The sequence below is a fragment of the Marmota monax genome, unplaced genomic scaffold (assembly GCF_021218885.2).
Source record: "Marmota monax isolate L192 unplaced genomic scaffold, Marmota_monax_Labrador192_F-V1.1 WCK01_AAM20220418_F8-fsc00038, whole genome shotgun sequence".
Classification (NCBI taxonomy): domain Eukaryota; kingdom Metazoa; phylum Chordata; class Mammalia; order Rodentia; family Sciuridae; genus Marmota; species Marmota monax.
The window spans coordinates 4,554,847-4,671,121 of NW_026692498.1; the positions used below are offsets into that span (position 1 = coordinate 4,554,847).

Here is a 116,275-nt window from a genome sequence, read left to right on the forward strand (position 1 = left end):
CCAGACCTCCCCGGCCACTCTGGGGTCTTCACCTGTAGACTGAAAATGTACTCCCCGCCTCTTCAGTGTGCTGCGGAATTTGTTCGCCAGCACTGAAGCTCACCTCTGCTTGCTGGATGTTGGCGGCTGGTGGTTCTCAGGTCCTGGGGGCCATCCCGTTGTGGCCCACTCCATCACCACAGCCAGCAGGAGCATATTGAACTTTCCTGCTATGACTGTGGGAACCAGGGTTAGGTCCCTTTTCCTCTCGGAATCACAGAACCAATAAAGGAGACCAGCCCAGATTGAGAAGTGAAGGAAGGTTTTTTGTTTTGGTTTCTTTGGGGGGGGGCTTTATTGTTGTTGTTGTTGTTGTTTGTTTGCCAAAGAACAGAAGAAGCAGAAAGAAAGGCTTGCAAATGTGTTCCTATACCCGTGGAGTGGGTAGGCTAATAAAAGAAATGAGGAGGAAGGACAGGCTAATAAAGGGGAGGAGGTCAGAAACCAAAGTGGCAAAGGCCTGTAATCCCAGCTACTCAGGAGACTGAGACAGGAATATCACAAATCAGGCAGATCAGGCTCAGCAATTTAGCAAGACCCTGTCTTTGTAAATACAAAGGGCTGAGGATGTAGCTCAGAAACAGGGTGCCCCTGATTCAATCCCCTGTACTACAAAAAGGGGGTCAGAGGAATATTTGTGTCTTCTAGGAGTGGGGCTGGAGTTCATAAAGCATGCAGATGGGATTAAAATAAAGTTAGAGATTGCCTGGAAACAATCGTAGACCCAACCAGTTCTGGCTAGTGCATCAGAAGAGGGACCCCCGGCTTTCACACATCTTCCCTAAAAGATGAACAAGATTTGGTCCAGATAGGAGTTCAGCTAGGTCCCTTAGGCAAGGATGCTTCTTCGAATGGGATGCTTCAAAATGCAGCAAGGAGCTTGAAATCTGATTTCTCCTTCTGCCACATCTCTGCCCTTCTTCCCCTGGGGTCGGATTTTCAAGTGCACAGTTCAATGGGATTAAATGCATTCATAATATTATGCAACTATCACCCCGAAGGGAGGAAGATGGCGGCACCTAGTGGTTCTCAAGTGCAGCCCACCCCCAGCAGAGTAGAACTTGGCCCAGGAAGAAGAAACCCGCTATACCCTGCAGACAGGTGCATACAGACACAGGGAACAGCCCTGAATTATCCCTAGCACTGAACATGCCCACTGTGCCTTTGAATCACTGTTACATCAGGCGTCCCCACATCCCCAAACTGCTGTCCATGTCCTTCCAGCTCCTGACTCTTGGGACCCTACCCTGACTCATACCTCTGACTGATAGTTCTCTTCAAATTGATTTGAATAGACTCATTTTCTCTACTTAGTTGTGTTGCAAGCAATAAACACTACAAACTCGATTTGAACTGCTAGTCATATTTGTTCCAAGATACATCAAAATCAGTGTATGCATTAGTTATTTCTTACTGAATAATGGTTTCAAATAATGTTTATTATCTTCCCATTTTTTCGTAGTCAGGAATCTGAATGTGGCTTAGTTGGACACCATGGGCTCCCGGCTCTCAAGAGGTCTCAGCAGGAGCGGTGGTCATCTCAGAATTTACAACCTGTTTTACTCACACTTCTGACACCAAATGTGCTTGGGGTTTTCCAAATGCCAACCAACTCACTGGACACCAACTTGATTCTCACACTGTTTACAGTTAGTGCAGACCCACAGGCTATGGCTCAGGCCCACAAGACTCCCCTGTTTCAGACACGAAGAGCAATCCTTGGTACTTCTGTACTTCTGACCAATTGGCTATGACATAAAGGGTTCCTACAACCCCCTTCTAAAATTAAATAATTTGCCAGTATGGTTCACAGAATGCAGGACAATAATCCCAGCTACTCAGGATGCTAAGGCAGGAGGATCACAAATTTGAGGTCAGCCTGAGCAATTCATCAAGACCATCTCAAAAAAAAAAAATAAAGAAGGAGGAGGAGGAGGAGGAGGAGGAGGAGGAGGAGGAGGAGGAGGAGGAGGAGGATTAGTATGTAGGTCAGTGATAGAGTGCTTGCCTAGCAACTGCAAGAGCCTGGCTTCCATCCCATGCACAGCAAAAAAATAATTAACTAATTAATTAGAGCACATAACTCAGGAATACCCAAATAGCAGAGATGCCTAGGGCAAGATAGAGGAGGGAATTTTCATGACTTCTCTGGACTCACCGCCTTCCCGGCACCTCCAAGGATTCTTCAACCTGGAAGCTCTTTACACACTGTCATCTAGGTTTTATAACCCAATTGCAGAAGTGTCATCCCATCACTCTTTCTATATTTCTATGTATGGGAAGCAAGTACCAGGTCCAGCCCACCCTAGGGGAGGGGATCATGCAGGTATGATCACCAGGAGCAGGGGCTCCTTAGGGGTTGTCTTAGTCCATTTTGAATTGCTGTAACAAAATGACTGGGGCTGGGAACTGTATAAAGAGAAGAGGTTTATTTGGCTCATTATTTGGGGAAGCAGAGTGGCCTCACTTTGTAACAGCAGCTCCAAAAATAAATAAACAACTGCCCCAAACCACTCCTCAATTCTTACATAGAACCACTTGTCATGGGAGAAGAGGCGTCTTCCCAGAAGTTCAGGGTCCCAGGAGTTCCTAGAGAGAAGGGCAAATTCGACTCAGGATGAGCAAGTTTCTTGTCATATGTGATGGAAAAGAATTTCCACATGCACCAGTCAGGACACAGGCAGAGCTCTCTCTAGGAGAGCAGGAGCCCGTTCAGGGAGAATGCAGAGAGAGACGCCTTTGGGGTGAAGCAAGGAGCATGCAGTCAAGGGAGAATGCAGACCATCTTGGGAACCAGAGACACTTTGGGGTTCCTGGCTCTTAAAGGAAACTTGGAGACGGGTGGGCAGGTGTAGGTGTGTAGGGATGGCCTCAGTCTGGTGACCTTAAGATGGCTCATGTTGGGGCTGGGGATGTGGCTCAAGCGGTAGCGCGCTCGCCTGGCATGCGTGCGGCCCGGGTTCGATCCTCAGCACCACATACAAACAAAGATGTTGTGTCAGCCGAGAACTAAAAAATAAATATTAAAAAACAACTCTCTCTCTCTCTCTCTCTCTCTCTCTCTCTCTCTCTCTCTCTTAAAAAAAAAGAAAAAAAAAAAGATGGCTCATGTTGGTCTGGTCAGTCCCAGGATCCTGATTATGCTGGAAAGTCCCCTAAATTATAGGTTTCTGAAGACATCATGCCTCTCTTTGATTAATCTAGTTATTGGGGGTTTAATGAATAGTGCACAAGGTGGGGTTCCCAGGAATCTGGCACTGGCGGGCTGGGAGAGGGACTGGCTTGGAGAGGGACAGGCCTGGGGACGTCTAGAACTTTTGGACTGAATCTGACTTGCTCGTCCCTCCTCTGGGTCTCACACTCCACCCAGGTTGCATTTCTTCTGTCCCACCCCACGTGCACGAGGAAGGCGCCCCAGACCAGTCACCTCCTAAAGATCCCTCCACCTCAATGATGCCTCACTGAGGACCAAGCCTGGCGCCCTGGCGCCCTGGCGTCTGGGGGCTCGCCACATCCAGACATCCAGGTTGTCCAACAGGCCAGCCTAACACAGGAGAAGCAGGAAGACCTGGTCTGACCCTCATTTCTGGGCCCCCTGCGGTACCCCCGTGGGCTTAGTTCTCATGCGGTTCCCACCCCCACCCCAGGTCGAGGGAGCTGTCACCCTCTCGGTTGGCAGAAGAGGAAACCGAGGGCAGAGGGGCTCTCTGTTACTCCCTCCCAAGGCGGGTCCACCCAATCAGCCCCACCAGCAAGGGATGGAGCAGGGCCCACCCAGATGGGCCACCACCTGCAGCCTTGGGACGGCCATCAAGGGCCACAAGCCCCTCTGGCAAGTGACTGACCCAGATGAAGCCTCCAGGCAGAGCCAGCAGCAGCCCAGATGTAGACCAGCAAGGGGGTCCTAGAGGGACATCCCCTCCCAGGCATGGAACAGAGCAGGAGGTCCCAAGGGGACCCTGTCCTCATGTCTCCCGTCCCCAGCCCACCCCACGCCACAGCTGAGCCAAGAAGCCACCCACGCCACACAGTCGGTCGCACTTTCCAACACTGATCCTATGTCCAGCAGTGCACTCTGGAACCTGCAATGGATCAAGATGTCCTCTTGGTGGGGACACTGAGTGGCTCGGCCCAAGGGTGGCTTCCTGTGTCCTCAGGGATTCTGCTGGAGGCTCCCTCCGTCACAGTGAGCTTTTCCTCCCAAGAGAATAGAGGTCAGGCCAAGCTTGGTTGGAACGTCGACACACCCCCTCGCTTCCAAACACCGCTGGGCTTCACTTGGGGTGAAGTGCCCACCGCCCCTGCGTTTTGTCCCCCCCCACCCCGCCGTTTTAGACGGATCTAACACCTGAAGGACGCAGCACAGCCATCGCCCCCAGGGACCCCCAAGGGGTCCTGAGCGTCCTCGCATCCTGGAGCCCTGGCCGTCTAGGTCCAGTGGCAGGCCAGCTCCGGACGCCTCTTGGCCTTGTCTCCTCCCTGGGGGCCTCAGGCACCGGTGCTGCTCCGGGAGCTGGGCTTCCCATCCAGCCTGGGCAGCTTCCTGGACTTAACCCCTTCATCCCCTCGTTCGCAACCTCATCCGTGGAGCACCCGAGACGCAACCGGAGCCGCCCACGGCAGGACTGAGAGGGCAGAGGGGCCTCGTTTTAAGTTTCAAATGATTTCTGAGATGATTTGGAAGAAAGCAGAGACCAGGCCTGTGGCCAAGTGAAAAAGACATGGTCCTTGACGGTGCCCCACTGCCAGCCCCAACCCCTCTGTGACTGCATCCTTAAAACGAGGGTGACAAAGTGAAGTGTCCGGTTTGCAGAGAGTGGGCACACACTGTGGGCCCTGGGCCCTGCCTGCTTGGCCACCCCTTTCCTTCAGGCCCGTTTCCAGGTGGACAGCAGAGAGATGTCTTGAAACCTCAAAGCCTCCCCAGGCCCCGGAGCCACTTTATCCATGAAAGGGCCACAAGAGCAGCCCGGTGACCAGCCCTGAGCTGCGTTTGGAGAAGCAGAGGCTCGGGGACCACATGCTGTCCGAGGCCCACAGTCAGCAAGGCCAGGGGACTCCAGCCCTGGCCCCAGCCTGGAGGAGAGCAGGAAGGCCAGGCACAGAGCCCAGAGCCAGGCGTCAGGGGACCCACCCTGGAAAAGCCAGATGCTGCCCAGCCAGGCCCGGGCCGCACTTGCTATTTTGAGCCCTCTCCCCCGGGGCACAGCAACAAGAATCTGGGGGTCTGGGGGGCTTGCTATGCTGGGAACTGGGCAGCCCGGGGTGGCCTACAAGGGAGGGCTGTGGGGACAGGGGTCGCCAGGGTGGGGCGGGAGGGCCAAGGGGCGGAACCTGGGACCTTGCAGGCCAGATCCTCACATGCGTGTCCTCTTAGGTCAAGAGGGCCTGGGACAAGGGCTGGCGCCCCAGTGGCTTGTGGGAAGAGCCGGAGGAGTGGCGGGGGGGTTGGGCATGGATAGGGACAGGGAGGAAGCCAAGAAAGGGGTTTTCAGATGGTGGCAGCTGGGGTCAGCCTGGGGACCTCTGGGGGAACATGTAGAATGAGCTCAGCGGACCCTCTGCCTAGGGGCGAGGAGCTGGGGCTCCCCTGCTCCTGTCCAGTGCCATCTGCACCTAGGGCCTGAATCCCCTGCATGGAGAGGCACCGTCATCGTCCCCACGCGTGGGTGACAACATGCTCGGACAGGAACCAGTGGCCTCTACCACCCAGCTCGGACCTGGTCTTTACATCTGTTCACCAGCCCCAAGTGCCCAGCACCGGGCCTGCCTCAGGGACACAGTGGGCAGCACACGGCTAGGCCCTACCCTCTCGAAGGGGACTGCCACCAGGGCCCTGACCACAGGTGACACCAGGGCAGTCGCTGCAACTGGGAGGGAAGGACGCACCCTTGCTGCGTGGTGGGCACTCATGAGAGCACAGCTTCTAGGTGGACTTGCTGGTGGCCACACGGCCTCGGGACGCTGAAACTTCTGCACTCTGCACTTCAGGGCAAGCTCGGTGGGGAGTGGATCAGATCTGAGCACACGGGCGGGCGACGGGCCGTCTTCCAATGGGCTGGGCAGGCAGGGCCTCGGGATTTCAGCTGAGGTCCAAGGGGGGGGGGGTGGCCTGGGGCAGGTGTGTGACTCAGAGAGGAGGACGGTGACCTTAAGGAGAGAGGGCCAGGGGAAGGGGAGGGGCAACAGCAGGTCCCCCAGCGCCTGGCCATGCGGCAGGGTCCCCCCAGGGCCTGGCCATGCGGCAGGGTCCCCCCAGGGGCTGGATATGCTGCAGAGTGCAAACCTGCCTGTCTGAGCATTAGAAGGCCGGGGAGGGTCCAGCAGGGGCAGACAGTGGATTTGTGCTTTTGAAGGGCCCCTGGGGGTGGGTGGGGGCAGGGAGGAATGAGAGGGAAAGGCAGCAGATACCCTCCCATCCCGGTTCTCAGTGCCACCTGAACCCCTCCTGGCAGCTGGGGTCACCTGGAACAAAGATGCTTTCAGACTCAGCCTTAAGGGCTGTGGGGGGCATCATCCACTAGAGTGGCCACTGGAACTCCAAGGTGTCTTAAGGGGCACCCTGCCCCAGGCCGTGGACCCGCGGCAGGGAGAGAAAAGTGAGGGTTGCTGTGGTAGGGAGGGGCTCTTCTGGGGTCCCCCACTGGGGCATTGAAGACGTGTGAGACTGCCAGAGACTCTGAGCTGCTGCCGGCTCTAAAGACCCTACGACAGTGGGACATGCCCAAGGACCACTAGGGGCAGAAGCCCTGAGGCTGGAGGTCAGAAGGGGAGGCCCCAAGGGCCTGGTGGTGATGCCACACAGAGGGCTGGTCCTTCCTCAGCATGCCAGGGGGCTAAGCCAGGCTACAGAGCCTCTGTCACCTCAGCTTGCCTCTGGGCGCACAGAAGCCCCCACCCCCACCCCCTGCAATGGACTGCGTAGCCCCTCATGCATCGCACTCTGCCCTCTGTGGCGGCTCGTCCCACTGAAGAACAGCTCGCGGCCGTTGTTGACACTTTAGTTTTTAAAATGTTTCTGCTACTGTTTGCAGGTGGGCTTGCGGGCAGCTCTGAGGGGAAGGGGCCACGATGCTGTTTTAATGGCCCAAACTTCCCTGGGGCGGCGGAGCACCCAGGACAGCAAGCCCCAAACCCCCGGTGACAGCGCCTGAGGGCCTGGGCGGCCAGGGGTCCTCTGCCCACAGCTGACGAGCGGGTGGGAGATTGAGGGGTCGGGGGAGGGATGGCCGTGGGGGCGCAGCCCTGGTGGTCCCGAGAACCCAGAGACCCCAGCCTCCAGCAGGTGCTCCCTGGAAAGTACTACAGTCCCCTCAGGGGACAGGAGTGACCAGTGGGAGCGGGTCTGGCAGGCTCCCTCTGCAGGCGGGGGAAGGGCCCAGCGAGGAAGTCAATGGCCCGGGGACAGGCGGGACAGACTCTTGAAACCAACAGAGCAGAGCTCAGCGCTGGGACTGGACGCTGGGGTGGAATCCAGCCAGGGCAGGGCAGGAGGGGGCGGGAGAGGTCCAGAGGTCAGCGGGAGAAGGGGGCAGGGTGGAGAGTGAGGGAATCCAAGCAGAGCTGAACAGTAGCCAGGCGTCCCACCACCTTTTCTCTCAAGTGTTCAGGAAGGTCATCTCGCTGGGGGTGGAAAGGCGCTCCGGGCAGAGCTGCCCAGGCCCTGTTTTGTTACAGCAGAGCGGCGGAGGCTGGGTAGTGTTGAAAGAAAGGAGATCTGCTTCCGGTGGTCCTAGAGGCCGGAAGGCCAAGTGGAAGGCCTGCATCTGGCGAGGGTCTCCTGGCTGCCTCGTTCCAAGGGGGGAGGGCAAAGGGCGCACGGGAGGGAAGGGTGGGGCCCGGCTGGCCTTGCAGCCACCCTCTGCTGCGGCAGCACGCCTAACCCCATCCAGTCGCCACAGGGTTTCCAACACAGGAACCTTGGGGACACATTCCGACCTGGTGGACAAAACGAGGAAGCAGCATGACCACCCTACGAGCCAGAGGGGACATACCAGAGGGATGCACCCTCAACAAGACCACAGCGGTCACCTCACCGTCTCAGAAACGAGCCACTATGCCATACACCAGGAAGGTGTGGAAAGAGCAGGAATCAGAGCTAGAAAACCTCAGAGACGAAGCAGGCAAGCAGTCGGAGGAGAGGAGAACTCGAAAAGAGGAAGGTCAATAACAGAGGAAACTACGAAATGAAGCCCCAGTGGCCCACGCCCGTAACCCCGCTACTGGGGAGGCTGAGGCAGGAGGGTCGCAGGTTCCAAGACAGCCTCAGCAATTTAACAAGGCCATAAGCAACTTAGCAAGGCCCCGTCTCTAAACAAAAAGTAAAGAGGGCTAGGGTGCAGCTCAGGGGTTTAGCGCCCCTGGTTCCGTCCCCAGACCCAACAAAAGAAAAAAGAAATGAAGACAAAAGTGGGAAAGAACCGAAGAACCGATCATTGCTACAAGTAGCTCCCGAAGAGAAACAGAACAGGAAAAGAGGAAGCGTTTAAGGTCGATAAGAAACATTGAAACAAGGTCGCGGGGAGGGGAAACATCAGGCAGAGAAGACAGGGGGGCAGGACCCAGGGTACAGACGGCAGCAATCCCCGGAGAAAACCAAAGCCACAGCACAGAGCACGTGAAAAAGAACTCAGGAAAAAGTTCCTGAAGAGAGAGAGCCTTGAAGGTCATAGAGAGCCGCACAGCTCAGAGCGGGCGGCCGGCAGCAGAGGCGTCCAGGAGAGGGCTGGGGCACAGCGTGACGGAGGTGACACAGGACCACGATCTCGAATGTCAACACCCAACCGGAACAGAGGGGGACAGAGCAGGGCTCCCAGCACACCTGGTAACCACGACGACCCCAGGAGCACACCTCTGACGTGGCCATGCGACCCAGCATGCCCTTCACGACCTGGCCCTGATGAGAGGGGCTTTCAAGAGTGTGTGAAGAGGTCTCTCTGGGCTCTCTGGCTATAGATGCCCAGAGCCGGACCCTCCCACCCTGGAGCCTCTGCAGCAAGGCCCTCACTTCAGCAAGCCCTAGTGGCCGCTCTCCCCTCCCAGCCCAGGTGGGAAGGACAGAGGGGGACCAGGGGAAGGGACCTTAGAGAGGAGGTCCTGGGATGTACCCTCTGGCATGCACTCCATGGCCACTGGAGCAGGGACCTGCTAGTCACCACAGAGCGGCCAAAGAAGCCCCTGGAATCATTGCTACTGGGCACAGGGAGTGAGTGCCACAGGTGCCAACCACAGGGACCACAGGGACCACAGCCACAGCCACTGCAAGAGACCTGCTGGTGAGGCCTCCACGGGGGGCCAGGGTGGGCTCAGCCTCCCCCAGCTGCCCCTGAAGACTTGGTGGGAAGACTGTAACTACCCAGCGCAGGACCTGGGAAAGGGCCGGAAAACTCCCTCTGCCGCCCGAGCAACTCACCCGTGTTTCTTATAGCCATAGAGTCGAGACCTGGGGACCAATCCATGGGGGATGGGCCCCCGGACCCCACAGACACCAGGGTCCTCAGGGCTCAGGTCCCCGTGTGAAACGGCACCTCCTCCCGGGTGCCTTGAATCATCTCAGTCCCACCTGGCTCAACCCAAGGTGAGGCTCTACACCTGCTGCCCAAGACCCGACTCAGCTGGCCACAGTGGACACCCAAGGCCCTTCACCCAACGCCCAGAGTTTATCCAGAGCCCCTGAATGAAGAGGAGGCTGGGTCTCTTCAAGGAAGGACCTCGTCATTCTACCAAAGCTCATGACACATACGTCCTCCACCTTCCCCAGAGAACTGACGCTGTTACCTGGGAGGGGTGGATAGAGAAAAGCGGTTCTCAGATCTGGGGGAACACGGGGCCTGGGTCAATGCCAACTCCAGCTGGCACAAATCACCCCATGACCCACAGTCAGAGCGGGGTTTGAGGAAGCCAAGGAATTGGTGGCTTTGGCTCTGAGCCATCTCACGGGAGGCTCCTGGTGACAGGCTGCTGCACCTGATCCCGTAAAGCAGCGTGGAATAGACCCCCCCGTGGTTGGCAGAGTCCTCACAGTGGCTTCCCGACTAGTAGACGGGGACTGCTCTGCAGAAACAGCTGGGCAGAAGCCACCAGGGCGCCTCTCTTCCTGTCTTGAAACAGAAAACCATGTCACACTGTGAACTTAATAAGATTCCAATTTCACATGGTCTCCGGGATCTGGTCACCCTTTGCTTTGTCTTGCTGTTCTGGGGATTGAACCCGGATGCTCTACGACTGAGCCACATCCCCAGATCTTTTTATTTTGAGACAGGGTCTAGCTAAGTTGCTGAGGCTGGCCTCAAACTTACCATCCTCCTGCCTCAGACTCCTGAGGCACTGGGATTACAGGCGTGTGCCACTGTGCTCGGCTTAGAGATGGTATCCTGGGTGGAGAAGATGAACACAGCGTCCGATACCTGGCAATTTCTGTTTTCTATACTCTTTACTGAGAAGTGGGTTTCCGCCCGGCAGTGTAGCTCACCACCTTCCCTTGGACCTATCAACACTCCAGCCCTGTCACACATTGGCCCACGGGACATCACTTCCCTCTGCATTGCGCAGGACAAGCTGCTCCAATACGCAGTAGGACCCCTCATTCACAGGTCTGCTTTCGGTACTCTCACTCCCCTAACCGAAAACCATGGTCTACAAACACTCCATGGAAAATCCCAGCAATAAACATTCACAAGTTCTTGGTGATATGCCCTTCTGAGGAGCATGATGAACCTCACGCTGGCCCAGCCCACCCAGGACATGAGCCATCCTCTTGTCCAGCGCGTCCGACCTGTGACTACTGCTATGGCTTGTCCCCCAAAAGCCCAACAAGTGACGAAGGCTTGGTCCTCCGTCAATGGCACTGCTGAAAGGTGGTGGGACACTTAGGAGGTGGGGCCTAGAAGGAAGTCAGGGCCTTGGGGACATGCCCTTGAAGGGGCTCTTGGAACCCAGTTTCCCTCCTATCTCTCTGTTTCGCTTCTCGGCCACCGTGAGGTAGGCCGTCCCCCGTCGTAGTCAGATCCTCCGTCGCAGTGTCACAATGCTGGTGTTTAGGGACCCTTACGTAGTCACCGACGTCATCACCTCATCTCGTCGTGCCGACACTGTACCAACTCACACTGTCCTCGGAGGGGTGGAGGCTCAGCCCGGCCAAGGGTGCTTGCCTGGCTGTGGGGGCCCCGAACCGCAAAGAAAAGACCCCACTCACGACTCTATTGCAGGACATTGTCATCACTTTTCTGTTTTGTTTTTGTGGTGGTTGGCCCTTCGCTGCGCCTGCTTTCCAGCCTGTGTGGGATCATCTGCCGGTTCAGGCATCCCGGAGGTCTGGGATGGTCCCCCTCAGACAGCAGCATGGAGTTGGGCCTGATGGGCCACCCAGGAGTCTCGGTCACACACAGGTGTGTCAGAGTGCCCCTCAGTGAAGTTTCCGGGTGCAAGGGTGGGGGCGAGCCGAGCTGTCCCCTCCAGGAGGAAGCACCCCATTGCTGCACCAAGCGCCTCTGACTCAGGACGCAGCTGCCCGGGGCCTGGGTGTGATCTGGGTGTGACGCATTCGTGCTTTAGGGTGTTCTGCTAACCGAGGCTGCGTGTGGAGTAGGCCTGGAGCAAGAGAGGGCTCTGGACACGTCCAGCTGCTGTGCAGCTGTTGCACCGTCCAGCCCGGTGACCCAGCAGATGCACGGATCATGAAGAGTCCAGTGGATTCGTGCGGATGCCCTGGCGGGCTCCTGCAGCTGCACCGGGCGGACACCAGGCCTGGAGTGGGACACATCCCCTTCTGACAGAAACGAGTCTCCTGGGGAGACCCGGCTCTGGCCTGGCTGTCAGGCTGCAGGTGAGACCCAATGCCACCCTGGAGTGTGAACTGCCCATGCGGTCCCGTGGTGACCTCCCAGCTGCCACCTCGAATGGGTGGTCACCAGCCCCATGGGCTATAACGGTCCACACATGCCACAGCTCCAGCATTAGCTGTGAGGTCAGATGTGAGCAGGTCCTGGGGACATGAGCTAATGACATCCACTTCACTACACGGACTTCTCACGCACGGCCACACAAATGACCCCATGGGGATTCCCTGTGACCAACTGACAGAGGAAGAAGCTGGCCTGTCCTTCCTATGACTATGTCCAGGCAGGACGTTCTCCCTGGGGCACAGCCAGCCCTGGGGAGGTTGGTGTCATGGGGCCACTTCCATCTTCCATCATGGAAGGGACAGCAGGGACTTCTCCTGGAAAAATCAATTGCTCTACTGTGGATTTGTCTTCCCTGCCCCCAACACTTCTCCAAACCACCACCCCTAGACTTGGGGAGCCTGGTGGGTCGGATCAAGGTTGGCGCTTATATCCGCAACGTGGCCTCTGGTCAAGGATCTCCTTTCTCCACGTGCCCATTGAACACGGCCTCTCTGAACACTTCAGAACGCAGGAGTGGCCTTTCCAGACCTGGTGACGATGCTTTGGGGCCACAGAAAGAGGTACAGTTTCTAGGCCTGGGTACAGAGGGAGTCCCCGTCCCCGCTGGTGTGCCCAGTCCCAACTGTGGGGGACACTGGTTGCTGGAGGCCACGGTGTTGCCAAGCCTGGCACCCAGGAGACAGAGGCTCCCTAAGTACCCCCCTGTCCCATAGAAAACGCGTGGGGAGCCACGGGGACTGAGAGAGGCAAGCCCACCCTGGCCGGACCCCGTGGGAGTGAAGCTTTGACCACCCCGCCCGGCAAAGACCCTCACCGCCAAGGGCACAGGGCGTGAGGGAGAGGAGGTGGCATCTGCCTGGTTGGCGCCTCAGGAACAAAGCCCCACTGTGGCCACGCCTGCGTCCTCCTCGCCTGAGGTGATTGTCCATGCAGGTGACTTGGTGCTTGGTGCTTGTCTGTACTGATGGGGAGTGCAGCAGAGACCCTTCCGACTAGGATTCCAGCTACAGAGCGTCCAGGGGGCAGCCGGGGGAAGGGGGGTGAGCGTGGGAAGGGGGTGGGGGCCTCTGAGCCCCTCTCTGAGTTGCACAGGGCCATTGGCTGTGTAAGCTGGTCCCCCACCGTCCCCCTTTCTCAGAAGCCATGCAGGCAGCCACGATGAAGTTGGAGTCGCTGGAGACAGCAGGGGTGGGGTAGGAAGACCAGGACTGTAAAAGACCCCAGCAGCAAATGACCCAGGGGACTCATCATGTGATGCCACAGACACACATCCCCCTCCCTTGTGCGGTGGGCAGTGGAAGGAACCCCTGCTGGGAAGGTAGGTTGAAGACTCAGAGCCACCGATGGGCACCACCGGTCCCCACAGTCCACCACGGGGCCACCGCACTCCTCCATAGATTTGGGGGCACCAGCCGCGTTCCCAAGGCCACCCAGGCAGCCGCAAAGCTCCAAGGGTCGGGGCTGTCGCAGGACCCGTGGGTGGCGCTAGGCCGGAAAAGGCAAAGTGACTGGAGCTCGCAGGCCCCTGCCCCAGGTGCCCATAGCACAGGCGTCTGACCCCCGCCAACCCACCGCCCCGAGGTTCAGGCCTCCGGCTCCACCCCAGCCCAAGGGCACCCAGAGCCTGGCGTGAGGGTGCCGTGCAGCCTCCCGCGCCCTCTCCCGGGGCTGGATCTGCATCCTCCTACCTGCGCTCGCTCCCGGGGATGAGCCTGCCCGACCGCCCCGCCCCGCCCTGCCCTGCCCTGCCCTGCCCTGCCTCTGCACACAGGGACCAGGAGCCTCCGCCCACCTCCAGCAACACTCCCACCAGGTGCCTACCATGGAACAAGCAGGAAATGACAAGCTTTGGGCAGGATGTGGCGGCTGGGCTCCCCGTGCACCATTGGTGGGCGTGTGAACCCGAGGAGGGAGGCCCAGAGGGCTGGGGGCTGCAGGGAGGAGAAGGCTGTGTCTCATGGGGACCTTGAGCAACGTGAAGAGTTCTGCAGAGGCTGGTGGTCACAGTCCCACAGCCACGTGCCCAAGAATGCACTTAGTACCCTGAGCAGTGGTTAGGAGGGGAAAGCCCGTGGTCACATACATACACACGTTTTCAAAAGATCCTGGAGTTTAAACATGATTTTTTGTTTGTTTGTGGTGCTGGGGATGGAACCCAGGTCTCCACCACTGAGATATACCCTCAGCGCAAAATTAAAACAAAACAAAACATGGTATACACCCTCAATCCGTGTGACCTGTCCAGCTGCGAATGCCACCAGGCACCAGAGAAAGTCCAGATCACAGAGACCCAAGAGACCAGGTCTGGGCTTTGGTTGGAAATAGCTCCTTCTGCCCAGAGCCATGCACACACCTGGTAAATACTCTTTCACTGAGCCACCCCACCAGCCTGCGTGGCCTCTGACAGAGGGCCCTGGCGTGAGGGTGAGCTAAGAATCAGAGCAAGTTTTCCTGGGCACTAGCCCAGGAAAACCGCGGCAGGCTTTGGTGTGGACATCAGGGCGTGCTTTATGTGTGCGAGTGTACAGGCCTGGACAGCAGTCAGACCGCGATCCCAACGTTGAGTGCGAATTCACCCTTGCCCTGCTCTCAGCTGCACCCCGGATCAGGAGAGGGTACCCCATGGCTGCTCTCAGCTGCACCCCCAGATCAGGAGAGGGTACCCCATGGCTGCTCTCAGCTGCACCCCCAGATCAGGAAAGGGTACCCAATGGCTGCACTCAGCTGCACCCCCAGATCAGGAGAGGGTACCCCATGGCTGCTCTCAGCTGCACCCCCAGATCAGGAGAGGGTACCCCATGGCTGCACTCAGCCCACCAGGCAAGGAGCAGGAGCAGGTAGGGCCCCATGAGTCCCCTTGCTGGGGGCGGCCCTGGGTTGGCAGGTGCCTTCGTCATGATCCTCGGAGCAGGCGGAGGAGGCAAGAGCCAGCTGGAAAGGAGACCCCCAGAAGCAAGGCGGGCCTATGTTCTAATCCTCCCTTCCCTTCCCGTGCCCACTCCACCTGTAGCACTTCCTGGGGACGTCGCCAAATAAACCCCTGCATCCCCTCAGAAGAAGTCCAGACGGACTGCTAGGACAGAGGGCAGACGCCACGTGCTGTGGCCCTCACGCCCCACCCCAAGCCTGCAAACTGTGCTCCTCGATGTGACAGGAGGGCTTGGGACTCTCCAAGAGAGGAACCGGGGGAGAGCTGGAGGTGAGTCAGAGGAGCCATTCCCCCAGGAGGCTGTGGCGGACAGACCAGGGCCTCACCCACCCCCCCTCCAGCCCCTGCTCCAGGCTCCAGGCAGCCACGTGGGCCAGCTGCTGAGGTGGGCCTGTCACCACAAGGTCCCTAGGAGAAGGAGCAGGAGCACTCCCAGCTTCTGCGTCCCCAGGGCAGGTTCTCCAACCCTCTGGCTACAGCCTCCCCGGCTTCCCTGCCTCAGCCCCGCACACGTCCTGAGCTAAACCCAGTGGAATGGAGAAGGGTGAAAAGGAGAAAGAGGGGAGGAGGGGGGAGGGGGGAGGGGAGGAGGGGGAGGGGGGTGGGAGAGACAGACCAGGAGAGGAGCCCAGCTGCCAAGGACCCTGTCGGCCAGCCACCTTGCTGGGCCCCGACGCCCACACAGGTGTAAAGCGAATCCGAAGGTGCTGGGAGCCATTAGCCAAGTAGGTATGACAATTTCCTTGCCAGCGTACCCCATGTTGCTGACATGTTGCAGTGACATTGAATGTAAGTGACCTTGCTCAAGGACCAAGGCAGATTAGGGTGTTCCTGGTTTTAAAATAATCTTGTTTAGGGCGTTCCCAGTTTAGGTTCCAGGTTTAAGGTTTAAGATTATTCCTGCTGGGAATAGGGCGTATCCTGCTGCCTGAGTTCCCCTTGAGTTCTCACGGGATTTAGACAGTATATTTTGGGAGACAGAAGCCCAGAGAACGTGGATTTGGGAAGAGAACGTGGATTTCCCCAGAACGTGATTGTAGATGGCTGGTGTGAGTTCGGGAAAGAAGAGTTGCTGTTTGAATCTACAAGCTGTGTGGTGGCTCGTGATTGTGTGCCCAGCCAGACTGCGGCATTTGTGCCCAGCCAGACTGCGGCATTTGGTGGCCCGTACGGGGAACTTCTGAAGCTTAGAGGTAAGTGAAATTTCTCACCCTTGAGGAAGAGAGATAGAATGGGTGAACATTTCAAAAAACAATGTGTTATTGTTTTGATTTATTTTGTTTTTATTTCAAGTTGCCTGTTCCTAGAACTTTCTCAGGCAAACTGGGGAAAATGGTTGACTCAAGGTTTGAAGTTGTTCGCCTCCGAGGAAGAGAAATTGTTAGAGAAAGGAGGCACCCCAGTAAGACCAAGAACAGTTAAGGCATATGTTGATAAAATACAAAAATGTAGCAAATGGCTTTTTAAAGATGAGTTATTAAGTATATTAATGAGACCATCATGGTATCCTGTAGAAGGATTTTTCTTCAACAAGAAAGAGATGGCTAGTTCTGTTTACTACATTTGTCTAAGATCTTGGTTTTTACAGACATCTGATTAATTTACAAAGCTAAAGTGTTAAAATATCAACCACTAAATATAAAATCAAGTACTCTTACTTATTAAGTTCCATAAGGTAATGTATTTAAACATTATGTGTGTTTTCATAAATTGGTAAATGGAAAAAGGTTTAATATTGCTTTGTGTCTGTGTCTTTGCTAAAACAAGGTTACTAAGTGTTAAGATTCTATCATGTGTAATTTATATACAAAGAGTAAAAAAAATTTCAGTTGGGTTTCAATTATAGTATTATAGTGTCATAAAAAACATGAGTCTTTCATCTTATTAAAGTGGAGTAATTTGTCTAAATCAGAAATTTTATAAGAGTTGTTTCAAAATGTGAATTTATAAAAAGGGTTAACGGTTAAAAAAGAGATAGAAAAAGATTCAAGATGTGGAAATATATTTTAATATAAAAGGTTAAAGGAGAAAGAAATGTTTCTAGATGAGATAATCTCTGTGTGGTAAAGTAAAAAGTTGTAAAATGTCATTTAAAAAATTTTTGAGGAAACTAGACTTAATTTAAAAGCTTGATAAAGGAAGAAAGAAGAAAAGGTATTTGTACATGGCAGATTGAGACAAAGCTTCTCAATGGAGTTAAAAAAAAAAAAGGCCTTTGGTTGAAGGGCAGCCATGTAAACTAACATTAAAGCGATTTAAACAGAATCTAAGCCTCGTTTAAAAGAGTGAAGTTGTAGGTGGTGAAAAAGTACATTTAAAAGTACAGTATAGATGATAATTAAAAGGCTTTAAAAGGTTAAATTGAAGGTGGTTGAGATACCTTCATGGCGGAAAAAAGATTGCTTTATTGCATCATTCGAAGCCTAGTTAATCTTAAAGGCATTACTTTAAAAAAAATGGGAAGATAATAAGAAAAGATATTTAGATAAAGAAGATTAAAAATTTAAAGTGAAAAACTTTAAAGACAGAAGTATAGAAAGTTAAAAACAAAAAAATATAGAAAAGATGTAGAAAGATAAAAAAATGTAGGAAGACAAAAGTTTTAAACCCACAAAATAGGAAAAAAAAAAAACTAGGAGGAAAATAAGCAACTAAGGGTAAAAATACAAACCTTAGGAAAAAAAAAAAAAACTAGAAGATAGAAATAAGATTGAAAATGTCAAGTAAGGTATTACACAGATAGAAAATGCAAAAAGCTAAGACAACTATTAGATACAGACATATACTTATTAAAGCAAAAAGAGGGAATTGGAAAGGGGTATATATCCCCCAAAGATAAACTTAAAATAACGCTTTTTACTCTAAACTTTTTAAATTTGGATTCATCAGGACTTAGTGCTGCGGAAAGGCATATGTATCCAAAAAATGTACATAAGCCTAAGGTACTTTGGAAAGATATTCTAACAGGACAATGGAAAGGTCCTGACCCAGTGATTGTCTGGAGTCGGGGTTTTGTTTGTGTGTTTCCACAGGGAGAACAGCAGCAGATTTGGATTCCAGAGAGATTAACTAAAACAGTTTCTACAGATCGAGAAGAAGATGATTTGACTCAAATCCATAACAGCTGATATCCAGAGCTCCAGCTTGGCCATTCTTACATCTTACATTTTTATTTCCTTGCCAGCACACCACATGTTAATTGTGGTAGTGCTGACATATCTTTGCTGATGGTGTCACCAGTGATGCAATTTTTCCCAAGGAGCCGTCAATTGGCTTGGTGTCGTGGCATTTCTGTATCCTCCTCCCTTCTGCTAGTGATGGTCTAAAATTTGGGGGCCAATGGCTTATGCTGGACCGGTAGTCAGTGACGGGTATGATCCAATTGCAGTGGTATCAACCTAAGACAGGAGGCTGACGCCTAAAGGTCAGTTTTCCGATGACGGGTAAGAACCATATGTTGAATTGGACAACCTACCAGGCACGGTCCATAAGCCACATTAACCTCACTCCCCCACTGGCACCAAGGCCAAATTTGGGGGCCAACAGAGGTGAGGCAAAGAACCTCACCCCCCCACTGGTGCATAGACCTATCCACAAGTATGGCTGTATGCTGGACCGGTAGTCAGTGACGGGTATGATTCAGTTGCAGTGGTATCAACCTAAGACAGGAGGCTGACGCCTAAAGGTCAGTTTTCCGATGACGGGTAAGAACCATATGTTGAATTGGACAACCTACCAGGCACGGTCCTTAAGCCACATTGCTTGTTGTTTAATTAATCAGAAGGGGGGAGATGCTGGGAGCCATTAGCCAAGTAGGTATGACAATTTCCTTGCCAGCGTACCCCATGTTGCTGACATGTTGCAGTGACATTGAATGTAAGTGACCTTGCTCAAGGACCAAGGCAGATTAGGGTGTTCCCGGTTTTAAGATAATCTTGTTTAGGGCGTTCCCAGTTTAGGTTCCAGGTTTAAGGTTTAAGATTATTCCTGCTGGGAATAGGGCGTATCCTGCTGCCTGAGTTCCCCTTGAGTTCTCACGGGATTTAGACAGTATATTTTGGAGATAGAAGCCCAGTGGAGGTGAATTTGGGAGAGAAGGTGGATTTGGGAAGAGAACGTGGATTTCCCCAGAACGTGATTGTAGACGGCTGGTGTGAGTTCGGGAATAAAGAGTTGCTGTTTGAATCTACAAGCTGTGTGGTGGCTCGTGATTGTGTGCCCAGCCAGACTGCGGCATTTGTGCCCAGCCAGACTGCGGCACGAAGGCTGACTGGGTACGCGATGGCCTCGGGAACCACCACTCATCACTTCTGGGAGTTAGGAGGCTACTGTGCGCCTTTCAAAGGTGGCTTTTGCTGAGTGTGGGCCAAAGTGGTCGCAGACCCATTCTATGGTGCCTGGGGCTCACTTAGGGCACAGATGGCCCCGGTGCAGGGAGGGCACAGGGTGTGGATGAGGACAGGTAGACCAAAGCTGGTGTCGCTCGAGGCTGACCGCGGGTTGGAGGACAGAGGAGCTGCCATGCTGGTCACACAGGCGGGTGGTCCACCTGAAGGAGGGAGGTGCGTGTGAAGCTGGCGCAGGGACTCGCGGAGCAGGTGCTCCTGCCTCCCTCTCCTAGGGACCTTGTGGTGACAGGACCACCTGGGCAATCCATGACAAGGTTGCCACAGCCACGTGCCTGGGAAGGCCCTCAGGAACTTAACCTCGTGTGTCCCCAGTCTCTCTGGCCACAAGTGAGGCCTCACGTTCTCAGGGTTTGCGCATTAGGACATCTTCAGGTGGCCGTCATTCGGCCCGTCTCCCTCCCTCCTTCCCTTCGGCCAGCGTCGGCCACCGTCCTCACTGCAGGAGCCCAGACGGAGAGCAGTGGCCGCCGGCCTTCCGGTCATCTCCTGCTCCCACTCCTCCCCCTCGGCTTCCCCCGCAATTCTTCCCCCGGCACCAACATCGCTGGTCTTCTATAAATAAGTGTTGACCAAAGATAAGAATGGATGGCTAGGGGATGGACGGTCAGTGGGTGGACAGATGGGCAGGCGGACGGATGTACACATGGGTGGATGGACACGTGGACGTATGGATGAGTGGGTGGGAGGATGAGTGGGCGGATGGGTGGCTAAGTGTCTGGGTGGCACGTGGATGGATGGATGGATGGATGGACGAGTGGGTCGTAGCTCGATACGTGGATGGATGGATGCTGGGTGGATGGGAGGATAGGTGGGCCTGTGGATGGAAGGGTGGGTGTGTGGATGGGTGGGTGGCTGGGTGGCTGGATGGATGTGTTAAAAATTAAGGTCCTTTCTACTGGGAGGGGCAGGGAGGGCACTAGATGGCAGGTGGTTGCCATTTAGAGCCTGGGGACAGATTATGAAAGCCAGTAGAGCAGGGCCTGTGTCTAGGTCACCACGTGGGCTGGCCCTGGACTGGACACCTCACAACTGAGCCCTGAGCCTGGTGAGTGAGTGAGCAGTCCCACTCACGGAGCCAGGGCACCGCTTCATGAGGAAACCCAGGCCCAGGGAATGCCCCTAAATTCCCTATTGGAACCCTCCCCCCAAGATGGTGACATTAGAAGATAGAGGCTTTGGGGGTGACTAGGCCACAAGGGTGGAGCTGTCCTGAGGTGGGTCGATGCCCTTGTAAAAGGGACCCCAGAGAGCCCACGGCCCCTTCCACCTCACGAGGTCACCAGGACAAAGCACCCTCTGTGGACCAGGAGTGGGGCCCTCAGCAGACATGGAACTGCGAGGACTGGGTCCCCGTTGTTCAGAAGCCGACGGACCCGACTGTGGCAAATGGGACTCTGAGGCCCAGGCAAAGGCGCGGCTCCCATCCGAAGCACCTCTCTCTGGTTTAGAAAGAAACAAATTTCCATACCAAATAAGGCGGCAGAGTCCAGAGCCTCTGCCCACTTCACGCAGCTCCTTTTAAGTGTCCAAAAGCAATTACACTTGGAACTTGACTGGCTTCAGCCTCCCTGGCCTTCCCCAGCCTCCCCGCGTAAACAAGCGGCCCAGCTGGGCCCCAGCTGCTGCCCTGGGGGAGGCGAACAGGTCACCACCCTGCCTGCCCAGCCTCTGTGGGCCTCGGGTGTGGTCTGGGTGTCCCCAGACTCTCAGAGCGCCCCACCCCCAGGAGACCCCAGGAGACCCGCTGGACAATGCAGACCCCAGTCCCGGGCTCCCTCCTCCTCTTGCTCTGGGGCAGGGACAGCAGACTCCTCCACGGGCGGGAAGCTGAGGCTCGGGGCAGGTGCAGGGAAAGTCTCTTGCGGTTTCGGTAAGACGCCCACAGGGGCCCACAGCCCTGCCTGGGCACCATTTGCTCAAGCAGGGAAAATGGAATTCCCTTGGGCTCCGGGGCCATGAGAAAGTGGGCCCAGGGCAGGAGAGTCATTTCTTGGTGCCTCTGAAGGGCTCACCACCAGCACTGACGGCCCACCCTCCTGCTCCCCATTTTGGGCTGGGTGCCCGGACCACTGACACGTTCCAGGACCCCCTCTCTGGGGGAGGCTGACTCATCCCGCTGAGCAGCGCACGCACCAGGCCCCGCGGCCGCCAGCTCCCCTGCTCGCCCCGGGCCGGCTGTGATTTTCCACTTACTCCATCTGATTGCTATTAGGGCTGGGAAAGGGAATTCCTGGTTCCAGAAGGCCATAGGGGGCCCCCGGCACATTCCAGGGTGGGCAGGGGGAGTGGACCTGGACGCCACCTGGGGGTGCTGCCGTCCCTCCGTGGACTCTGCGCCTCCTCCGCTAGGGAGCCCTCTCCTCTGCGCGCCCAGCTTCCCCAAGCCAGCCCCTCCCCCAGTGGAGACGGCAGGGTGGGGACCGCCCATCCACCCCAAAATGCCCACTGGGAGCAGACCCAAGGCAGCAGGCCAGTGGACAGCAGAGCTCCCTCTGCAGGACAGGACAGATTTGGGGGGCCGTAGGATACAAGGGAGATTAACAGCTGGACTCCGGCCGCAGTGCTCAGTGCTCGGGCCAACCTGACGTCACCAGGCAAAAAGATGAGTCCCCAGTGGGGCTCTGGGGGGGGCTCCTGAGCGGGGCATTCCTTCCCGAAGCCTCATGGAGCGCAGCCCCTCCTCCTCCTCCCTCCCCTCCCCCTCCTGCCGGGCCTGGAATTGGGTTTGGGGCGGGTTCTGCTTCCAAAGCCATCTCCTGCAGCAGGCAAGGGCTCGTCCCGTCCTCCACCAAGCTCACGTTCCCCGAGCTCGGGCAGCGCTTGGCTGGCGGCGGAGGCAGGGATCTCAGGAGGAGCCCGTCACAAAGGGAAGGACTCCGAGGACCAGGACAGCGGCAGGTAGCTCCCTGTGTCCAGGGACCGAGGGAGGGGCTCAGGGAAAGGGGGTCTGTAGGGTGAAGGCCAGGCAAGGAAGAAAAATGAGGTGGACGTCTTCAGGGCAGGGAGGTGGGCACGGTCAGGGCAGGAAGCTCCCAGAAATCCACCTCTTGAATCAGGAAGCCCTGAGATGCCAAGGCAGGGCTGTCACCCACCAGGAGGTCTCTCCCGCCACTCAGAAGCTGCAGGGTTCTCAGGGACAGCGAGGAACTTTGAGAGTCCCCTCCTGTGTGACCATGCCCTGGCCAGCTGGCCTCCCCCAACCCCCAGCCCCAAGCCGGCCTCAGCAGCCAGCCCCTGCTCTGTCCTCCTGTGGGTGGGGGCTTCCCCTCCCTCCCCCAGCTTCACGTCCAAGAGAGCTTTCTGGAAGGGCTAGAAGGGAACACCCAGCGGGCAGCATCCCAAGCAAGAGGAGAGGGCTCCTCCGCTCCCGCGCACACCAGCTTCTGCGAGGCTGAATCCGGGCTGGAGCAGCTGCAGGGCCAGCCCCACAGTGGACATGCTGGGGTCAGGAGGCCGGGCAGCTGGGTCCCACCTTTTCCCAGGCTGGCGGAGCCTGGCACAGCGTGGGGTCCTCTGAGGACATCCCCGCGGTGTTCTGCCGGGTCTCCATCCCCTTGGATGAGCCCCTTGGATCCAGCTGTCAGCAGGGACCCGGGTCCTAGAGGGGAGACAGGCTCTCTGTGTGTCACAGGCAGCGTCAGACAGCCCCTCCAATGACCAGTGCCCTCAGGCCCAGCCCAGGCGGCCGCCAGGGGAAAACAAGAGGCTTTGGGTCCTGGAGGGCTGGGGTGAGCCAGGCTGGGGGAAGCAGGCAGTGGCCGCACTCTCCTGGTTTTGACGGGAGTACAGGCGGGGGCAGGGGGTGCTGGGCTGGCAGCTTCCTAGTCAGCTTTGGTTGAAGCCAGCGCTGATCAACACGCAGCACACGCACTCCACACGTCCCTACCCATGTCACACATATGTCCTTAATGTGGCCCGTCTGGGCTGCCAGATCTCTCTGCGCATCAGTGAAGTCGCTGTGCGTATCCTGGTAGGGCCAGGACCAGGGGACACAGACGGATCAGCTCAGTGGTGGGCAGGGGCTCTCCGGCATGCTGGCCTGCACTGTGGGCAGGCCAGCCCTCCGCCCCAGGGTCCAGCCTGACCAGCGTGAAAGGGTGACACTTTCCTGAGTCCAGGCTTCCCCCAGGGGAGCTTAGGGCCTGATGTGGAAGGCTCTGGAAGGGCCTCGAGAGGGCTGGGAGCAAGGGGGGAAGCAGAGGTTGCTTACCTGGGGCCGGGTGGGTCTGGGGGTGCAGACAGGGGAAAGTCTGGGCCGGGCCCCCCTTGGGGAGCATGCAGCCTGTCCCTGGCCATGGACAGTGGACCAACTGGAGCCGAGGCTGTGCCTTGAGGCGGGGGGTGAAGACGCCCACTGCCCAGCACCGGGATCTGTGCGTGGCACCACACACAGGGGCTCCCACCCTCACCCACGCAGGCCCCGCACTGAGCCACTCCAGGCACATGTGCCCCCACCGAGCTCCAGGGCGCACCCGCAGCCTGGGGGCAGGAGGGCAGGAGACCTGAAGTGGGCGCAGGCCTGGGGTGGCGCTGGGCCCTCCACACCCCGCTGCACAGCTTTGGCCCTCGGGGTGGCAGCCTTCCCACCAGATCCTGGAGGCCAAGGGTTAAAGAAGGGGCGGGCGGCTTGCACAGATGGACACCCTTTGCAGCCAGTGACTCACAGCCCAGCTGGGACAGGCGGAGAGGGAAGGAGGTGGCGGCTGCAGCCAGCCGGGTGGACCTGCAGAGGAAGGAATTTCTGGGGAGTGGAGGCCACCGCACTGCTCAGCAGTCCCCCCCGGGAGGGAGGGCTCCAGCCACCTGTGGCTGCAGCTGTGCCCCTGACAAGGCCTTTTCTCACTCTCGACCTCAGTTTCCCCACTTCCTGGGGGGGAGCGATAAGATGTCTGGTTGAGGGACAGGTCACTTTTAGCAGACACAGGGTAGGCAGACCCATGAGCTGTGGCCAACCAGGGTGGACCAGTCTCCTGCTGGGTCGTGCCCACCCAGCTCATCCCCCTCCCAGGCTCACTGATTGGCAGCCCGACGCTTCCCCCCACCCGCCGGAGTCAGGGCCACGGCATGGCCTCCTGGCTCGCTCCCCAGTCACCCCTCTCCTCCATAGCAGCTGCAGCCCCAACAATGGACAGATGTGCTGGCCGCTGGAGAGTGACCTCACCCCTGGATCCTAGGTCACCTACCAAAGGGGAATGAGGGCAGCTGCCCTGCAGCTGGTAATCAGGCCACACCCCACAAGGGGGAGGTGAGGTGGCAGGTGCTCAGCCAGCATTCGGGGTGCTGGGGTTGGTGGTGGGGGCGACGCTGTGCCTTCCAGGAACCTTTAGGGGAAAGACCAGATGCAAGGCCCAGACAAAGACCACCTCCTCCAGGAAGTCTCCCTGCCAAAAACGACCTGCCTGACCTCACCGCGCCCCTCCCCTGCCACCCAGGGCCAGGACACATGGAGGCGCTCGGGCAACCGTATCTCCAGAGCAATCTGGCCCCTGCACCTTGCAGACCAAGTGGAGGGGGTGGGGGGTGAGGGGGCTTCCTCCCTAGTGAGCCGCCGTGGGCTCCAAGGGGCCCCAAGGGTCTTATGAGGGGTCCTCGGGCAGGAGGGGCTGTGCTGGCAGGACAGTCCTGCCAAGCCCTTCTTCAGGGAGCTGGGGATGGCCTTTCTGCTAAGGTGAGAGCCACTGGCCCAGAAAGCCCAGGGGCCTGGGGACAGGGCCGGGAGGTGGGATGGGGACATTTCAGAAGGAGTCAGATCCCACTGTCCTCATTTCACCCTCTCCCGGGGCTGTTGCCAGGTGACAGGTAGGTGTGCCAGCCCGTGAGCTGCGAGCAGGGACCTGGACCCTCGGAGCCTGGAGATGGCTGGGAACTGCTCCTGGGAGGCCCATGCCACCAGCAGGAACAAGGTGAGTGCCACCCGGCAGAGGAGGCCACTGGCCTGCCAGGAGACGGCAGGTGGGGACAAGAGATCCTCCCACACCTGCCTCCCAGGCCACTCTCCAACTCTGCACTGGGGTGGGCATGGGGCTGGCCCTGGTCACCAGTCCCTAGGATCCCAGTGTCCCCTTCAGGGAGGTGAGCAAAGGCACTGGGTAACTGGAAGTCCCCCCTGATGCTGACCCTTGGCCATCCTTTGCCCCTTGCCTGCCCTGCAGAGGGGGCAGTCAGCCATTACGATAGCCAGGGCTTGCCCGGAAGGCCTGCCTGCTGGCTCCCAGGTGACCCCGATGTCATGTGCTCCACAGAGCTGTGTGCACTCTGGGCTACCCCCATCTGTAGGCACTAGCCCTCCTGAGACTCTGACAAGCCCTTCAGGCTGACCCACCACCTCCTGCCTTCCCCCTCCCCTTGAAAAGTCTGGAATTTTCTTCAGAATCCTGGGTAGAATACTCTCCGACTGGAAGGATCCCTGGAACTGACCGGCTCCAACCTCCTCACTGGAGAAACTGAGGCTCACAGCAGGGCAGTAACCTGTCCCCTGCCCAGGTCCAGCTCCTGGGATCCGACCCTGGCCCTAGCCTCTAACCCTTCTCCCCATGGTGCCCACTGTTGGCACGATGTTGGCCGCCCAGGAGGAAGAGATTGGGTGTGCTGGGGGCGTGTCCAGGAGTCCCCAGAGCAGAGACAGCGCTCAGGGAGGGGGCAGGCTCCAGAGCGGGCCTTTCACAAGGGCCTTGTGTGGCTGGGAACAGCTCCCACCCAGTGACTCAGCCAGCCCCCCTCCCCTTCAAGGAGGGGATTGCACGATTTTTCCAGCTTGCAAAGGCTGGAGTGCTCTGACATGGCTCTGTCCACCCCCTGTCCCCTGCAAGCAAGTTCCCTCCCAGTGGCAGAGCTAGTCTCCCCTGGACCTTCCAGATCCCTGAGTCTGTCCCTGCTGAGTGGAACTCCCAAGGTTGTAGTTCTCAAAGTCACCTCCCGGGAAAGGAAGCAGAGTGCTAAACAGTGGGATTTGTTGGTCCACAGCGGCAGGCAGAGCTGTGCTGTGTTGGGTGGTGGGCAGGACCCCATAAAGGACTTTCTCTGACCTCCGAGGGCCTCCCCAAGTTCTGCCAACACCTCCAGTTCCTGTTTGCAGGATCCCTTGAGGGGTCCGGGCCAGAAGACCCCACCCTTGGTTAGGGGATGTCAAGAGCGATTCCTCTGGATCCTGCTTTCTGCCAGAGCCATCCGGAAAGTGGCAGAAAGGGTCCCTTGTTTTGTTGGGGGACGTGAGTGGGTACCAGCCTTCGGGAGAGAGCTGGTGTGGATTGATAATGTCCGCAGGGTGTAGGGAAGGGGCTTGCTGGGGCACCTTCGCCACTAGGAATGAGAGGTCAAAAACCACCCTGATGGGCTGTGTTTGGCCGGCACGGTGATTGCAAGTGTTCACACAGAAAGCTCAGGGTGTTTGGCTTCTCTGGGAAGGGGAGGGGGGGACCGGCCCCACTAGCCGGTCCCCTGGCACCCGCTGGCTGAAGCAGAGCAGGCTGCCCACCTTGATCAGGGTGGGTACTCTTGGGTTTGGACCGTGCCCACCACTCACCAGTTTCTGGAACGCGGCTCGGGCTTGTGCATTTACCCACCAACCCAAGCCCTGTGGACAGGACTGGTGTCCGCTGGGGGCACCATTTTAGGCAAAACCAGTTGTAAAATATTGAAGTGCTTCCTGTAGCTGATGCCGCAGGCCCCACCCCCTGCCAGAGACCCCCTGGGCTTTCCCACAATCCAGAGCCCCGAAGAGCAGCCCCAGCCCACAGGGCACCACCTCTGATCCCCAGTTCTCCCTGGCCCCACTGTGGAACTGGGTCCTGCTCCAAGTTTCACTCCATTTTTTTTTTTTACAAGTGATTTTAATTTCCTTAGAAATAAGTATTTTCACTTTTTAGTTTTGAAACAATGCAAGAAAATTGCAAGAACAGGAGGCTACCTACTAAGTCCCTCCCTCCCTTCCTCCATTGCTGACCTTGTGCTGAATGTGCTGTGTACCCCAGAATCACCCCAAAATAACTGGCAGACACCAACTCCCTCTGCCTTCAGATAGCCAGACTGGTCTGAGAACAAGGCCAGACGCAGGTCCAGGTTCAGAAAACGTAACACTGATGCAATCCACGCCCACATCCTGAGCTCTCCGAGTGCCCCGGCAATACAGTGGTCTAGGTCCAGGGTGTTAGGGTCCCAGCCTGCAGAGTGGCTCACGCCTCTTTGGTCTCCTTGCATCCAGAAAGTGCCCTCAGTTTTCCCTTATTCCCTTATTGTATTATAACAGTCCCTTCTTCTATGACATGGACATTTTGGGGAGAGTCCATTCTGACCGTGGGAAGCCTGGAGTGCTTATAGGTGGCTGACAGCCGTGGTGTCCCCCCTGGAGACTGGCCACTCCGTGCTGTTAGCTCTAGACTCGGGAGCAGCGTGAGCCTCCGGTGGGCTTTATTCTGCTCTGGTTGCAATCAGAGCCAGTGGCCCTACAGACCTTGGACCCAAGTGTCTGGTGGGGACCACCAGGCGGGGCCACAGGTGCAGGTCTCCGTGGAGGGGGAGGGGCAGCCAGCACCACCAGGTGTCTCCCCTCCACACCTGCACAGATGTGTCCCAGCCTGAGCGAGGCCCCGGAGCTCTACAGCCGCGGCTTCCTGACCATCGAGCAGATCGCCATGCTGCCCCCGCCGGCCGTCATGAACTACATCTTCCTGCTCCTCTGCCTGTGCGGCTTGGTGGGCAACGGGCTGGTCCTCTGGTTTTTCGGCTTCTCCATCAAGAGGACCCCCTTCTCCATCTACTTCCTGCACCTGGCCAGCGCCGACAGCGCGTACCTCTTCAGCAAGGCCCTGTTCTCCCTCCTGAACGCGGGGGGCTTTCTGGGCACCTTCGCCGACTTCGTCCGCAGCGTGTCCCGGGTCGTGGGGCTCTGCGCCTTCGTCAGCGGCGTGAGCCTCCTGCCGGCCATCAGCACAGAGCGCAGTGTGTCCGTCATCTTTCCTGCCTGGTACTGGCGCCGGCGGCCCAAGCGCCTGTCGGCCGTGGTGTGCGCCCTGCTCTGGCTCCTGTCCCTGCTGGTCACTGGAATTCACAACTACTTCTGTGTGTTCCTGGGCCACGCAGACTCCGGGGCAGCCTGCAGGCACATGGACGTCGCCCTGGGCATCATCCTCTTCCTGGTCTTCTGCCCACTCATGGTGCTGCCCTGCCTGGCCCTCATCTTGCACGTGGAGTGCCGGGCACGGAGGCGCCAGCGGTCGGCCAAACTCAACCACGTCGTGCTGGCCATGGTCTCCGTCTTCCTCGTGTCCTCCATCTACTTGGGGATCGACTGGTTCCTCTTCTGGGTCTTCCAGATCCCGGCCCCCTTCCCCGAGTACGTCACCGACCTGTGCATCTGCATCAACAGCAGCGCCAAGCCCATTGTCTACTTCCTGGCCGGGAGGGACAAGTCGCAGCGGCTGTGGGAGCCTCTCAGGGTGGTCTTCCAGAGGGCTCTGAGGGACGGCGCCGAGCTGGGGGAGGCTGCAGGCGGCACGCCCAACACGGTCACCATGGAGATGCAGTGCCCCTCTGGGAATGCCTCCTGAGAGGCCTGCGCCCGGAGAAGCCTGGGCCAGACGTGGACCCTGGCCTCCAGAGACTCTTTGCCACCGACAGGAACAGGCACCTGCCTTGGTGCCCGCGTGGGAGGACAGTCCGGCTGGGCCCCTCCTGCCTCCTTCTCCCAGGGATGGAGGCCCTGGGGGTGGCCAAGAGGCCGAGCAGCCACCAGCACCCCCAGCCACTCTGCCTCAGTGACCCACTGTACCAAAGTCACCCCCACGCGGTGGGGCCCTCCTCACCCTGGGCTGGTCGGCATAGGGGAGGAGGTGGCCGCAGCCCTGCCACCTCCTGCCCTACAGCCTCGTCCCCAGGGGTGGACTGTTCTCGAGATTCCGTCCCCAGGGCGGAGCATGAGCTGACCTGAACCAAACGGTGCTACCTGGGAGAGGTGTCCCTTCATAGCCCTGCAGCCAGATCTTTCTGCAAACAACATCCCTGTCCCCTTGGTGAGTCATTTGGTGACTTTAATGGGGAAACACCTGGCCCGGGAGCCACTGGAGACAGGAAGGACAGCCTTTTCTAACTCTGTGCCTGGCCAGCCCTGGGCAGCCTCCCAAGCACTCTGTGTCCTCCAGGCCACTGTGGACCATATGGGCAGTTCCTGGACCGAGTCCCTGGGCTCTAGCACCACCCAGAAGTGGGCTCTGGCTCTGACCTGTCCCCTGAGGACTGGCACTGTGGTGCCCAACAAGCACAGTGGCCCCATGTAGCCACAGGGAGTTCTGTAAGACAATGAAGTGTCACCAATAAACGTTTTGTACCTTGCATCGGGGCAGGCTGAATGCCCGAGTCCTCTGTCTCCCACAGCGAGGACGGCCAAGGGCAGGGCAGTGGCCCGGGCCTCCCTGCTGGCTCTCCAGGGCCATCTGCTCCTGTCCTCCTGCCCCAAGCCTGCTCTTCTGGCTGCTTCTGTCTTCCCTGTGACGTGCCCGCCCCTTACCTGATGGGTCGCCAGAGTGAATGCCGGTCCCGACCCGGGAAACCTGTCCATGTATTCTAGTTCAGCCCTGCATGGGTTGACATCGTCCCTCTCCAAGAGGGACACAGTGGCCCCACGGGGGCTCCCTGGAGTGAGTGGCTGCATCCCTTCCTGCTGCTCCTCCCTGCAGAATGTCTCCCTCGGTCCTGACCCCCCGCAGGGGCTGGCCCTTGTGCCTGGACACCTCTGGGCTCCTGCAGCTGGCTGGGAGCCCTTCCAGGGTACCACCTGGGCCAGGCTGGAGGGCAGGCCACTGTCGACCATAAGGGCAGTACCCGGACCATGCCTCTGCTCAGCCCCCACAGAGGACATCCTGGGCACCTGGTCTAACCTGGGATTCTCTGGGGAGACTCTCGAGGGGAACTTGCTCACTCTGAGGCCTGAGGAGAGAGCCCAAGGCAGAGGCAGAGGTGGCCAGTCAGGAAGCGTCGCTGATGGAGTGGGGCCCCTTCTCTGAGGCAGGAGCAGACGAGGAAGGCAGGCCTGCCGGCCGGCCCCTGACACCCCATTCACACACCTCGAGCCTGCTCCGCCTTAACCTGGGCCCAGGGCAGCAGCTCCAGCCCTCGCAGGGCTGACCCCGCCAAGCCCATGAGCCTGAAGGTCCACGCCCAGTCACCGACTTGACCTTCCTGTCCACTCTGGCCATGGACTGTCTCTGCTCTCTAGCAGTCCCCGCTGCTCCTCCCAGCCAGGCACTGAGCTCTGGGGAGAAGGGACTGTGTGTGGACGGAAGGAGCTGTGGTCCCAGGGGTCTCGGGTGAGGAAGGGCTGTGCCACCTGCCCCACGCTGCATCCCCCACGCTGCGTCCAGATGAGCCCCACCACCCTCCCCGTCTCCCCCGTGCTGCTCAGTGAATCCCGGAGACCAGGTGTCAGATGAGGGGTCTCCAGCCTGGCAGGTGATCACCGAGGACACACAGCAGCAGCAGGGCTGGGGTCCCCTCAGGGGCAGGGCTGGGGCCCACTCGGGCATCCTGGCCGGAAAGTCTCTCCCTCCACATGGACAGAAAGGCCTCCCAGTGCTGGAGGTCGCCCAGGCTGGCCCAGGGCCCGTGAGCGGATGAGCAGTCGGATGAGCTGGGCCACAGTCTGAGGCGGCATCAGCCTCACCACGCTGTGGCGGAGCGTGGGGTGAGCTTCGGGCTTGTCCAGGCTCTGGGGCCTTGTGCAGACCTTTGCAGACTTGCTAGGAAGCTGGCCTTTTCTCCCACAGGCCAGAGACTCCCAGAGGAGTCTGCCCCGCCCAGATCCCCTCATTTTCTGTGCTAATGGCACAGACATTAAAGGAGAGGAAGGCCCACACTTCCCTCCCTCCCCAGGTATTTGATTATTAAAGTGGCAGGGAGGAGCCGGCCGCAGGCGCCAGGGCTCCAGCTGCCCCCATCAGGGTGGTGTTCTGGCAGCCGCCCCCCCGCTCCCTTCTCTCGGGTGTTTGGTAAGAGCAGGAGGCCAGGGGCCTGAGCAGCGCAGATTTGGGTCCTGACACTTTGCAGCCAGGCCGTTCTCAGAGACAGCCACTCCACAGCAGAACGGCACAGCTCCTACTGAGGGACTGCTGGGCTGCCCCGGGGTACCAGCAAACCACTCCCACCCAGCACATGAAGAGTCCGGAGGGCAGGCAGGAGGGACTGGGCCACCCTTCCTGCACCCACTACCTCTACAGAACCAAGCAAGAAAAGATGCACGGTCTTTTAGATGGCAGATGGCGCAAGGGATGAGCAAGGCCAGATCTGAAGTCAAGAGCGAGTCTCCGGGAGGTGGAGGTCTGTGACCTGCCAGCCACAGGCCTCAGTCTTGCTGTGCCTCGGTTTCCCTGGAGGGCACTGCACGGACCTCACAGAGCTGGTGGAATTGCCCGTGTCGGTGCCCGGCCCACCCTGGTCAGGCATCAGGGCAGGGACTCGGCAGGTGGAGGGGAGAAAGTGAGTGACCAGTGAAGGAGAGGAGTGCCCACCAACAGCCTCTCCAAGCTCTGGCCATCAGGGAAATGACTGCCATCTGTTGAGGCCCTGGGCCCACAGCCTCAGGCAGGGGTCTGGTTTGGTCTTCAGAGCGGGGCCACATGGGACCTGCATCAGTACCAGTTGGGGAAGTTGGGCCTCACCAAGGTCAGCCACAGCAGGTGGATGACCAGGCTGGAGCCCCAAGTCACCACCCAAAGGCTCCCCATGGTGGCTGTCTAGTGGCCCTGCAAGCTCAGCCTCTGACCTTGGCATCCCCCATCAGGAAAGTGACGGCAGTTGGAGACACCTGAGGTGGACATGCCCAGTACGGCCCCCGGGGCACCCAGACGGACCTGGTTGGCTTCCTCAGTGGACTGAGGCCAAGGGAGGACAAGGCTCTGTTTCAGGCTGTCAGCAGAGGGGCAGAGGGAGGGGGAGCTCGGCAGGCAGCGGGAGCCGTGGTCTCTCCTCTCTTTTACATCTGGCTGAAGGACTCTGGTACCCGCCGTCCCCAAGCCCTGCCCGCTGTGGTTTCCAGATAACTTGGGTTTCATATTTTATGCCAGAATTTTTAAGCACAAGATGGTTTCACATCTGCATAGCTTGGTTCAGAATCCTGAGCCAAGATGCCTCCTTCCTCCCAGGAACCATGGGCTCATCTAGAAGGTGGTGGAGAGATGGGTCCTGCCTCTCACTGTTGGGGAAGAAGCCCGGCCAGGGCAATGTGCCCCTCAAAATGCCAGTGACCAGGCCAGGAAGCCAGACCTTCGAGGGTCCTTCCAGAACAGAGCTCCTGAGGGCACCAGTGCAAAACAGGGTACTGGACGCCAGCCGGGGCTGGAGAAGTGGAGAACCGGAGGCGGCAGGGTGCATGGGGTTCGCGGGAAGCCCTGTTGGATGAGTCAGGCCGGCAGCACCAAGTTTCCTGGCAGTCCCAGAGAGGCTCACCTCGCAGGCAGATGCTTTTTTTAAGTCTTTGTAATTAATCTAATGGAGGCCTCCTTGACACGCAGGAGAACGTGACCACTTCACACATAAGACACACTAATCTCTGACCAGTGCATCTGTGCCCATGTCATCCACAAAACAACAGACGGGAGGTGTCACTCCCCCAAGAAGAACGTGTCCGCCCCACCCAAGGCTTCCCATCGCCACTGGGCGGCCAGTCCAGCGCCCGCCGGGCCCCGCCCAACACAACATTCATCTCGCTTCACGCTGCTCTCAATTAGCCTCCCGGGCAGATCCGTGCCCCATATCGGCCAGGAGCCCTGGTGGCAAGTAACAGAACCGGGTTAGTCCAGCTCGGGAGAGGGCGGGTGGGTGTGGGCAGGCGTGTTTACGAGAATTGATTGACTCACATACCCAGAAAAACGGAATAAGAACATAATTAAACAAAACCCTCCCACTTGGAAGAGAAAGCACACACAGCACTTGGTGGTTCTTGGCTGTAGCATTTTCCCTGCTGGACGGGACACAGTGAGCACCAGGAGCTCAAAAGGGTCCTCGGTCACCATCCAGCTGGTAGCCGGAATCCAAGATGGCCCCGGTGGTCACGCTCTGGTGAATTCGCGCCCTTCCCTGGATACACAGGCTGCACGATCCATGGGACACAGCCAGGTGCCTGGGTGCGTAAGGTTGTGACGGTCTCCACTGGTGGCACTCGTGAGCCCGCTGCCATGTGGGGAGCGATGACGTTGGAAAGAAGCCAGAGAGCCTCTGGCCACCAGCCAGGCAGGGTACTGAGGCACTCAGTCCAGCAACCCACGGGGAACGGGTATGACCCAGCAGGGACCACTCAGGTGGCACAGGTTCAAAGGTCAGGGGAAAGCCCAGGATGAGCTGGGTGGCTGGCGGTGAGCCTTCTTAACCCCTTTATAACTGCTGGCCTCTTTGCTTTTGGTCAGTTTCATGAACCAGTAGCAAACACCATGACCTCTCTCTGATGGATGATCCTTGAGTCTAAAGCCCAGCCTTAAGCATCACCTGGAGCTCAGAGCAGGAAAACCGACAGCTGTGGGAGTGGGAAGCAGAGCTGTGCCAGCTGCCACACCCGTGGCCCAACACAGAGGGCGGGCCACGGTGTCAACCCCCGGGACCCCCCAGTTGCACTTTACCACGCAGTGACTTGCAAAGTGGGTGGTCCGCCCTTCTGAAAAGTGGGTGTGGATGGGCCCAGGAGTCCAAGAACCCAGAGGCCTCTGTCCCTCCATCAGGAACGGCCAAGATGCGCACAGGAGGTACAAGAGCACGGCCACTCCTGCCTTGGGAGCCCGACGCCTCCCGAGCCTCTGTCCCCATCTTTGGGTGCAGCTCTCGTGTTCTCAGTGGGTACCAGGATCCCCAAGCAGCAAGCACAGAATGAACTTCCTGTGGCCGTCACCGCAGGGCCAGGAGGACCCTCCTCCCCTGGGGTTGTCCCAGCAGACCAGACACCTCTGTCACCGGGGTCCACATCTGGCCTCCCCACCTCCCTGCCTCCTCCATTCGTATTAAGCGGGTGCTCACGTCTCCCACACCTACTTCTCCACGGCAGGGCTGGCCCACCCAGCCAGAATTAACACAGTGGTGGCTCCGGGCCCTCCCAGGGCCTAAGCCATTGCTGGTGGCCCAGCTGAGGCGTCCACCTCCCTCCCACCCTGAGGGGCCTCGTGACATCAGGACTCTTCCTCGCCTGGGAGGAGGCGCAGGTGGCCAAGGCGAGGCGTGGGGACAGAAGGGAGCACCTCCTTCCCCACGTGATCCCTGGTTCTGAGGGGAGTCAGGGGCCAGAGAGGGATTATGAGCTTTCAGTGAGGACTTTGGGGCTCGAAGGAGTCCCCCGATTCACAAGTGGCAGAAGCCGGAGTGGGAATAAGATTCTGCACTCTGGATCCCGGGCGCCTTCCTCCCCATCCTTCAGCAAGCAGAGCCGGGCAAGTCCATTAGCCATAACGTCTCTGCACCCGGGCCGTCGGGGGGCCCTAATGGCCTTTCCCAGCCCACAAGAGCCCCCATTCCCTCCACGCCCCACCCCAGCTTCCCGACGGTGGGGCCTGCTAATGCTCTGAGGTCTCTGAGAGGGAAGACGCGGCAGAGGGCCAGGAAGGGTGGTCCTCCCAAGGCTCCCTGCAGGCCCCCAGCCTCATCCTGCTCGTCCCCTGGGCAGGGATGGGCTCATTAGCCCTGGTCAGCGAGTCCCACCCAGCTCTGCTGCACCCACGTGGGAGGCTGGGGGCCTTCCTGCATTTAAGCCAGCTCCGCCTCCCACTTCACAGAGGGAGGCCAGCCAAGGTTGGCTGGGGTCCTGGGGTCAGGCTCCCGAGGAGAGGGCAGTGAGGGGAGCCGCGCGCGAGTGAGGGGGCAGACACCGAGGGCTCGGGCCTGGCCAGAGACCTGCGCACGGACCGAGAGAGCTGCTGGGGCCTCCAGGGACCAGAGGCACAAGACTGACACCCTTCTTCGAGGAACAGCACCACGTCCAGGGGCAGGTGAGAGGCCTGACTTTACAATCTGGGTGGAGATGTGACAGCCTGGTGGTTGGGAACGGATGCCCCGCCACCTGCTAGACCCAGGGGAAGCCCCTGCTCTGCTGGGGCAGCTGGGCATCCTGAGCAGGTGTCTCAGCCTCTCTGAGCCCTCATCTCCTAAGGAAAGCAGGGACCATAAAGCGACCTCACAAGCACCTAAAGCCATGGTGAGCGCAGGACATTAACCCTGGTGCCTGCCACCTTGGAGGTGATGGCAGAGCAGGGACAAGGGTGCCAAGGAGAGCAAAGTCTAAGGAGAAGACATACCCCATCGTGTGTTTTCAAAAAAGTATCTGTGGACCAACCAGGCCGGGTCCTCTCACTCACATAAGAGGATACCTGCTTCCAAGTCCACGCACGCACGGCAGAAATGCCTCCGGGGGACCCAGGGCACCCGGGCGGGCACAGGGGAACTTTCTTCCTTCACATTCGCATGGTTTACGGTGAGACTGAACTGGGCTCTGTGCGATTTTTGCAAAGGTGAATGTCCAAGGGGAGTGGGCCAAGGGCCATGCTGTGAAGACACCAGCCCAGTCTGTGGCCGAGGAGGCAGACGTGTAGAGGACAGGGAGGGAGGCGAGGCTGGCCCCGAGGAGTCTGTGCCAAACCCGGGGGGAACAATGAGGGGAGGGTTTATTCATTCACTTACTTCCTGGCCTTTGTTTTCATGTTTTCTTAGTTGCCAATGGCCTTTATTTGTATGTGGTGCTGAGAATCGAACCCAGTGCCTCACACGCGCTAGGCCAGCGCGCCACCACTGAGCCCCCGCCCAGCCCCAGCCCGGGACTTACTTATTTTTCACTAGAGGAGAGTCTGAACCTCCGTGCCTTCTCCAACTCACACTCACACACACACACACACACACACAGACTGAGACCACAGTGAATCTCAAAATTGGGCTCATTTCTTCGCCACAAGTGGAGAAAATAGAAAACCCTTTTAAGATCGGAAATAGTTTGGACTCATTGACCTGGGAATGGAAACAATCCACCAACACCCCAAAGGGCCAAACCGCAGGACCCACCCAGGAGAGGAAGCCCACTGAGATCGCAGGGGACTCCCAGGCCGGAGCAGCGGTGGGTGGCCTCCGTCCCTGAGGGCTGTTTACCTGTGCCAAGGACAGAAGTTGACGTCCCTGGGGACTCCACCAGCCCCCAGGGGGACGGGGAGCAAGCCTTGAAGCCAGCTCCCGGAGCCCCAAAGCCAGCCCAGGGGAACCACGTGACCCCAGGGGCCCCTCAGGCACCCTAAATAAGCTGAGTGCTCACCCGAGATGGGGCAGGGACCAACCCGCTCCCTCGAGCAGGCTGCCAGGGTGGGGCCACCCGGCCTCAGGTCCCCGCTGCCCTCGCTCCCCTGACACAGCAGCACTGGCCCACGGTTTGGCTGCAACGCCCCTCCCTCCCAAGTCCAGGGCCAGCTCCCAGCAGGGCAGCCACGTGGCCACGGCACTGTGCTCTCGACAGTGGGCAGCAACTGGATGTTTTCCGTGGTTGCCCGACAAGTGACACAAGTCAAGGGCTGGAAACGAAACGTCCCGAGGTGGAAGCCCAGAGTGGGGGTGTCAGCAGGCCGTGTTCCCTCCAGGGGTTCTCGGGGCCCCTTGCCTCCAGGGGCTGCAGGTCTTCCCGACGTGGCTTGAGACCACGTAAGTCCTTCTCTACCTGTCCTCATGGGACCCCCTTCTCCTGTGCACCCCCTCTGTGCGTCCCCCGACCACACCTGTCCTTGAACCATGAACAACCCAGGATGACCTTCTGAGATCCCTAATTCAACCACCTCTGCTAAGAGCCAATTTCCGGGTAAGTCCCCTGAGCAGGCCTAGAGCAGGGCCACGTCTTCCAGGGCCCCGGTTGAACCCACTGCAGACACTGACCCGGTGACACTGTGTTCACAGGCTCCCTCATTCCCCGTCGTCGAGTCTGTATTGCACGTTTGCACCCTGCAGGCCTGGTGCCAGGGACAGGGTGGACAGAGGGCCACGGCCAGACCTAGCCTGCCCCACCCGCGCCCCACAGAACTGAACCCCATCACAGGGACAGGGAGGGAGGTTTGGAGCAACAGGGCAGCACATGGCCAGGTCCTGGCCGGGGGCGTGCACAAGCACGTATTGAGCATCACAGCATGCCAGGCCCTGACGCAGGGGGAGCTGGGATACACCCTCCCTGCCCGTAGGCCCACCCTGCAGAGCCCAGGCGCTTCCCACCACGCGCCAGTTTATTAGAAAAGGTTCACAGTCTCGGCTTCATCAGGATAAGGGCTGCTCTCTCTCCAGAGCCCCCAGTCTCCCTTCCCTCCAGCCCCAATATTCGGCCTCCCTTCTGTTTTCCCTGAACAAGGGGGTGCCCGGGGGGGGGGAGCAGAGCACCCTCCCATCCCGTTGCCCGACCACGTCACCTGGCTCTCAGTTTCCCTCCTGGCGACACCCGGCTCCCGGCAGGGCACCCCCTCCGTTGGGTGCTGGTCCCTTCACCTCCCACCAGTCCAGGGAGCCCCGCAGTGGCCGCGTCACCCGGCATCACGAGGGTCCCCCGCGGCACCACCAGCCCACACGGCAGGCGGCCGGCAGAGATGGCCGCCCCTCCGTGCCCCACTTCCTGTCCCCAGCCCACTCAGGCCAACGAGGCCCTTCAAAAAGCCACTGCCTGCCCTGAGCCCCACAGCTGGTCCCACAGGGCAGTCAGGGTCTCTGCAGGTGAGGGTCGGCCCACCTAGCGTCCACCCACCCTGCTTACTCCGAGCCTCCGGGGAAAGCCCGGGTCACGGCCCTCATCCTCCCAGCTCTGGAGCCACCGGCCCGTGCTCCCTGCTCTTGGAGTCCTCACCACAGGGGCCGGGGGCGGGTCTCTCTTCCTGGCACCGCAGCCCTGCCTGCAAGAGCAGCTGGGCACAGTGGTTCCCACGGGAACTTCCTAGTGACACTTGGGGAGAAGCCCAGGTGCCCCAGGCCTGCGACCCTCACGGGGCATCTCTGTCCCATCCAGGCGCCTGCAGCAGGTGGGGGGCGATGGCCTGGGAGCAGCCATTGTACATGAAGCCTGGGGCACAATGGTGTGTGTCCCCTCTTCTCTGCTCCGAGGGGACGATGCTCTCCCCTCGCAGAGGACTGCCCACGCACCTCTTAATCTGGCATCTGACATTTTAAAAGATTTACCTGTGAGGAACAACAAAAGCCCTGCACATCAGAACTCATGAAGCACCTACAGAAACACTTAGTGTGTGTGACCCTAAATACCTGCTACGAAAAGAGAGAGAGCCTGATCGGCTGCAGTGGTGCACGCCTATAACCCAGCACTCAGGAGACTGAGGCAGGAGAACCGCAAGTTCAAGGCCAGACTCTGCAACTCAGCAAGGCCCTGTCTCAAAATAAAAAGTGAAAAGGGCTGGGAAGGGGCTCAGTGGTTAAGCACCTCTAGGTTCAATCTCCAGTTCCCCATTTTTTTTTTTTAAGTTTGAAAAATTACCTAAGCATTCAATCCAAGAAAAAGAACCTACCCCAGGGAAAGCCCAAATATGGTAGAAATGAAAGTACAAATTAAGGAAATGGGCAGTAAAGAAACCCCAGACCTGATTAAAAGAAAATAAACCAGCTCCTGAAAAAAAAAAAAAAAAAAGAGCATCTGAAAAAACAGGAAAAAGAGGAAGAAGAATGGGGAGGGGAGGAAGAGGAGGGGCAGCGACAGGTACTGAATCGAGTCACAGTGACAAGTGTGAATCCAGAAGCAAAAAAACGATACAGGAGACAATATCGACACTGACTCAGGGGTTAAAAGTCTAAAACCTTAAACACGTTGGATTTTAGTTGTGCTTCGAAGCATATGAACTTCCACTCCCATAAAAATCACCGGACAGATGGTTTTACCTTCTGGCCAACCTTCAGAGGAAGATGGTCCTCACAGGACACCAATTGTCGTGGAGGGTAGAGGAACAGGGTGATCTCGCTGACTCACTAGGAAGCAGTGTAACCTCACGACTTTGATGTTAGACAGGGACAGTACCAGGAGGGAAAGTTGTGGGCCAGTGTCACTTTTGAACATGGATGAAAGTGCTCTAAATAAAATCAGAGCAAGCTAGGAAAAAATCCAGGAAATGATGGTAGCTTATCCTGGAAATGGAAGGGTAAGTAAATGTCAGGAAACCTATCGATACGTATTTAGCACATGAAAGAGGAGGACAGTGACCTCGAGAGAAGGCAAACGTGAGAAGCCAGTCCCAGATGACCCTGGCTTTCTGCCTGGAGGTATTTTCTGGATCTGGCACAGGACATGGGAGAGGCCAGGCAAAGCATGAGCTGGAGATTCAGATCATCCCTAGGGAAGACGGGGCCGTCGGACTGCGTGAGCCCCAGAGGGAGGGTCAGGGCTACCCAGAGGAGAAGCTCCGATCTTCTACCCGGGGGCCCCTGCAGCCTTGGCCTGAGAACTAAGCTGTGTACAGGGCAAAGTGATATGAAAGTGGACAAGAAGCAACCACTGATTAACTGTCTTCCGAACAAGTCCCAGAGCCCACCCAGGGCCAGGAGAGGTTCAAGTTCTGAGAAGCCAGAGGAGAGCGATCCATCCGATATCTGGGGCACTCGGCAAGAATCCCAGAGAAACCACTCGGACAGCTCCTTTAATCAGGTCTCAAAAGGATCACATTTATCTTCAAGCAAATCAAATACTCACCAGAAGAAAGCCTACCACTCTTCCAGGAAGCAAAAAACAATTCCAAACATTCAATAATGTAAAACAACGTCCAGCATCTCGTCAAGGATCCTAGACACGTGATAAGCAGGAAAATGGAATGAGAGCCGAGAGTATAACATTAGCAAACGCAAAGAGACCAAGAAAAGACACAAGAGGAGATTAGCAGGTGAGGAACAGTTAGCATAAAAATGCCCAAAGACTTAAAGGAAAATATGAACACAATAAGGAGAAAACAAGATACAACTCAGAACCGATGCAGCTTCCATAGCTGAACATATAGTATGTGGAACAACCAGACAAACAATCCAAACCCCCAGATCCAAGAAGCTTGGAGAACCTATGATCCCGAGGAAACCACACCAAGGCACAGCCTGTCTCTGTGCTGGGAACAGTGACAAAGGAAGGCTTAGAAACTGCCAGAGATGGAGAATGAAGGTGAGAAGGGCTACAGGACTCCTTTCAGAAACTGTGCAAGTCAAAAGACCAGGGACTAACAGGAGACGGGAGGGTTGTGAGTTTGAGGTCAGCCTAGGCAAATTAGCAAAACAAAACAAAAAATAACAGCCAGGCCTGGGGGCACACCCCTGTAATCCCAGCAACTCAGGAGGCCGAGACAGGAGGATTGCAAGTTCAAGGCCAGCCTCAGCAATTTAGCAAGTCCATAAGCAAATTAATAAAACCCTGCCTCAAAATTAAAAAAAAAAAAGTGTCAGGGATGTACCTCAGTGACTAAGTGCCTCTGGGTTCAATCCCCAGGACCAAAATCTAAAATTAAAAATTAAAAAAAATATATAAAAAACGAAAAGGGCTAGGAATGTAGCTCAGTGGTTGAGTTCCCCTGGGTTCAATCCCCAGTCCTGTAAACAGAAAGGAGACAGGGAAGGAACGGTAAGGGGAGGTGACACACCACATATAGAAATTAACTCAAAGTGGGTCAACAACCTAGATAAAAGAGCTAAACTCATAAAATTATTAGGAGAAAAAATAAGGTTGATATCCATGACCTTGGATTTGGCAATGGATTCTTAGGCATGGTACCAGAGATATAAGCAACAGAATAAAAAATCACATGCATCAGACAAGGATGCAGCAGGAGAGCAGGAGGCCAACCCAGAGAACAGGAGAAAGCTATCTGCGTCCCATCTCACAGGGCTTAGTTCACGGTCTACAGAGAACTCCACAACTCAGTGACAGAACAACCGCCCTTAACAGAAAGGACGTCTGAACAGATCTTCTTCCAAAGACATACACATGGCCATAAGTGCACGAAAGGGATTCCAACATCATCAACATAGAAGGGAAAGGCCAACCAAGACCACACCGCATCCACTTTACATAGACCCCACTGACAGCCACAGTCGAAACAGTGAGGGTATCACCACAGCAGTGAGGAACCCGGAGCCCCTGCGTATCGCTGGTGTCCAGTTTACCCAGGGAAAGGGCCTGGACAACAGGAACAACTCACCAGGGTGCTCGGAAGGAGTGAGCCAGAGAGTGGACAGTCGAGTGCAGGGTCAGGTAGGACCCACCCAGTGCCCACGATAGGAGCCTCACAGACTACACAAGGTCGGCCGCATGACCCCTGCTGCCACTGCCCGGGTCTGACACCAGCATCAGCACCCTCTGGCCTCCGGGTCTCCACTCTTGATCTCATGAACCTCTTCTCCACGCAGCCAATTCGGTTCAACCAGTGATTGTGCAGTTTCAGACAGGCCCGGTGGGGCACACCTGCAGTCCAGCTATTCAGGAGGCTAAGGCAGGAGGATCCCAAGTTCAAGGCCAGCCCTGGCAACTTAGTGAAACCCTGTCTCAGAATAAAAGAACTGGGATGTCATCGTGTCTCAAAATAAAAGGAGTTGTAACCCAGTGATAGAACACCCCTGTGTTCAATCCCCAGGACCACAAAGAAATCAGTTATGGATCGATGTAGGGAGAATCTCACAAAGCAATACGTATCACTTCTATGCATCAGAAGTCCAATAAAAACTATAAATAAGTAAAAAAAAAAAAACTCTATATGTAATATAACATCATAATTATAATATCAGGAAAAAACATTCAAACAGGGCTGGGGTTGTGGCTCAGTGGTAGAGCACTCACCTGACATGTGGGGGGCCTGGGTTCGATCCTCAGCACCACATACAAATAAACAAATGAAATAAAGGCATTGTGTCCAACTACAACTAAAAAATATACATACTAAAAAAATTTAAAAAAAAAAACACTCAGGCAATATCTAGAAATTAACACAACAAAAATGTGCAAAACTTTTGTGGAGAAAATTCCAAAGTCATTAACTATACGAGAACGGATGTAGGAAAGATCCAAGGCCAGAGAGACATTTCATGCCATGGACACAATGACGTGGCATTATGAAGTGAGGAATCTTTTTTTGTCGTAATCTATAGCTGCTGTGAACTTCTACTGGAAACTTAGTAGGAATTCTTGAGATTTACTCTAGAGTGTATAAGAAAAATAAAGATTCACAAATGGGCCCTTCAATTTTGAAAAAGAAAGGAAAAGAGGGAAGATTCATCCCAGAAAATGAGATGACGCACCGCGGAGCCACGCTGAGCAACAGTGAGTTGCTGTTGGGGAACAGAGAGGCAAACAGGGTGCAGGGGTTAGAAGCAGAGCTGTGTGAACAGGGAACTTTACAAGGCTTTAGAGAAAGGGTAGGCTCTCTGGGAAGGGCGTCAACGAGCCTGGTCCATATATGGAGGAAAACCCAAGTTGTCTCCTATTTCATCCCATGGGGGGGGGGGCGGAATAGATTCCAGATGGATCCCAGCTAAAATCAGAAAGGGAAACACTATAAAAGTAGTAGATGAAAAAATAAGGGAAAATCTTTTTCACCCAGGGATATGGGATGACTTAGGATCCAAAGGTGTAAGATTCAAGGGTGGAAAATGTTCGGGAGCCAGCTCCCCAAAAACAAGTCTCTCTGTCCACCAAATTTCACTACAGGTGAAGATGAGTATTTGCAATTACCTGTGACTATTTCTATTTCTATGGTTATATATTTTTGGCGAGCCAGCCAGGAAAAAGGAACTGCCGCAGTAAAGAGAGTTTTCAGAGAAAAACACCTACAATGTCTAAACCCAGGGAGGGTTGAACATGTCGAAATACAAATGACAGACACCTGCTGCAAATCAGGAAGGAAAATGAGGGAAACCCAGTTAGAGAGAGAGAGAGAGAGAGAGAGAGAGAGAGAGAGAGAGAGAGAGGCAGCAGATATGAACAGGCATTTCAAAGAAGGAGAACCCAAAATGCTACCAAATGTACGGACGATGTTCACGTTTACTGTAACCAGAGAAGTGCAAGTTAGAGCCTAGAGATATCCTTGTGTAACCATCACATTGGCAAAACAGAGAGATGCGCATAAACCACGCGTGGGTGGGCGCGGGGAGGCGGGAGCCTTCCTGCCCTGCTGATGGCGGTGACACATGGAGCAGCCATTCAGAGGAACTACCAGAGTAAGTGAGTTAAATGCTCCTACGTCCTACGACCCAGCCGTCCCGCTCTGGAACGTTCGTATCCCGGGAAAGTTCCGAGTCTGGTCCAACAGTCCACGCATGAGGATGCTCCGCGCAGTGTTCTCATAACGGGAATTGTGGAGCCACCTGAGGATTCACAGTAAGTAAAATGGGGTCAGCGAATGTCATGAAACATTGCCATGATGGTACAGCCACCCAGATCTATCCTAAAAACATTGTTGAATGGGGAAAAAAAATGTAAATTCTAAATCAACATTATTTACATTTAAAACATTGGTGGGGGCTGGGGGTTTATGGCTCAGCAGCAGAGCGCTTGCCTAGCACGTGAGAGGCCCTGGGTTTGATCCTTAGCCCCACAAATAAATAAATAAATAAATAAATGCATACCGTCCACCCACAACCCCCCAAAAATTAAAAAAATAAGACATTGATGGGCACCCACCCTATTCCGAAAGATACGTGACTGTCCAAGACTCTGTTAAGTGGAGTAGAGCAGGTAGGTGTGAGTCGGGAGGAGAGTGGGATAGAGACAGGCATCATAAATGGACTGCCGGGCACGGCGCACCTCAAATCCGTGGGTGGAATCAATTCTACTCTTTGCCCCTGAGGTCTGATTTTCAAAACATTAATTGCAGGATTCAAAGATTATAGCAGACAAACAGACGATCTCAAGAGGGGCAGGAAAAGCAGTTGGTAGCGCTGTGGCTGTAGCTCCGTCGCTGGCCCGGCGTGTGAGGCTCAGGGCGCCGTCCTTAGCACCGCGTCAGAAATAAACATGTGGAAATAAAGACGTTCCGTCCACCTGATCTACAAACAATTAAAAAGAAAAGGCAGTTGGTAAAGTCAAGGCCCCTTCATGACGGGAAAATAACTGAACTCAGAATAGAAGGGGCCCCAACCGAGCAGGGCACCCAGAGCAAGTCGGTGTCCATCACGGCAGAGCCGATGGCTGGTCAGGCTGAGCACGAGCCCCCGGGTGACGGTCACGGGCAGTGCCAAAGGAGCCTGCGATGAGAGCCCTGAATCAGAAATTTGGGGGGAAGAGGCTCCCAGAAGTCCCCAAGGTCCAAGCAACACAGAATTTCACGCTGGTCCGCTTTCCTCTCCAGGCATGAACCAGACCCTGAACAGCAGCCAGAACCCGGAGCAGGCTCTGAGCGGTTCCAAGGTCGACGCGCTGCACGTGGTCTACCTCGCGGCCAGTTCCCTGGCCATGTTCACCAGCGTGTGCGGGGCGGCAGGCAACAGCGCCGTGGTCTGGCTGCTGACTGTCGGCGTACAGAGGACCCCCTTCTGCATCTACATGCTCAACCTGGCTGTGGCCGACCTCCTCTTCCTCCTGTGCATGGCCTCCATGCTGACCCTGGAGACCCCGTCCCTGGCCGACTCCCACACCAAGGTCCACGAGGTGGTGACACGGGTGATGTACTTCGCCTACACGGCCAGCCTGAGCCTGCTCACGGCCATCAGCGTCCAGCGCTGCCTGTCCGTCCTCTTCCCCCTCTGGTACAAGTGCCGCCGCCCCAGGCACCTGTCCACCGTGGTGTGCTCCCTGCTCTGGGCGCTGGCCCTCCTCATGAACACCCTGACCACTCTCTTCTGCCTCAGGTTCTGGCGGCACGACGAAGGCCGGTGCTTCATGGTGGACACGGCCATGGGCACCCTCATCATGGGGGTCTTCACGCCTGTGATGACTGTGTCCGGCATCACCCTCTATGTCCGGGTGCGGAAAAGCGCTCTGCTGTGGCGGCGGCGGCCCCGGCGGCTGCTGGTGGTCATCCTGGCCTCCATCTTGGTGTTCCTCGTCGGCTCCCTGCCGCTGGGCATCTACTGGTTTGTGCTGTTCTGGCTGCCCCTGCCCTGGGAGGCGAAGCTCCTGTACATCTGCTTGTCGCGCCTGTCCTCGGCCATCAGCAGCAGTGCCAACCCCGTCATCTACTTCCTGGTGGGCAGCCAGAGGACCCGGAGGCTGGCAGAGTCCCTGAAGGTCGTGCTGGGCCGGGCGCTGCAAGAGGAGCCTGAGCCCGAGGGAAGGGAGACGCCGTCCACGGGACCCAGCGAGGGGCTCTGAGGTGGCCCACGCCCGGGCGACCGTCCCAGAGCCCCCTCCAACCCCTCCTCGCACCCTGGCTGGCCTGCTGCAGGGGCCCCGAAGCTTTGCAGCCCACCGTGTTGGGGTCACGTTCCCACCTGCTAAAGCCCCCCCCCCACGCGCACACTGGGTCCCGGGCCTCAGGGCGTGGGGAGGCGTGACTTCCTGTCCACAGCGGATCACAGGTTGGCGGGTCGGCGTGAGCGCCGTCCTGGTTAGAGCTGTTACGGAGGCGTCTCTCAGGCGGTCACAGGCATCCCGTGGGATGTGAAAGTCCATCCCTCCAGCCGCCCCTCCCTGAGCCGGCATCTTTGTGTACATAGTGGGCAGTGCCTCGTGGCTGTACTGGGGGCACTGACCGGTCACTGAATGCGTCTGCAGTCCACTGAATGGCCATCGCCGACCCACATCTCACTGGAGGAGGGTCCTGAGACTACCTCTTCCCCCAGTGGGCCCCTGACCTGAGCCGTGGGGCTGGCTGCCTTTCCCCAGTGCCCCTGGCCCCCTGTTTGCTTTCCTCCAGAGGCCGTGAGGCCCAGGACAGGGGCCAGGCAATGGATGCTGGGGAGAAGATGACCACCGAGACCACGGAGACAGTGTCCGTCAGTAGGAGGCCAGAACTGACAGCAGCTCTTGGGGAAAGGGTGGGGGACCTGGTCACTTCCAGGTCACATGGAGACTGCCAAAAGTCCCCTTGGGGGCTTCATGAGCTAACTCACCCTAGAATGGCTGTTACCCAAATGACAAAAGATGACAGGTGCTGGCCACGTCAGTCAGCACAGCCACCGTGCAAAATGTCATGGAGGTACCTCGAGACCAGAGCAGCCTCATGGGGTGCAGCAATCCCACCACCGGGGAGCCATCCAAAGGGAAGGAAAGCCACCCGTCAGGCAGAGGGCTGCAGCCCAGGTGGACAGCACGCGCACAGTGGCCGGGTATGGAGTCCACCCAGGTGCCCATCGCAGATGGCTGGATGAAGGACGTGGAGAGCACAACAGAGCAGCATTCAGCCCCAACAGTGAATGAAAGCCGAGGATGAGCTTTGTCAGACCCAGGGACGCTCATACCACGTGTTCCTACTTACTGGGGGATCTAAAGAAGTCAGGCTCATAGGAGCTGAGAGTGGGGTGAGGGCTGAGGCGGGGAGGCCGGGGAGGCGGGGAGGCGGGGAGGCGGGGAGGCGGGGAGGCCGGGGAGGCGGGATTGTGTGGTCAGTGGGTACAAAGTTCCAGTTGCTGGTTGGGCAAGTCCTGGAGTTGCATGCACAGCAGGGCGGCTGGGAGACAATAGTGGGTTGTCTGTTTACAAAGAGCAGGAAGAGAGGATTCTAAAGGTCTCAGCGGGAAGAATAGATGTTTAGGTGATGGGACTGCCCCTTACCTTGACCTGGTCAGTACACGTGTATCACACGCCAAGAGGCACCCAGAAACCTGTGCAGGTATGATGTGACAGCTAAGAACAAAATAAAACAAGCAGAATAAGAAGGACGAAGCAGCTTGGTTTCTCTGCCCCCGACTGTGGTCTGTGCAGGGTGCTCCCTGCGCTGGCCTGAGCCAGACCAACAGTCCCAAAGCCACCTACTTCCACCCCAAGCCAAGCCCCCCCTGCCAGCTCGCCCAGCTGTCCTGCCCGGGAACTCCTCCCCGGAACCCCCTGTGGTTGTCAGGACAAGCCTTCTCCACCCACGGCCAGGGTGGCACGCGGTGGCCTCAGGGGGGAGTTGGGGCCGGGGACACTCACATAACCGGGAGAGAAGAGGCCAAGGGAAAAGACTTTGTACCTTAGGGCAGCAGGAGACCGGGGCTCTCCCTTGCCGGGTTGGTCCCCCTCAGAGTGCGGAGAGCAGCAAGGGCCACAGTTGCCACAAGGGACTAGAGAGCCCTGGGAGGGAGTGGGAAAGGCTGGGGACTCCCCGGAGGAGGCAGGGGCTGCCCAGGCCTGAAGGACCAGGACACCCTGGACAGGGAGGACCCCAGACCAGGGGACCAGTGTACCTGAGAGCCCCCACCCAGGGTGTCTGATGCCACGTCTCCACCACATGCAGCACCCACGGCCCCCCACTTCCTGCTGTGAGTCCCTGGATGGCCATCTTGGAGGTCTGTCTGTCCTTCAAGCTGAACGGAGGGGCAGGTCTGGGCAGGAACCTAACCCGGGCATCGGCGCCTCGCCAGGGGCAGGTCTGCCCTTCCCTGGGCATCCTGGGGGCCCCTTTCCTCCTGTTCCGGTGTGTTTGGTTATTAAGGGACCAAGAGGAAGTGCAGAGGGAGAAGACGAATCTCGAAATCTAAAGAGGTTCCTCTTTGAGATGGAGAGCAGATGGGAACCCAAAGCAATCCATTCGTAAGGCCAGAGTCCACCTGCAGAGTAGGTCCGCAGACCCTTGGGGGTCAGTGGCACCATTAGCCGAGGAGTCCTCCCGCGAACAGACGGGGAACCTTAGGTTGAAGACTACCTGAAGCCCTAACCCTCTGCGGCAGCCAGGCGTCCGCAGACAGCCGGCCACGGGGTGGCACAGGCCAAAGACGGCTTGGGACCAGTCACCGTCCAGGAGAATCCAACCACCCCACTGCCCCATCTGGGAAAAAGCAAAAAGCTCGATACAGGTTTCCCCTAATCTGAGACAGTCCCACGATGTCTAGGACATCACCAGAAATGAAACTCGGGAAGGCACGAAACATTTTTAAAAGCACAAAACAAATTTTGACCAACCATGCTTCTGAAAATCGAATTACCAGGGCGAGGGCCGGGGCTCAGCGGGAGAGCCCTGCCCAGCACATGTGAGGCCTCGGGTTCCGTCTCAGCGCCACATGAAACAGATGAATAAATAGAGGCACTGTGTCCATCCACAACTAAAACAGATTTTTAAATTAAAGTACAATTCAGTTCTCTCTGTGAAAAATGATCAAAACTGTTGACACATGGGAAGGCTTTCAAAAGTATGAAGCTAAAATGGAAGAAAAAAATCATAGGTCATTTCTTTTCTTTTCTTTCCATCCTGGGGAGGGAACCCAGGGCCTTGTGCTCGGCAACTGTCACCACCCCCGTCAGGCCACAGATGATTTCCTGTGTGTTGCATTATTTGTGACATTCGTCAGGTTTTAAAAACTGGTCATTTGTTGGGGTTTCTTGTCATGTCCTAAATAAATATTCACTGTCGTACCTAATTTTTTTTTTGTACCAAGATTGAATCCCGGGTGCTTAACCACTGAGCCTCACCCCAGCTATTCCAACTATTTGTATTTTTTTTTAAATTTTGAGACAGGGTCTCCCTAAGTTGCTGAGGCTGGCCTTGAACCTGCAATCCTCCTGCCTCAGCCTCCAGAGCCACTGGGATGACAGGTGTGCACCACTGTACCTGGCTGCCCCTGCCTGTTGATCAAGAAGCCTTGGGTCCACCAACTTTGTCCCTGGGTGGAAAGTGGAGGAACGCAATTCAATGATCAGCAGGACCCATGGGTCAGCCAAGGACAGCTGTGCAGTGGGGCTGCTGCAATAGATGCCCACGGAGGAGGAGGCTGTGGAGGCCAGGCTGCTTCCAACAGCACTGGGTGCGGAAGCCGACAGCAGACAAGTCAACCTCTAGTCTCTTGTTTTGAGATCTGGGCCTTTGTTGTTTGGTTGTTGTTGTTGTTTTCTAGCCCGGAGGCTGATTTGGAGGAACATTAAACAACCCTCACGTGCTCTTCTTTAATCCCTGAACTGAACGTCTGTGGGGGCCTGGCTGAGCGCAAGGGTAGTGCACTGCAGGATGGCGACGAAGCCCCATTGGATTCTCAGCCTGGTGGGTTTGTTATTCCTTCAACAAACCTGTCTGAGCACTTAGGGAGAGAAAGGCCTCGCCCCCAGAGACCACGCATCTGTCCTTGCAGAAAGAGGGAACAGGAAGTTCTCCCCCGGCCCACCCTCACCTCAGGCTTCCGCCTCTGGAACCCAAGAGCACAAATGCCTGCCAGAGGCGTCCTGGCCACTTCTGACCTGCAGAATCTCTCTCCAGAGGGTTCCAGGCACCAGCAGAACAGCCCCTCCCCAACGTGCTTCTGATGAATGTCGTCTTTTTATTTTTTCTTTAAGTCAGACAGGCTTGGTCATGACCCAAACATCCACAGGTTATTGTCATTTGGGGAACTGCAAGTGTAGATGCTCTGGGCGCAAGCAAAGGATAATGAAGTCAAACTGGATAAAAGGGACGAGGAACTCACTGGTTCTAGTAACTAAAATCTTCAAACATGGCTTCAGGCATGGGTGGATCCAGGTGATCAGACAGTGCTATCAGGAATATTTCTTTCCTGAAGCTCCGATCTCCCTCTGGACTTGATGCTCAGGCAGGTACTCACCCTCCGATGGCTAATGGGTTCCTACGGCTCAGGTTTCATTTCACCAGAAGAGGGTGGCACCTCCTTTTCCTAAGTTTGTACCTTAAAACTCTTGGGATTGACTGTTGCTGGACAAATTGGACCGGGGTCCTTTTGGACTAGGCTCGTGTACTTTTCCCCAGGTGATCATGGAGCTGAACACACGTCTCTGGAGCCAGCTTCGCAATCAGACCCCCCACACACACCAAGAATCACCTGGGGCTCATCTCTGCAGCGAGTAGCCCTGGACCTTGGCAGGCCAGGCTTGGGGCTTGGCTGGCCACCAGCTCCCTTGAACGTGTGATCCCTGGTAGCATGTGCACATTCCACCAACGCCCGCCCGGATCAAAGCCCAGGCCCTGGGGAGGAAGCGGGTCTTAAATCAGCACAGGGCCTCGGCGCTCCTCCCCCTGCCCAGGACGCCCACTGCAGGCAGGATCCTGGGGTGAGGCGCTGTGGGAACTGGCTGAATCTAGCCTCCGAGCAATCACCAACCCAGTATACCGCCCACAGGTGACGGTGGGGACCGTCGAAGGACGATCGATAGCCAGGAAAATCAGGATGTCACAGGGAACTATCAACACAAGGTGGAAGAACACCCCCTGTTTACTAAAGTGGGGTGATGGGTCACAGCTGTCCTTCATTCCAAACCTGCCGTAGCTTGGAAGCCACGTGGGGCCACCTCCCTGTGTGCGGGGTTGTGTTGTTCCTTGTGAGTACGGCTTAAAACCAAGCCTTCTGTGTTTAGGAACGGTGCGCTCTACTCAGCCTCGATTTCCATGTCTCCACTAAAATCTCACCCGCCCTTCCCTCCTACCCCCAAGTCCCAGTGAGGGCACAGATGGCTCTCATGGGGGACACCGTCCAGCTCCTCAGGCAGAAAGTGTGCACCTAGGGACCCTCCCAGGTCAGCAGGGGACTCACGGCTCCCGGTGGGATCCAGGTCACTTGACCCTCAGCTCCTGGAATTGCAGGGCGGGGCGGAAGGGCCCCTCTGGAGCTTTCTCCTTCCACCTTGGAGACTGGCTTGTTCCTAGGGACCTTAACTGAGGTGCCCCAGATGCTCTGACATCCTGATCTTTCCCCTATTGCTCCGAGGCTCTGCAGGTGAGCCGTGTCCCTGTGATGGAAGTCACTTGATGGACTGAGAGGCCCGGGCCCCTGCCCTCTTCCAGCGTGGACTCTCGTGGAGGCTCCGCGGGCTCCTCCGAGTCTTCAGTCTTGGACAGGCTGCAGTGTTGGTCCAGCTCGTTCTGAGCCTCCAGCTTCTTGGACAGAGCGGCTACTAGTTCCTCCAGCTCAGCAGGCTGCAGAGGGCCATGGTGGACTGTCCAGCCTCTGACCCCGCCAGCCAGGCTACCGCTTCCCCTTTTGAATCACACGTGCACGTTCTCCTCTAGAGAACCCCGATCCCCCCACGCTCCTGTTAAAAAAGTCCTGACCCCCAGAACCTCAGAGTTAGCATGTGGAGTTAGGATAAAGAGGGGATCCCATTAAAGGGTTCCTAGGGGGGGCCCTAATCCAGTCTGACCAGGGTCCCATCGGAAGAAGAGATCAGGACACAAATGCACACAAGACGACCCTGTGAGGACATAGGGAGAAGAAAGAGACGCCGTCGGCCATCGAGGAGCCAGGCTTGGGGGTGGCCTGGGGCTCAATGTCCTTCTCTGTGGCCTGCATCTTAAAAGATGTTGTCGGCTGCTATGTATGGCACCGTGGCCTGTCTTTGAGGACACAGCCAACTTCTATTTGTTCAAAGAAAAGAAAGCTAAATTGAAAGAGCAGAATATTTTTTTTCATCTGCTTTAATGGAACAGAGATGGAAAACATTGATTAATGGAAAATGGCCCAAAAAAGCTGATTCTGGGTGATTTCTGTTCCCTTCCTAGTGTTGCTCTTCATCAGCACAAGAGTGGACAGCGCCGTCCCCCACCCGCGGGGTCCCCTGGGAGATGGTGTATCTTGGAAGCCAACAGAGGGCATGAGGCCCGGCTCCGGGCGGGGGGCCGAGAACATTCCCTGGGAGCTGGGCCTTGGGCAGGGGCCCTCCTGCAGGTGCCCACTGCTCCCCTTACTGAATAAACCACCCCCGTGAAGCTGCACATGGGGCTGTGCTCCTGCAGGGTCCTCGGGGTGGGGGGAGGGTGTCACAGAGACTGTCCACTTACACAGGAAATTCCTCACCGTCAGGCCCTGGGGTGGCTCCCTGGGTGGGGCAGGGGTAAGTGCTCACCACAGGTGGAGGAGACGCTCCTTCCCCGCCAGCATCGCACTGGCCGCTCACACGTTTCCTACTTCTTGGGGGCAACACTGCCTTGGACTGGACCATCGTCCCCAAAACCTTCATCCACGTCCCAATCCCCAGGACCTGCGAATGTGGCCAAGTAGCTGGTACCACGTGATTAGTGGGTGTGTCTGGGAGGGTGTTTCTGGAAGAGCACTGGAGTTGGTGGAGGAGGAAAGAAGACCTGACCCGTCCTAGTTGAGGTGGGTGGGCCTCGTCTAACCACTGAGGGCTAGGACAGAGTGATTGGGCGGAGAAACGGTGGACTCTCTTCTTGAGCCGTGACATCGCCCTGGGACACTGCGGCTCCTGGATCTCAGGCCTCTGGACTCAGATTGTCTTGCAGCCCCCCTGTGCCCCTGCCCCGCCCCCTCTGCCCTGCCCCCTCTGCCCTGCCACCCTCTGCCCCGCCCCCTCTGCCCTGCCCCGCCCCCTGATCCGTCCCCACCCCCTCACCCCGCCCCCTGATCCGTCCCCACCCCCTCACCCCGCCCCCTCTGTCCTGACCTCCTCCGCCCCGACTCCTCCGCCCCGCTTTCCTGTTCTCCAGCCTGAAGCCGGTGGGTAACAGGCTGCCGCCGTCACCGCAGGGGCCAGTTCCCACGATGGGCAGATGCGGAGACGCACTAGACAGCCGGAGGGCAAGCCCTGTCCCCTCGCTGTCTGGAGCACGCCGACTCACACCCAGATGTTGTCGGGTGAAGGGTCTCTCGAGAGGCGATTCTCATCGTGGATCACCCTGGATTATCCCATGCGTTCATCCCTGTTGTCCCCGTGTCCCTTCCTGCCTTCGGCCTGGTCTCCTCCCCACCCGAGCCCAGCTCCTGGGGATGGCCACCCGTTTCCAGGTGAACGTCCTAGGGCTGACCTGCCCAGCACTCCGACAGGGCACCCCCTTAGGGGGACCTCTTTGCCTCCCGTGACCATCGGCCTGCTCTCCTGCCACCTCCTGGTGCCCCACCCACTGCGTTCACCTGGCTCCCGTCCCTCTGGGTCTGGGCGGCTGGCAGGGAAGCACGGGTTCTAACATCCCATCTTGCTTTTGTTCATGGTCAAGATGGTAACTCCGGGACCCTGCACAGGGAAACGGCAGGGCGCTTGTTCAGTGGCCAGGAACCCCCAGGTGGGACAGCGGGGCACCCACCCAGCGGCTCTGTGTGGTGCCAGCTGCCCGGCAGCCCTGCCCCCAGCCTGTCGGGCCCAGGGGCGCCTGCTTCACCCCCAGCTCCTCTGCCACCCACAGGTCCCTCTGAGAATGACCACTGGCACCCACTTGGTCCAGCTGGAATCTCTCCTGCCCACATCTGCAGCTGGGAGGCTGCCCTCCACCATCTCCTCCCTGGTCACCCCACTCTCTGCCTCCATCCCCATCCTGGTGGCCTCCTTTCCCTGCCCCCGCCCCGGGCCTCAGGACTGCCACGTGGAGCAAAGCTGGAGACTCTGGCCTTGGGACGCGGAGACTTCCCCACACGCCCCGCCATCAGCTCCGTCACCGCCTCCTGGCAGCAGCCCGCCCCGTCACTTGGGTCCTGAGTCCTCTCTGCTCCTGCATGTCCTGGGTGGGCAGCGGGCCCTGAGCGAATATGGGACAGAGAGCGCTGTCCCCACCCTGCAAGGCTGGCCTGGGGCTCCCTTGAGGACTCTCACACCCAGCGCGGCTCCTGAAAGCTCCCATGGAGGCTGGGGTGTGGGCACGTGCCAGCTAAGCCCTGGCAGGGACCCTGGGCAGGCCCAGGAAGCCCTTTCTGCCTCAGGGGCAGGGGTGGGACGAGCACCACATAGGAGGCCCACAGTCCCCTGTGCGTGGACACCGGCAGGCTCCCCGGCTTCCCAAGCACCAGCTCCTCGTCTGTGAGGTGGACACAACTCCACCCTGTCCCCCACTCAACTGCAGTGATGCCATCAGATCCCCAAGCAAGCAGTCGCTCCCTGCTACAAGTTGGCCCTGGGGACAGGGCTCACAGTGGCAGCCATGCTGACCTGGGAGAGACGAGGGGAGCAGGGACAAATGCAAACTCAGCCTGCCTTGGGGACAGGATTCGAGCAGAAGGGGAAGGTCCTGCTCCCGTGAACGTGACCTGGTGGTCAAGGTTGCAGCACAGCCTTGACTCCAAAACTGATGTGCAGCCTCGGGTGGCAGTCAACATGGCAAACTGTGACCTCCTGGCACAGTCCTGCGGGGTCAGGGAGGTGGGGCCCGGGGACCCAAGCTTGGGTGGCGGGTGCTTCATCTCCCTGGGCGTTGGAGAGGCAGGCGGCCACACTTGGGTGGGCTTGGGTCCAGCTGCTAGGAGCTGGTCTCTGGTGCAGCCTCAGGGGGGCCTCATAGGGGGTCTTGAGGTCACGGTGCTGTCTCAGGAAGGGGTTAGGGTGGGCATGAAGGGAGTTTCTTGGGGCCCTGGTTAGCTCTGGAGAGAGGGCTGTTTTAAAAGAGCAAGCCCGCCCCTTCCCACTTGCTGGCTTCCCGTCTTGCCATGTGATCTCCCCTCTCACAGGCTCCCACTGTGATGCCATCCACCAGGTGACACAGCCATGCGACCCTCAACATGGCTGGCACCAAGCTGTGTGGACTTTCAGCTTCAGAACCATGAACTATATAAACCTCTTTTGGGTATAAAGCACCCAGCCTCAGGTACTGTCTTACAAGAAACAGAAGATTGACAAGTATAGCGGCCATGCATGGATGGCAGGCCCAGGGCTGCCCTGCCCAGCCTGCAGACCCCAACGCAGCAGTCCCAGCCTGGCAGACAGTGAACACAGACTCTCCCTCCCAGAGCCCTTCCCGGTGATGCGTCTCCATCTGGGACTCCTTCCTCCCCTCCAGCCTCTCCTGCCGAAGCGGTCCTGTGGACAGATCCACTTGGCCACCTCCCTCCCACAGCCACATCTGGGCCCACACAGCAGCCTCCCTGGCCCCAGTGCCAAAGCCTGGCTCAGCCCCTCCTGCCCTCTGGGCTCCCCTGTGAGTGAGACCCGGCCCTCTGTGTGGATCCCATTCCAGAGCTCTCCCACAGCTCGCTGGCTCAGAACTGCAGCTGCCCCCAGATTGGTGGGGGGACCGTGGGCGGCAGCAGCTTCTCCAAGGACATTCCTTCCCCAGGTTCCCCCCTGATCCCCAGCTGCCTCCATCCTCCATCTCCCGGGGGGACCCAGGGGTGAAGCCTCGAGGAACTGTTTCCTCCGCCCAGCTGCACGCTGGACACTGGCCTTCTGCAGCCCGTCACGTTGAGCCCAGAGCCAAGGAGGCCACCAGCAGCACTGCTGCCACCGAAGCTTGGCGGAGCTCCCGCGGGCTGTGCCGCGCCCAGGGCTCCCTGGTGGCCGTCTTGCAGCTCTCCGTCCTCTGGGTTGGAGTCTGGGCCAGTGAAGTCCAGCAGGTGGTGGAACAGGCCCTGCACTTGGGGCCCGGCTCCCCTGAGCCTCCTGAGGCCTCCATCTCTACTCGGGAGGCTCTGAAGAGCTCCCGTCAACTATTGGTCTCCCTGGGCTTCGCTCCGGCTATGGTCTGAACATCCACGGCAAAGCCCACGCTGACCGCTGACCCCCCTGAGAGGGGTTAGGGGTGGAGGGAACGCAGCCCACCAGGGGGTGGAGGCAGGGCCTTGGGAGGTGGTGAGGTGCATGGGGCCATAAGAGCAGGTCCCTGATCCCATGGACCGTGGCTTTGGCAGAGGAGGAGAGAGCTGAGCTGGGACATTCTGTGGGATGTCCTGCACCACCAGGGCCTCTGCAGAGTCCCCACCAGCAAGAAGGCTCTCGGCCGGCAGCTCTGGCTGCCTGATCTCGACCTTCCCAGTCTGCAGAACCGTGAGCTAAATAAACCTTCATTCCTTACAAATCACCCAGACTCTGGTATTCAGTTTTAGCAACGGAAAACAAAGAGTTGTTTACATTGCTAATCTTCTCTTTAGCTGTGTCTGATCTGCTCCTGAGCCACCTACTAAAGTTCTATTTTTAAATTTCAGTTAGAGTTCTAGTTTCTAGGTGTTCTATTTGGTCTTTTAATAAAACTCCTTGTTCTTTGCTTGTATTTTTTTTATTAACCCTCTATGTTATTTCTTTTTTAAAAACACTGTAATTGTTTCAGTCGTAACGGACACGCTATCTCTATTCTACTTATTTAATGTGGTGTGGTGGTGAGAACGGAACCCAGAGCCTCACCCAGGCTGGGCAAGTGCTACACCACCGAGCCACAACGGCAGCCTTCTCTTTTACTGCTTGAAAAGTAGAAAACATTTCTCTTTGGTGGCCATTTCAGGAACTCTGTGAGCCACTGTGGGGGACAGAGCGGAAGCCCGGGGACCCGGGGAGCGTGTTTCTGCGGGTCTGACCTCTGGCTCACCTCCCAGATCTTTGGGTCCTGGGGGATTTCTTGTCACCAGCCATTTCTCTTGCCTGAACCTGTGTCTGTGGAGAATTCTTTGAGGACTGCGGTGTCAGGAGTGGGCGTCAGTCCAGACCCTCTACACGCTGACCTCACATTTAGAGGGGGACAGTGGGATTGGGCTGTGTCTGGGGACAGTTCCTAGGAGTAAATCCTGAGGGAGACATTGTCCCACCATTTCCCCAAAGTCAGAGGCGGACGGCCACTTGCCTGTGTGTCGAGACTCCCCCACCCCCCCGCCAGCACCGCTGTCTGTTCTAGGGCTGGGCAGTGCTTGGCCTCCAGTTAGCCTGGTGACTCACCTGTAAGACCATGGAGAGGCCAGCAGCCTCCAGTCAGCGCTGCTCCAGGGCTGCAGGAGGGCAGCGTGGGGCAGGGACGAGGACACCGCTCCCTGGCGCTCTCACCGCAAGGCCCTGCGCCTGCTGAGAATCACCGGCTCCTTGGCCCTCGGGGTAACGACTGTTCCACGTTGCAGAGGGGAAACTGGGGGGACCAGAGGGGGCCCCTCTGCTCAACGGACTCTCATCTGTGACCACCAGCAACCAGGACCAGCATGCAGGGCCCTGCTCCAGGAGCGTCCCCTGCCGGGGCAGGCCCCCCAGGAGGCCACCTGTGCCCAGCACCCACGCCCACCCCAGGCTCCCACACACCACCTGTCAGCAGCCAGCAAGCCTCGTCCTCCCCCGAGCGAGCCTCTACAGAGGCCTCCTCCTTTTCCTCCTGCCCATCTCAGTGGACGCTCACCAGGAGGCCAGGGGGCAGGGGAGGCATTAGGCGGCTCATGGCACCAAGGCCAAAGCCCCCCAGTGGTGGAGTCTACAGCGTCACTGAGGGGCAGGGCTGGGACTTGCCATGTCCCCATCCCAGGCCAGAGCTTCCAGGTCAGCCCCAGGGGACGTTCCAACCCCAGCTGCCCCAATATTGCTCCGCCCTCCGTCCCCTCCACCAGGCCAGGGACTCAGCTTCAGGTGAAGCCAGGCAATGGCAGGTGCCCGCCCAGTCCTCTCTGGCCTCTGAGCCCCCGAACCACCATCGTGCTGCAGCCGAGGCCCCCCTGGTGGCCTTCCTGGCGCTCCTTTGCTGGGGAGGCCCTGGCTGGCCACACCCCCCCCCCCGATCACGGAGGCCAGCAGGGCTCTCACGAGGTCCCAAGGGCGGGCACACAATCGGGAGGGAAGTCAGGAGGGGCTCCACCTTCTCCAGCCTAGCTCGGGGTCCACCTCCCACCCAGGAGGACCGAGGCCACCCAAGGCCTTGTGCACGGCGCTCATGGTGTGCTGCTTACAACAGCCAGGACAACCCGCACGACCGTCCAGGGAGGCACGGAAAACACGCGGTGGTCTATCAAGCCTTGGAATACCACGTGGCCATGAAAAGGGAAGAGGTTCTGAACTTGCGCCCAAGCACTGGTGGTCACAGATGAGGGCCCGTTGAGCAGAGGGGCTCCCTCTGGTCCCCCCAGTTTCCCCTCTGTGCACTGGGGTGGCACTGACAGCTCCCAGGGAAGGACGCTGTGGGGCAGGAAGCACAGGGTGAGGCCCACCCACGCCCACCAAGGAGCCTGCGGGTTCTCTCCTCACCTCTGCCTGCCGCCGCATCCCCCCCCTGAGCCCCAGGAGCTGGTGTGCCACAGCTGGTCTCAGGTCTCTGTAGACGCCTCAAGGTCACCCTCAGTCACACGACAGCGGTGGCCCACGTGGGCTTCGTCCAGTCGGGGGATTCCCAGGCTGGAGCCCCTCTCTTCTGACACCCCTCCCTTCCTGGAAGAAGCTTCAGGAAACCCAGCTCCTGCTGCCTGCTGTGGGGCGAGCCTCATGGCCATTGCTAGTGGTCAGAGCTGGTGGCCAGGGACCCTGCCCATAGTGGGCAGTCCCTGTCCCCTGGGCAGCTTTCTTGGGGAGGTCAGGCCAGGTGACGCATCAGCCTCTGGGGCATGTCGCCCCCACCCTGTGGGGCCAGGAGTGAGAGCACGGGCCTCCTCCGAGGTCCAACGGTGCAAAGGACAGCAGAGCAGGCCAGGCCTGGCCAGGGGCAGCCCTCCAACACGGATCCTCCAAGAGAGGACCAGGCCTGCAGGCCAGGCCACAGGACCTCCGAGTCCCGGAGCAGAGGGCCGAGGCCCATGGCCACCCCCCTCCTGCTCTGGCCTGTTTTGCATCTGTGAGACGGGAACAGAGACCCCGGGCGGAGGGCTGTTGGGGGGGGGGCCTCAAGCTGTGAGTGTGGCCCCTCCTCCCTGGACCCCTCCTCCCCGGGACAGAGGCAGCCCAGACCCCAGGCCCAGGCTGTGGGAAGGAGGCCGAGAGGCCAGCTGCAGGCCCAGCCGCGTTTTCCCTCTGGTGGGTCCAGGCCGGAGGGACCTGCGGCTGTTTTTGAGGGGTAGGAGCAGCTGGGGCAGAGTGGGGTCCCCCAGTCAGGAGGGAGCCAGGGCCACTCTCTCAGTGCCTGGTCCCTAAAGCTGCCTTAGAGAGTGGGCAGGACAGGAGGGACCCAACAGTGCTGCGACCCCAGCTCCCTCCCCCGGGGCTGTCACAGGAAACCTCCTGCCACACGCATTGCCATCCCGGGACATCCAGGCCGAGAAGCCCTCCTGGGGTGCTGGGGCTGACGGGCCTCCGGTGTCCCATGTCCCCACCCTGATGACCACGTGCAGCTCCAAACGCGGAGGGGCCTGGAGGAGACCAGGGCAGGGCCAGAGGCAGTCAGGACTCGGCACCCTCCTCCCAGGAAGCGGGCGCTGGGATGGGAGGTGCTGGCATCCAGTGAGGGAGGCCCCTGGGGTGGCCGGGGGCAGGAGGAGCTGGGTGGCACCAGCCGGAAGGGCGCCCTGCACGGGGCTCTGCAGGCCAGCCTGGGCCTTTGCTGTTGGCCAAGCTGTCCTGACGCCGCCACGTCCCTCCCCAGGCTGAGAGGTCAGATTCCCCAAGGGTCCTGGCTGCACCCTTGAAGGCAGCCAGGTGGGCGGGCGGCAGCGGCCTCCTCCTGCAGGGGGCCAAGGCTATCTGGCTTCTGGTTCCCGTCTGCACCCTCTCTCAGGAAGGGATCCGCGTCCCACGCCCCCTGGGAGTCCCCAGGCCGAGAGGTGACTGGGTCAGGCTGCATCCCCACCCCACACAGGCCTGTGCAGAGGGGCCGGGGACCAGCCAGCTCAGTGGAACCGACTCATCGGTGACACACAGCAGGTGGGGGCCAGCAGCAAGTGACCCAGTGGGTTCCATCGCTGGTACAGAGAAGCAGCCTTGGCCTGGGCTCGGCCATCCTCACGGCCAGGAAGGGAAAGGCCGGGCCACCCTGGGGTCCCGGCTCACAACCTGAATTAGGGGTGCAGAGGGACCTGGGGTGCACTGACAGCTCCCGGGAGAGGAGAGGGGTCTGACCAAGGAGAGGCCAGAGGGCCTGGGCCAGGCCAAGGAGGGGCTGGGCGTGTGGGAAAACCCAGCAGCTGTGCAGAGGCTCCTCGGGGAGGGGCCCGTTGAGCAGGAGGAGGAAGGGGCGGCTCAGAACAGGGCAGTGGCCCAGGCCAGAGGCCTTGACCCTCATGCCCAGAGAGGGCCGCTGGGTTGGGGCAGATGAGAAACTGCACCCTCGGTCACTAGAGACGTCAGCCTCTGAGGGGGGCAGTTGTGCCCGAAGCCCCCATCCCGACCTTCACCAAGGGACGCGGCAGTGTGCAGGGCTGGGGACGCCGGCAGAGCAGGAGCCCTGCACTGCCCGCCTGGCCAGGACCTCACTTCTCTCTCCTTCCCCGGGATGGCGGACATCCTGCTCCACAGTCCTGAGGAGGACCCCTCCCACCTGGCCCAGGGGCGGCCCCGCCCTGGCCATTTTTACCTGTGTGGGGCGTAGTGGGCAGTGGTCAGCTGGTGTGGCTGCTGGGCTTCTGCATGCAGAGGAGCACTGAGCATCCAGGTCCTCAACCTGGCGGTGGCCGACCCCCTCCTCCTCTGCAGTCACCCTGATAACGCCAGACGCCAGCCCGGTGGGGGCCTGCCCCCCACCCCCGGGCAGTGAGAAGCACTTTGTCCACACGGAGAGTCCGCTGGTGGCCCTCGGGGCCCGGCGCTGTCTCTGCATCCTCTTCCCTGCCCACCTGGTACCACCAGCTGACATGGGCCCTGGTGTGCACCAGACCCTGGCCGCTGTCCCTCCTGCTGACCACGCTGGCCTTGTACTTCCACAAGGAGCCCTGGAACCTCCCTGCAGCAGGGCTCTACCATGGACACCACCTTCCGGACCTCATGCTGGTGGCCTTCACACCCACCATGACCCTGTCTAGCGTGGTCCTCTAGGTCCAGTGGCCCACACGACTGTCCACAGTCATCCTGCCATCCCCCGTGTTCCTGTCTGTCCCTCCCCCGGGGCATCTCCAGGCTTGTCCTCCACAGGGTGGACCCACCCCAGTGGACACAGCCTCTACTCAGCAACTCCAGACACCGGGCCTGGGCCCTGGACAGCAGCAGGCCCGCGTCCACTTCCTCAGGGCACTCGGGGCAGGCAGAGGCTGGGGGAGCCCTGGTGCTGAGCTTGGCCGAGCCCTTCAGGAGGTGCCCGTGCTGGAGGAAGGCAGTCAGCCTCCTTGGGCCTCAACGAGGGGGGTGGTGAGCAGCACCCGACACCCTGGCCCTGAGACGCCGCCCTCTCCTGCTCTGGGGCCTGAGCCCGGGGCTCCCTGCCTTTCCTCTCGGAGCATCCAGTGGTCACTTCACTGGCCAATAGTGTGGCTGGGCGTGGGGGTGAAGGAGGGCGAGACCTGGTGAGGGTGCACGAGGTACTGGGGTGGTTTCAAGTCTTAGCAGCCAGGTGGGCATGGGGACGCACACCTGTCATCCCAGCACCTCGGAGGCTGAGGCAGGAGGACTACAAGGTCAAGGGCAGCCTCGGCCACTTAGAGAGACCCTGACTCCAACTAAAGTAAGAAGGGCCGGGGCTGAAGCCCAGAGTGGGCTCCTGGGATCAGTCTCAACGGCCAGGAGGTGGGTGCCAAGCACCGGAGGCAGCTGTCCGCGCCCGGCGCTGGCCCTGTACCAGGCACCACCCTGAGCCTGCTGGAGCACGAGAGGGGTCCTGGGCTCTGGGGGAGGGGGCCCCTGGGGAAAGGGCTGGTCACAACCAGTGCAGAGACAGTTCCAAATGCTGGGTATGTCACACTGAGTCCAGCACAGTGAGCAGCTGAGAGCTGGCAATGTGGCTCCACCATCTGGGCCAAACAGATGGCCTGCACAGGGCACAGCGGGGCCGGGAGGGGCGGGGGCCAGGCAGTGAGCAGGCCGCACTGGCCTCTTCTCCTGGCTGAGTGGCGGCCGAGGGAGGCAGGGCGAGGTCTGGTGGCCTGGAGGGGAGAGCACTAGGCCACGGGGTCCATCAGGACCAGGCAGGGCTGCACTGGCCCTCTCCACCCAGATGCAGGCCAGGAATGTGTGGCTGGGTGTGCCCTCAGTGACCACCGCCACACTGGGTCAGTGTCCCCAGGAGACACTCCCTAACCTTAGGGGGTAGCCAGCTCCCGGCACAGACCACGCATACAGCAGGCATTTAATATGTGCTTGATGATGTAAGAGCAGCACTCCCTGGTGCGGGGCCCGATGGCTCACCGTGCCCTGTGCATGCAGGGTGACTTTGTTCCTCCTGCTGTGGGGACCCCTTTCTGCCTTGACTCCTGTGCATCTCTGAGCCTGGTCTCCTCACCCTCCTCCCGCCACTCCCTCCCTCCACCACACCTCGGGGCCTTTGCACTTGCTGTTCCGCCCAGAATGCTCCTTCCCCAGCATGCACAGCCCTGCCCTCAACCCCTCAGGTCACGGCTCAGATGCTACCTCCTCAGAGGCCTTTCCTGCCCACCGTCCAAGAGACAGGTGGTGTGCGCACACACACGCACGCGCGCGCACACACACACACACGCACAGATGTGCCCTCCTGGGCCCTCCCACTTGCTTCAATCCCAGGGTATCACTGAGAGGTACATGCTCCTGTGTTCACCACCAGGGCAGGGACCACACCTGTACTGGTCACTGCGGGGCCTGGTCTGGGCAAATGACCAGCAAAGAGGGCTCAGGACAGTTTGCAGAACACGCACGCGGCAGGCAGTCCCTGAGGCCAAGGTCTGGGAGGGTGGAGCAGCCCTGCAGGGACTCGGTGGAGCTGCGTGTGCACACGCGCGTGAAGACGAAGGACGGTCTGCCTGTGTGCGTGCTGCCCGCCGCCCTCCTCGGCCAGCACTGGCCTTCGGTCTCCAGCTGTTGAAGGATTCTGAGCCCCCCCCCCCGACTCCCTGGCGCTATTCAACCTGGCCTAAGACTGACGACAAAGAACACGATCCATTAGAAACAACCCGGCTTCTGGCATGAGAAAGAAGGTCCCCTCACGCTGCCACTCTGCTTTACTCGTCTGGAGACGATGTCATTAGGAGGCACAAATGCAGCTGTGTCTTCTGGAGGAGCGGGAGCTTTGGCGGCAGGTCCAGGACCTCCCCTCATTAGCCCTGTGTCCACCTCGCCCGACTGGCTCCACCTGCCCGCTCCCTCGGTTGGCGCTTGCCGGTGCCTCCTCTGGCCGCCTTGACTCCCGGCTGTTCCGCACCCTCGCCTGGGAGTGGGTCCCTGGTAAACGTTCCACCTCGGGCTGAGCTGTGACCTGCAGTAAGCAGGTGCCCACTGCCCGGGCCACCCAGAGTCGGCCATGGGTTGCACAGGCGCAGTGGGAGGGGCCACGGCCCCTGGGGGAAGGTCTGAAGCGGGATTGTGCCCCCTACGCAATCCAGTCCCCCTTGCCATGTGGGTAACGTATCCACAGGTCTCAGGGATGGACGTGGACGTCACTGGGGGACACTGTCCTGTCTATCACATGGGAAATGGCCTGCCCAGGAGATGAGACCTACAGACAGCGGTGCGCAGGGCTTTCCCAAGGAGACTCCTGTCCCTGGCGGTAAGGGGACAGGGAAGCCCCTGGCGACTCACCCACCCACACCAGGGCTTTGCCAGCTCTCAGGGCCGCGCCCGTGAGAGTAGGAAGCCAAGCATTTCCAGATATGCAGAGGGAAGAGTGTGCAGAGGAGCCAGCCGCAGTTCCGGGCAGAGACTGGTCCCAACCAGAGCCACTCCGCCAGTCCCAGCACCACCCACGGGGTGGGTAAAGAGAAGGTCATCCTTCGCCTTCCACTTGCTCCTGAGTGCGGGGACCGCCCGCCCAGGAGCTGAGCACCCTCCCAGCTGTGAGCAAGGGGTGCTGGTCGGGCAGCGTAGGCCACACGCTGTGTAAAGCAGGGGGCCTCCAACTTCACTCAGCAAGGAAGCTTGCTCTGGCCCTGGACTTGGGCGTCCCCCAGTGGGGTTGGACGACCCTCTTGAGCCCTATCCCCTGCCTACTTGGTGAAGAACATTCCATCGAGACTCCTTCGCATGTCCACGTATAAAAATGAAGAGATTCCGGGGGCTTCTGCCCCAGCACACGGAGGCTGGCCTTAAGGCCTCGGAGCGTCCACCCTCGACATGAAGACTACTTCTGCGTCTTCGCCTCTTCCCTGTTTTTCGTGGCTTAACGCTGCAGCCGGCTCTTCTGAACCCAGTTCATCTCGCCAGCGTGGTCGACAGCGAGACTGATGTCAAAAAGGCAGAGAGGTCTTTCAGTTTAGGAGATTGTCTGGGTGGGAACTCAGGACAGGACAAAGAAAACCCAGCAAATAAGAAAGATCAAGGCACTTGTCCACTCTAGGAAAAACAAAGAGCTGTCCTCCATCCCAACTTGTCCACCCATGGGCTCACGGGGTAGGGTTACCTCAGAGAGTGGCTGGGAAAAGGTCGCAACAACAAAACATGTCTGAAGGAGCTGGCCTGAGGCCAGGTCCATCAACAGCCCTGTGCTCTGGCCCCTTCCGTGCTCTGTTCTGTCCTCTGGGCACTGGCTTTGGTCCACTGGCACGTTTACAGTCACAAAAGGGCTGCAGGTTTCTAGACATCACGTGTCCCAATTGCATTCGACGTCAGGAAGCGTTAGCGAGGCCAGGGCCCCTAGAGCACCCCAAGTAACTCTCCCGTCAGAAAGAAGGAAGGACTTGGCCAGCCGGCCTCCTCTTATCTGTTCGTTGGACAGAACCAGGTTCCCAGCTCCCCCAGAACCAGCAGGGCTCCAGGGGACTGTGCTCGCCAAGACCGGCTCAGACCTCAGACCCTGTGCTGGAGACACTTCTGAGCCGGGCCGGGTCTCTGACCTGGTGGTGTCAGAAGCACAGACGGCACCACATGTTAGGGCCAGTGCAGCCAGAAAAACACACCCATCAGATAAACACGGGCACTGCCCGAGACGGCTGGCCAGCAGGAGGCTGCAGTGAGGACAAGGGGCTCCCACGGGTGGGACAGGCGTCCTGGCTTCTGCCCAGGCTCGGGGCCACGGCAGGTCCCCGGGGAGTCGGGCAGACACTTCACAGGCGGATGCCGGCCAGCCTGACATCACGGGAAAACCCAGAGCTCTCCGTCCGCCTGCACTCTGGGGCCGCAGGCCTCCCGGACAGCTTGTGCAGATCACGGTGACAGAACAGTCGTCATAAAGGACGCCCTAGGCCGCCCGTCCCTGAGCCAAGAGCCAGGAACATGCAGATCTTCCAGGTCCTCGATCCCCACAGTGGGCCAGGCGGAGATTCTGACTCGTGAACACGCCGTAGAGGACCCTTGCCCCTCGTCCGCCCTGACTCTTCCTGGTGACAACTGTCCCCTCAGAGGCCTCCTTCACCTATCTTCCCCTCCTCTCTACCCACCCCCTCTCCTCCCACCATGAGCCCCAGGCCCGCCCCAGCCCATGGTCCCAGAACCCAGACGGGGAAGTGGAGGACCAGGCCCGCTGGCGTGGGGCCCTCGGGGACCGGGTGGTGGGGCTGCAATTAGGAGGATGCGTGAAAGAAGCCAAGAGTCGGGGACAGCAGAAGGGAGGTCGCCAGGCTGGGGAGGGGTCGTTGTGGTCCAGGGGGACTGTGTCCTCCGGGAAGACGAGAAAGTGCCACCCGTGGATGGCGGTGACGGCTGCACAGCAGTGGGGACACGCACAGGCCCCGGAACTGTGCACTGAGAAGGGTGATTTACGTCACGTGCATTTTACTGCAATTTAAAAAAGTGATCTGAGGATGAAACCCCGGTGCTACCCGGGAAGCTCCCGGACGGTGGGTTAAGCCCAGGCTGGGGCTCACGAGGAGGGGAGGGGAGGGGCAGGGAGAGCTGCAGGGTCCCCACCCAGCGCCACGCCCTCCTGGGACATCGAGAGCCTGACGTCCCCGAGGACAGACGGAAGACAGACTTGGCAACTGCCCAGCTCCGGGCGGGGGCTCCCTCCACAGAGAAGCCCGTGGACCCCGAGCCCCGGCACGTGCTCCTGCTGCCTCGGTGGGAGCGCGCCCAAGGCCAGCCCCGGGGTTGGGGACGGAGGGACACGGGATGAAGAAGGTGGCAGCTGGTGACACACCAAGGACTCCCAAGAGGGGCGCGGAGGGCGCCTAGGCTGGAGCTCAACAGAAGTTTCTCCAACCACAGGCAGAGGTCATGGATTTTAACCCAAAGAGAAGCCAGGTGTGGTGGCCGACGCCAAAATAGGGCTGGGGAGCCCCTAGGAAGGAAGCAGAAGGCCCAGAGGCGGAGAGAGGAGGAAACGTGGGAAAAGTCAGCGTCTCCATCCAGAGGGGGACCGCGCCAGGGGACAGAGGTCACCAGGAAGGCGGCCCAGGCTTCCCACGGGAGGAGGAGACCTGTGACAGGGGACACCTCCGCGCTGCCGCTGCCCATCAGCAGGAGCCGCAAGCTCAGGGGGAGCCTGGGGCGGGGGTCCTACAGGGAGGCCACATGGGGCACTGCATGGGAGCCCCGGGAGGAAGGAGGGGACCCGGTTCAGGATGCAGAGCCCCGAACACAGGCCTCAGATGAGGGCGCTGTGGAGGCCCCAAGGCCTGGCAGCACAAAGGAAGCCTTTGAGAGGGGCCAACCCCACTGTGGAAGTGACAGGGGACAGGAAAACACAGGCCCAAGTCCCCTCTGCCACCCCGGGCGCCCTCTGGAGGCACAGGAGTCCAAGGACATGGCGGCAGGGTCTTGGCCCAACTTCAGAGCGGGGCAGGGAACGCTGGGTCTGCGGCAGCCGGGCAGAGGCTCCGGGCAGGTGAGGGGCTGAGGGGCAGCAGAGCCCGGCACGGGTGGAAGGCACAGCAACGGGACCTGCAGACGGGAGGGGCTGACAGAAAGCCAGGCGCACGGGACACTCAGGACGGGGACAGGCAGCGGAGATGGCTGCAGACTTGGAAGGTGTGGTCCTGCGGCTGCCGTGACACAGGGGGCCCTGGAGGTGGAGGGCCACGGAGGACCCTTCCCGCCACCCCCAGCTCCGAGTGGTTCTGCGCTCCTGGCTGTGGCCACGTCATCCTGATCTCTGCCTGCGACTTCCTCTCTGTGCCTCTGGTAAGGACACTTGTCACGGGCGCAGGGCCCACCCAGGCAGTGATCTCAAGATCCGTAAGTGCATCTGCCCAGGCGCTTTCCAAATAAGGTGGCCTCCACGGCATCAGAACACGGGCGGGTCTTTGGGGCACCATTCAGTCCACTCCCCAGGGCGCTCAGGCCCTCGGTTTGGACGTGCCGAGTGTGACGAATTAAGTATCTCCATGGGAACAGGTGCACGAAGTCACAGGTGACCACCGTCACCTTCACGTCATCAGCAAGGAGCTGGCACCTGGCTAGGCCCAGAGCCGGGAGCGAGGAGAGGCGCCGTCCAGAGCAGAGCCCCAGCAGGACGCACTGGACTCACTGGGGACCCCTCACTGGGCCGCAGGCAGCTCCGAGCAGCCATGGTCTCCGCAGGAGGCTGGGCCACTCTGGCCCCTCGGGCAGCTCTGGGCCCAAGGTGCCCTCTGTGTTGGTGCCCCCTGGAAGCAGGCCGCCAGCCTTTGAGTCCTGTGTGCCCCTGAGCTCTGTCCAACTCCCGAGCACTGGCCGCTTTGTGCCTGGAGTTGGGGAGGGTCATGCAGCCATGGCAGGGGCACAGCCTCCTCCCTGGGTGAGTCAGAGCCCCGCCCGTCCACCCGGTGCCCACCTCCAGACGGTTCCTGCCGCCTCTGCGGCTGACCAGGCCAGGACCCAGCAGCCTCCTAGTCCCAGCTGCCCTGCCTCGTCTGGGTCTGGCACAGGGGTCCCTTTGGAGTGTGGCTACCGGCTCTGTACGGCTCCCAACGGCTCCCTCTGCGTCCCCACAGGGGCCACCTCCACTGGGGGACCAGGGCCCATGGCGGAGCCTGTGGCATCAGGGGGACACACGGGCAGTGGGGCAATACTGAGGATCTGGGCAGGGTGCTCGAATGCGACCCAATGGGGAAAGGACAGGCTGTTCAGCCAATGGTGCTGGACCCCCAACACTCGCATGCAAAGGAAAAGCAGCCACACACGGATGTGAGCTGGGATGGATGGCAGGCCCGGACGGCCGCGCTGACCCCACGCAAGTCCGCCAGAACGCGCGGCGAGCTCCAGAGCTCAGGCCCGGCCCAGAGGCACATTCGAGAACAGGCCTGGGAGGTGGGACAAATTGGACCCCACAGGATTAAAACCCTTTATGCTTCTAAAGATGGCGTCAAAGTACCAACACCCGCGAGGCAGAGGGCAACGCCTGTGCCCAGGCACCGGATGGAGACTGTCACCCAGAATACAGGGGCGCCCCTCAATGACGAGGCCGACTGCCCACCCGGAACAGGCACGGGGTGGAGCGGGCTCCAGGTGACGCGGGGTCCTGGTTCGGACCTCTTCCGTGAAGTATCCACTCACGTGGCTGCCAAAGGGGGGGGGGGGTGAAAGACGGAATGGATGCTCTGTGACAAGTGTCCTTACCAGAGGCACAGAGAGGAAGTCACCTGAGGAGATGCAGGATGTGGGGGCGCTTGGGAGAGGCCCGACACCATCCGTCTTTAAGGAAAGGCAAGTTCAAACTCCGGCTCCCCCGTCCGCCCAGCGGCCTCCCTGCTTGGCCGGCAGGAGAGGAAGATGGCCCTGCCACTCCAGAGAGCCCCACAGCTTCCTGGACAGAGTCATCCTGGACATGGAGACACCCCATCTAGGGCCCAGCCAAGAAAAACAGAAAGGGACCCGTTCACACCAGCACGGGGAGGCGGATGCTCACGGTGGCCTGGGTCCCCCACGGGCAGCAGACCGCGGCCTGCCCACGCGGCAGAACGCCCCTGACCACGACACAAGCACCATGCGCCAGCCACGGCCGAACTGCAGGCACAGCCCCGAGTAGAGCACCAGGCCGAGGACGAAGGCCAGCGAGGCCCCAGGAGCCCCCAGGGGACGGGCTGATGGGCGCAGGTGACGGACTCCGCCTCACTGTCCTCAGGAGGGTGGGGATTGGGCTCAATGAGCTGCGTGACCAGGGACTCCCAGGGACTCCCAGGAGCCCCGAGAGCCGGGCTGCGGTTCCGCCGAGAGGCCCGCACTGCTGGACGAGGCAGGCGGCCACGGCAGGGAAGCAGGCCTGGGCAGCGCGTCCACGCTGGGAGCCGGCCACATGGCTGCCCGCCAGGAGAGGGCCGCTGCCCTGCTGCCCCTTCCCTCCACTCTCAGAAGTTTCCAGACCAAATAAGGCCGCAGCTCCTGCCGCGCTCCTGGCTGCCAACGAAGGTCCCCCTCGGTGCCAAGGCTGTGACGGAAACTCCCAGCAGCCCAGCAGCCCTCGGGCCGGGCCTCCGGGCAGCGCCCCGAACAACCAGGGTAAACACAGCGGGGCCGCTGCCAGCCCGGCCTTCCACGGGGGCCTCCGGCCCGGGCGCCCTCAACCCCGCCACAGCCCCACATGTCACCGCAGCCTTGCAGGGTGACGCAGGCGACGGCACTGGGCACAGTGGCCAGGGCTCTGCACAAAACCCGATCTTCAGAACCACCGTGGGACGGTCCCACTGCTGCCCGGTTTTAAGACAAGGGACCTGGGAAGGACCCGGTTCGGAAGCCGGATCTGCGACTGTGCTCACGACCCCTCACCACCAGGGGACACGGGCACGTGCCTCACAGACAGGAGTCCTCAAGGGACTCCTCACCTCCATGGAGCCCAAGCAGCCCACCCCTCACAAGGGGCTGATCTTGGTCCCCAAGATCTGGGAGGTGCTCCTTCTTCTGGGGCTTACCTCCCTGCCACCAGGGCACTGTCCGAGCCACCCACACGAACGCCTTCCTAGCGAGGTCCCAGGAGAATGCTCCTGGTCACGGCACCTCCAGCTCGGACACCAGAACTGGCATCAGCCACAGCTGGGCAGAGGTCAGTGGTGAGGGACGAGTGGGGGCACGTGGGCGTGACAGATGCGGGCACCACCGTGACCAGGGCCCCACCCAGGCTGGGACAGGACGCACGCCCACCTGCTCCCTCGTGGTCATCTCCTTGCTCCTGGCACGGCCAGGGAGGCGGCGCTGTGCCCCCCTCTGGCTCACAGACGAGCAAACGGCTCAGGGAGCACCAGCCTTGCGGAAATCCCACTTGGGCACTCAGACTCGGGTCCTGCCATCCTGGAGGCTCTGCACCACCCAGCCCCGTCCCCTCTGGAACTCTTCCTGGTGGAATGGCCCCCGGAGGAGCCCCCGGACAAAGGTACGGGCTTAGAATCCAATCCTGCACTTTCTCTAGTGCCCGGGGGAAAGATTCCACACTGCCTTCATACCAGGAATGCATACACCCCCAAAATACATAGATGTGGGCAGGACTGGACCAGCAAAGACCCTAGCCAGAAAATGGCAGAAACCCAGGGCTAAAAGGGGATTCACTAGTTCAGGACACTGGGAAGGATGGATGGGAGATCAGGCGTGGCTGCATCCAGGTGCTCAAATGCTGTCACCAGGTTATTCTCTCACCCTCACTTTTGGATGTTTCTCTCTGGATTCCTTCCCTCCTGCACACAGGCTTCCACGGGGAGGGTGGCTGGCTGCCAGCCATCTCCACAGAAGAAGAGCCGTCTTCAGCATCTGCGCGTTGACCCAGTGTATAAGTCCTCATTGACTCTCTTTGGATTTGGGCCCATCTTGCTGTGGCCAGAAGGGTGAGGCGAACATCAAGCTGAGGATGCACAGTCTCCCGGGTTCAGTCAGAAGAGCGGAAGTCTGCACCCCAGCAAGCGGGGAGGGCACCTCCTACCCCTGTGCCCAACAACCCTGCACTGAGCCTCACCGTGGACACCTCCGGCCTCCGAAGGACCCTTTGCAAACACTTTTCCTTGTTTCAGGGACACGAGCAGCACCGTGAGCCATCGGTGTGTGACGCTCAGCACCACCTGCACGTCCCAACCCTGGGTCTTTGCTCACTGAGGCTCTTACAAAGCACAAGGAGGTGCCGCACACAGTGGTGCACCCCTGTGGCCCCGGGAGGCCACCCTGTCCCAGAGCAGAGTCTGAAGAGGGCCGCAGCGTGGCGAGTGGCAGAGCACCGGGCTCACTCCCCAGTGGGGCAACTCCATGCCCAGGCCACTCAGTCCCAGGGCTACTCTGGGAGCAAGCCAGGACAGCGTCCAGCCCGGGGGGAGGCCAGGCTGGGACACTGGGCGGGGCAGGATGGAGAGGGCGGCCTGCACTGGCAGAAGCAGAGTGGCTGCAGCCAGGGGCCTGGCGGGAGGGCCCTGGGGACAGCACAGCAGCCCCCTGCAGGCCCTCAGAGGCCTCCTGAGGTCCTGAGGAAGGGTGGGCCCGAGGCAGAGGAGGGAGGCAGCAGCTTGACAAAGCTCAACTCTCAAGTCAAGCCAGGGGCGCCCTGACCTGCGGGCTGCACAGCCCGCCCCGCTGCAGCCCCCCGCCTGAGGTGCGGCTGGCTCCTCCCACCCCAGGACAGGGACGTGGGAGCCAGAAAGAGAAGAGGCTCCTCTCCAACAGAGTGGGCATGCCGGGCCGGTGCACACGGTTTTATTTCATCTTTAAATAACTTAACGCCTCGGAAACAAAAACCCGGGTCTGAATGCCATCAGTGAGGTTCTGGCAGACAGAGGACGACGTGGCAGAGAACAGCGGGGTGTGCTCAGAGCGGGTCTGGAGCGGGCCTCGGCCACGCAGGTGGTCTGGGACGCTCCTCTGGGACGGTCACCCGGGAGCAGCCATCTCACCCAGTCCCCAAGCCCAGCGAGAGGTGGGGCAGGAGCAGGCCAGGAGCCTTCCTGACAGACGGGGGCCCCGAGGGACGAGGGTCGCTGCAGGCACAAGGGAACAGCCAGGAGGAGGGCCCTGGGCAGCGCTGACAGGACCCACCTCAGCAGCCTCCCCAGCTCCGCAGCTGACAGCTCGAGGGCCAAGCCACTCATCGGGGACACGCTGCTGTCCCAGCCCTGCCCCAGGTCACAGCCCGCCTGGGGACGCGGCGTGGCCCGTGCAGGCTCTCCCCGGGGCAGGCGGCGGTCACGTGCCCCTCTCCTTCCTCCTGCTCGTCCTCTGGCGGCTGAGCTCGCCCAGCTTCCTGTCCAGCTTGCTCTGCAGCTGAGCCCTCTTGGCTGGATCCAGGGACCTGTCCTTGGTCCCGCTGCCTGCATAGAGGACGCCTTCGCGGCTGATTCTCTGCCGCGCGTGGGCACGAGCCTTCTCGCCACAGCCGTGAACCTGAGAGGGACATGAAAGTCAGGGTGGGACAGGAGCCTGCAGCCTGCTGCCCAAGGGCTCAGGGACCTTGGGAGCCCCATGTGAGGCCCTGGACAGGTTCCCTCCTCCCGGCAGGTCCGGCCTTCACCCTGGAGGCTACAAGCCACCTGGGGCTGGCAGCAGGCCCGTCAAAGTGTGTGGACAGCAAATGGCACCCCTGCTTGACCACACGGTCCCCACGGCCACTTCCAGGCCGCAGTCTTGCTGCCCAACTTCTCCAGGCCGGCCTGGCCTCTACCTCCCACCTCCACCCAGCCTCAGCCCACCCCGGCACCCCGACTGGTGGGGGCCGCCCACTGCCTCCGTGGCTCCTAGAGTGCTGGGCACTAGCACCGACCCCTGTGCTGTTCTCGTTCCCAAGCCAGCACCAGGCCCAGCACCTCCCGAGGCCCCTGCCTGGCCTGCTGCCCTCGGCCCCCACACCTGGCGGGGCTTCCTCACCCAGTCGTGCTCAAGGAACAAATGCAAGTCACCAGGGCCACCGCGGGCCCCACCACACATCCCATGTCCCCCTCCTCTGAAGCAGACTGTCCCATGGAGGAACCAAGTCCCCACCAGCATGGCCATGACTCAGCAGGACGGCCTCTGACCTGGCCCAGGTGTCCACATGAGTCTGAGTCCAGGTCTGACTGTTTTAAAGAATGCACCCCCAGGACAGCGGGGGCTGGGGGAGCAGGCGTTTCCACTGGGTGGGTCCCCAGAGCTGGCCCCCCACAAGAGGGCCACAGACCTCGGGCAGGTGGTGGCTGAGGCAGTAGCGGTGGCCACAAAGCTGGCAGAGCTGGCCGAGGGTCACGACGCTGGCCGAGCACTTGGCGAAGGCACAGGTGCTATCGGCCTTCATGGCAGCCGACAGCAGGGTGTCAAAGTCCTCCTCGGCAGGAGCCGCTGGGGCCGCACGTCCTGGGGACAGAGGGGTCACTGAGGCAAGTGGGAAAGACAGGCAGAACAGCCTGCTGGGCACCCAGGCAGAGTGGCCGCGCCGATCCCACCCTGAGCACGGGCTCCTGCCTCCAGGTTTGGCACGGCGCCGACCGTGCTCAGCAGAACCCGCTGGGTCCAGGCCACGGGCCCCGCGACTCCACTGGCCCTCGCTCCTCGCTGACCAGTGGCCTCAGCCCTCCTCCTGCTGAACACCCACAGCAGGGCTGGGAGTGGCGGCCAGCGCAGATGGAGTCCTCAGAGGGCCTCACCAGAAGACCCTGCCCCAGGGAGTGCAGCCCGGGCCAGCATGCAGGCCAACTCCAGGGGCAGACCACACAGGTCTGGGTGACCACACAGGGGCACAGGGGGCAAGACCACGAGACCCTCGACGCTCTAACAGGAAGAAACACTCTGAGGTTAAAGGAAGATGTTCATGAGTAGAAAGAGACGCCAAGTTACACGTGGGCACAGCCCCGAAAAACACGTGTGTGCCTGACACACCTCCACCCTCGGGGACACTGAGTGCTGGCCCCGCAGGCTCTGGGCAACCAGGCGGGCCTGGCCTCCCTGTCCCTGTGCCCCACATTGTTCCCTACTGGCAGGTGGGTGCCCTGCGGTGACCAGGCTCCCAGGGTCAGGATGGTCAGCTTCAGAGGTGGGCAGCACAGGAGACCGTGACCTCAGCTAGAGCCTCACTCGCCAGTGGCTGGTCCCTGGCAGCTGTTCACACCCCCAGGTGCTGCCTGTGCATGCCCCTTCCTTGCCCACCTCCCCGAGAAAGGGCTGCATCAAGGTTCGCCCTGCTGTGCTCCCACATGGACCAGTGGCCACCCCATCAGGGGAGGGACAGCGCTGACCTTAGCCAGTCCCAAGGAGCAGAAGCGACTTGGCCTGGAGAGACCTGGGGAGCCCCGCTGACCTCAGGCTCCCCCTCCCTGCAACGTCCCGCGGCACAGGTGTCCTTGGGAGACCAGGACGGGCAGGGCTGGGGGAGCCCATTCAGGCCCCAGTGGGGGTGACATGGCAGGGAACAGTGGGTCACAGAGGACAGCCTGAGGGACCACGGAGCCACCCAAAGCCAAGGGCACAGCCTGTGCAGATGGCCAGTACCACCTCTGTCACGGGGGTGGCCCAGGTCTGGCTCCGGCCGCCTCTGCGTCTGGCAAAGCGGGGGCTGAAGACACGCTGCCGAGGGAGAGCGGCCAGTGTCCTGGAAAAAGCAGGCCGGTGAAGCGTGGGTGGGCACAGGGGGCTCCCCCAGCAAGCAGCTGCCCATGCTGCCCCAGGGCCTAGTGCCTGCCCTCAGGGAGGGCCCTTGCGGGAAGGGCTCGCCTGCAGGGCAGGAGCACAAAGCCAGGTCCAGATGAGCTGGACATGCCACGGCCTCCGGCTCCGGCCCCGGGAGACCACTCCACACCCATACGCTGAGCACATGCGGCCTTGCTCCTGGGAACAGAAGGACCGCCAGCGAGAAGACCTGTCACCACCCTGCTGACAGGGATGTGGCTGTAACACGCGTCCCGAGGTGCCCACAAAACCCAGGCTGAGCCAGGCACGCCTGACCACCTCAGGGCCGGTCACCCAGTGGAAGCGGGGGCAGTGCAGGCCGGACAGAGGGCAGGGCCATCCTGGGGCTTCAGCGGGCCGCGCACTCTCCACCAGGGTGTGTGCTGTGGGTGGGCCTGGCCCCCCCCCCCCCCCCCCCCCGCAGCGTGGCAGCCCCTGCTGGGGTACACAGTGAACCCAGGGGTGCCCTCTACTGGGCACTGCCGAGGCTGGGGACAAGAAGGTGCCTGTGACAGTCACTGCCCCAGGGGAGCCAGACCCGGCTGGAAATGCATCACGCAGGTGCAGAACTGCCCAGAGCACTAACTCCCCCAGGGGGTCGGGGTGAGTGGGGACGTGGCTGCTGCACCCCACAGACACCACTCACCCTTCTTCTTCCTCTTGTCTGGAGCCTTCGGCAGCCCCACGCCCACGGCTGGCGGCCCCCTCCCGGCTGGCGGCCCCTTCATGGCTGGTTGCTCGTGGCCACTCTTCTCCTGGGGGGGACTCTCCAGGGACAGCGCCTTCAGATCCGGCTGAACCTGGCTGTGCGGCTGCCCGGGGGGCTGCTCTGGCTGCGAGGCGGGCTGGGGGGCTCTGCGGCCAGCCCCCGCCTTGCGCAGGGTGACTCGCCGCGCCCTGCCCTCCCCGGAGCTCTCGTGCCGCAGCCCGAGCTCCTCGGCTATCTGGTGGACGCGCAGCCGGTCGTGAGAGCTCAGGGAGGTGGGAAACTCCAGCTGCGTCTCCTCGCTGCCCAGGAACTCCATGATCGTGGCCCGGAAGCGCTCCGTGCCCCCTGCGCCTCCTGCTGCCCCCGGGCCCTCACCGTTGAGGTGGGGCTGGGGACAGGCTTCAGGGCCCCCAGGCTTCGGGCCCCGCCTCCGGCGGCTGGCAGCTTGTGGGCCTCCCTCCTGCTGCCCACCCGGTGGGCGTCCAGGTGGCCTGGCTGAGGCGGGGCCCCGGGGCTTCGCAGCCTGGCTGTGGCTCTGGGAAGCCTCGTGGGAATAGTTTTCGGGGACGATGTCGTTGAGGTACTCGAAGGCTGTGCGCACCTCCCCGTGCTCTGTGAAATAGTCCACCAAGGTCTTCAGAAAGGCATGGTTGTGGACAGTCCGGGAATCGCAGACCACAGCCACGTGGCGCCGTGCGCGGGTGACGGCCACGTTGATCCGCCGGTCCTCGGCCAGGAAGCCCACTTCACCTGCAAAGGGCCAGCTCTGAGGGAGGAGGGAAGGCCGCTCCCGCGGTCCAGTCGCAGTGCCACGGGCACCCCGCCCTTCGCCTGCCCTCAGCTGGGCTGGGGACGGCCACACTGCTCACCGGCCACGCTCCCCCACAGGCACCCCTCCTCCAGGCCTAGCCAGCCACCGCGTCCCCAGGCCACCTCCATATCTGCTCCCACCCCTCTGGTGAGGACGCTTCACCCAGCCACTGGCCAACACTGCGCCGCCACCAACAAACCCAGCCACAGAAACCTGCCTTGAGGCGGTGACTAGCAGGCCACCGTGACCGCCAGCCCAGCCACCTACCCTCTACCGGCTCCCTGGCCCCACGCTGGGCTCCCTCTGCCTGTGACACATGCCCCATTCTCCAGACTGACAGGGCTCTTCGTGGAGAGGTCCGCTCAGAAGTCCCCTGCCCAGGCCTCCGCCCCCTGGCCCCTTCCTCGCTGGTGGTTTGGTCCTCCTGAGCTTCCTGAGGGCAGGGGCTGCCGGCCACGCCCTGGGACCTGACTCACTTCTGCACTGTCCCCACAGGACTCTGGTGAGGCCTCGCACCTTTCCTATTGGACCTGACGAGGGACAGGACCACCGCCTCCTTCTCGCGGCCCTGGAAGCCATCCACAGACCTGATCTCCAGCTCCGGGTGCCTTTGCGCGAGGCTCTGCCTGAGCAGGTCCACCTGCAACCAAGCAGGCCGCGGCCTCAGCGCCCCAAGCCCCCGCTCAGCCAGGGCTCCTGCTGCAGAACTGCCCCCCCAGGGAGCCCCGCAGAAGCCCAGGAGGAGGTGCCCGCCTCCCCTGCCCGGGCGTGGCGTGAACAGACGGGAGCCATCTGCTGGCAGATGCCCTGCCACTGGACGCTGTCATTTTTCCTGGCTCATAACAGCCACCAGCCTCAGCGGTGTGGACACTGTGAGGGGGAAGGTGGCACTGCCCCACACGGCCAGCAGCTTCTACAGGGCGGGCACAACCTGGCCAGAGACTCGGCTGCGGCTGGAGAGGCGGCAGAGGGACAGCTGTCCAGCCAGGGCCACTGTGGAAGGCAGCATCCGCGGAGGCTGCTGGCCACCTGGAGGCCACCTGAGAGCCAGACCCACTCTGGGGACTCAGGAGTAGCGGCACGCGGGGAGGGCAGAGTGAGGTGACACAGACAGGTAGCTCTTGCTGAAGTCCTCTGCCTGGCCTCTAGTCACGTGAGGCCAGGACTAGCCAACTCACAGGCCACTACGTCACCCTTCCCTTTGGGCCTGTGAGTTGGCTGAGTCCCTAGGGACAGAGGGAGAGCAGGGCCCTCACACCTGGAGGTTGTAAGGCGTGATGACAGCAATGTCCCCTGCCTGGACGCCAGCATCCACCAGAGCCTGCACGTGGAGGGTGACGAGGCGGACTTCACCTGGAGGGAGGAGAGCGGCTCACAGAGTGGGGACGAGCCTGGGCACCGGGCATGCGTGACGCACTCCCCTGCCAGCTGTCCACAGGGCACATCCTGGGGGCCCTCCAGGCCTGGCAACTGGAGTGCAGGACTCCGGCTAACCCGCCCTTCACGCCACGGTGACGTCAGCCCATCAGCACCTCGAGGAGCAAGGGCTGCCTGAGACTCACCTTCAGGGCGAGACGGGAAGACGTGCCGCCCATGGACGAGGAGCCATCCGCCTGCCCTTGGGAAGAGCAACCATGCTGCCCCCCGGATGACCACTCCAAACCCCTGCAGCCCACGGGAGCCTGCTGTCGCCCATCAGCACCTCCAGGCATAGGCCATCTGAGTGACCAGCTGGCCCAGCCAGCACGCTCACCTGGGTTCCCCCTCGACTGCTCGTCATAGTCCTCCAGCTCCAGCAGCCCACAGCCGGCAGTGTCCACAAGCAACAGCGGGATGCCCGTCTCCTCCGTGGCCGCCACGCCTGGGAGGTCCCTGGCACGCGGGGGACGAGAGCTGTGCTGGACTCCCACACCACAGCACTGGCCCTTCCCACCGGGAAACACAGGGGCTGACCCCTGGAGCCTGTGCTGGGCGCCAAGAGCATGAGGCTGGGCAGACGCGGTCCAGCTCCTGGGCAGGGCACAGTCCCTCCTAGGAAATCAGTCCCTGGCTGACCTAAGCTACAATCCCCAGGACACGTTCCAGTGGGGGGGCTTGAGGGGGACACTCACCTCAGGAGGTGGCCGGCCACGGAGGGGTGGGCGTTGAGCTGCCCGCCATACATGACCTCGGAGGCCCAGCGCATGATGGCCTGGTGCATGCGGTACTGCACGGTCAGCATCCGCACCGCGCTCGCCCCCTGCTCCTCGGCCAGGCGCTCCATCAGGCTGCGGGACAGCCCAGCCTGCGCGGCCCTGCACGAGGGGAGGAGGGAAGCAGGGCCCAAGCCACCGGGAAGCCACGTGAGCCACCCATCAGCCTGTGGCTCCCACCCAGGGGGACCTGGGGGTGGGCAGTCAGACCCCAGGATGTCCCAGAACACGCCCCTCACAGGATCAGAGGAGCTCTGTGGACACGGAAGGGCCCTGGGTCACCGGGCAAGAACCACAGGGCCAGGCTGCAGAGAGCAGGAGGGCCAGAGACACAGGTGCCATGTGACAGGGGCCAGAAGATGCCACACTGAAGACCGGGGGCCACACTGCGGCCCCCAGAGGAGACAGCCCTGCCACACCTCCACTGTGAGCCAGGGAGGCTACCTGGGGACACTGGACCTCCAGAATGGGAGACCACAAACCCAGGCCAGCAGTCACCACCAAGGTGTGCCCAGCTGTCACAGCAACAACAGGAAACCAGTGCAGACGCGCCCCAACGTCTAGGTGCGCCAGCAGCCGACCCCACAGGGCACCGCCTGTGAGCCAACCCCTCAACCTCCCTGGACCTTCCGATCCCCACATCACACAAAGGAGAGGGCGACCGGAGAAGCCAAGCCCGAGCTGCCCAGCCAGCTGGCCGAGGGCCAGAACCCACCTGGCCACCCGGCTCCGGGCCTATCCTCTGGCCCCCTGGCACAGAATCTGTCCCCACGTCGACTGGCAGAACCACTGGGCAAGTGCCCAGTCCCTGGGGGTGACTTGAGAGCCGCCCTTTGGGAATGCAGAGGGCCTCTGCGTCCTTAACCACTGCTCCCCAAGGGACTGTCACCAGAAAGTGAGCCTAGGTGAACTCTGGCCCTGCAAACGCCGCAGGGCCCCACCAGAGCCCCCCAGGTCTCCTTTTCTCTCTGGGGACACACAGGGACCCACTCCCACGGAGACAGTTCCAGCCTGTCCATCTGAAGGCTCCCTGGAGGACAGAGCCCCTCTCAGGACACCTGGAGACCCCTGCAGAACACTGAGCCTCCCCGCCCAGCTTCACCGACCCCCACTTCCGCATTCCCCTGCGCCCCCATCCCACCGTGACGCGCCTGGAGGGGACGACATCCGTCCCCGTTTCTCTGAGGCTCCTGGCCGGAGGTCCCAGCCCGTCAGCAGGCCCCAGAGGTGCGACCCCTCCTTGCACAGCGTCTGGCCTCCAGCTCCAGGCTGGTCGTGACTGCACCAGAGAAGCACCAGGTCCAGACAGCAGCCCAGAGCAGCCGCAGATGGGGGACCTGGACCCTCTGGAGGACTCGCTCCTGGGCGGCCTCGCTGGACGTGGCCTGCCTCCTGGAGCCGGCCACTGAGGGCCGCCTGCACGGCCGACTCTAGGGAGACCCAGCGAGCCGCGGAGGCCCCGTGCAGCATTCTGATGGGCAGCTGCGGTTGGGGCTGCCCAACACCCTGGGGGCCGTAGTCTAGGAGGTGTGGGCAGGGAGGCCCACGGAGGCCAGGGTGAGGAGGGGACGAGGAGGGTGGACAGACGGCACCTCCTCCACCAGCAGGGCCTGTGTGGGGTCCCGGCACCTGCACCCCTCCACAGGGAGAGGCAGGGTCCCCAGGGCCTCTGCGTTCTCTGTCCAGGGCACCTACCAAGTGGCCTGCTACCCCACCAGGCCACACTCGGTGAGCACCAGGGACATGCAGGCCCTGAGCACCATGCTGAGGCCATCAGGCTGGGGCACCCTGTCCCTGCCAAGGAGCACAGTCCAGCGGGTCAGCTGTAGAAGCCAGCAAAGGCATAGCACGGGACGCGGGGAGAGGAGGTGTGACCCTGCACAGATGTCCTGCTGGACCTGGAAGGGGCCCTGGGCCTGGGGCCCTGGGGAGCGGCCTTACTTGTGAGAGACTATAGTGGGCGGCAGCTGCTTGTGATCTCCGGCCAGGATGCACTTTCTAGCCTTCAGCAGGGGGATCCAGCAGCTGGCCTCGAGGGCCTGGGCACACTCGTCAATGACCACCACGTCAAAGTGGCTCTCAGGCAGCAGCTTCAGGGGGCCGTCGGCAGAAGCTCCTGGTTGGGACAGAGACCTCTGGTCTACAGGGTGTGGTGGCGGCTGATCTGAGCCAGCCACAGCCGCAACAGATGCCCAGCAGCACCTCGACGGCCAGCCTTGCACAGCACTGTGTGCAGCAGGCTGGCCCCAGGAACACCAGCGGGGGGACTCGGGATCCCGGTCCCAGCCACCTGGTACTGATACAGCAGCAAGTGTGAGCTCTGAGCACCGGCCATTCCAGCCTCCGGTCGCTGACACTACCCGCCCTGGACCGTCTCAAGCCACAGAATGCCCCCGTCTCCGCAGGCCCTGGCTGCAGTGTCTACAGGAGGCCTTTTTCTTTGGCCACACAGAGGACTCGTGACGGCGACTCCTCCAGGAAGAAACCTCCCCGGCGCCTCAACACGAGGCCACGGCACAGCTGCTCCTTCCAGGGGCCAGGAGCAGCACGATGCGAAGGGTCCAGGGGCAGGAGGCCCCACGGCAGCCCCTCGGCAGCAGGCCCCTTCCCCGAGCCACACCCAGGCCTCATCCAACTGTTACCAGAACAGGGTGACAAGTGTGGAAAGTCCCGGCAGGAGGTGGTGGTCCATGCTGGCCCTGCTCCTCCCAGCCTGAGTGCGCCACGCTAAAGACACGTGGGTGAGCTTAACACCAAGAAACTTCCTGGACAGACCTTCCAGAGATGAGTGGGGCACCCGACCGCACAGGACAGAGCTCCGCTGGCCTTTGGACCACTAAGGATGTGTGCAAATCACGGCTGTGAGTTCACAGTGCCAAGAGGAACCAGAACTCGTTCATTCTTTCTTTCTTTTTCCCTCCCTCCCTCCCTCCTTTCTTCCTTCCTTTCTCTCTCTCTCTCTCTCTCTCTGGTGCTGGGGATGGAACCCAGGGCCTCAAACATGCTAGGCAAGTGCTGACCACTGGGCCTAATGCCCACCTAAAACCAGACACCTTGATGGACACAGCTCCAGGACCCCATCCCAGTTCCCCACCCAGCCAGGAGAGGCCTAAAAGGGCCTGTCTGACCTCTAGCAAGCGTAAAGCCAGAGGTGTCTGTGGAAACGGCAGAGCCACGGCCTCTGCAAACTCTACTCCACTCTGCAGAAAGAGTGCTGGAGAATGGTCAGGACCGGCTCTGCCAGACCCCTGGAGATCCACCCATCCTCTTGCAATCCAAGGAGCAAACGTTCATTCAAGGAAAATGGCCACGTCTCAGCAAGGTGGCCCTGTGCAGTTAACCACCCTCTCCACGCCCTGACCCTTGAAAGCAGCAGCCTGGCAGCCGCTCCTGCAAATCCCCTTCCCAGAGGCTGGCCATCCAGCCTGCCCAGCAGACCCCACTCCAAGAACACCCTGATCCGACCCAGCCCCCCAGACCAACGGCTTCTCCCGCTGTGTCATCCCACGAGCAGACAGTGGGTGAATGTCCTGAGGCAGGGGACCCCAGCAGGAGAAAACAATGGCCTGCAATGGCCAAAGTGCTGTGCCCATGCCCAGCCATGACCTGGAGACCCAGGCTCTGCCCCTGGGTTCTCCTTGAGGTTCAGCACAGCAGGAAGGAAGACTAGGAGCCGCACCCAGCCTGGTTCAGTCAGAGAGGAGCCCTCGGCACAGACGGGGAGGCTGTTCCAGGAGGCCAGAGGAATCTCTGATAACTAGCTGGCCACCAAGCTGAGAAGAGACTTTAGTGGCCACAAAGGACCACAAACGCGGGCTGTAGGTAGTTCAGAAGTGACTCACCCGACTCCAACGTCAGAGCTGCCTCACTCCTATGCCTCCAACACTGTTTCCAACAAGAACGCGCCAGACAGAGGGTCAAGAAGAGGGCCAGACGTGGGGAAAGGCAGCCAGAGGCCACCCCGGGGGGCGGGGCGGGGGTCTTACTAGACGAGAACTCTGAACACCAGCTCTTTTAAATACGTTCAAGGAAAAAAGGAACCAAATACAAAGAAGTATGAGACTCTATTTTACTAAACAGAGTAAAAGCGAAGAGACAAAAATGATTAAAAAAGAGAAGAACCAAGTAGACCGCGCCGGCTGAAACGCGCACGCACGCCGCAGTTCACCGAGGCCTCAGCAGCGACCGCGCAGGACAGGAGGCGAGGCCACTCAGCCTGAGGAGCAGAAAGGGGCTCAGGCAACTGACAGAGCCTGGAGATCTGTGGGGACACCGGGCACAGCCACAAACGCGTAGCACCGGAGAAAGGTGCCGAAAAAATATTTGAAAAAAATAATGGCTGAAAATTCTCCAAAATTTGATAAAAACATGAATCCACACGTCCAAGGGGCTCCACAAATTCCATACAGTTTTCTCAAAGACATCCACACCTCGACCAAACTGTCCACGTCATAACCAAACCGTCAGAAAAACAAAGACCAAGACTCTTGAAAGAAGAAAGAGGCACCCGTCCCTCACAGGTGTCCTCAGTAATGTCAGCAGTTGGGGTCTCGGAGGCAGCAGGACGAGCGACGTGACCAAGTGGGGAAAGGAGCCTGTCCACCAGCCAAACCACCTCCAGACACAGATGGAGAAAATAAGACATGGCCAAACAAAGAAGAGCTGAAATGACCCGTGACTAGCGGGCCCACCCTTCTAGGAACACTAGAGTCCGTCAAGTTGAAATGAAGAACGCTGGACAGCAGCGCAAACACACGTAAAGAAGAGCACCAACGGGGCGACCACGGAGACAGTGTAAGAGTGAGTGTGAGTCAGCGTGAACTTACTTTCATAAGTCAAAGTGGTAACTTACTTTCCTGCAACCTGATCTGAAAAGACCTCTGGGTCAAGCAATGATCACGACGCCTGCGAGAGCCTGGCCTCTGCTCCTCAGAGCGCCCATCACCTGACAGACGTGACCAAGAGACTCCCAGGCAGCCCAGGACCCTGGTTCTCACCGTCACACCTTGCACAACCCTTCCCCTTGGGTGCAGTGGCCCTGGCACTTGCTGATAGCCAACAGAACACGGCAACAGTGATGAGCTACCCCGTCCTCAACGCCAGACAAGATTTGAGCCTTCCTGCTAGGAGACTGTGTCCTTACATTCTTCTGAAGGAGCGCCATGTAGTGAAGTCTACTAGTCAGGTTTTCGTCACTGTAACCAAAATGCCCAACAAAAACAACGCAGAGGAGGAAAAGTTCATTTTGGCTCACAGATTCAGGGGGTTAGTCCAATGGCCACCTCAAATGCTCTGGGCCCACGGAGAGCAGACATCACGGTGGAAGAGCAAGGTGGTGGAGTGCTGCCCCATCGTGGTGGCCAGGAAGCAGAGGGCGAGCGAGGGAAGGGGCCACAGGAAAGAGGGAACTCCTGGGCACACCTCCAGTGACCACCTCCTCTGGCCCACCTGCCTATGGTCGCCGGTCAGTCCATTCAAACTAGGATGGGGTGATTAGGTCACGGCTCTCACGAGCTGATCATTTCATCCCCAAATATTCTTGCAATAACACAGAAGACCTGGGGGTCACCTCATATCTAAACCCTAACAGGAGGCCTATGCGACAAGTAGCTAAGAGCGGTGTCCAGCCAACAATCAGCAAGAAAGTCAGTTCCACAGCCCACAAGGAACTGAATGCCGCCAACAAGCACCTGAGCTCAGAAGCAGACCTTCCCAGGCAAGCCTCGGACGGCGTGCAGCCTGCAGACCCTGAGTGGGGCTGACCAAGCTGTGCCTGGACACGGGGCCCACTGGGGGCTGCTCTAAGTTGCTACATTTGTGGTGATGTTGTCAACAACAATAAATTTCAGACACACAGCCGTGCCTGAACCCCCAAATGGCAGGCTGACGGCATCCTCCACACCACCACGAGGTGCCAGGCACTGTTCCACAACTACTCCAGGGAGCAACAGAGGACCAAGGCTCGTACGTATGACCCAGGTGGAGTAACAGGAAGGGCGCGCGCTCGCACGCTCTCTCTCTCTCTCCCTCTCTCACACACACACACACACACACAGTCACACACAAAAAAAGAAAACCCGAAATAACACTTCAAGACCCTGGACAAAGGAGGTGGGTGACCCAAGACTGCCTCCCTCAGCCATCCTCAACACCAGAACAAGTGAGCCCTAGAAACCTCCTGCAGAACACTGTGCTGACAGCTACGCATGCCGTATTATGCACTATGAAGACAGAGCTCATGACAGGAGTTCTCACCACAACTTTAAAACAGCATCAAAAACACCTATAGCAAAAGAAGCTACCCAAAATGAGAACCTGGCACCCACCCATAATCCCAGGAGGCCAAGAAAGGAGGATCACAGATTCAAGGCTGTTCTCAGCAGCTTAGTGAGACCTTATCTCAACAAGTCGAAAGGGCTGTGATGTGGCTCCGTGGTAGAGCAGCCCTGGGTTCAATCCCCAGTAGCAAAAAATAAATGAATGAATAATAAAACACAAATGAAAGAACACAAAAATACAAAAAAAAAGAATCAGCTTCAGAGAAGTCTCAAGCAAGGAAACCAGAATCTCCCAAACACACAGGAGACAGGGCCAGAATAAGGGGACTGACGACAGATGGCCAGGTACACGAAGAAGACGCACTGAAGCACATCAAAATCACCTCAACTGCATCCAGGGACAAGGACAAAAATCTTTAAAGTAGACAAAATATGACATTATGTTCAAAGGAGCAAAGAAGAGGAGGATGCAGGATTTGTCTTCAGAATCCCTCATGCAGATGACGGTGCACAGCTTTAGAACACCAGGAGAAAATGTGTCAAGCTAGAATTCACACCTAGCAAAGGATCTCACTCAAAAAGCAGGCCAGATCAAGGTACTGCCAGACACAGCGAAGTCCAAAGAGTAGCAGGCGCGGTGGCCCACACCTGTCACCCCAGCACAGTGGGAGGCTGAGGCAGGCTGAGGCAGGAGGATCGCAAGCTCAAAGCCAGCCTCAGCAATGGCAAGGTGCTAAGCAACTCAGTGAGCCCCTGTCTCTAAATAAATATAAAATTGGGCTGGGGATGTGGCTCAGTGGTCGAGTGCCCCAAGTTCAATCCCCAGTACCCCCCCCCAAAAAAAAACCTCAGAGTCCATTGAATGTAGACACACACTACTAAGAAACAAAAGGGAAGGAGAGCACAAGAAATCTGGGTCTAAACCAGAGGAATGCAGAGCCCCAGGCGGTAACCGTGTGGAGAAATGTAGAAGATACGGTTCTTATTGTCTGAATCTCTTTAAAGGAAACACCCCTGGAGCAGTACCCAGTATCACAGGTTTGTGACACGCATGTAACAGGACAGGAAGAGCACTCGCACCAGGAGGAGCGCTGTCAGTCCCCACTACAAAGGTCTCAAGCTCCGTGGCAACAGGGGGAAGCCCCGGGCTTGGAGCAGCACTGCGCCCGCAGCCCCGGCAACACGGAGCCCCGGCTCGCACGCCCTCCAGACAGGAGCAGAGACTGGGAACCGCCCCTCGACTCAAAAGCAACCAGAGAGGAGGGAAAGGACTAAGGGCCAAATGGGACAAATAGAAAACAGAGAGCAGAACAAGGGGCTTCAGGTCCTGTACCAGACGCAAGTGCCCTGAACACCGCGGGGGCAGAAAGGAGCGGACAGGACAGAAAAGAAAACCCAACGCGTGCCTGCCAGGAACACAGCGGCCCCCACGCGCTAAGAGACTGCAAAGACACCTGAGAACCTCCACTGTTTAGAAACCACGTGGCAAAAAAGAAACCAAGATTTCAGGAGGGAAAAAAAGAAATCAAAAACCAAATCAGCATTTTGAAAGGAATGGAAATGAAAACACAGAATTTCAGAACTTGTGGGAAGCCACGAAGACGGTAGCTGAGCACTTACATGAGGAAAGAAGAAAGGCCTCAGACCAACGAGCCACTCCCACCCTAAGACGCTCGAGGAGAAGAGCAAACTGAGCCCAAGTCACCAGAAAGGAACAAACAGGGAAGGTCGGGGCGCAACCCACAGAACGGAAAGGGAAATGGGGAACCGGAGCCGGCTAGCGGGCGGGGGCGGGGGTGAGGACACGAAAACCACGGCCTGCAGGTCACCGTCACCACGTCCTGCAGAGGGTCTTCAAGGAACAGAGAAGTCGCACCCTCCAAAGAGCCCCAGGGCCAGAGGCCACCAGCCCTCAGGCACGGGGCGCTGCAATGCCACATGGGCACACTCAGCACACGCAGTGCCACACACTCAGTGCCACGTGGGCACATCAGCACACTCAGCGCCACACACCTAGTGCCACGCGGGCACACTCAGCACACACACTCAGCCACACGGGCACACTCAGCGCCACATACTCAGTGCCACGTGGGCACACTCAACACACTCAGCACCACACACCTAGTGCCACGCGGGCACACTCAGCACACGCAGCGCCACACAGGCACACTCAGCATACTCAGTGCCACACACTCAGTGCCACGCGGGCACATCAGCACACTCAGCACCACACACCTAGTGCCACGCGGGCACACTCAGCACACACACTCAGGCACACTCAGCACACTCAGTGCCACATACTCAGTGCCACGTGGGCACACTCAACACACTCAGCACCACACACCCAGCGCCACGTGGGCACGTTTAGCCCCGCCCGCCGGCCCGCCCCGTTCAGGCTGGGGCCGCACCTGTGTTGGTGGCCAGGACCACGCTGGCCTGCGTGAGGCTCTCCACCATGGCGGCCTCTTCCCGCTGCTTCAGCTCCTTCCTTAGCAGCTTGATTTCACTCCAGAAATTACCCCTCTCTCTCTTGTCCTGGGTCTTTCTGTTTTTTACCTGCAAATGGAAGCAAAGAGCGCCATGACCTTGCCTGTCGCACTCTCTGCGCTCAGAGCACCGTCACCACCTGCTCTAGCACAGCGAGCTCCTCCAGAGGCAGGGAAGGGGGGGGGGGCCTCTCTGAGGGGCCACGACACTCGGCCTCACACTCCACTGCACAGGGAAGAGAGGGACACCCATGTCCTAGGGAGACACGGTGGGGACAGGATGACCGCCTGCAGGGGCCAGCTGTTGCTGCTGGGGCTGGGGCTTCAAGCATCACCCACGTTTTTCAAGAGATTTAGATCAACGTGTTTCAGCCCATAATCACCCAACCACACCCACGTTCGGCTGCTCTGCTCATCTGGAATCCACAGCGGGAGGAGGTGCTCCACCGCCTGATTCACTAAGCAGCAAGGCCCGAAGCGCTGGCTTCAGCAGGTACAAGGACACGACATCGTCCACACCAGACAGAGCGAGAACCATCAAGCACGTCCCACACCACCTTATCAAGCCTCCGTCCACCAGCAGCCAGAGCTGTCCATCTGCACCAGGGCTGCCTCGCCTGGGCTGTGGGGCAGGACGGACAGCCTCCCAGCCCCTCCCTGTGGCCATCACTGCTGCGCACAGAGGGTGCTGAGGATACGGCTGCTGGGGGCAGCAAACGCGGCCGGGGCGGAAACTAGACCAGAAGGCAGAGGCCTGGGAAGCCAGCCTGCAGGGACCCTGCCACCCAAAGGGGACCTGCACCCCGGGTGCCCCCTGCTCCTGGCACCGGCCACCAGAGAAGGTGGCGTGGACGAGGACTCAGGAGGCTCACTGCTTTCCTCTTTCTCCTCGGCTGCTTCCCGCCGGTGCCAACACTCGCTGCCAGGCAACGGGAGCAGGTGGGGGGGGGCACCTAGGAAACGCTGCTTCCTGATGGGTTCCTTGCCCCCGGCAACGCCTGGAACAGGGCACCCCGTAAATGCCGGAGTGCAGCTCGCTGTCAAAGACGAGCAGGGCGGGAGAGGGCAGCCCACTTTTTAATGATTCAACGGCGGATGGAGGCGAGAGACCAGGAGGAACACAGACTGCAGGCTGAGCCACACGGGGACGCCAGGACGCACCAGGATCTGGTCGATGTCCTTCCTGATGTCTGCGACGATCTGGGTGCTGTCGCTCCGCGCCAACACCGCGTCCAGAGAGTGCTGCTGAATGGACTCCAGCAGGCGGGCAGGGTGCCCCAGGCGCAGGATCCGCTGCTTCCAGTGGGCCAGACGCTCCACCAGATTGTCCACCGCGATGTTCGAGGGGGCACAGCACAGAACCTGGGCAACGCAGTGGAATCAGGGCTGGGCGACCTTTTCTGAGTCTGTGCTACAAGACAGGAAGGCTTCGGCCACAGAGGAAGGAGCAGAGCGTGCGACAGCCAACCTGCAGCCCCTGGGCCACGGAGGACGGAGCCCTCTGCACCGCACCCAGCACGTCTGCCGCCCGGACCCAGGCCCCCAAAACCTGTCAGTCTTCAAAGCACCAAAACGTCACGTGACTTGCAACTGCAGAAGAAGGCCCAAAGATTCAAGTGTGCACTGGAAGACCAGCCACCAAATCCCACCAAGTCATTTTTACATCTGACCAACACAGGGTGCTCTTGCTTCTGGAATTTCCACTCCACTGCAGGAACACAAGGCGGCCAGCAGAGGGAGACCCACAGCCCCCACCCGTCCCCCAATCCCCACGGATGTGCAGGGCACACCCAGCCTCGCTGCTCGATGAGCACAAGGAGCCTGCCAGGCGCGGTGGTGCACACTTACGACCCCAGCTACACCGAAGGCTGAGGCAGCAGGATCATGTCTGAGGACGGCCTCAGCAATTCAGTGAGACCCTATCTCAATATAAAGAATTAATTAAAAGGGCTGCCGATGTGGCTCAGTGGCAGAATGACCCTGGATTCAATCCTCAGAGTCGCACGCACAAAAAAAGACACTCAATTATAAGCCACCAAAGCCGCTACTTGTTAAGTACCTTTTCTTGCCAGTTTTTAAACAGCTACGTAGACACCCATCCACAGGTAGGAAACCTTGGACACTGATTTAACTAAGTGGCAACAACCCTTGCAGCTCTGAAAAGCAGCAGCTCAGGTAGGCACGGTGGTGCACACCTGTGATCCCAGCTACTCAGGAGGCAGAGGCAAGAGGATTGCAACTTTGAAGCCAGCCTCAGCAATTGAGCAAGACTGTGTCAAAATTTAAAAAGGGCTGGGGATGTGGCTGGTGTTGAGTCACTTGCCCTGTATGTGCAAGGCCCTAGGTTCTGTCCCTGGCACAGCAAACAGCATAAGCTCTGCCAGTCAGTGCTGGCTTTGCTTCTCACTGGAGTGATGGCAGGTGACCCTGTCTGGGTTTCCTTGCCTACAACCTGGGCTGCTAACAGTCCCCAGCAAGCAGGGTAGAAGACACCTAGAAGGCCATGGGTTGGAAGCGGCACCAGCCCAGGCCGACCTACCAATGCCGACCACTGCCACGCCAGCTCTTGCACGGACCATGCTGCCACGTGCCAGGAGGGGCTGTCTAACACACCTCCTGTGTCCTCGGGTCAGGATGACTCAGTGGATGTGAAGACGACAGACCCTTTCTGGACCACAGCAAAGGCAAGGGAGCGAGGACGCGCACCCTGGACAGCCCGCCATCCATGCACCGCGCATGCATCCTGTCCACTAACCAGGCACAGGGTCAAGGGCCTGGTCAGCCACACACCCCAGTATGGGCCTGAACACAGCTGGAGCCAAGGAGCTTGGGCAGGGACACCCACGGTGGCTTCTGCAGTGGGAAAGGCTCCGGGAGCCTGAGCCACACTGTCCACACAGGGGCTCCTGAGCACTCCCCTGACCCGAGGGGCTGTCAGACATCAGAAGGGCCCTGCCAGCCCGCTGTGTGTGTGTGGTCTTGGGGATTGAACCCAGGGTCACGCTACCTGAGCTACACTGGACCTCAGCCTTTTTAAAAAATCTTTGTTTTGTTTATTTATTTATTTTACGTGGTGCTGAGGATCAAACCCAGTGCCTCATGCATGCCAGGCCAGCGCTCTACCGCTGAGCCCCAGCCCCAGCCCCTCAGCCCTTTTACTTTGAGACGGGGTCTCACTAAGTTGCCCACGGTGGCCTTGGACTTGCCATCCTCCTGCCTCAGCCTCCTGTCTCTGGGATTACAGGTGAGGGCCAGGATACCAGCTCCAACCCTCGCTCCTAAAGGTCCAGTGAGGTTCCTGACCAACCCTACCAGAACTGTGGCTGGGACCCCGCCAAGCGCCCACTGAGCACGGCGGGGACCCGCAGACAGTGCCCCACCTTCAGGCCCTGCTTCACAGCCTGCAGGATGATCTCAACCAAGGTCGTGGTTTTCCCAGTGCCCGGTGGTCCGTGGATGATGGCGAGCTCTTTCTGGGACAGCGCAAACAAGACGGCTTCCTTCTGGGAGGGGTCCAGGGCGGCATTGAAGAGCACCAGGGGGCCTGCAGGGACAGCAGCTGTCAGGCCCGGCCCTGCCGCCCGCCTGCCAACCTCCTCACAGGGCGCACACCGGTAGCACGCTGGACTTGGCTGTCTACGGAGGACTTCCAGAACAGGCCACGGCTATTCAGTTACATGCTGCTGGTGGCTGCCACAGCAGAGGCAAGGCATGGCCCCCATGGAAAAGGTCCCCGACCCACCGTCTGGGATAACAGGCAAGAAAGAAAGGTTTTTGGAGACACGCTGATTTCCATCATCTCACCCCTTTTAGTTAAATGACAAAAAAAAGAAAGAAATGCTAACGAATTCCAGAGTGGGGTCTCTACTCTAGATTGGAAAACTAACAAGCTTCTTATGCTCTGTGCCCGGTACTGCCCCGTGCCTGTGGCAAAGCCCCTGACTGACACGCAAGCACATTGAGCCTGCTGGCAGGGGCACTGATGCACTCATGATAACAAAATGATTTGTGAAATAGTCTAGGGGGGTCATGGGCAATGAACCCACCACCAAATCTGAAGTCCCCTGCACAGTCCACCACCCCACACCAAATCCCCTTTCCCTGGACAACAGGACATGCCACAATCCTCACACAAAGTAAATCAGCCATGAGGGTGGCCATGCCTGCAATCCCAGAGGCTAAGGCAGGAGGAGCACAGATTCAAGGCTAGCTTGGGCAATTTAGCAAGGCCCTAGGCTACTCAGCGAGACCCTGTCTCAAAAACTCCAAAGGGCGGGGGATGTGGCTCAGTGGTTAAGTGCCTCTGGGTTCAATCCACAGTACTGCAGAAAAAAAAACCTATAGTAAACAAATTTCTGGTTCAGTTTCCAGCCCACAGTGCCCTGCACAGAATATCTGACAGAAATAAAGTATTATTAAAATACGAGCACTTTAAGAATTTCAAAAAAAAAAAAGGTGGAGAGAAAAGGAATATCCATAAAGCCGTGCCATGAGGAGTGCGGACTGAAGCAGCCCGGGTCCGGGCTCTCGGTCTGCTCTGCTGTGGCTCTGGGTGAAACATCGGGGCCGCACCACCCACCCACGTTGGTTTTCATTTCGAGATGGTCTTGCTAAGTTGCCCAGGCTGGCCTAGAACTAGGGACCCTCCTGCCCGATCCTCCGGAGCCCCTGGAGTCACAGCATGCGCCACCGCACCCGGCAGCCCTGTTTCCAAGCTACTCAACAATGGAGTTGTTAGCGGGTACAAGGACAGACGGGGCTGGCGCGTGGCTCAGCGGAGGAGCACGTGCCAAGCAGGCGGAGGGCCCTGGGCTGCTGGTGACCCGGCACTGGACCTGACCAAAGCCACCGCTTCACAATCGACAGAAGCCCCCCTCTTCAGCAGTGCTGACGCACGAGCAGCCGTGCTGAGTGAAGTCCTGTGACAGTGGGCTTCCGGGACGTGCGCCTAACTGCACCCTCACACTCAGGCCCACGGTCAGACCCTGCTCGACAGCTTCAGCAACAATTAAAGAAAAAAAGTCCTCACCTATGTCACCGGCAGGGCTGGGGGCGGATCCGTGGAAGATCAGCTCTATGAGCGGGGACGCCGGCCCCGAGTGGAACTTCTTCAGAGCCACCAGAGCCCTGTGGGGGAGAGAGCACCAGAGCTCGAGGGAAGCCAGCAGCTCAGGCCAGCGTCTCACACGGGGCCCGGGCCAGGGCCGCAGCCCGGGAGCCCACCTGCCTCCACACACTCACGCCTTCAGCCGCTTGTACGTGACGTCATTGGCGAGCTTCAGTAGCCTGTAGGAACTCTCTCGATCCAAGTCCAACTGGAGGTCCTGGGACTCGTCAAAGGCCACCGTGACAGACTTCTGGGTGATACGGGTCAGGATCCCAGAGGCCAGCTGACCGCCTTCGTGGGCAGCACCATACAGACCCACAATGTCACCTGTGAAACCCAAGCCACATCGCATCAGAACTGGAAAAAGCGAGGTACTGTTTTGTGTGATAAATTCCAGGACATTTCAAATATGACGCCGTTGTGACTTTCTCCTCCTGCCTTTGTTCCCTGTGCTCGAGTCTCTGCCTCCCCTGTCACATCCCTGGCCACAGATGGGTCCACAGATCCACCGGGGCCCTGGCTGGGCACCTGGACGGAGACCCACAGCCGCCAGCTGGGCCAGGCACTGAGGGCGCAGGGGGAAAGCCGCGTCTGCAGCCCCAACAACAGGACAAGGGCGCCAGACCTCAGCGTGCCGGGGCTGCCCCCAGCTGTCCCCGCATCGCCTCCTCTCTCCAAATCCAGCCAGGACTCCAACAACCACTGGGGCAAGAGTCAATCAAAGCACTGTCCCCACAGAACAAGGCAGAGACTGACGGTGCAAGGGACGTCGTGACAGCCCCTCTCCGGGTTCCCTGGGCTGCGGCGTCAGGCAGCAACTACTGACTGTCCCTCCTGACAGGCTGTGAGCTCCGCAGAGCCTGCCTGGCAGGGGAAGGCCTGGGAGTCCACAGCTGCACACCCGGCCATGGGGGCCAAAGCCACCCCCTATGTGACAAGAGTCACGGGTGACTCCTGGACCGCCCGTGTGACAAGAGTCACGGGTGACTCCAGGACACCCCTGTGATAATGATCACGGGTGACCCCTGGGCCGCCCCTGTGTGACAACAGTCGCAACGTGAAGGGAGGTGAGCGTGGTGGGCACGCTGTAATCCAGCTGCTCAGGAGCGGGGCCGGGGGACCAAAGCTCAAGGCCAGCCTCAGCCACCGAGCGGGACCCCGTGTCCAGGTAAAATAAGAAGGGCTGGGGGCGGCGTCTGGTCGGCATCAAGATACACACCGGAAGTGAAGCTGCTGCTGGGAAGCACCCCGGCAGAGCCACCCCGCCTGGGCTCCAGGGTGACCAGCAGCCGTCCGTACAGCCCCGTGCGCTGGCTGGACACCTGCAGCTTCAGCAGACACACGCCCCGGCTCTGGAGCTCCTTCAGGGAGACGCTCTCCTGCCAGGACCTGCAAGACACCCAGGTCAGGGCTTCCGGCGGTCCCTCACCAGCTTCTGCTTCCCCGCCCTGGGGGAGAGGGGACAGAGACAGGAAGACAAGCGTCTGCCCAGGCACGTCCTCTCAGAGAGCCGAGCCTGCCCCGCCCCAACTGGCCCTCCCCGTCCTCCAGGGCAGCTGATGCCAGGGCCTCTGGGCTTTGGCTCCCACCACGCCCTGGTCCCCATCAACGCTAGGTCCCACTGCTGCCCTGATGCCCGCGCCGCCTCTCATCCTCCACCCCTGGCACCACCTAGGGCCAGTACTGCTAACCTGGACTAAACCTGGCTCCTAACTGCTGATCTCTGGGCCCTGCCTGCCCAGCTGCCCCGGGGCAGCGCAGTGCCCACCGACCCATGCCCTCAGCTGCCCTCCCTCGCCAAGAGCCATCCTCGGTGCACAGTGGCAGGACGAGCCCTCAGCAGGCCCTGCTGAGCCTGGCCCTTCCCTACTTTCCCTGATGGTCGGGAACAGCCGGGGCCACGTGCAGCCTCTGTGCTTGATGCTGAGCACCTGACGCAAAAGGATGGGTTTGTTCTCAGACAAGGTGTGGGGCGGAATTGTGGAATTGTTTCGCAATGAGGTAAAGCAGCCTCAGAGACCACCTGCGAAGCCTACCCACCATAGTGCAGGAGCTGGGATCCCACTGAGCTCCCAGCCAGCAGGGTCAGAGGCCTCTCAAGCAGATCCCGCCAAGGGGCGGGTCTGACGGGTGGGTCCCTGGGCAAGCTCCATGGCCCCTCTGTCCCTCCTTGGACAGGACAAGAGTCACAGCTCTGTAGGGCTGGCAGGAGGTCTTAAGGAGACTGACACCAGGTGCTGCTCGTCTTGCTTCAGGCAAAGGGATCCCCAAGCAAGGCCCACCCTCAGGTTGTCCAGACCTCCTTCGCCACCTCCCTGGGCACCACCCAACGCTCACTCCTCCTGTGCTCAGCACCGTCCTCCAGGAAGCCCCCCTGATGTCCTCCTAGGGCTCTCCAGCCAACAGTGGCCATGCTGCTTGGGCACAGGGCTGTTTCTGGTCATGCTTTCTGTGCAGACACTCTAACTTCCTCATCTTATTCTTTGCTTGGTGGGGAGCAGGAAGGGGACAGGGGTTCCTGGGGTTGGCCAGGGACGGACACACATGTGCCTGCCCTGAGTGACTCCATGGTGTGTGGAACAGCAGTCCTCAGGCTGTACCTGCCCTAGTGACTCCATGGTGTGTAGGACAGCAGTCCTCAGGCTGCGCCTGCCCTGGTGACTCCATGGTGTGCAGGACTGCAGTTCTCAGGCTGCGCCTGCCCTGGTGACTCCATGGTGTGTAGAACAGCAGTCCTCAGGCTGTGCCTGCCCTAGTGACTCCATGGTGTGTGGAACAGCAGTCCTCAGGCTGTGGCTGCCCTAGTGACTCCATGGTGTGTGGAACAGCAGTCCTCAGGCTGTGCCTGCCCTAGTGACTCCATGGTGTGTGGAACAGCAATCCTCAGGCTGCGCCTGCCCTAGTGACTCCATGGTGTGTAGAACAGCAGTCCTCAGGCTGTGCCTGCCCTAGTGACTCCATGGTGTGTAGAACAGCAGTCCTCAGGCTGCGCCTGCCCTGGTGACTCCATGGTGTGCAGGAACAGCAGTCCTCAGGCTGCGCCTGCCCTGGTGACTTCATGGTGTGCAGGACAGCAGTCCTCAGGCTGTGCCTGCCCTGGTGACTCCATGGTGTGCAGGACTGCAGTCCTCAGGCTGCGCCTGCCCTGGTGACTCCATGGTGTGCAGGACAGCAGTCCTCAGGCTGTGCCTGCCCTAGTGACTCCATGGTGTGTACGACAGCAGTCCTCAGGCTGCGCCTGCCCTGGTGACTCCATGGTGTGTAGAACAGCAGTCCTCAGGCTGCGCCTGCCCTGGTGACTCCATGGTGTGCAGAATAGCAGTCCTCAGGCTGTGCCTGCCCTGAGTGACTCCATGGTGTACAGAACAGCAGCTCTCAGGCTGTGCCTACATCTGCTACTCCATTTTGTAAAGCAGTAGTTTGCCATGAGCTGCTCTGTTTTGAATTTAAGTGCACACCTTGTTTATACAACTAAACACCCACCATCTGCCTGGCACGAAGTAATCATGCTAATAAGAATGACTGCCCATGAAATCGTCAAATTAATCGGAAGCACTTGGATACACAGGTATATCAAACTCAAACGGGAAAAACCTGACCCACAAGCTTATGGAGCACACTAGACCACCAAGTGACACAAAACCCCTCCCTTGAGACCCCTTAAAAAAGGAGTGTCCCAAGACTGGACACAGTGGCACCCTGACCCCATCACCTGGTCCCTTGTGAAGGGCCTTGTGCAGGAAATTCTCCACAGGAAGGAGCTTGGGAATCTCTGCCCTCTGCCTTTAGCAGAGCCGGGTGCCTCCTGCCCGTGATGACCACTCAGGCCCACTCACGCTGCCACTGCACGTGCACTGTGAGACTGCGTCCATCAGGACCTGGGCCTAGAACAAACTCCTGTGCTCCTGAAGCCAGAATTAGGCAGGCAGGCAGTATAGACAGGTAAACTGAGTCTGGTCGGATCAAGGAGGCTAATTTTGAGTGAGTGGGGGAAGTCGGAGAACGTCCTCTGAGGGATTGAGGAGGCTCCTGGGAGCCCTTCCTCCACCCTGATCCAGAGCCTGCCCCTGCCTGTTGCTGAGGTCACCTGTCCCAAGAGGGCCCCTCCCTACAGGGAGTCCTGAAGCTGTGGGTTACTGTGTCCAGGGCTGTCCACCCTGCCCTTCCCCCTACCTTTAGGCCACCCCACCAGCACTTCCTAGGCCTCGTCACACCCGCAGGAAGGAGGAGAGAAGAGGAGGAGAGCAGGAGGACAAAGGACCCTGGGACAGATAAAGAGGGCAGCCTCCCTTCTTGGCACACCAGGGTACAGCTATGGCCCCTTCTGCCTCCAGGCAGGAGTCTGTGTTAGGAGTCCAGTGCTTTTTAAATAAACCCTGCTTTATGTCCTTGCCTGGGCCTGCTGCTCTAAGGTTCAGACTTCAACACGGGGGAAGCAGGGCTCGAACCGGTAACCGGCGGTATCACTCTGCGCCTGGGCGAGTTCTGGGGCCGGTCCCCTCTCTTACCTGACCACCTGCCTTCTGAGCCCTGCGTCGCCCTGACCCCGTCCTACAGCTCCGTAGCCTGCACCTGCCCCCCTGGGGTGTGCCGCGTGAATGGGGTTCGGAGACCACAAACTGAGGCTGGAAGAAGAGAGCTGCAGGCCGCCGCCAGAGCCCGCGGCCGGGACTCTGCGGCCACCGGCAGGTGCCCACGCTGAGGAGACGCGCACCTGCCGACTGGGTGACATGGCGGGCTCCCCACAGCGGCCTCGCGCCCGCCGCCTACCTGCGCTCCTCCACCTCCGCGTCCCTCTCCAGTTCCAGCAGGTCCAGCTGCTTGGTCACGAACCTCTCCACAGTGGCCGAAGCCATGGCCGCACCGCCACGGACCCGCTGCCGCGCAGCAGCCGCGTTCCCCGCCGGGCTGGTGCGTCGACGCACAGGGTCCGCGCCGCTTCCACTTCCGCTTCCGGCCGAACCACGCGAAGATGGCGGCGGCCGCGGCGCTCACGGGCCCCCTTGGGCGGCTGGCGTTGGCCTGCGGCCGCAGCATTCTAATACCCTGGCGGCCCGGAGCGGGTGAGGCCCGGACAGCCGGGTGCAAGGAGGGGGCGGCCTGGGCAGGCGACGTCCCCTTGGCTTCCGAGTAGGCCCGGGAGCTGGTGGCTGGCCCCGGCGGCGGCGGCGGCGGGGAGGGACAAGCGCTGCCACCGGAGCCAGAGCGGGGTCGCCGGGGGCCGGTCCTGGTCGCCGGGTTCCGAGGCCCTGCTGCGGGCGCTGGGCGCGGCAGACGCCCCTGCGTTCCCTCGCCTGGTGACCGCGCTCTCTTCTTCCCGCAGCCGCGCTCGGGCCCGCCGCGCGGAGACTCGGTTCGCAGAGCCCGTCGCCTCGAGCAGGGTAATAGCCAGATGGGGTCTGCGCCTCGCCTCCCCCTCGAGCCAGGACTCCCCTCGCCCGAGTGTTGGAGAGCGCTTTAGCTCTGACCTTTTGACAGTTTTTCTCAGGCCGTAGATTAGTTCTCAGCTCCGCAGAACACCTGGTATGGAGAATCCCAGACCCGGCCACTGAAGGAGACCCCGTCCCAAAGTAAAAAGAGAAGGGGCTGGGGATGGAGTTCAGTGGGCGAGCCCCCAGCTCCCCTCCCCAGGCTGCGGGTGTGGGGAGGAGGGAGAAATACACACACATGTGCCTACCTCCCGCCAGAATGCTCAGCAACAGCAGGAGCAGAAGTTGAAAAACTCAATCTGAACCTAGGGAGAAATCCAATGTGGCGTTTTACTAGAAGTATCCTGTTATTCCCATATCGCACATGAAAGGTTCTGGCTGTCTTTGCCAGGCCCCATTTATCTGTGTTGTTTTTTTTTTTTTATGAATATCACACAGGACAGAGACTTAAGAGACTGCTCCTCAAAGTCACTGCCCACCCGCAGATCATGGTGTGTTGTTCCTAGGGCCTCTGAAACCAAGCATGGTGGGAAAATGCCCATTAATTTCAGATTTGTGTCAAGTTCCCCTGTGCCCCATCCTGGGCCTAGACATTGGCATGTTTTCCCGGGGAACAGAATGCTTAGGACTCCCGTGTTACTAATGATAGATCAGCCACCGCGCATTGAAATACATCATAGCTCTCGGGGTATGTAGGAGACTCTTCTCAGTATTTGACCAGAGAGGTGGTAGTGGTCCTAAAGGGGCGGTGTTACTGTTGCTCAAGCCCCTCTCCCTCTCCATAGCAGGTTTGCACACACACGCCCACAGCCCTGTGACTCCCACTGGCCAGTACGGCCGTCTCTTTGCTGTGGTGCACATCAATACAGATATCCAGTGCCTGTGAGAGGATAGCTCATCTTGACCACAAGCGCAGCATCTCGGGGATTTTGAGCTGCCTTTCATGTGTATATGGTACACATTTATGAAATGTTTTCACAGGTATGTTCCTAAAACGTCTCTGAGTTCACCACCGTGGCCAGAAGTTGTTCTGCCAGACCCAGTTGAGGAGACCAGACACCACATAGGTAAAGACTTGCAGGGAGGGGGCTGGGGTTGCGGCTCAGCGGTAGAGCACTTGCCTAGCACACACGAAGTGCTTCAATCGATTCTCAGCACCACATAAAAATACATAAAATAAAGGTATTGTGTCCAACTACAGCTAAGAAAAAATAATATATTAAAAAAGAAATCCTTGCAGGGAGTCAAAACAAGGGGAGGCACCCAACACTGCTCTGGCCAGCAATCAAGGTGGCCACTGCCTCAAAGCAGGGTTTCACATCCCAGGTTCTCGAGGGCATAGCATGGTGTGAATCCTCATGTCCATTTTTGCCAGTAAACACCAAAATTCTAAATGCTCGTTCATAACCACACACAGTGGTGCATGCCTGTAATCCCATGACTCAGGAGGCTGAGGTAGGAAGGTTGGCAATTCAAGGCCAGCCTTGGCAACGTAGCCAGACCCTGTCTCAAAACAAAAAGGCTTGGGATGTGGCTCAGTGGTAGAGCACCCCTGGGTTCAATCCCTGGTACAAAACAACAACATCAAAACCACCAAATGTTCAAAATGTTAATTCATTCAGCAAATAGCTCTGGAGCAGCTGTCATGAGGCAGGTCCCAGTACCTGCCCTGGGTCCCACCCTGTCTCCGTGGTGGGTGGAGCAGCTTCTCCCTTGTCTGAAGAGCAATGTTGATGAGCAGAAGTGCTGCCCTGGGTGCTGGAGAAACGTTCAGGGTGTGGGGAATTGCAGCGACCCAGAGCCCACGTCAGGAGGAGGAGCACCATGGCTGCCACTGTGGCCAGGAAGGAGCCAGATCCTCAGTTTTCCAGAAAGCTGGAAACTTATGTTGTTGAATAGACTCTTCTGGTATTTTAAAGTATGTTTAAGGTATTATACAAGATAGCCACGCATGGTGGTGCATGCCTGTAATCCCAGCAACTTGGGAGGCTGAGGCAGGAGGATGGCCATTTGGAGGCCAGACTCAGCAGCTTAGCATGACCAGATCTCAAAGATGGGCCGGGGGTGTAGCTCAGTGGTAGAGTGCTTATCTAGCATGGGCAAGGCCCTGGGTTCCATTACCAGGTCCACAAAGGAAAAAAGACGGTGTACAAGGTGAAAGTAGTCATTCCCCAGTGTCTGTGGGGGATGGGCCCCAGGCTGCCTGCGGGTTCAGAATCCTCAGATGCCCAAGCCCTGAAGTCTGAAATGGCTAAGGGTTCACACGTCACCTACACATGTCCTCCCGAATATGTAAGTCATCTCTAGGCAACTTATAATATCCGGTGTAACATAAATGCCATGTTAATTCTTCTGTTGCTTAGGGAATAACGGCAAGAGAAAAGGTTCATTATCTGTTCAATACAGATGCAGCTTTTTTCCCTGAATTTTTTCAATCTGAGGTTGATTGAAACAGGGATGCGAAGGGCTGACTGCACACCAAGACTTCTGTCCTCGCTGCCAGGTGCAGCTTCTGGCTTTGACCCTGTGTCCAGGGCAGGAACTGCCTTGTCCATCCTGTGTGTCCAGCTGCAGGCCAAGCTGGGTGTCTGCTCAGTGAGCCCTCATTCAGAGCAGACCTCAGTGTCTAGCGCACTGTGGCCTGAGTTCGAGTCAGGGCTGTGAAGATGGCAGAGGAGCCAAGTCTGGGAGGCGTGGCTGGAGTCTGCCTGCCCCCAGAATGTGATTTTGGGTGCTCCTTGTTGGGAAAGGCTGTCCTTCCCTTCTTGGTCTGGCCGCCCCCTGCCACTGCTCCTTAATGAACAGCAGTGGAAAGATGAGGGTTCCTCCCACCCAGAGCCATGGACAGGCAGGGGTGCTCATGCTCAGGCCAGAGAACCGAAAGAGGCAGTTTGGCTGCTGTGGAGCCTGAGGGCACCACCATCTGTCGACCCCACACCCAAGTGGCCGGTGCCTCTGGGAGCAGCAGCTGGGCCTCCTCCTTGGCACCTGTGCTTACAGGGTGGACAAGACAGGGTTAGGCCCCCTGCGGTGAGCTGCCCTCACCAGGTGCCAGTGGGCAGCAGGTGCTCCGCATCACCCTGCGGTGGGCGGTGACCACCTGTGCCTTTCCAGTTGGGGTGACTGCCGTGCTCTTCCCCAGACGTCGTGAGGAAGGTGAACGAGCTGATCGCCACCGGCCAGTACGGCCGTCTCTTTGCTGTGGTGCACTTTGCCAGCCACCAGTGGAAGGTGACCTCTGAAGACCTGATTTTAATCCATAATGAACTAGATGTCAAGTGTGGGGAGAGGATTCGATTGGAGAAGGTGAGGCTCTCGATTTCTCTGTCTATTCAGGGACTTGCCACCAAACATGCAGTCCCACCCGCTGGGCCAGTCTGAGCAGGAGGCCAGCTAGACCCTGGCACAGGGTGCCCGGGCGGGGCTCAGGGAGGGAGGGCAGCCCCTGGCGGTCTCACTCACAATCTCACAGATGCTCGCTGTCTGGGGTTGAGCAGCCCGTACAGGGGCATGAGCTCGCCAGGCTCTGGTCGTGGGCAGGAGTGGCAGCTCCAGGTAGAGTGCTGCCCTGGCGTCAGCTCTGGCTGCCAGGGTGGTCCCCAGCCTTTGCCTGGCTGTGGTGCACCTTGCACTCGGACGACTGGTCCACCCAGGTGGCTGAGCACATCTCGCCTTTGGTTCTAATTCTGCCTGCTGTGTTTGGGGGGCATTTGTTTGATTTTTGCCTTCTCCGTTTATGAAACTATAAAGGCTGCAATAGACATTTTTCTAGGATTTCGTCTGGGTTTTCTGCGCTATGGGGATTAAACTCAGGGCCTCACATGCTAGGCAAGTGCTCCACCACTGAGCTGCATCTCCAGCCCTTTGTATTTTTAATTTTGAGACAGGTTCTCACCAAGTTGCCCGGGCTGCCCTTGAGTGTGGGATTTTCCTGCCTCAGCCTCCCAAGCGGCCGAGATCTCAGGCGTGCGCCACTGCATTCACCTCTAGGTGACTTACAGTACCTAATACGATATAAATGTGTGCAAGTAGCCATTCTACTGTGTTGATTAAAGAATAATGACAAGGAAAAACTCAAGAGCTCAATGTAGACAAGGTCATCTTTCCAAGTTTTTCAGTCCACAGTGACCGACCTGCCTCTGCTGAGGTAGCACCCAGTTCCTTTACCTTGAAATGTTTCCTGTAACCAAAAAACAGTGGAAACCCCACCTAGTGGAGGCTGTTTGTGTGACTTAGGAAGTCCAGTAGCAAAGAGCACTTCATGCTGAAATTAGTTCAAAGGCTACTTTTGTGATTTGTCATTGTCTGACCTGCGTCATTCGTTGTGCTCTCGTGGAACTTTGTCTTCATGCATTTGCCCCGGCACGCCTGGACCTCTTTCTGATCAGCGAGGTCTTCCAGCATCTAAAGCAGACTCCGCTGCTCCTGGAATGCGGAGCACTCTCCCCACAGCCACACCTTGGCTTGGCTGTCCCCACGTGGAACGGGGCCTGTGTGCAGCTCTGCAGTGGTTGAAAGAGCACCGCTGGCCTGAGTCTTGGCGCTGTTGGCAGCACTGAGAACCTCCTCCACAGACCCGTGGCACGATGGGGTGCAGCTCAGTGGTGGGCCCTGGACTAGAACACGTGAGACCAGAGTCAGTGTAGGTGAAGTTTAGACAAGAGCTTAGCAGTTGTCTGCGGCATAACTGTTGCATCAGATGACCAGACTCTCTGCATGCGGCTTCCAAGGGCCCAGGCATTTCACTGGACAGCCCCACCTGGCCAGCCAGCCCCCACTGTGTACGTTAAGGCGATATTAGAAGGCAGATCCAACCTGGGACTGCTCCCTCAGTTCCAGGTAACTAGTGCTCTGTGTTCTGCGGGCCCTGGTGCCCACTCCTGTTTTGGGTGACTGTGTGCCACTTGGTATGATGACTGTTCCTCCTTAACTTTTTCAGGTCCTGCTGGTTGGGGCGGACAACTTCACCCTTGTTGGCAAGCCTCTCCTTGGGTAATGCAACACTGAGCTCTGGGCGGGGGGGCTGGGGTGCAGGCAGGACGGGTGGGCTGGGCCAGGTGGGGGGTGTGCACGCTCACCGTCACAGCTGAACACAGCAAGTTTCTGTCACAGTCTGGCTGTCCCGTGACTCATGAGGAGTTGTCCAGCCCAGACTGCTAGCCCATTACCAGTTTGTCATAGCAGAAAGGCGTGCAGATTTATTTGAAGCCAGGTGTGGTGGCACACGCCTGTCACACTAGCTACTCAGGAGGCAGAGGGAGGAGGAGCAGGAGTTCAGGGCCAGCCTCGCAACTCACCGAGACCCTGTCACAGAAGACAAAATAGAGGACTGCAGACGTGGCTCAGTGGTAGAGCACTTGCCCAGCACACACGAGGTCCGAGGTTTGATCCCAGCACCACAAAATATAGTAATAATAATAAAAGTAAAAGTAAAATTTAAAAAATCAAACCAACACCCTCCACAGAAAGTTCTTTTTGTGCTTTGTTATGGTTTTCTGAATGTTTACAGTGAGGGCATATTGCCTTTATAATCAGGAAGGAAGGTAACTCTTTAGGAACTTTGTTAAAGTGTTAATAAAATTTTAGGAATTCTCATTTTAGGAATTTTACTAAAGTGTTAGTAAAATATCAAAAATAATCAAGAAGGCACACGAGGGCTGATAGGGCACTTGCTTGGCACGTGGGAGGCACTGGGTTCCATCCTCAGTACCACACAATGATAATGTTTTGTGTCCCTCTATACCTAAAGCAGTAAACATGAAAAATGATTTTTAAAAGGCACCTGGTTGTTTACTTTCCTCCTAGAAAAGACCTCGTTCGAGTGGAAGCCACGGTCATTGAAAAGACAGAATCATGGCCTAAAGTCAACATGAAATTCAAGAAAAGGAAAAACTACAGGAGGAAGAGGAGTGAGTGGGGGGCGTGGCCTGCACTCCACTGCCGTGGCTGTCCCCGGGCGCCCCTGCTCCCTCCTGCAGCTGGGAGAGGCCCTGCCCGCCCGGGGCCAGGCTGCTTGCTGGGCCTCAGCTTGGCCAGTCACAGCAGCAACTGACCTGAGGGACATCAGTGGCATCTGGGGTCACGTGGAACCCTGGAAACAGGTCACATCCACTGTGGAGAAAGCTGGAGCTGGTCCCTTGGTGGCGTGTCATCCCGCCTGCAGGGAGTGCGCGAGCAGGGTCTCGGGCTGTGGCAGGACAGAGCCACCCCAGGAGCCTCAGCGGGGGCAGACCTTGGCACTGTCTGCACATAGCACACACAGCACAAGACGGCCTGGGGGAGCTCAGTGAACCCAGCGTCCACGCTGTGGCCACCCCTGCAGGAGGCCAGGGGAACCGGCAGTAAAGGAGTGGGCAGGAGGGGCTGGTGCCAAAGGCCAGCTGTCGGGCTAGTTGTCAGCTTGTGTCTTACCGAGTGGGCGCTGCTGGGCCTGTCGCCAGCCTTGCCTATGGGCTGTGCTCTGCCCCAGCCTAGCCGTAGCCAAGCGCAGCGCCCTCTAGAGGCCATCAGAGAGGGGCTGAGAAGAGCCCGAGGTGGGCCGGGGTGGGTCGGGGGCTGGGTCACGGCTAAGTAGCATGGGGGCTCCCCTGGAGGAGGAAGCACTTCTGGGGCTGGAGGTGGGAGAGGCCCAGGCAGTGGCCACCAAAGGGCGCTTAGAGAAGGACGAGGCCAGGGACCTGGATGCCCACGGTGGGGAGCTATGAGGGTGGCCTTGGCACAGGTTGGGGGGGTTGGAGCAGAGCAGCTGGGGACATCAGCAGGTGTCCTGCAGGTGACCAGACAACAGCAGTAACAGGAGCATAGCTTCAGGGGAGGGGAGGCTGCTGGTGGCAAGACAAGGGCAGGTGGGGCCTGGGGGTGACTTCACAGGGTGCCAGCCTTGCCCAGGGCTGCCACATGTTTCCCCGTGAGCGTGCACAGGACAGGTCACTGAGAGCACAGAGATGACCAGGGCGTGGTTAGTAAGAAGTCCCCAGGACGATGGTCAGCCAGGCTGGAGGGGAAGGGCTGCTGTCGGGCGGCTTTCACAGGCTGCAGAGGGGGGTGTGGCCAGGGGACAGGACAGGCACCAGGCTCCTGCATGCGGGTGAGAATGGGACCCTGGCAGCAGAGCTGGTGTCCCTGTCCGGCTCTGAGGGGCAGTGGGCCATGGAGCGGACAGGACGCCCTCCCCTGCATCCCAGGGGGCACCTGACAGGCCTGGCCTTGCTGTCCCGCTGTCTGCCACCTGCCTTGTTCCGATTACAGGTGCCCGGCATTGCCCTGAGCAGCAGACAGGAGTGTCCACAGGACACCCCATCCTTACAAGATGGCCACCTGAAGGATGGCACCACAGGGCCTGGGACAGCCAGGGCTCTGACTCTAAATGGTGTCACGGTTCTGTTGGGACAGCTGCTGGTGCTGCTCTATTACCAGTCGCAGGATGTGATCGCATGTACTTGTGGGACAGTCTCTCCTGTCCCTCTGACACTCCCAGGTGGCCACAGAATTAGTATTTCACTCCTCATGGTCCAGAGCCGCAGTGGACGTGGGGCAAAGGTGGCCACTCTGTCCTAAGGCCTCAGCCTTCCAGCTCTGCTCCTGCTGATGCAGCCATGGAGCAGTCAGCCATGATGGCCCAGATAACCTGACCAGGCGTGGCGGGGCAGTAGCCAAGACTGCCTAGGGAGTGCAAGCCAGGACAGGGCCTGTGCACAGGGCAGTAGCACCGGGCAGGCAAAGCTCATTCCTGGTGGCCAGCCTGGTTGGGCTTGTGACAGTGTCTTCTCTCTCTTCCAGTCATTGTGGTCCCACAGACCGTCCTCCGGATCAACACCATTGAGATCGCTCCGTGTTTGCTGTGATTGCCAAGCCAGCGTTGAGCCAAGTACCAAATAAGCTCCTGGTGACTGGGGTGCACGCCTGTCATCCCCGCCACTCAGGAGGCTGAGACAGGAGGATCCAAGTTCAAGGCCAGCCTGGGCAACTTATCAGGACTGTGTCTCAAAAAGGGCTGGGAGTGCAGTTCAGTGGGAGAGCACTGTGGAACCCAGTACTGCAAAAAATAAAAATAAAAAATACACTTGTTTCCGAGGAGACCAAACTTCTGCTTTGATGTGCAGGGCTGTGCATGCCGGGAAGGTGAGGTCTTGGCCTGAGTGCCTTCTCCACTAGTGGCCACCTCCCTGAGCCAAGGAAGGCCCCTGGGGCTAGTGCCTGGGAAAATAGTAGTCTCTGCAGCCCTGCCCCCACCACGGTGGGCCTGGGGGACACGCTGAGGTGAGCCGAGGGCAGGGGGGGCACCTGGGTTCCCAGGGGTGGGTGACAGGAGCAAGCCCTCCTCTGAGTCACCCAACACCTATCCTGGTGATTGGCTGCTGAACTCCTCCTTCCTCAGCTTTTTTTTCCTCCCGTGATCCAGCAGGAGGCGCCACCACACAGCGTGGGACACTGCAGTGCGTGTAGTGGCAGCCAGGAGGGCCAGGCAGGCCAAGGCCCCAGGATGGAGAGGGACAGCTCAGAGAAGGGCACAGCACCTTCTGGGGACTGGACACAACAGGAATGAGGACAGAGCAGTGGGCACAGGGGATCCTAGACTTGACCCTGACAGCTGCAAACTACCTGGAAAGTCTTCCAGGGCTGTCAGGTCCATTGCTGCAAGGGTCAGGCCACTGGGAGGACCTGTTGGGAAGCTAATCCAGGCAAGAAGGGATGAGGTGGTGACCCAGAGTGACCGAGGGAAACAGCAAGAGGGAGGGGTTCTGGGTGTGGGGAGGGCCACCCTCGAGGAGAGAAGCCTGGCCACTAGAAGTGGCACAGAAAAACCTGGGCTCGAGCTGGCAAGTACTTCCTTCCACGTTCCCCAAGCGCCCTTGAGGAGCCACCCTGAGCTCTGGACGTGAGCAAAGAGGGCAGCCTTCCCCCCAGGGCCTCTCTGGTCAGGTGCCCGCGTGCCCTGCTGGTCACTGGCCCTGATCACCCTGAGACAGGAGGATCCAAGTTCAAGGCCAGCCTGGGCAACTTATCAGGATTGTGTCTCAAAAAGGGCTGGGAGTGCAGTTCAGTGGGAGAGCACTGTGGAACCCAGTACTGCAAAAAATAAAAATGAAAAATACACTTGTTTCCGAGGAGACCTGTGTGTGCAGCAGAGGGCAGTCCCCCGGGGCATGGCTCGTCCCTGCAGCCTGAATGTGGATGCTGGGGAGCCAATGGGCTCCCCATTGACCATGGTGACTCTGGGGCAGCTGCAGGCAGCGCAGCCCGGTATAGAATGGACCCCTGTAACCCAGCCACCTCTAGAAGTCGTAAGTTTCCAAGGCTGTGGTGGCACGTTCTGTCCTTGCTCCTCTAGACGGCCACCTTCCCTCGCTTGGCCACGCACCAGGCTACTGCCACCAAAACCCCCAGCAGTGGCAGAGGGGCCAAGGGGGAGCAGGGAAGGGAACTGTGGGGTGCAGAGCAGCCGGGTAGCCAAGCGCCAGAGGGCCACTCCCTCGGAACAAGCCATGGCCCCACCTGCCGATGGGGAGTGACCTAGAACCTTCCTCGGAGTGTGCTGTGTGGCTGGATGAGCTAACACGGCCCTGGGCTTGGCAATGCGGCCAGTATGGCACTACTGAATGGTGCTCAAGGCCGCCCGCCCTCTGCCCTGCGACTTCCCACCCCTCAGTTTTCCATCTCCCATCCTCGCCCCCCAGCCCTAGCACCCACCTGCCATTTTTGTTCAAATGAGCCACCACTGGCTGCAGGGGTCAGCTGTGGCCACCCTCCCGTGATCCCCTTAGGCCTCGTGGGGCAGGAGTGTGGCTGCCTGCCCATGTCACCTGTGCACATTTATGGCCCTGGTACATTTGTTCCTGTGATCTTAGGCAAGCCACACAAAGACCCTAAGCTTCTGTTTTCTCCTTTGTGACAAAGAATCCCAGCATGACCCTAGTTATTACTAATCAGTCTATTAATTACACGGTGGGCTTAATGCGATGAGAAAGGTGTACAGCAGCCATTGGTAGGGTCTGTAACAAGGTGGCTGCCTGGACAGATGGGCAGACGCTTTGGCCAGTGACAGTCGGCAGAGCCACAGCCAGCTCCGGTGGCAGAGCTGAGGTAGGTCTGCTGTTCCGGCAAGGTGCCATCTGGTCCCCTTCTCTCTTTCCTCCTGCCATCAGCTGCCAGACAGGGGCCCTCTGTCGGGGCGCTGGACAACTGGTCATAAAGTTCAAGACTAGCAGTGCCCTTATCAGATGTCTCTGGAAATGGCCTCGGAAGAGCAAAGGTCACTTCATCAAGGGATCATTTTAAAGTAAAGTCGGGTTGTTCAGGGGCTGCCACACGTCCCACAGGAGACAGTGGGAGAGAGAAGAGGCGGTTCCAGAACACGGCAGGTGCGGCCCGGGGTCTGGGAGCCGAGCTGGGCTCGTCTCCTGGGGCTCCGGTACTGTTGACTGAGCATGTCCTTTGGGCTCTGGGCCAGGAGAGCAAACACACACTGTTCCTCCAAACTCCCTGCCCAGAAGCCCCATGAGAGGGGCCTGGTGACCTGCCACGTGGAGAGAACCCAGGGGGCGGCTCGGCCAGCTCACCTCTGGCCGTACTTCAGAGCCCTCCACCTGTCCTATGCAAACCCCACTCCGCTGCCACAGCAAATAAGCCCTATTCCCAGGGGCTCAGGGAAACCTGGCGCAGGTTGGGCAACTGTGGCATGATGCGAAATGCGTTTGGTCTTCATCCAGGTTTCCTGGCACAGAGCTCCTACCCTTGGGAATTCCTGAGTGACTGGGGTGTCTTTGTTATTCATAACGAGCCCCTGATCATACCTGAGTTTGTGCTACTGAGGTGACTTGGAGGGGGCAGCCAGCCTCAGGATGAGGCCCCTCGCAGAAAATCAAGTGATTCGAGGGTGTTCGCAGCACCCCCTCAACCCCTGGGAAGGATGGGGCTGGAGCTGAAGCTCTGTTAAATTCTATAAACTCTCCAACAGCAAGCTTGGAAGAGCTCCCAGGGGCAAGACCACGGAAGTCCTGGCCCCTTCACAACGACTGCTGTGTCCCTCTTCCTTGGATACTTGTGAACTGTGTGCCTTGTAACAAACCAGTTGACAGAAGTGAAGTCCTTCCCTGAGTTCTGTGAGCCGCTCCAGCAGATCACCTAACGTTAGGAGGGGCGGGGGGGCCCCCTATTTCCAGCCAGCCAGGGGGAAGCACTGAGGACAGGGCTGGGGGCTGGCATGTGCAGGGGACAGGCTTGTGGGATGGCGCCCTCCACCTGTGGGTCTGCTGTAAGACCAAGTCCCTCGGACGTGGATCTAGCTGTAGGACACCCAGTGGGTTCTCAGGGGTTGCTTAGTGTGGACAGCCACACATCCGGTGTCAGGAGCAGAGAGTGGCTTCTCAGACTTACTAGAAGAGCCCTGGCTACTGGAAATGTGGCCAGGGGACAACAGGGTAAAGAGAGCAGGCGGAGAGAAAGACCTTTGATTCCTGGGCAGCCACATGGTCACCCGGCTGTAGCAGCTATTGGTGAGGTCACTTCTGAAGGTGAAAGTTGCTGTGGAATCTAGAGGTGACCCAACTCCCAGGGAGGTGGCTCACTGGGTACATAAGGAAATGCAAACTGGGCAGAAAGCAGTGAATATCCAGCCCCGGGGTCATTCTTCCAGGGAAAAAGTGAAGCAAAGGTAAAGAGCGCCCAGTCGGGGCGAGGCCGGACCACACCTGGAGACCAGGAGTCTGCGCACTCGGCGTTGGCCTGGGAGCACCGCCACCCCCAAGGCAGATATCAGACAGGACCACAGCAAGTGCATCCGGGACCTCTAGTCGCCAAGGTCCCCTGCAGGAGGGCCAGGAAGAGGGTGACACGAGAGGGCAGGGCGTGAGGAGCCTCGCGCTTGGTCGAGGTGTGCACGGCTCTGGAGAGCCTCTGTGGACACTGTGGCTGAGGTGGCTCTGGGTGGGGAGCCCAGCACCACCAACATAAGTAAATGAATAAGATGGGTCCTGCAGGGAACTAACTGAGGGTCGCGTTGGGGGACACCGCTGTGAGCTGAAGAGCCTGTGTGGGTGGAGGCAGGAGCCACGCTCACCCTCGACCTTCACAGCAGCTGCACGGAATGCGGACTCGGAGGTGGCTCTAGGGCCCAGCCAGCCTGGGGCACTAGACAGACGCCACTGTGGGTCCATGGCCCCTGTCAGGCAGGACTGTCCCCTTCCTTGTCAATGCCAAGTGGCTTTCTATGCAGGCCACATGGGGCCTATGATGCCCCAGAGCCACGAGGAATAAGCCGTTCCCAGTACGAAGGCCGCAGCTGGGGCCCTGGCACAGGCGCCCAGTGACTCCGCAGCTGCAAAATGGGGCTGTTTCAAATCCAGGAGCTGTGGAAAGTGCCTCTGCTTCCTCGAGGGCAAAAATCAAATGAGCAGCAGGAATCAGGTTAGCCAGAGAGTGGGGAAAGGGCAAAGGGCACTGGGGATGAGAGAGACGGAGGGCGCCGAGCCGGCGAGGCCACACGTCCCAGACTCAAGTTCCAGGCAGCCTCAGCCACACAGCAGGCCCGGCTCACAGCGAGGAATCGCTCAAGGGGCCTGGGGTGAAAGAAAGATGTGGAGGAACACCGTGGACATTGATAAGATCAAGGCAGATGTGGTTCAAGGGCACCTGGACAGTCGGATGGGATGGCCCACGGGGTGGGGGAGGCGGAGCTACAGCTGCCGTCGCAGGATCCCCTGCGACAAAGTAACAAAGCAGCCCTCTTCTACCTCGGGGCTGCAAGTTGGGGAGAGCGCTGGAGACCCCAGGGGTGTTCCCCAGGGCTGGGCCCCGTGGCTTACCCCAGACCTGTGCCTCCCCCAGCTGCCAGGGGGCTGGGAAGGGCCGTGAGGAGAGCCTGGGTGGAGGACGTGCCGCACACAGGCGCTCTTCACACCACTGCTGGGTCGGATCACAACCATTGCCCAGGCCCCAGATCTGATTCACTGGGCAGGTGGAAGCCCTCACGGGCCCTTCCCAGCACTGGACCCTTGAAAGCAGTCTACCCACCTGGGGAGGTTGTGTCCCCACTTCCGCTTCTCCCCGGAACCCTGAGCAGATTCACCTCACAGGCCTCCATTTCCTTATCTGCAAAGTGGGTATACAAACGGAACCCGCCCTGCCTGGCACCGGTGGGTGTGCAAGTCCGACTGGCCACCATCGTCATTGTCCTCCTGGTGGTGTGTTCCCAGAGCACACAGTTCTGCAGAGCTGATGGCTTCTTGCCTTCCAGGAAATGCCCTTCACAGATGAGCAGCGCACACCAGGGGGAAGCAACAGAGACCTGACTTCCTGCTCTTTAACAGCAGACTCCTGGATCCTCAAACTGTCCTCTAGGTGAAAACTGGCATCTCACCAGTTTCGAGTTTCTGGTGGAACTAAAGAGAACATGTTCTCCTGGAGGCCAGCCCAAGGCGGGACCAGAAGCCCAGTGCACACATGCCGGACCCAGCTTGGCACTGCCTGAGGCCCTGGTTTAGGATGCTGCGCCTCCAGGATGGTTCAAATCAGATTTAAAAAAAAAATGCTTAATGCTCAAAGAGAAGCATCCAAAATGGAATTATTTCTGGACTCAGTAGCGCACACGTGCCACCCCAGCTGCTTGGGAGGCTGAGGCAGGAGGATTGCAAGTTCAAGGCCAACCTGGGCAAGTTAGTCCACTTAGTGAGACTCTGTCTCAAAACACAACCAAAAAGAGCAAAGTGGGATTATGCCAGGAGGTGGAACCCGAGGCTGAGGTGTGGAGCCATCCCCCGACCTCCTAAAATCACCCACCACACGTACAGTGGCCCACATGATCTTTCGCCCCCTCCCCAATTATTATTATTATTTTTTTTTTGGTCCCGGGGATTGAACCCTGGGTGCTTAACCACTGAGCCACATCCCCATCCCTTTTTTTTATTTTGAGACAGGGTCTCACTAGTTGCTAGGATCTCGCTAAGTTGCTGAGGCTGACTTTGAACTTGTGATCCACCTGCCTCCGTGTCTGGAGTCACTGGGATTACGTGCGTGTGCCGCGGTGCCCGGCTCAAATGACTACATCTTTAATGTTACTATATTCCTTAGTCCATTTTGTGTTTCTCTAACTGAATAACATAGACCCGGTGATTTATAAGGAAAATAACCTTCTGGAGGCAGGGGAGTCCCGGATCAAGGGCTGCACCTGCTGAGGGCCTTCATGCCGGTTGACCCCGCGGAGCCTCAAGGTGATGCAGGCACCATGTGGCAAGACAGAGCAAGGTGGTGGCTCAGCTCTCTCTTCCTCCTCTCATAAAGCCGCCCTCCTGACCTCTTCTGCATCCAGTTACCTAAGGCCCTGCCTCCAAGTTCCATTACCATGTGACTTTGAGAATTAAGTTTCAATTTGAGTTTTGGGGGCAAACCCCTAGATGAGGCTCTGCATCGGGGCTGTACGAGGCTCCCCTAGACCCCTCCACCACAGCGAGGCAGCTGAGCAGGCTCAGAGCCCCGGCTCCACTCCCCCCTCAACGCGTGGCACTGAGCAAGTGGTCCCACCCTCCAAGCTTCAGCTTCCTCCAGCGGTGACACCAGCACAGCCCCCATCACGTGCCCTGTGGTGTCTGCCATTAGCTTCATCACCCAGGAAGGCCACAGTGACCTGTCCCTGGGCACCCTTGATGCTTCTCCAAACCCTGGCCACCTTGTCGGCTGGCCACCGTGGTACGTCCCCTCCTTGCCTGCAGGAACGCCACCGCTTTCCATGTGTGATGCGTCAGAGTTATTCAGGAAGAGCAAGGCCAGCAGCACCAGGTGCCGGGGGACAAATTAATAAAGAGAGCGCTGAGAACAGCGGCCCAGACACAGGTGGAGAGGGCCCAGAGCCGTCCCCTAGAAGGCCGGCCAGGCAGCACCTTGCTGCCGACGGGATGTGGGTGGTGGCTCCTGGCATGGGACGAGCTGGGGGAGGAGTTCCCAGCAGAGGAAATCAAAGGCACAGCTTCTCAGTCTCTAGCTGCAGGAGGGAGCTCAGAGCATCCTAGGGACTGTGCTGGGAGAGGTGACTCAGGTGGCCAAAGAGATAACGGCCCCTCAGATTGCTCCAACCCAGTGAGCTGGATGGCATAGACTCCCTGTGGTCAGAGCGAACCTGGGCCACCTTGCAACTGTCCTTGACATGCTGGGCTGACTCCTCTCTCTTGGGTGGCATCTGAGTAACTCGGAGCCCATGTGACCCAAGGTGCAACCGGGGGCCAGGGACACCAGCAGAGCCAGCCAGGGCCTCGGGGAGCGTCCTGAGGCTCCGGCTCCCGCCGAGGTCCAGGCCTCGGGACTGAAGTCTAAGAATCTAGTGGACACGCAGGACCCCGGGGCATAACCAAGCTGAAGAGCATGTGGCTCCTGGTCTTGTAACCCAGGGTGACAGGCAGGAGTCTCAGACTCTTGCTGAGCCTCTGGATGCTGCACGCAGCCACCCAGTGGAAAGCCACGGACGAGCCCCGACTGGGCCCTGGTAGGGACGCTCGCTTCTGCTCCTTCTGCTAGCCCAGCCCCGGCACCGCCCCACCCCAGGAGCTGCATCCAAGGCCTCTGGCTAGTCAAGTCTGGGGCTCAGGAGGGCACGGCACAGCCCCTCACCTGAGCACCCAGAGTGGACAGAACCCTGGTGCTCCAGGGCCACACAGTAAAGGAAGCCACCAACCAGACGTCTTGACAAAGGACAAGGGGCTCTGTGGCCCACACCTCCGATCCCAGAGCTGGGAGGCTGAGGCAGGAGGATCACAAGTTCAAAGCCAATCTGGGCAATTTAGTGAGATTCTGTCTCAAAATAAAAACAATAAAGACTGGGGATGTAACTCAGTGATAGGGTGTCCCTTGGCTCAATCCCAGCGCCCCACCCCAAGAAAAGGAGAGTGCGGGGTGTTGCAGCCGCTTGGCTCCCCCTTGACTCCTGAGTTGAGGTGCTAACCCCAGCGCTTCAGGGTGCCACTCTGGTCATTGCAAACACAAGAAGTTCAAATGAGGTCGTGGTGGGGTGGGGTGGGGTGGCCAGCATGGCTGGAGGCCTTCTCAAAGCTGGGACCACAGCAGGGACAAGGCCATGCGAAGACAAGTTCTGTTCCACAAGCCCGGGATCTGCCGGAGGGGCCGGGACAGACCCTGCCACAGCCTCCAGAGGTGGCGGAGCCCTGGCCACGCCACTCTTGGGCTTCTGGCCTCCAGCGCTGCAGTGGGTATTTAAAGCAGCCAGGTTGTGGTCCTTGGGGACAGCAACCTTGGAAACCAAGAGGGAGGTGAGAGGAGTGGGGTGGCCCCAAGGCCCAGTCTCGAGTCTGCCTTGAACTTGAGCCCCATCCACAAGGTGTGCCCAGCCCCACGCGTGGAGGCAAGCCGGGCTAGCTTGTGGGCTCCACCCGGGTGCAGTTTGTTTCCCTGGAGACCTGGTTCCCCTTTGTCCTGGTGGCCTGCCCTGACACAGGGCCGCCCGGGCAAGCCTGCACGTGAAGGGCAGGCCAAGGCAGGCCAAGGCAGGCCAAGGCAGCCCGAGGCTCTTCCGCCAAGCTACACGGCCCTGGCGCTTGGTCCTGACTTGGGCCCTGGTTCTCAGAAGAAACTTCCACCACAGGACGAACCTAAATCCTCTTGTCAGATGCCCTAAGGGCAGGTAAGAGCAACTGAAAAAGGAATGACTGGCTGGGTGAGATGCACACGCCTGTAACCCCAGTCATTTGGGAGGCAGAGGGAAGGAGGATCACAATTCAAGGCCGGCCTCGGCAACTTAGTGAGCCCTGTCTCAAAATAAAATAAAGGTGCTGGGGATATAGCTCAATGTTCGAGTGCCCCTGGTTCAATCCCCAGTACCAAAAACACAACTTGAGAGTGTGTGTGTGTGTGTGTGTGTGTGTGTGTCTGGGGTGGAACCCAGGGCCTTGTGCATGTGAGGCAAGCACTCTACCAACTGAGCTATATCCCCAGCCCTATGTGTTTTTTTAATAAATTACTGTAATTACTGTTACCACTTCCTGTCCCAATAGCTTTGGGGACTTCTGACCCCATCCCTGTGGAAACCATCCTCACTGGGTGGAGTTGGCAGGTGCCAGAGTCTCTGGTGCGTTTTGGCCTCATTCTAATCACACTTTTTGGCGAAGGGACGTCACTCTTCAGATTTCGGGAGGCCTTGGGTAGCTAGGGACCACAGGACCTTCGGGGGTTCTTCCTGAAGCCCTCCTCTCCCCCAAGCTGGCCACCGGCCATCACTGAGCCTCCCTCCCCCGTGGTCCCTGAACCTGTCAGTGGTGAGTTCAGCCCCTTGTTTCTCCCTCTGCATCAGTGTGTCCCTCATGGCTGCATGATCATCCATCCAGTGGCCCTGTCCTGAGCCCGTCCTCCATGCCCAGCCCACAGGGGGCGCAGACACATCTGTTTAGTGACACATCCAGGATCCCTTGGTCTTTCTGTTTAGTGCCTGGTGAGGCCAAGGATGAGCTCACAACCTGTAGGTCCTGCACAGAGCTTGGCCCAGGGCCCCACACAAGACATGAAAGGGACGCGGGGGCCAGTCTCTGACCAGGGCCAGGGAGCAGGGCGGAGCCGGCACGGAGGTGCTCACCCAGGCCCTGCCTCCAAGCCCTGCTGCGCCAGCCCCGTGGCCCAGGACAAAGCCGAGAGCTCCCCCCACCCCAGTCTCCTCGTCCGCAGTCAGCGTCCCAGAGGAGATGAGGCACCACACGGAGAACAGTAAGTTACACACACAGTGAGACGCACACGCAGATAAACGGGAGCATGCGCGAACAAGGAAGGTTGGCAAAGAGAATGGCACACGCTGGTGTTCCCAACAAATGACCTCTGGAATAACACGGAGACCAAGTTCCCCAACAGGGGTCCCAGCTCTGTCACTGTGTCCAAGCAGAGGCAGAGCCTGTGGCTGGGACAGGCTGCTCTGAAACCAGTGCCCGGCACAGACAGGTGACAGTGCTGCGTACTTTCATTGTCACCAACAGACACGGGATACCTGGGAACCGAGGCCGGCTGCGGAGAGGGTGGTGTGGACCTGTTACCTGGGCAGGTGTTACCTGTGCAAGCAAATAAACGAGACTCGCCAAAACTGCTCACCTTCAGATTCTACTTGACACAGAGTCTTGGGTCACAACTCCCAGGATCTCTGCAGAGCTGCGTGAACCTCCCACGCAAAGGACATGCAGGGAAGAAGAGGGACAAAAACACAGCCCCCAGAGCTCAGTGGCTCTGGGCAGGGGGAGGGGAGTGTTCCCAGGGACCCCCCGGCAGGATGGGTTCAGAGAGCAGAAGGAAGAGGCCAGGCAAATTTGCCCCAGGAAGTAACCATCCCAGGAACGAGCAGAGGTGTGCGCCTGGTGCTCAGAATGACGCCCCCAGCAGGGGGCTCATCAAGTACATGACAGCACAGCTGTGACGCGGAGTATCATGCAACCAGTAAAAAGGCCCAGGAGAGGCCGGCGACACCACTGCCACCAATGCCACTGCGGTCTCCGACTACTGCCACTGCCCCAAGGCCACCACCACCCAGAGGTCCGCTGCCGGGGAGACCCCAGATGTGGTGGCACATGGCCACATCCACCTTGGGATGCCATCCAGGGCCTGCGGGCTGGGTTGCCCACAGGTTTGCCACCACCACCACCTCAGGGCACAGCCACCTCTGTCTGGGACAGATCTTCCAAACAAAAACTAAATAAAGAAACTATAGAAATAAATAATATGATCAATAATTTAGACTTAACAGACATATTTTAAATATTTCATCCATCAATGGGCAAATATACTTTCTTCTCAGCAGCACACGGATCATTCTCTAAAATAGACCATATCTTATGCCACAAGCAACTCTTAGTAAATACAAAAAGTAAATAAAAAAGGAGCTAAGGCCCTGCATT

At 59.1% G+C, this 116,275-nt stretch overlaps 4 protein-coding genes and 1 long non-coding RNA gene across 6 annotated transcripts; 3 read left to right on the forward strand and 2 right to left on the reverse strand.

Annotated features, from left to right (window-relative positions):
- Nucleotides 1–21,802: 21,802 nt before the first annotated feature.
- Mrgprf (MAS related GPR family member F) lies at nucleotides 21,803–29,613 on the forward strand. The gene is made up of 3 exons (XM_046445005.2): nucleotides 21,803–22,178; nucleotides 25,073–25,183; nucleotides 27,842–29,613. The coding sequence occupies exons 2-3, from the start codon at nucleotides 25,136–25,138 to the stop codon at nucleotides 28,823–28,825; spliced, it is 1,032 nt and encodes a 343-aa protein (XP_046300961.1). The 5' UTR covers nucleotides 21,803–22,178; nucleotides 25,073–25,135; the 3' UTR covers nucleotides 28,826–29,613.
- Nucleotides 29,614–43,242: 13,629 nt separating this feature from the next.
- Nucleotides 43,243–48,459, reverse strand: LOC124092972 (uncharacterized). 2 transcript variants are annotated; one of them, XR_006851791.2, is made up of 5 exons: nucleotides 47,544–48,459; nucleotides 47,330–47,430; nucleotides 46,930–47,001; nucleotides 43,900–44,264; nucleotides 43,243–43,583 (listed from the first exon to the last, which is right to left on the reverse strand). It is a non-coding gene; the product is annotated as an uncharacterized LOC124092972 (long non-coding RNA). The 2 variants fall into 2 exon arrangements; XR_009226891.1 differs by having other exon boundaries at nucleotides 47,330–48,457.
- On the forward strand, nucleotides 44,540–46,671 carry Mrgprd (MAS related GPR family member D). Its single transcript, XM_046445009.1, has one exon. The coding sequence runs from the start codon at nucleotides 44,569–44,571 to the stop codon at nucleotides 45,526–45,528; it is 960 nt and encodes a 319-aa protein (XP_046300965.1). The 5' UTR covers nucleotides 44,540–44,568; the 3' UTR covers nucleotides 45,529–46,671.
- Nucleotides 48,460–71,444: 22,985 nt separating the features above from the next.
- On the reverse strand, nucleotides 71,445–96,892 carry Ighmbp2 (immunoglobulin mu DNA binding protein 2). The gene is made up of 15 exons (XM_046444946.2): nucleotides 96,748–96,892; nucleotides 93,197–93,366; nucleotides 92,112–92,304; nucleotides 91,900–91,997; nucleotides 90,251–90,414; nucleotides 88,032–88,232; nucleotides 86,793–86,940; nucleotides 80,048–80,222; nucleotides 78,026–78,208; nucleotides 77,668–77,786; nucleotides 77,173–77,267; nucleotides 76,431–76,554; nucleotides 75,041–75,853; nucleotides 72,914–73,086; nucleotides 71,445–72,144 (listed from the first exon to the last, which is right to left on the reverse strand). Exons 1-15 carry the CDS (start codon nucleotides 96,831–96,833, stop codon nucleotides 71,947–71,949), a joined length of 2,940 nt encoding a protein of 979 aa, XP_046300902.1. The 5' UTR covers nucleotides 96,834–96,892; the 3' UTR covers nucleotides 71,445–71,946.
- A 35-nt stretch (nucleotides 96,893–96,927) lies between these two features.
- Mrpl21 (mitochondrial ribosomal protein L21) lies at nucleotides 96,928–105,482 on the forward strand. The gene is made up of 7 exons (XM_046445014.2): nucleotides 96,928–97,040; nucleotides 97,301–97,358; nucleotides 98,388–98,473; nucleotides 100,549–100,712; nucleotides 102,346–102,398; nucleotides 103,212–103,315; nucleotides 105,186–105,482. The coding sequence occupies exons 1-7, from the start codon at nucleotides 96,950–96,952 to the stop codon at nucleotides 105,248–105,250; spliced, it is 621 nt and encodes a 206-aa protein (XP_046300970.1). The 5' UTR covers nucleotides 96,928–96,949; the 3' UTR covers nucleotides 105,251–105,482.
- Nucleotides 105,483–116,275: the final 10,793 nt, after the last annotated feature.

Excerpts from the sequence above, each read along its gene's own strand:
- Mrpl21 (XM_046445014.2), top strand. The coding sequence starts at position 96,950 with ATGGCGGCGGCCGCGGCGCTCACGGGCCCCCTTGGGCGGCTGGCGTTG. Across the intron at positions 98,474-100,548 it reads GGAGACCAGACACCACATAG|ACGTCGTGAGGAAGGTGAAC; the intron begins GTAAAGACTTGC and ends GCTCTTCCCCAG. Across the intron at positions 100,713-102,345 it reads AGAGGATTCGATTGGAGAAG|GTCCTGCTGGTTGGGGCGGA; the intron begins GTGAGGCTCTCG and ends TAACTTTTTCAG.
- Mrgprd (XM_046445009.1), top strand. The coding sequence starts at position 44,569 with ATGAACCAGACCCTGAACAGCAGCCAGAACCCGGAGCAGGCTCTGAGC.
- Ighmbp2 (XM_046444946.2), bottom strand. The coding sequence starts at position 96,833 with ATGGCTTCGGCCACTGTGGAGAGGTTCGTGACCAAGCAGCTGGACCTG. Across the intron at positions 91,998-92,111 it reads ACGTACAAGCGGCTGAAGGC|GGCTCTGGTGGCTCTGAAGA; the intron begins GTGAGTGTGTGG and ends TCTCCCCCACAG. Across the intron at positions 72,145-72,913 it reads TCAGCCACCACCTGCCCGAG|GTTCACGGCTGTGGCGAGAA; the intron begins GTCTGTGGCCCT and ends TGTCCCTCTCAG.
- Mrgprf (XM_046445005.2), top strand. The coding sequence starts at position 25,136 with ATGGCTGGGAACTGCTCCTGGGAGGCCCATGCCACCAGCAGGAACAAG. Across the intron at positions 25,184-27,841 it reads ATGCCACCAGCAGGAACAAG|ATGTGTCCCAGCCTGAGCGA; the intron begins GTGAGTGCCACC and ends ACACCTGCACAG.